The following is a 121,896-nucleotide window of genomic DNA, read 5'->3' as shown; positions in this document are numbered from 1 at the left end:
TTTTTTTGCTTTTATGACAGTTAATTTTATGCATGGTGGCTATTGTCTTTATATTCAGACTGTCCCCAACCCCAACCCACACCCCCCAAAAACCAAACAACCCGCCCCCACCCTGCACAAATAGTAGAATAAGCTACCAGTTGAGTCCACTAGATTCCCTTTTAGATAAGTAAGAGGCGTACTGCTGGTTACTCAACATTATTTAAAAACTTACGGTCCCGGTGAAAAAGCTGGTACTACAGTGAAAAGGAGAAGCTCTTATTCAAACCCTTTTATTGCATGATCATCGTCTATTATATCTAGAGAAATCATAACCTCTCGTATAAGAGACTCCGTCTTTTATTCATTCTGGAACTTACACTCGACTTGATTTAGTCTGTAACAGTGCAATGATTTGGTTCTTTATCCGAAGTATGAATCAAGTGCACCCACTGTTTTCAGACTGGTATAACATTCTTTGACAATAACATTAGTGAAATATATCACAGTGAAGATATAAGTCTTTACACAGAGAGTATTTATATGCGGTATTTTCGAAGCAGAAGGTATAAACATCGAATTCAGTTCTAGACGTTGCTCTTAGGTAAGATCTCAATAGTTTCCCAAAATAACTTCTTCTCAAAGGTTTTAACAAACAACTTGTTTAAACGAGTCAGCTGCTCGACACTTGAATCTTTCCACATATTTCATTTCATGATGGAACAGACGATTCTTGAGCCGGCCAGTCAGTGATACGATATACGCATAAAATGCAGCCTCTCTCTCTCACTCTGACCGCTCCGGTGGCCTAAGTGATTAAAGCGTCCGAGTAGTAGACGCTCATCATTAAGAGGTTAGTGTACGGTCTGTTCTGCTTGGTTTTGGGAAAATATGAGTGGGTGGAAAATGATACATGTCTGCGGCATGATGCAACGGTGCTAGACATCACTATAAACTGCCACTGTAGACATCTTAGTGATAAGACTGAAACATTTGTGAAAGTTATCTTATAAAATCAAAATCTCTCTCTCTCTCTCTCTCTCTCTCTCTCTCTCTCTCTCTCTCAGGAGCCGCGGTAGCTCATTTGGCACAGCGTAAGACTGATAATCCAAACTAAATTATTCGTCTACCCTCCCGGCAGCGTGAAAGCCCCCATCATTTTTCAATTTTCAATTGATAATTTCTAACCTGATTATCGCCAAGGGTCTCTAACAATCATATTGTTTGCGTTTAATCCAAACTGAGTTTTCACTAAAAACACAACAATCCAGAACAAAGAAGTCCCAGCTTTCTCAATTTCTGCTTCTGGAAAAGTCCCTTTTCAATGACGGGGTGAAGTTCTTTGCACATACATTGAAGATATATATAACAACAACCCACAGGAAACACCGTCGTCTATATCCAACATTTTCAATGTTTGTATTATTTCTAAAACAAAATGAACATAATATAACACGTATTCAAAGGGATGTAGCTTCAAACTTTACAAAATTGTTTGAAACATTTTGAAAATGGTTAAGTACATCACTCCTGTTGCATGAAAATATACAGGCTCTCCCACGCCAATAACGTTCGCCTTAATGAATAATCACACGTTTGGATCGAAACGCGAGGGAGATGACATCGTTAGAGCCCCACTGGCAACAATCAAGTTAGAGGTTATAAATTGATAAATGAAGTGACTAATTTTTATGCTTATTTTCTTAAAATAGATATCTTTGATTCTTTTCGTTTATAAGATCGGTAAGGGGAGTAAAAGCTGCCTGAGGGTGGGTGAATACTATAGCTTGGGTCGGCTGTTTATGCGTTTCTTTCTGAAAGGATTTAGCTCTCATTTCCTCGGTATGATATAGCCAGCTAAAAGTAACGTTGGAAGATTCATTAGGGTTTATTCCAATGTCGGATACCGACTTTAATGTATCTGACTGTACAAAATCAAGGCAGTTAAAATGTGTTGGACACTTGTGCAAGTAGAAATTACTTAATTAACTAAAGTGTCACACTTGCATATGAACTCTTATAACATCGATTTACCGAAAAACAAAACATTTTAAAATTTGTGATATTTTCTTGACAAACTCATGTACACCCCACCCACCACGTACACCCCACCCACCACTCTCTCTCTCTCTCTCTCTCTCTCTCTCTCTCTCTCATTAATTCTTCCACACAGTCATCTTCTTCACAAGTGAAGACTGAAGGCAGCTTGGTACATAGTCCAGTTACGTGTATGCACAGAGTAATCAGCGTGAAGCAGTTAGTTATTACATACAAAAATCGACACTTTTTTATACCACAATAATTTTAATACAGAAATTTCGACATTCCAATTAACCACAGCACGGGCAACGGTGCATACTTTTTGTGCTTATAACTTCAGGTTGGCGCCAAAAGCTATTTTCATCGGAATATCGATAATAATCTGTATGATATATCAATGAATGGGTCAGTCTGTTTTGTATTATATCGAAATATCATCAGAATTCTAATTAACTTCCATAAGATCACATTTCTATTCTTTTCGTTTAATGACATTTTGTAAAAACGTCGCTATACTAAACACGTGCAGCTTTTCCTCGTTGTAAGGAAATTGAGACGGCTAGAAAACTCATTTGTTTTGTGCTATTTTTCCCTTAAGTTCCGTTAGGGATACGACAACATAAAAAGTTAATAAGAAAATGAAGAATCCAGCAATACAGCAAATCTGACGGAAATTATTAGAACAGTCAGACTTAAAGTCAATTAGCCTTGTAGACGGAAAATAAAGGCATAAAGCTGCGTCTAATTTAGTTCGACACCTTTTAGAAAGGTCAAATAAATATTTTCTGACTTTAACACGTGAGCAACAACTTAGCCTTCAAGAAAAATTGCATATTTGTCTGTACGTTTTGACGGAATAAATGATTGTTCAATGCTAGTAATGTTAAAAGGTGTAATTCAAGAAAGAAACTTGCTGCTTTGTTGATTTCAAACATCAAACAAAAGAAACCCTGAAATGTTTGTCAAAAGATGCAGATATATCAGAATTGTAAAGGGAAGAACATTATTCAAATGGCATGTTTATCACACCTAAAGACAACTTATCAATCATAAACTATTCTCTTGGTGTTTTTATTTTCCTTGAGATTGCTTACGACAGAGCCTTGACAAAGCAAGACAAAACACGTTATTTAAGAATTATATTTACCATACTGGTAATCCAGTTTGCTTACATAAATAAAAGTCAGTTTTGAGGGACAACTAATAAGCAAAAACAAATATATAAAAAATATACCTGATAGAAAATATTGGATAAGTGAACAGTCGACCTTCACATTACACAAGTAAACGACACAATATTTCCCTACAAAAGAGTTTATGTCAGTCATGTTGATGACCAGTAGCAAGCAGAAAATGTGGATATGCAGGCAGATTAAAACCAAAATAATGGATATAAATACGCTTTGATGGTGATAGACATTTTCTCATCAGTAATGCAAACCGTTAACAGAACCATCGAGACTACAACGTGGAAACGTTTTATACAAAATGTAACCAGAAAATGATTGAGTTTTACCTAAGATATTTGAGATATAGAATATATCAATAGACATAACACCAGTAAAGCAGCCAAGGAAGAAACATCAAAAGTATGGATCAATTTTCCATTAGGTTGTCGGAGCAACTGAGAGATTTTGGAATACCAAAATCTGAACCAGAATTTCGAAATATGCAAGAAATCTTTTCATAGCGCTTCTTTGCTGATATATTCGTGAAATGGAAAGGGTATACTTAATTCTTTAACATTTGGGAACCAGCAGAAAATATTATACTATTAAATAAATGATGCGCAAACGGCATAGGTCTCCTGTACAGACAAGGTCAGTCACTTTGATAACGGAGTATGCAGACATATCTGTCGAGTAGTTTAGAAAATTCTTCAACAGTTACCAAGAACACAAGGCATTTTATATATGCTTTATTATATGGTACAACACTAATATTCACACTTCAAAGACAAAGTTCCTGATTTTTGTTATACTATCTTTAGTCACACACGTCATTTTTGTGTGGTCAGCGTCTGCTTCTTTCCAAATGTTGAATCCAAGACTTTTTCTGTCGCGCACATCCTTACAGTCTTAAATCCGTCGTTATAGCCAAGTAGTGGTACATCCTTCTTGGTAAGTATGAAGAGTACATAAAGTAAGACGAATTTCATTTTTCATACAATGGTAAAGTAGTATTCGTCACTAATTGCAGTACTTCTAACACAGTGAGTTTTTCTTGCACTTATAAAGTTTTAGGAGTCACGTCTATTGTCTATGCATGTATTATTCAGACATTTACGCAAAGAATCTGCCGGTAAATGAAATCCGGTAAATTCAGTCATTAACAAACACAGATGCACATGCGTACACAACTCACACACACACACACACACACACACACACACACACACGAGAAGACGTCCTAAATTCAAAGGAATCATACCTTGTTTAATTAGCTGAATTATGTCTTTTAAAGGTACTTGGTAATTCACTAAGTCTTGAGTTATGTCAGTGACTTTCTGTCACGGAATTTGGTGCAACGCTAATGAAAAAAATCCAGGCATAAAGTGTCTTCTAATGTTTTTCGCAGAAAAGTCTAATCGCATGTTTAGCACAAAACATCTCTTTCCAACTATGATATAACTTTCGTTATAACTCCGTCCCAGAGTAAAAATTTAAACGGTTCTTTGCGTTTTACTTGAATCTGAACAAAGTGTCTGTAAATTCGTTCTCGCGTTTCCAAAAGTAAATTCTTAATAATCTCTTCTAAAATATCCATGATGTTGTCTGGGCCAACTGATGGTGAACAACTTTTCGTCTGCAGGAACCCAGACATTATTTTGTTTTCATACACACGAATGTTGTCAAAGTGCAGAGACCATCTGACATGTTTAAGCTAAGATGAACGAGTCTGTCAGGGCCGGCTTTAGAACGATTGGTCCGATTTGGCGCGTTAGTAATTTTTAAAAATATGTCTATAGAGAGAAAGTAATTTTAAAGCGATGGTAGAAAATTTTAAGTTCAATATCTTATAAAACTTGTTTAAAAGTTTATTTCCAAATGCCGTGCTCACAGAGGGCCCCGGGTGCAGATCGGGGTGGGGGTGGGGGGAGCCGCCAAAATCATCCGAAATCGGGCCCCGCCTTTTGCTAAGGCCGGTGCTGCAGCTTATTTCCATTCGTGTACTTGGTCTCCTTCCCCAATGAAGAAAAATCCCGTTCTCGCTAAAGATTTGGACTGGGTCCTTGCAGAAATTTAGGCCATCGTCTTTTAAAGGTGGACAACCGCCTGGTACAGTGACAGTGGTAAGGCAATATCTGTAAGGTGAAGGAGATTCATGTCAGCATAAATGGATCACATGATGACAATGGCATACGGAGTTTGGCACAGTGATGTATCCTTTTCTGTCGTGGAGCAAAGCCGTGCTGTATCACACTTGTCACAGGGCTCATCATTGTACTTGACTTCATTGAACTTTGAGTCAGAGGGTCCATCAAATTGTTGCTGTTTGGAATTTATTTCTCGGTGGAAGGATTTATTTACCATGCCCTTTCTTTCTCTTCGGAGAACGTTTTTTATACTGGAGATAGGTACCATTATGGTTCCTTGTTGTGATTGGGAAGACGCAGTTGTTTTTCGTAGACGATCTGATACACCTTTTTGAAAGGTTTACTGACGATTTGAAGGTCTGACAAACGTACAGTTTTATGTTATTCAATATTTTTGACACGAAAGTCGTGATCTTGACCAGACTTAAATCTTCATTATAGACGTCAAGTTCAGTTCTTGACTCAGTCGATGGCTGAGTGTTAATCCTTTTACTTTGCATTTAGTATGAAGTTGTCCTTTCTCGGCTAGGTACTGGTAACTGTAATTGTTGTGGTCCACCACTGACAGAACTCAAAATGGTCTCTGCGGGATGCTCGTCCTCGTGGTATGGGTGACGTCTTGTAGATTGACGTAAATGGAACCATACAGTTCAAAGTGAAGGACTTAGTATCCAAAGTTTCTGGCACCAAATACAGGTTTAAACAGGCATTGGCTTTTTCCTTAAGCAACAACGGTGACATTGCCAAGTGGTCGGATTCAGTAAACTACTTGACTTTTTCGTAATTCACTAACATCAAATCTTCACGCATGATTTTCCTGAATTTAATGAGTTTTCCTCTATTCTCGATGAGCTGAAAGAGTGACTTAGATCTAAAAAAAACCATATTCTGTTTTTAGAAATTTAATACATCGAACCTACTTTTCCCCACAAATAAGTCAGCTTGACTTTAGTAAATTATCGTCTTCCTTCGTTCTGTTCTACGTTGTCCAAGTCGATGCTTTGTAGGGATCGGTACCATTGCTCGAATTGGTCTTTCTCATCTGAAACGTAACACCAAGATATATAGTCAGTGATTTCATGTTTCAATTTAAGAAATTCTCTGACCTCGCCAGAAAAAATCTCTTCACTCGAGTTGTCATCCAATGGATATCGTTCTATGGTAAGAAGTTACCAAACTTCGTAAACTTTCAACAATTGTTATCCAATATCGAGAAAATAAACTAACTCGGCACTCATCTACGTTCCTGCCAAGCCACGTTCTTGGTCACGTGATGACAGGGTGTTGCTGATTACATGTTTCAGCGCAGAAGGCAAGAAAGGATAGTACAATTTCGTTAATGGAATAAGTTTACATTCAATCAGACCCTCGTACTAGTGAATGTGTTACTCGTCGATGTATTTGTCACAATTTAAGCGTGATCGGTATAAAATCAAGCATATTTACATAACCAAGGATACAGTGATAAACACAAGCGATTTATTTGAGTTCTTCAACCTGTGATTCGTCGGTTTCGAACAACAAATTTGTAGCATTGGTTAATCCTCCAAACAAAGTATCCATTGGATTCAAAGTTTTGATGTCCGCTACATCGTAGTCCTCGACGATGTGTCGAAATTCTAAATCTGTTTTGAAACTTCGATCGAAGTCGTCTTCCCACATTGCAACCACTTTTTATCCTTAAATTTCTTTCCGAATTCTGGCGTTGTTGGTAGATTTTCAGTAGTAAACTCGGTCAAAAGAGTTTTCACGTCTCGGTCAAGATCACAGGTAGAGCATCAATCAAATAACCTTCCGTAAAACTCGTACACGTTCTGTGGGTTTTCTAAAAGCTCAAACGTCCACTTACTAAAATCGAATCCTCTTTTCTCCACCGTTTCTATCATATTGTATCCACTGCTGTTGTGTTTCTCACTATAAATTTAACCAATGCAAAGTTTTGTCTAAATACGAGAGGGTGATATTGGTATAATACTGGTTGTATAATGGTTACACTAATCTACACGCTTTGGCAGAGCTAGAAACTTCCTTCAGAAGAACGATACATCTAAGATCCTGAAATAACCGGAAATTTTCCACAAGTACGTGGTAAAATTTCCACATCGGATTGACAATATTTCAAAAGCCCTTGATACCAAAACCAGAAAGCTTCTCATTGTTCTGTTTGTATACCATTGATGTCGTGGCAATGAATTTCAGGCAAATGGAGGAGCACTACTTGTCGCTTCGGGATTGAAAAATTGAACACAATAGACTTTAGTCATTCCAAACGTTTTAAGCAATGTGCTCGAAGGAACATCCATTATCTCATGGAATCTTTAAATTGTACATTTTCCACATTCAGGTACAACTATTTTGGCTCCCTTGAGGGTGACTTTTGGAAAAACGGTTCATTGTTCTCAAACATATTTCAAAGAAACTGTTAGTTGTATTCCGAGAAGCCAAATCCAATTCGAAGTCATTCTCCTCTGGAAGAATAATCACCAGAGCAGCAGCAGTAGTTCCTCAGATCGTAATAAATATCCACGCCAGGCACACCCGAACACAATGTCATCATTTCAGTCAGTACTGGCATTGTTCCGCACTGATAAATCGTATAAATATATTTATGTACATGCTGATTGGTGGAACCTCCAAATGAATTTGAATTTCAGTACGCTAGCACACAAAGGTGTGTTCGCTCTTATTGTCATATGTTCTTAGGAAAAAGCAAGCTGTCTTTTGGAAAATAAGAATGTATGTGGAAAGGTAATGGTGCCTTAAGAGAGTATTACTCTATGGACCGACAGTGAGAAGAGGTTTGCGAAGAAGAAAACTGTGATTTGTGTTAACTATCGTTAGTTACAGCCTGAACGGATCCTTTTATGGCAACCCAGTTCTCTCAGAAATAGAGATACTACACAATCGTTGCCAAGAATAGTGATTTATATTTGTGTAATTTTTTTACAACTAGAACTTAAAGACCCATCTCTACTCTATATGTGGTAAGTCTAATTAAGAAAGAAAAATGGTTTATGCACATCCAGCTTGGACCAAGACCTAATATATTTAAAAAGGTCGAGGTCATTGAGACCGGTTGGTTAGTAACATCCAGAGTCAACTATACCCTACTAGTGCCTACACAGATAACTACGGAGCGGGCGTATAATGTTACGTTCAGGGTACTCCTGTTGAATTGCTCGTTTCGATGATTTAGATCTTAGATATTCTAGAACCCATCACGTTTTTTGAATAAAACTTTTTAAATCATTTTGATATCTACCACTTTAGGATCAATAACGAATTTCTTAATTAATATGTCACACACATACAAGCTGTACTCTCCATCATGTCAGATGACAGCGTGCGTTTACTCTGATTGTACTCTTTTCGATAGTTATCTTGACTTATCTCTGACTACGACGTGAACATATTCTAAGACCGCTCCGAACCATTAGATTTCACTTTTATTCTCCAGGTCGAGTTTAGATTAGGATGGCTGCATCTGTAGAAAAGCAACAGCAGACGAGGACCTTATTGGGAAGACAACCAGGTAAGTTTAACCCCTTCCATCGAAAAGCAGCATCGTAGGGACTCTAGCGTGACTCAGAGCTACACTCGACGTAGAGCTCTCCCAGAGTCTCGCGAGAGTCTGTCAGAGCGATTACGGCGATACCTGCTCTAGTTGTAGACCGAAATGAATCCTGTCGCATTCAGTTTGCACATTCAATATATCATATAAATGGTAACAGTTTCTTATTCTCGATATTTAAAAAATGTAAAATAAAAGTTTGACCCTTTTCTAAGCAGTCGCAGCTAAGAGTTGACTTAAACCTATAATAAGTTGAGGCTTACTTCTCGAGCTAATTCTGATCAACTGGAGCGTCAGTACTATTCATATACCTATTGTAAATCTGCGTAGGTCATACGTTATATTCGCTTAGAACTCATTGCAGTGAAAATGAAGGATTATTAAAGTATTGAAAATGTGTGATAAAAAGAATCTATAGCATGGCATGATTTGTTTAATTTGAAACAAACTAATATTAAGTAAATTTCATGAGGTCCTACCATCGTGGAATGCACACCATTAAAACGAATAAAACAGTCTGTCTCCATAGGATGACCAGATTTACATTATATGTCATATCACTACAGCCTCACACGGGTACAACATATCCTATCACTATAGCCCCACGCGGGTACAAAATATCCTATCACTACAGCCCCACACGGGTACAAAATATCCTATCACTACAGCCCCACACGGGTACAAAATATCCTATCACTACAGCCCCACACGGGTGCAAAATATCCTATCACTACAGCCCCACACGGGTACAAAATATCCAATAACTACAGCCCCACACGGGTGCAAAATATCCTATCACTACAGCCCCACACGGGTACAAAATATCCTATCACTACAGCCCCACATGGGTACAAAATATCCTATCACTACAGCCCCACACGGGTACAAAATATCCTATCACTACAGCCCTACACGGGTGCAAAATATCGGATCACTTAAGCACCACAAGGGTACTATATTGATCATATCAGTACAGTACAACGAGGGAAACGATATATATATTTTGAAGAGCATGGAAACAGTAGATACATAACATTTCAGCAGACGAGTTTGAAGAGCATGGAAACAAAAGATGCATAACATTTCAACGGACGAGTTTAAAAAACATGGAAACAATTGTTACATAATATTTCAATGGACGAGTTTGAAGAGCATGGAAACTATATAGATAACATTTCAATGGACGAGTTTGAAGAGAATGGAAACAATATATACGTAACATTTAAACGGACGAGTTTGAAGAACATGGAAACAAAAGATGCATAACATTTCAACGGACGAGTTTAAAGAACATGGAAACAATTGTTCCATAATATTTCAATGGACGAGTTTGAAGAGCATGGAAACTATATAGATAACATTTAAATGGATGAGTTTGAAGAGCATGGAAACTATATAGATAACATTTCAATGGACGAGTTTGAAGAGAATGGAAACAATATATACGTAACATTTCAACGGACGAGTTTGAAGAACATGGAAACAATATATACAAAACATTTCAAAGGACGAGTTTGAAGAGCATGGAAATATAGATTTCCTTTCCTGTTCAACCACTGGAGAAGATTTGTTGCACAAGTGTTACAGCATATGTGTGGGGCCCACCTCTTGTCATGATCTCCAATTTTGTAGCCAAAATAAAGTTGATAGGCTTTCTTAACCATAGTGGTTATACTGCGCTTTAGTTATGCAAAGGTCACTTCACCACGAACATAGCAGAAGTTATCTGCATTGTTCACACAAGTACGATGCATCTCTGCTCACTTTGGCTAAACAGAAATGTGTCCCTTTGCAAAATCAAACACTGCCAAATAAGAGAGCACGACAGTGTATGATTTCTAGAGCTTATATAGGGCAATTTATTCAGCAGAGTGATGTAAGCTTAGTTACGATTGCGTCATCCATGACTTCTAGAAATAACATTCATTGTTCTGCCTAAAAAGCAAGTACTGTCCAAACCCAGTCATGGATTTATTGATAAATCAGTCAAAGATGTATTTTAGTCATTTCAGGTTTAAATTAAGATCTCTTTCCCTTTATTACTCATTTATCCTCTGCTATTCCCATGTCAAGGGTCGTATATAATGGCCCAGTATCATATCTTTAAAACTAGAGCCAACTAACACTTTTTAAGCATAATTGTCGTTTTCAGTGACTCAGAATTAGTAATATTTGACAATATTTATTTTGGAAGCGTTTTGGCTGTAGACCAGTGTAATTTACTAGCCTTATAAAGGCTTTCCTTTGCTACATAAAATAAAAGAAAGAAGGATATATCATCGCTATTGTAAGACATGACTTTATTAACAGTTATGTAATAAATGTAATGGGAATGAACCTGTAGAATTATATGTTAAATCACAAGGAAAGTAGACTGGGTTTTACTCAAGATGGTGGAACACTTTTGTTAGCATTGATCACCATTTAAATCAAATCTGAAAGGTTCATTTCCCTGGTAAGCAATCAAGTGTCCAACGTCAACAGTTATTAGACAACAAACACGACCTAAATAAGATACGGAAATACAAACATATATACAAGTGTAGCATTCAATGAATTAGCGTGAGAAGGTACGACTGCTATAAATGATGCCCTTGATTAAATTCGAAGAGGACTACATAGATTACTTTCCGTTGCAGTAGAAAGTTAATTGAATGGATATTTTTTGGAAGGTGTAATATGTGTCAATTCCAAATTAAAATCATTAAAATTAACAAACTTAAACTGCATATAGAAGATACTGAAATTAAAAAGCACAATTACCAGAATCTATGAGTAACCTGTAAAATTACTTAACGAATATATATAAAATATGAGTGAAATGTTAGAGAGAGAGAGAGAGAGAGAGAGAGACAAAAGAAATAATCCTTCATGTGAACGAGAAAGAATGTTATTTAATGGAAAATAGTTATTATTGCGCCTTCAATCGTCCGAAAAATGTTTTTATCTGCAACGAACACGGTGAAAAAAAGACGTGTTGTTTTCGATAGGTAACCGAGATGAATTACATCTAAACAACTTTGTATGCAGAAAGGACTAAAAAACATCATTGAAAAAGTTGCATCAGCTTTGTCAGGAATGAATAGTTCTATTGTAAGATGGCTATTCAAAGCTGCAGGTTTCACTTTTTTGTATTATAGCGTTCATATTTGTCTTATTTGTTTATTTAATAAAAGGAGAATATACTGTTTAAAAATAAGTTATCTTTAGAAGTTCACAAACTGATTTCCTCTGTGTATACACTTAGTTTCATTGGAAGAAGAGTAAATCAGCTTCGTCCAGAACTTTTAAGTACAACTAGATGACACAAAATTTACTTAATAAATTCATTTACAAGATACATTTATTTTTAGTAACGTTTTATTGTCTTTATTCTGACATATTTGTGTCTCATGAAATTATGTATCACTTTCTTTGAAGTGTTTATTCCTCATGTTAAATAATTCTTTTGATATGTTCTACCTTATGTTTTAAAGTGGTCCAACTCAGAATACTTTAAGGACATCTTAGGGTCCATAGGTGGACATAAGGGGTAATCTTCCTATTGGCATCGATATGATGAATTTCTTGTAAGCGTTTACTACGTTTCTTTTATATATCCCAAGCTACAAACTTTCAAAGATGGTTTCAAACATAAACAAAAAATTAGATCCGGATTAGCAAGGTTAAAAATTGTTGGCAGAATAAGTTCTTTCTACACATGACTGATACAGCAAGTATTGATAAGCGCAAACCGTCAAAGAAGGGTTCTGATGACAATACTTTTATCAGAGGTTTGCGTTGCCCTACGTTGCGATACAATTCGTTCACTTTTTACCGGTGTTATTGACTCCTATTTTCCGAATCCGCTTGACAAAGTTAATCTCAGCTTATTTATGTGGTCTTGGTAGACGTCTGGTTACGAATGTGCAGAAAATGGTTCAAATTATAAAAGATACAAAACGTGTGCAGATAGATCTGCTTCTTCATATACCAGATTATCTAAATACAGGCTTTATAGATTGCCTTCCCTTTTCACCATGTATAATGATTATTGCACCGAGGAATTTCGTCAAAAATTACTCTAGGTGTCCAAGCATATCAACGCCTAAAGAAAGGCTAAAAATCGAAATGCTTTAAACAGAGAATACGATCGTTCATTGGTGGAAATACTGTCATATTTCATGAAACCTGCTAGAAAAAAAAAATACTTTTTGCGCAGACCGGGAAACCTTAACTATAAACATTCAAAGAATGATTAAAATCAAAATACTTTTAAGTAATGGTTCGTGAAGTCCTCAGTGTTGCTAGAATCTGTCATTTCTCCCCTGGTTAATTTCTGTCCTGGCTTAATGTAGCATGTCCGTAACGACACTCCTATTTCTTCGATTTCGCGTAGTGAAGTTGGTCTCGGATTAGTCTAAGTTGACGCCCATGAAATGAAAATAGGTATACCATGCGTTCAGACAGTCCTGATGGTTCTCAAAGCAGGTTATACACCACCCTCCAAATTTTTTCATTGTATTATGCTGATTCCGCTCGACAAATTTTCTTAAAATTTATTTTCGTAATTCAACCAGATCTCAAAGCACCCAAGGCCAAAGAGGGGTCAGAATCATAATACGTTCATCAGGGGATCTGATCATTCGTATGTATTGATCAAAAGTGTTTATATCATCAGTCATCTCAGTGCAACCGACGCATAACGACCATCCTACTGGTTCTGTGCAGCTCAGGAATTTAGTCATTTCTTCTATGGTGCAGACTGACCGATAAATACAAGATCTAAAATATGTGTCCATATGAAAATACAAGGAGATGAGAATCTCAGTGTCCGTAGGTAGATGTAAAAGGTGATCTCCATGAGTTTTATTTCTAACTACCATCTACGGAGCCTTCAGTTGTCTTAAACGGCCTGACCAATTTCGTTTTAGCTTTTTCAACTTTGTTTTTATCTGATCACTGACAAAAGATAGTAAAATAGGGATTCAAAGGAAAATACCTGAAGCAGGGGTTCGTACGATCCAAAATGTTGATCGAGTAGTTCCGTTCAGCATCGCTTTTATATAACCTGCTGAAAAGGAAACTCTTTACTTCAGTTCCGATCGATGAAGATTATTATTCTAGATAAGTGTATCCGCTGTAACCACGATTATAATTGTCAAATATTCCTCACTAGTAACTTCAAACAATTTTATGGCAGACATTTTTTAATTTGTTTAAATATGCATATTGATAAGGGTGTATTAATTTTCTGAAATTTTAGGTCATCTTTAAAAATGTCCATTACTCGTTAGAAAATATATGCAATGATTCTTACAAATTCTTTTTCATTATTAGAGTTGACGTTAATCCCATTATCGGCATACATTTTCATGGAGTACTGATACAATGGAGCTTTTGTTTCTCAATCTGTTTTGATTTATTTTAATACACCGAATTCATTTTCTTCAGTTTGATCCTTCTCGTATATCAATTTTTCATTCAATTCATTGTGTCGTTTAGGTTCATCCGCTTCTTTGTTTGCCCTACTCGAACAAATATTAATGTTTTCCAGTGTTATTTGTAATTTCAACATTTCATAGTAAGGATGTCCACGGAAATCGATCATAACGTGTGATAGGCTGAAAATTGAAATGTTTGAGTAGAATGATCATAGCTGTGTTAGCTGCGTTTTACTGGTTTTAGTCACAGCCTTCTACCCCACATGACATTTCTCTTCAGGGGCAGCTATAGTAACATTAACGTGTAGGTATGTGCGCGTGATATAAAACTCGTTACTGATTGTCATCATATTTCAACTAATTTTTAACTAGCTCGGTTGAAAGACCACAGGAAGCTCGCGGAGAGTAGCTATAGTTGGCCTTATATTGTTTTCGCCTCCACCAAACGCACAACCACACAGACCACCAAAACGCAGGAGTAGTCAAAATGCGTTCGAATTGGAGAAACAACAGCGCACATATGTATGGAAACTACCACACTACTTAAGCGAAATAACACACATACCAACACATATACGACCGCCCCGACATAGGTATCCCGTATGTGGGAGAGCGTACTGATATGCATATACCGCCACAAAACAACTATCATGGCAACCTTGAGTCGAATATAGCAGACACCACCAATTTGCTAGCGAGATACCCCGACAATCTTCTTATCAACTACAGCCTGTATCAGATATTTTCGTCGACGATTTGTACATGTTGAGTCTTCTTTCCGATAACCAGAATATCGCATGCAAAAATTAGCTGATATATCTGCCCCGTAGCAAAAGCAATCGTCTCCAATGTTTGCGCCAATGCAGCCACCAACGGTTTGCCAAGCTCTCTTCATGTTCGTATTGTTTCTATGACCCTTACATCGGTACTGCACCATCGCTGTACCGATCTACAATTGCAGCTGTTTTGCAGACGGATGCACACATTCTCCGCTTATATAGATCGAAAATCTCAAATATAACCACTCCAGCCTCGATTATAGTATGCAAGAATCCAGTCAATAATCCAACCACCGAACTATTATAATTGCTGCTAGTTTTTCTGGGATCTATATATGCAGACTAAATTGGTTTCTACGCAAAAGATACCACAAAAGACTACTCCCGTTGCCTAGACCGCAGCGCTAGGGTGAAGCATCTACTAAACATAGGCTTGCACTCGGGTTACCCACTACGGATGTATCTCCAATTCTAATTTGGAAGTCAAAGCAGTGAAGGAAACACAAACCTTTTTATTTATCTCGAAGACTGAAAAAATGAAATACCTATTAATGGACAATTTACACAAAAAGTTAGTATGCCAAATGGAGTTTGTTAGTGTGCAACAAATGTTTTGCAACAAACGCGAACTTTTGCAATGTTTGACTCAGTCTAAACATTCTGATATTTTCTTATTTTCTTTCTCTAATATATTATTGAACAATAAGCTTGACGATCTCGAATATGTAACATGATACATTTTTTTTAACCTTTCATTGAAACAAAGTTAATGCCGCTATCTCTCACTTTCAATATTACAACATTACTGAGAATGTCTTTCCGATTAAACATTACATGTATACTTCATAACAGTAATTAAATTCACACTATACCGGTTTTGTAAAAAACACATTTATCTCTAGGTTTTAGATCCATTTTTATTGCATTAGTATTGTAACATTCATTGTCATCATCCGAAAATGTGAAAATAATGACATTATTGCAAAATATATCTGACACCGGTTCACATTTGACATCTGAACGAATATGCATCTGAAACATCATACACAATACCTTGACAACCTTTCGAAATGTATTTATATGAATTTCTGCTTCAGATTCATGCTAATACTATGCGGGTGTTACTATGTAACAACGCTTGTCTTTAATAGGCAGTAGCCCTTTGTCATCATTTATTTTCTTCGGTAATGTTCAATATATGCTGCCTTGCGTGCTATGTAAGAGTAACCGCCGTATTTCAAAATGTCTTTCTGTAATTCACGAAATGCTTCAATAATTGTTCTTCAAAGTACCGTAAGTAGGGATGGGTTTTCGTGTTTATTCGTATTTTTTGTGGGTTGCATGGCTTATCTGGTTAATTTATATGCGTACTTTCATTCTCTCAAATATCTCTAAGAGCATGCAAGTCCATTTTGAGATACTTTAAAAGGATTCGTTTAAAGAAAAGATAACAAATAATTTTTATTTAAAAAATATGTTTTATATTTCTCATTCGTTTTCTAGATATTTGTCTGTTGTATAATTTTATAAAAAATCTTGAAACAAAATAGTATTGGATCAAGTGTACTATTACTTAAGTATTCACTTTCTTTTAAATTTAAAGATCGGTTTCACCAGTGATTTAACCAGGATTTCAAATCAGTTATCCCAAGGTCGTGTCTTATTTTTAACTCATTGCAATATCATTTTAAGTAGTAGAGATAACCATCAACACTTAATGCAACAGTATATGTTATGTCTCCGAATCTAAACTAATTTTAGTCTCATGGGAGTTGTCCAGTCCAGAGCGTGTAGTCAAATATTTGTTTCCCAAAAGTAAATATTTTGTCTTTGCAGCTGCATTAGAATCTAATACAAATTTATAGTATCGATAATGGTTCAGACCAGAGTCTTTAATACAATATTTATTTAATGAAATAATGCTGCGTTGTAGCCCGAAGCAATTAATCTGTCATTCATAAGTGGCATTAGGGATATATCTCACCCACGAACGTGAATCAACGTGAATCTGATTGTAGAATACGCCCCAAAGTCGTTCTATGACAATACAATAAGCAGACAGAGCAAAACAGTATACATTTTTTACGCTTCGCATGTTCACACTTTCATGATCTGATCATATTCTTTCATGTTAACCGGGTAACTTTCACTGATTTTCGGTCCTCATTATCCTATGCATCGACACTTTATCGTCTTGCCCTTTCATTTCTATTCTAAAAATGTATGTAGCATGGGTAAATGAATGTTACTTGGTGCACTCAAGATGAAACTTATTCGTTTGGCATATACTGTAAGTGTGGTCTGGTCTTGCTGTAGTTTAAAGTTTTAGTTCGAAATAGATTTATATTAGTATTGTTTCTTTGCATGTTATAACTGTCTTGCATTTTAAACAGACGCTATAGCCTAAAGCACCGCTGTTCTAGGACACTCTCGAATGAGATTCACACTCTTCTACCACGATTTTGCGTTCCCCTGCGTTTCCATTGCGTTCCACTGCATTTCCATTGCGTTCCACTGCGTTTCCATTGCGTTCCACTGCGTTTCCATTCTGAAGATCGATAAAGATGTTAGTACACCTATTTTATGAATTTTTCGTTTGCTGGTCATACAAATTCGTGACAGACATTATTTTATTCTCTACTGAAATTTACATTCTATTCCATACTTCATTTGGAGAGTCGAAATGCTGTTTCAATGATCTCGGTACTTGTTATTTTGTGCGCATAAGTCACTTATTGCAACCATTTTTGTTTTGTATATTCTTGTGGCCTATCCCTGGGTTTATTGTTCTGGTATTTCACCCAAAACAACCAAACACACGTTCTCATACGTTCTCGCTTTTGCTGAGCGTGTATGACTTAACAAATCGAGTTGATTTTGTAACAAAACCAAGGTCGCATCAATGTTTGGGTAAGAAGAACCACAACAATATTGTTCTCGTGTCACACCCATGTACACTGTATGACCCTGAATCGCAGAACTCCGAAAATTCAACTATGGGTTCCCTAAAAAGTTATTGTTTAGAGTCTACTTGATAGTCAGTACGCTTTAAAATATAAGGAATTTTCACACTCATAAACATCATAAATCTCAAAGATCTGCCTGCAAAATGTTATTTGCTCCGAAGAACAGAACTGTGCATAAATACTATGAAATGCTTGGAAGAACAAATTTGATTGAAAGGCGATCATTAAAGTTCATGATGCAAGACAGTGACTTTTCTTTTGTTTGCTGGCAGTAAAGCCTGAAATTTCATTATAGAAACAGAAGTTGCATGCCACATCTAAGTTTGTAAAATATAATGAGACAGTTATGACAATGGACTTGGTCTGATTTAAAAGAAAATGACCCAAACCTATTACTTACATGCAAAGAATTATCAGCTTTAAATTAATTTTGATAGCTTAACTCTGCCGTTTTTTTTATTTATTCTTTCCTTTCTCTTTTCCTGCAAAAAACAGTCCTAGTAATGTTAAAGCCTAGTTCATTTTCAGACCCGGTTTCAGATGAAAATATTTCCTATCCGATATCAATGAATGATGGCATATTCCTTTGATATAAAGCCTTCTACAAAAGTCAGATGTCGAATTTAAGATATTGTGATTTTGTTGTGTAGTTTGCAGGAAAGAAAAATAAATGTCTCCATAACTTGTAGAAATCGATTCCAAATTTTGTTTAAAGTGCGACATAATATGTACGATGGACAAGTCTATATACTCCAAACTGTTTAATGTGCAAATCAACAACATTCAAAATAAACGTTGCCCCTTATTCATAAAATGCATGTGACGTCATCAATGCACCTGTTCAACGTGTATCTTCTCCATCTTAGTTAATATGGTATTATTGGTTAGCTTTGTTATGATATAATTGCCACTTACTCTGTAAATTTACAAACGAATCACCTGTTACTGTTAATCTACCCCTGCGTCCCGCGTCCAGCACGCACAAAAAATGGATGGGACTCATTAGTTGTTTATATGTGCATTCCTTTGGACACAAGAAATTTTAAAGGAACAACAACGTGCTTACTGTGATTTTTGTTTAACAGGACTTTCTTTTCACTAGGCAAATATTATCTCTGCACCGGTCATGTGGTACTCACTCCTTAACAGAATAATATTATGGAATGTCATCAGTTCCCCTTATATTTCCAGTAAAAATGCCGCCAAAGAGGATGATGATGAAAATTGTCCCTAAGCAAAGGACATTGGATATTTTGTTTCATGATTCAAATTCCACTAATCAGCAGCATTTGGTTTCTTCATCTGATGTTCAGGATGCAAGCGTGTGCTCAGCCTCCAGCGTAATGCTTAAATTACCAAAAGTTCGACAGTTTCAGCCAAAGTGGTTAAAAACGTACTCGAGGACTTTATATATTGTGAGATATGCACAGACAATAAAAACGTAAATGGTATGAACAAATTTGCTAAAAACAGAAATTTTCAAAATTCAACATTAACCAGACATGCCGATCTTGCTGACCACAAATTATGTCTAATAGCCCCCGAGTTACGAAATAACTTTGGAAAATATAGTTCAAAGCTCACGCCAGATCAAGACAAAGCCATAACTGCCTTACTGAAGGTTGTTAAATGGATGGCAGATGAAGACATCCCATTTAACAAATTTAAGTCTTTTGTGAATCTTTTACATGAATTGGGAATTCAAGATCTTGACGTTCTCAGAAAGAGTAATATCAATTATGAATCTTCAGTGAGCTGCTGGAGTCATTAGCAGAGTTTGCTAACAATACTGTAACTGTTAAAAATGAGAAATCTCCTGTAGTAAGATTACTTGCAGATGAGAGCACTGACATTTCCAACAGGAAAAGGCGGGCAATGTATGCTGAGATATTGAATGAAGACTTTATTCCAGAGTGTCATTATGTGTGCAATGTTGAATGCTTAGATGCCACTGGGAAAGGAATCGCTGCATCCATTATGAAAGAAATGTCAGAAAAAGGGTGTTCCAGTAGCAAAAATAATGAGTTTGGGGTCAGATGGAGCATCTGCTATGATGGGCAAGGAAAAAGGAGCAGCTGCAATATTGAGAAGGGAAAATCCTCATATGCATAATGTTCACTGTGTTGCCCACATGTTGGCACTGTGTACCTCACAGGCAGCAGAGAAAATAGAGCCATTAAAAAAGCATCAGCAAGTATTGACTGATCTTTTCTACTATTTTTAAGGGAAGTAGTCAACGCGAGCCTCGACTACATGCCATACAGGAGGTTTTAGACGATCGATGTCTTGTATATAAGGAGCTCCATTCAGTGAGGTGGTTGTCCTACTTCAGTGCCCTGACTGCTATATGGAGAACTCTTGATAGCTTGCTTACCTACCTGGCTGAAGCCAGTCACATGGACCACAAAGCTGGAGGGTTGAAGAAAAAGATAGCGACTGAAAGTTTTATAGAGACAACATACATGATGATGGATGCAATGGCTCCTGTAGCCATTCTCAGCCAGTTCTTCCAGAAAGAAAATGTGGACGTGGCCCTTGTGAAGGTGAAAACTGATGAGTGTATTGCTAATCTGCAGAAGGTATATAGCTTTGAAACTCCATACATGCAAAAGCTCCAGGAAGACCTGAAGGGCAGTACATTTAAGGAGCATCATCAGATCACAAAGAACAACTTCAGCCTGGAGAAAATCACTAAACTCTTCATTGACTCATTAGTTGAGAACATTCAGTCTAGATTTCCAGCAGATGACCTACTTACAAGCTTTGGTATTCTTGCTATGATGTCAAAAAACAGAAGTGGATACATACGGAGATGAAGAGATTGACAAACTGTGTACATATTATGGAGAAGCAAAAACTGTACAATGGGAAAGTAGCAAAAGTATTGAGAAAAAAACATCAAAACCTGTTATTGACTCTGTTAAGGCAAAAATAGAGTGGTGTTTCCTTAAGAAAGTAGTTCTGGCTGAGAAGTACCCTCAAGATGTGATGTGTAAACTGTGGCATTTAATTGACCGCCACCACAGAGAGGATTTTCCAAATTTGCTCAAGTTAGCAACACTTGCACTAACTTCAGCAGTACATGCTGCTGGATGCGAGCGTGGGTTTTCTGCCCAGAACAGAATCCTGGTTAATGCTAGAAACAGGCTGAATATTGAGACTCAGCATAAATTGATGGCTGTAAAACTATGTACTGTGTCATATGATTACAAGTCAGTATTACAGGCCTGGAGATCCAAGAAAGACAGGCGAATTTATGAACTAAAGTAAAGTGAAGGAGTTGATCTTTTAATTATTAATGACCTAGTTGTAATAATTCTGTATTATAAATAAAGAAAATTGATGTATCTCAATGTGTTTGCCATTTATTAGCAGAATCACTGTACTCATTACATTTGAGCGGGACTCATTATTTGAATATATGCGAGTCCTGGGACTCTTTGGGATGAAATTGTAGATGATATACAAGGTGACATTTCAAAATGGCCACACTACTGAATAAAGTTAGTTTTGTTCATTAGATGGAATTAATTTTTTTCCAGATGCCTTACAAGATATCAGTTCTAAATATATTTCTGAATGGTTCTTATTTAATCAAACCATTAAATAGTGTATCAGATGCAGAGAATATCCAAGACAAATTAGGGACCCTTAAATAGTGTAACACATGCAGAGAATCCCCACGACGATTTAGGGATTTGGAGAATTATATATATTATGTGATGCAAAAAAAGAAGAAGAAAGAACTAGAATAAAGTGCGAATGAATGAAAAGTTGAATGAATAAAGCTGGAAATCCGCCATCTCTCAAGCAGATAATATCTACACCACCACCATCCTCCAATTGATGCCGTTAGAGATGCAGTGATTATGATCGATATCCCGCGAATCTACAATGTGTCTGTTTTATACATAATCAGTACACTGTAGAGCCACCACGATGACTACATTATCCAAGCTCATGTTATCAGCATGCATTTAAAGTCTCGGTTCTTCCTTTCTTCTCATCGTCGTAGTTGCTACTGCTATTATTATTATTATTATTATTACAGTGAAATATGCCTACAATGGACACTAAAGGGACAACAGCATTGTGTCCATACCGATATATATTTTTATACAGGTGAAATATCTAAGCAAATTAGAAGCTGGGTTTCATAAATGTTTTCCTTTGTGAGCAGGTATCTTTGTTATGGTGGATCCTCAATGGTTAGGATCCATAAGAAGCGTTCGTAGCGATGAAGCGTTTGTGATTGTGAAGTACTGTTTAGCTTAAGTTTACTTTGGGGGTCAAAATTTGGCGTTCGTTATATCAGATAATTCGTAATAGGTATGTTCGTTACGACGAGGGACCAATGTATTGCGGTACCACTTGGCCATATTTCATTGTATGATGATGATGGTGTTGTTTTTGTTGATTTGTACAGTCAAAAACGGTCATTTCCATACAAAAAGCCATCATTTCAATGAAATTTGATGGTGCTTGTGATTTCTTCGATTATACGTTTTTACTCTTACAAAAGAAGAAATTACCCGTAACCAAAAGGTACCATATTGGTAAAGATTGATGAAAAATATCTGCAAGGATCGCAAGAAAACCAGTATTATGAGACTTTTTTTATGAGTGAGTTTGACATGTAGATTTTTGCCTTTAGGATTCTCAGCGATTTGAAAATAGACTTGAGCTGAATGTACATTGACCTTAGTTGCAAAATAAAACATTCCACAATTTTGTTCAACTCTTGAAAAATGTTTTTATTCCCAGTTCGTTATTTGTTGTGAAGTGATGAGGCAGATCCTCATGTACAGTTATCCTTGAACAATCTCAATGTTATGTTATCTATACACACTGGTAGTTCAACGTCGATGTTTAATAGAAATGGCTGAATAAAAATATAGGATGTTTAAATATAATATTGGTTTAATCTATCGGCACAGAATTTAGACTGAATTCAAAGGAAGGTTCATGACTCGATAATCCCGGTAGTATTTCTTACTGGGATAGGTTAAAGTAGGGTACGCTTTTTATTATTATTATAATTTTTATTATTATTATTATTATTATTATTATTATAACAATGTTTCAAGTGGACATCACCATGCTTCGTGGCGTAAGTTTAAGTTGGTAATTGTCTGAAATTTTGTTTACTCCTTAGCTAAAAATGCCCCGACAAATTGATTAATACTTGCAAAAACCGAAATTTTTAAAACTTCCGTTCGAAACGTTGATCTAACTTTATGATATGCAAAAGACAAATGTTGAGTTTATTGTCTGAAGGAGACTTGTCTGTCCCTTTCTACTTTCTAACAATTCGAGGTGGGTGAAGCTGGAGGACTTAGCTTCGATTTTTTACCTACTTTAGGATGTTCTATGAAAGTAGAAATGGGTCGAAGAATCTAAAGATTTGTTTATTTTGAATTATTTTAGCAAGGACACTGATAGTCGACTTGTCTCCGCCATTTGACTGCCATGTCGGCATTGACCTCTGTGAGGCTCTGGAGAATTTATTTGCCATCGCTTGTACGCTCAGCGGAGCCTCCAGGATCCCTTTCTTCAGCATAGTCGTTCTCAACGGATGTGCAGAGGTAAGCATCATGCATTCAGCATTTTGGGGTTACCAGACACCACCGAAAATAAGGTAAAAAATGGAAAAACCTAGATGTAGAAAGAAATATTTTTAAATATTAAGTTAAATTTGTTCATTAATTTCAATTTTTAAAGTTCCGGAAAATACTGGCTTGTGTTTGGAAGTTATTATTTTTAGGCTTAACTATGATTTATTTTTTTCCGATGTTTTATCTGTGCAGTTGGCTGCTACAGAAAGATGCACATTAATTGTATTTTGTTTGAAGCTATCTAGATCTCGCGTTTTTCCCAGCTTAATTGGGTAGCGTGCCGGTCTCGCGTCTAGAAGGATGCTGTTTTCAATCATAATTTTAGTTGAGTCCGTGTCGGCGACAGTGTTGTGTCCATGGGCAAAACACTTTACTCCATTTGCCGTTTGCATTAATAACCTCCTTGTGTTGCTGTACTTGGAAACAAAGTAACAAACAAGAACCCAACAAATACTTTTCCAAGCAATATGTTTTATTTTGTTTTGTTGTTTGTGTTTTCGACGCCATCATTAAATTTCCACGAAAGGTTTGGAAAAAAGATTAACAGAAGAATTAACATTAATCTTGAGTTGGTTTCGAAAAGGACTTTTGCAAAACTCGGCGATACAGAATGAAAAAGAGGTTATTATTTATTCTTCGCAACGTATATACTAAGGCATTACACTTCGACATTTTCAACAACAGCAAAACTCGTAGAAACACACTTTGTAAAATTGATAAACACTTATCCTATCATAAAGATAGAAAACAATGAAAAATTTAGTATCGGGAAATTAAAATATTGATGGAAGAAAAGATTCACATGTACGTAATATCTACGAAATCTGTTTGCCCACTGAACGTCATGCACGAGATCAGATATAAACGTTTATTGAAAGAATTAAAGAAATAATTCTGGGCACCAGATGCCGTTTCCTAGATTGATTTGTTTCCAGCTCTTGAAATTTTTTGTATACAACGCTGGTATTCTTGAAAATGCATGGAAGTGTTTTGTAACGAATCCAAATATGGAAATCTTACTCGTAACACATTGAAATAAATATTTTTTTTAAATGAAACGTGTAAGCCATAGAATATTTGTGGATAAGTATTAAGACCTTGACTACCATTAAGGACTATTACATGATAAAGTAAATGGAATAGGTATGCTTATGGGATGTAAGTGGGAAAAACACAAAAAAGCTCACGTCTGAGGATGAAAAATTAATATTTCAAATCGTGTATCAATATTACAATGAATATTGGCAACATGTATATAGCAAGTATGAATTTCCTGGCCAAAATTTGCTGGACAGTTGGGTATGAAAGCAAAGTATTTTCACAGGACTCCTTGACAAAAAATCTTTCTCTTCTGTTTGTTTGTTTGTTTGGCTATTTTTCTTTGGAGCCTGATTTGTTTTGCACGTAGTTAGTGAATAATAAGGGTGATAGTCAAAATTAAGTTATTACAGAGCAAATACAACAGCAAATAAATTCTCAGCAGCAACATTTGTATCTGCATATTTTTTACCTTTTGGAATATTAGTTATGTTTTTCTCCCGTTTAGAAAGGTTTCAGCTTGGCATTTCTGATCCATTTCAGAAATACCTGAACACTCGCAATTAGATTACTTGGTCGTTACTGCGTAATAATACGAGTCAGTGTTTACTACTCACATCTAACACAGTAGACGATGAAAATTAGCCCGATATTTGCCAAATTTCTTAGACTGGAACTTATTGTAGTAAGCTTTTTTTGTAGGATTGTTTTATTTTTTCCACTATCTCACACTTTTGGCCAATTTATCGGCTACAGACTTTGGACAGAATCCCAATCAGAAGGACCGTCATCCATATGCTCTTTCTGCGCTACACCATGTTGAAGATACAATCAAATTTCCGGTCGAACCTTTTCAGTCCCCGATGCCAACATAAGAGATCCAATTTCTACAGGAGTATGGAGACTCTTTATTACCGTTGTATATACTGAACATTGATACAGAGAGACATTGATCAGGTATGAGCCAGTGAAGTTTAATTTAACAATACATTTAAACAAATGGCTGCTGAAACTGTACTGTATAATTGTAGGGACACATGCAGAAGCTTTGACTTTGCACTTATCTTGCCATGGTATGATAAGGTTATGAAACAAGCCGTTCGATGACTAAGCTCGCATCTTTTGAAGTCTGGAAGATATGCTTGCTGGGAATGATCGCACCCACATAAAGAACGATCGTAAATCGATGATTAATAATTATTGCCACGAGTATTGTATTGCAATTGGAAGTAGCTCATTCTTATTTCATTACACAGATAGAATATCAAATTTATATGAATGGCTTCTGGATCAACATGTTTTGATCCCATCAAGTAGTGGGTTTTGTTTGTGTAAAAATTTGCATCAACTTTTATTTCCACGGTTTACAGGATACGCCGAATTTATCCGGTTCATCTGAAGTGTACATGACTTTCGTTCGGATCAGACTTTAATAAATAAATTATTAAGTATTTTTTGAGCTCTGATATGAAGTATGAGGTTGATTACAAAACTGTAGGTTTTATGTTAAATCTTTTCAATTGATTACGTTGACAAGACCGGATTCATTTCATTTGATGTCAGTGTATTGATGGGGTCTTCCTTTATTAAAGTGTTAAAACAGCCTAAGTGTTTATGAATTGAGAGAGACAGAGAGAGACAGACAGAGAGAGAAAGAGAGAGACACACACACACACACACAAAGAAGAACCTCCAACGATGTCGACACTTACTGTGGAGAAAACAACACAATGATTTGTCACCTACTCATCTACGTTGTATTCTTCTTCTTGCATTTAAATAATGTTCCATCATTCATGTTAATGAGTAAATCATCGATATCTGGTAATTAACCCCGATTGTATTTATTTATTAATTAAGATGGGACGGGTTTTTTCTTCAACGCCTACCGAATGCCATTTTATGTTGAATGCTTCGAATAAGTACGAAATGTTGTAACCTTAATCTGAAATCAAAATGTACAATTATCGTATTTTCAATCTTCTCTGCCCAAAAAGTAGTGTTTAGACATTTTCGACTATTTTTAACATACTTTTTGTGATTGCTTTCCTAACAGATTTTAAACGTTAATGTCTATATTGCTCTTGTATTTATGAAATTAAAAATTTAACATGAACATTGTTTATAATTTTGCTGAAAGTTGTGACGAGTATTTGTTTTTAAAATATTGATTATATCGCTGATTTGCTTAAAGGTTCTGTCTTAAATAAAGCTAACTTCAAGACTGCCGATCCTTTAAAAGAAATTATATTTTCATGATCGAAGATTATAACCTTTTAATGTTTTTCTTTAATTGTAGTTCGAGTTCCGTTTATTCTATAGGGAGAATAAAATAGTTAATGGAATAATATAGGTGGTTCATGTCTTTGACTTAGCACAATATATCTCTCAACACAATAAAATATCGTTGTCATTAAGAAAGTCACTTCTTTTTTCTCTACAGAAATTAATAGGCTAATTGAATATACCGTCTCCAAATTATGAACGAGAAGGTGAGGTATCCGGCTACAAGAATGTATTCGTACAAATAGTTTCAGGATTAAACTTTATATATCTAATTAAAAAGTTTACTTTTCAATGAGTTTTATATTAAAACAAAATCTGAAAAATTATCACCTACTTTGGAAGAGTAGTTCATTCTTTACAAAGTAAGTACGTGAAAAGGGAATGTCTTCTTGAAGAATGCATCGTTCTTAAGAAATTACAGTCAGCTCGAGGAATGTTTACTAAGTTAATTAAGACAATTATTCTTAAAGAATTCATTGTCTGAAAAATACTTTCTTTCAAATTGAATCAGCTTTTCTAATGGCAAATGTAAATCTTGGCAGGAATTTATCTATTTGCTGGAATTTTGTCTATTTGCATGAAATAATTCTTGCAATATGGTTATATTTCTTATTGGATGGATAGCGTTCCCATAGATGAAGTGAACTCTACAGCGCTGTTGACAAATTTAATATAAAAAGTATAATTTTTATAAAACAATTTTATTATCCCTAAATAAATGACAGTTGCATTGAATGTCAATTATAATATATAGATATGTGTGTGTGTGTGTGTGTGTGTGTGTGTTGCGTGAGCAACAGCTAGAAGAATATTATTAAGCTTTTCTTGCAAATTGTTTTTTTATCATGTGTTGTCAGTAATATCTGTCAGAATTCAAATTCGTTGACATTTCTTCATGGGAGAATTTTATTAATGAAGCTAATCTGCAAGGTTGTTGGCACTTTAGAGACTGTTGCTTAATATTGTCCATTCGTCAAAAAATCGCTTACGATGAACGACATCGTTCAAGAGCCAGCCAGGTCAGTTGGTACCACTGGGATGGACATAGCGATTTTTAGGGCCTATTGATATCCACACTAAATGAAGATATAAGGAATATTTACTTATTTTATAATGAGATATTGATTATAAATCAAAGGGAGAAAAGTCTTATCGCCACAGTAGTGACTCTGCTTTTATCGCCACAGAGATGATATCACTTTTGGAACTGCAGCCTTTTCCATTTAGGAAGTATAGCTATCCTTTGCACGTTTTTTAGACCTGTATTTCCATATATAGACATATTTTAATTTTTCTTCTTTCTTTATCTGTCTTCTACTCTTCCACTCTCTCTCTTCCTATTAGATTGCTTAGATCTTAAAAGTGTGTCAAGACTGTTGATCCTCTGAAATATATTTTTGAAATCAGTGGAAATGCGCCGTCAAGATGCCTAGAAAAGGACCTCAAAGGGCTTTAAGTTTTAACTCCTTTAAAATTAGTTTTCCACACGAATCATGCAAATTGTCGATGACTGAGCTTGTATGGCCTGTTCTCATTCGATATTCTACGTCACACATTTAGTACCATGTCTGTTACACTCAATGACAAGCTCATTTAATAAAACCGTTTGAGTTGCAAGTTTAACTGTCATCACAATCACGTTCATGTCTGGAAATGATTAAGAAATCAGGCATTGATTAGTGTCGGTTGCAAACCGAAATTAAGTGACATTTGAAATTTAGGTACAACATGGGACAGGAATAGACATCAAGCCTTTCAAAGCAGAAAAAGTCAAGTATGAATGATGAAATAAACAAAATAACAAGCCACATCCTTACAAACAAAAATTTTTAAAATTTGTTGTTTGATGATGTTACGCTCTAATTCCTGTTGGTTCATTCTGTCATGTTGCTCTTGTAACCTCACCCCTTGGACGTTGTTCGCAACTTTCACTACTGGATCGATCCGTGCAAGAAATGTGTTTAAGAAAATAAAATCTCTTCACTTTTGCTTGAAAACATGCATTCATTTGACAAAATTCAGAGTTTGAAGCATTATATACAATTTTAATTTGTAAAAGATTGCTGTCTTAAAATTATTATAACATTTCGGAACTTTTCTTTATCGATGTAGTAAATGCAGCCGTGAATCGCATTGACACAGAATGGAGAAAACAATCCATGAAAATCAAAGGCTTTTGCCAAAACACTGTATAATAAAAATAAATTCTACTTTATTTGAATAGATATAAGGAAATACTTCACAAGTGAAACGGAAATATTGTGTATGGTTACTGTTGGTTTAACCACTCGCGACAGTCCAATGTTTCCAATTCACTTCTAAAATATTTCCCTATATCTACTAAAAAAAACGTAGATATCTTCTATATTTTGCTCGTGAAGTAGAAACATTTTGTATTATCGTAAGTTGCTTCGCAACTTTTGACAATACAATCTTCTCCACTTCATTCGTGAAATATTTTCTTATATTTAGTCCAAAAGTAGTTATTCTCTAAAAGTTATGAACTTATTTATTCTTTGTGTGTCTTTTTTACTGGTATATGCACCAACTTATATGATATTTCCCCCCAAAAAATTATAAATATTTATCAACGAATGTAACCGTACCAAAATGATGATCTATTATAACTGTAAATTAATTTGATAAAATTGATTAAATAAATCAATATTTAGAATTATAATATAAATAATCAACAAAATAGGAATCATCCCATTAATTACTGTCCCCGGGATATAGAAATAAAGGCGACATAAAAGACATGCCATCACAACAATAAAACGTATGGGTATCCATTGCATTAGGTATTTTTGGACAGTGATGCTTTATAAACTGAAATAATGTTCCGATTGAGTGGTATTGTCTAGATGAATGATATTTACAGTTAGTGTGTTTGCAGTTAGTGTGCACCAGTAAAACTTCAACTGTATTGAGCGTTGAGCGATATGATTACCGCAAGGTTGGAATGTCACGTGATACGAATATAGCAAGACCCATTAAAATAAAAATGGAAAGGTGTAAGGATTGTATAAACTGACACAGTTTAAAATTATGGCTGATTATACTCTATTATTGTCGTATAATACATATTTAACAAGAAGGAAAGAATATTCGCAGTTGTTTTTAGAATGTCTAAATATAATGGAAGGTATTGCAGAAAGAAAGTTTTAGAAATATAGTACCTGACGATATCGTGTAAAAGTAAATTAAATTTCGTTTCAGCTCCGTAACAATCAAATCTTGTGAGAATTCTGTTGAAGGAATGGAATGAATTTAGGATCACTGGCAAAGGGGTTGCTATAATTTAATCCACAAGTCAACGTAGGACGTTTCATACTTGTTTCCAGTGAATTAGCCACTGAACACTGAAAACTCATCAATCATGTTTCTTTGAGAGAACATGATTGCCTATTCACTTTGTGTTGATTTTTAGCTTGAAGATCTTGTGTAGACAGTAGTGTGTACTGAAAAGTACAATGTAACATTCAGCTAGATGCATTGACTTTTCCAACATTAGAAATACTCTTGCTAAAGCAATTTGCATGATTTTTAAAGGTCCTCTTTCCCTTACAATATATAATACAGTGAGTCCTTAACAGCTGAGTAATGTTTTTTTTTTCTTTATAAAACAGTCTGCTCTTACAGCGGATGTTGTACAAATTTTATCACTAAACATTGATCCCTATTTTCAGCTGATTTTGCCATTATCTTATGTAAGAAACAACTTTGGAAGGATACAGACAGCAATCAGTGACCTACGGAGAATGATTATAGAGTCAAGTTCCAGCATGGGCAACACAGAGGATTTACTTCCTCAAAGTCTTATAGAAGCTTGTAGTCAGTATCGACGTCATGTACAGTCTATGCCACAGGTAAATATATTGTTGGAATACTGGTTTGGATGTGACCAGCACCTCTTGAGTCGGGACCGACAATAAGCTTAGAATAAATCAATTCATTGGTTGGAATACTGGCCTGGAGTTGGAGTCTGGGCCTACACCAAGTCTAGAATCAATCAATTAATTAATGGGGAGTCTAATTTTACTTAAATGTTACAAATCAACGCTCTGAACTCATTCAGATGCAGGGTACAAGAAATGTGTTTGACATCACAATATGTATGCATAAATGCAACACATTCATTATACATATAATACCTTCAAACATATTTCTCTATTGCACATTCACAGAAACTAGCCAAAGCTTTAGCCCCAAAAATATTTCGAAGTCAATAAGCAAAGTTTTAGTTTTCTTTGAGACACACTAAATAATTTGTTTGCTTACAATATAAGAAGGAAATAAAATCTTTTATGATGCAGAATATGTAAATTTGGTTGGTATTTGATGAGGGATTTCTCGGGTTATGAAAGTTCAGACGCGGATTTCTCGATATCTGTTTATGATAAAAGAAAAGTGCAGTGTACTATATTGTTTGTGTTACTATTGTCCGTAATATCAAGTACGACATTCGATGCAACCATTCAAAACCATAATATTTCATATAAAACTAATTTGTCTTCACAGCAAGGTATTTCATATTGAGAGTTTGATAGAGCAGTGTGGCATGAAATATATATATTTCTAAATACTCTTCATTGAAAAAAACAAAGAAAACGTTTTTAGTGCTGTAGAATTTCTCTACAACCTCCCATACACGAGCATACTATACTATCACAGAAATGAAGAGAGCTAAAGGGTCTTATGGATTAGTTAAAGAGAAAAAAAACATACATAAACATGTATATACATGCGAAATGTTTTGGCAAATGATTAGTATCTCTCTTTTCCAGAGATCTGAGTGACTCTTGATGGATCTGTTTTTCCTCCACTCCTCTCCCTTAGTGGTTACAGCTTCCAGGTCAGACACCACAGGCTGTACATTGTTTACACCAAGATGTTTTTGTGAAGATCTCCAGGTTAAAAGTAGGTTCTTGGGCCATTTTTCCACATCACGAATACAGTCTTTATGTCCAAAATGGCGCATTTTCTCCTGCGCATTCATCCAGGTGTCATTGACACGCTGAAATTCCATCTTCTTTATTGTCTTATTTTCTCTCTTTTCTTCCTCCCAGGTTGCCTTAATCTTCGCCACTTCATTCTACATTACTTCTTTCACAAATCTTTTGGCTGTTGTAAGTGAGGTCTTCTCGCTGTTGATATGATTTTGGTTGGGGTAACAACGTTCTCTCTATCTGGTGTAGGATATACTTCACTCTCTCCATAAAACTGATTTCCTCCATCAGGTTCCTTATTTGGAAATGTTCATACGTTGTCATTCATTTCTCTTTTATACTCTTACACGACTGATGAAACCACCACTTTATATGGCAGAAGCAGGGACATGAAGGAAAACATCCCTCCATAGTAGAGTTTGTTATGTGTATCTGTATTTGTTAACTCCTGATACATAATTTATCTCATTTTTATAATTTTTATTCATGGCTGTAAATTGTACAGAATATCTCTGGTTAGTTCTGCCTACTTGACTGAGCCGGTTAAGATCACAATACTACATAGGATCTAAAAATAGATGCTTACTTATGTGTTGACAATTGTTTTAATAATAATCTGAACAATAAGACACAATTACGCCTTTGGATTAATTTCTTATTGACTGATGGGGTCTCAACGTTTCAAGAAGAATTTAGTAACTTCTCATTGGTTCGGCTAGGTCACACGAACAGGCAAGTTCGACGCAAAATAAGTAGTATGGTTTGTCACGTGGGGTACATCGTAAAATAAGAGTAGTATTATTAGGTCTATATAAGGAGAAAACTAAGCAATCAGCTTCGTTCCGATTTTGGAGTCATCCTCATTTCTTGTGTTCACGTCGTAAGTCTGCAGACGTGTTTTATGTTGCACTTAGATCTCATTCAAGAGGAAGAGCATTTGCTCGGACTATTCAGTGGAAATAGAAAGTGCTCATTATTTGGACTATAATGTTATTCTGGAACTATTTTAACTATTCGAAGGAGTTCTAGACTACGCCATCTTGACAACGTCACGATTCTTGGCGAACCAGTACATTTCCGGTTTCGAAATTTATACAGAAGTTTTCATTCACTTACGACTATCATAAAATGTTATCAGGATTATTTTGGATTTACGTCATAACACCGTAACTTCGCCTCACATTCTAATTTATGACTTGCCAATTCAATTCTTTTTTTTAGTTTTACAAAGCGTTTTGGTTTCGCTTATTTCTGTTACTTAGTTTTTGACCACAGGGTCGTAACAAAAGAAAAAAATGTGAGCGAAAGCATTCGTAGGTTTAATACAAAATAAAATTCTACAGAAACGACACTGACATAAAACAAACTATTCTTTATTCCATACAAAACGCTCTTGTTACTGATGAATGTTTATATGAGCATTTTATATGCACACACACACACACACTATCACGCAGTGGTAGGGTTCACATTCTTAACATGGACATACACAAATATAAAACACATTTCTTTTGGCACTAAGTTTGAGTCGTATCTGTCTCTTCAAGAGATTGTGATGGCCATGAAACGGGCTTTTTATATTTTGTACACCTAATGTTCACACCACCCAAGTCTAGCGTCACAGGCAGCAGATATTCTACCAATCTATTTCCACCCAAGGACTGACGGAGACTTGAAGTGGTGACGTGGGATGATTTTCCTCACTTTCACAATCCTGTGTTTTTGGGACTATTGTCGACTTTTTTGTTGATGCAGCTGCTCCATATTCTTTTCTTCAGGCGGAGGGGGATTCCCAGTGGATGTTCCATTTCCATATCGCAATCTTATGTGTGTGGGACCTACTAATCTGCTGTTGTGAGGACTTGTAGCCCTCACTGTTGGTCTCACTCTACAGCATGGCCGCGTCAGTGTCACTCTAACATGAGTGCCATTGGTTGCCACCTCTGTTGTGACAACACTAGTGTTCCCTACTCATTTCTCTGTACTCTATCAAAATTAACATATTTAATAATATCAACGTTTTCTTTTATGAAGGAGATTACTGGCCTCATCTAGATACACTTCCAACATTTATTATTGATTCTTCATCAGATATTTGTTATGTCCGACTATACTGATCAATATGATTTTCATGACAATGTTCTCTGGTCAAGTTAGTGGTTCGTTCGTTCAAGTCAGTTGTAAAACAGGCGACTAAATGATGTTCTTGTTTAGGCCTTTTTGATATAATAACTATATTTGTCTTCTTGTTTTGGATCAACAACATTCTCGTCACCTATCCCATTAGGTTCGTCGCCTTCCATATTTTCTAATATTTTAAGATCACTGCTCTCAATCTGTTTTTTCCCGAGTATTGACAAATTCTGCATACAAATTAATGTTCACTGTGTTCGCTAGAGCTGCTAGACAAACTGAAGTACCACACGAAGTTGACCCGATTTCATAGGGTACAAATGTCTCTCGTTGCTACTTTGGTCTGGAGTGAAACCACAGCCCCAGAAACCATAAACTCTGTCATAATGGTCGTGCAAAATGCTGTGGCTGATGTTGGTACCTAACCATCTTGTGACTTCAAACAGTGTCAAGTAAATTCTCAGATACTTTTTATAGGCAAAGTTAGGTTCAGAGGGTCTGGTACACAGCGTCTGCCTATCTAAAGTGACTTCTATCTCGGACTTTGGAAAACATGACCTTCGATCTTGGATCAGAGTCGAGAAGCAACTGGTAAGGTTTTCTCTTCCACTCGTTGTAGAAGAAACTTGAATGTCGGTAAAACTTTAAGTTAAACTTCCCTACGGCGCACGTGAATGAAAGTATTTTAGTCGTTAGCATTAGCCATTATATGAAACACGATACTGAGTCGATTCAGCCTCAGGCATACAGCCTCTCTATTTAACAAATAATCTTCTTGCAACCATATGTCCAAATGCAAACGATCCTTCATAATGGGTTCTTGTTTGATTTTGTTTCGACAGTCCTTAAATCCGACATTGTTAGGACTTTCTGTCATCTCTTTGTCGCTGAAGATATCCAAAGTGTGAGGCTTCCATACCACAGAGATATCCAGATGTGGGGTGTTTGTTTGGCTTCCTTTCTGAATTTTAGCAGATTTTCCAGGTACTCTCGTTAATGGTAATTATCCATGCTGTTCCTCACCAATTTCTTATTCAAGTAAAAATCCACTTCGCTGAACACCGAGTGTATGAAATTGTTGACTGGAGGTAATCTGACATCAACAAATGGATTGGTGTTGTCAACTTTGAGAACTTTGATATTCTTGTACACGTAGTGACTGTTATTCAGATCTATGTAATCTTCGGTTCGATTTGTTTTATTTCAAATTGGACAATGGCTAATGTGGTAAAAAAATTCACTTCCACCAGGTTTCAAAATGAATTTGGTTTTTTTTTTCTTCTTCCAATGTTGATTCTTTTACCAGCCAGTTGTGGCAACGTATATATAGATTTTGTTTCAAAACATATTTTGATGGGGTATGAGAATTATGCCTTGTAGTAATAGACGTGCTGTCAGAATAAACCCTCGTAAGACTTATTGAATTGTGTCTTATGTTCGCAATTTCTTCAATCACTTTGAAAACGGAGAAGGACGATGCTTCCGTTACAATAGTGTTTGGAATTCTGAGATCACCATCAAAGACACAAGACATTTTACATATTTGGTACACGTTCAAAGTTGTTCTCTTGTCACGGAAAGTGCGACAAGAAAAACACATTTGCATTTCAGTGTATAATAATGAAAATACGAATAAAATGCATAAGGAATAAATTATCCCGTACATTAATAAGAAATAAATTAAAATAACCAAAGTTGCATATAAACAAGTGTACAGCATTCTCGATGTTTTTGTGTCACATTGAATCTAAATACACTCTGATGTTCTTCTGATCTCTGTGGAATTCATTTTCTCCAATCTCTCCATGAATGTCATTTTCTTTTTATACTTTCTCCGTTTGTACTTTACAACAACAACAACAACTACTACACCTACTTTCGTGGACTTGTAGTAATACCTCCTCTCTTTGGGGTTCTTCCTCTGCTGCTGTTTTTATAATTGTTTCTATTTCATCTTCACTTCTGGCTTCTCTTCTTTCATCGACTCTGTCAACTTCATTTTGATACGCGACGCACAGTTTCGTTGGCATAAATAGCCGTCTCTTGTATCCAAGCATCGAAACCAAGACCTTTTCAGCCACCTTCATCTTTCTGTCATACCTTTGTGTAACCAACTAGCTATATATACTTCTTGGTAACTGTGTACCGCGATAAAATACAAAGAATGTCTTCTTCACACGGATGTACATAACGTGTCTTCGTCATTACACGCAACACCTTTAATATGTCAATCTTTCATGCACAGATAAATGCACAGATCAAGTGTTGATGGTCATGTCTTTGCTATTCGTAGATTTTCCGAGCGAATGTGCTGGTAAAACAAAATCCAAGAAAAATTGTCACTAATACGGTCACAAAAATCACACATTGTCCAAACATTCAATTGGATTGTATGTGAAAATAGTTTTTGTAAAAGTTTTGTTAATCCTCAAAGTCCAAAACACTGTCATTGACTTCCTGTTACTGAATTTGTTGCAGCATTAAGGACAACAAAAAGTGGAATAACGAGATTGTATATTAGTCTTCACTCGAATGTCCTTCTGTTTGAAAAATGTCATGTTTTTACAACAGTAACTACTGGTACAGAGTGGTAAGGAAATCAGTCACTGACACACGTATACCGCACGCCTTGAAGATCTTTGGTCCTGAGATGACACTTCCTTTAAATGTGTTTTGTAATCTTCTAAGTCTTCATACTTTGGAAGAATTCTTTGTAGTATTTCAACGTGTATGTCTCATCTTCTTGGATTCCTACTGCAGTGAAATGGTAAAGGTTTCTGTATACATTGTTTACGAGGACGATAAGCTACGTAACAATCAGGGCTGTTGATGCCAGTCTTTTATGTACATTCAGAAACAGAAACATATATATTGGAATCTACTTGTTTCTTTCATTTTTTATTCTGTCTTCATTAATTCTGTCTCGAGTTCATTCTCATATTTATTTCTGAATTAACATTGACGAGCAAAGTCCAAGACTTAGTCACTAGAATGGCATCTTTGCTTCTCCGGAAAAACGTTTTCCTTTGAATTGTTGGTTCGGATAAGATGTCCACAAGTAGAACACTGTATCAATAATCCGCATGTATACTTTTGTTCTTGAACTTGTTTCTTCTGATGTAGCTCAGTATGTAACAAGAAGAATGACTGACAAATGTTTGCTTGCAAGTAGAGCAATGCTTTTGTTCTTTTCCATCAGGCATGTAAGGTATTTCCACAATGAATGTGTTGGTCTAGATTGCCGTATCCTTGGTTATATATCTCGCAGTAGCATCCGTATACAGATGCTCCTGTTATAGTAATAATGGTATCGAAACGCTCTTGATGATGGTACACGTGAATGTATTTTACAGCTTGGAAATCTGGTCCTCGAAACATGAGAACTTTACGAACGACTCGAGGGTATACTATTATAGCATAACAATGAGCTGATACGTCTTGTAGTATTTGTATTTCAGGAATTCAGCCAACGTCATTTTGCAGATGTCTGCTTGCTTCAAATGGAGTTCTGTTTCTCTTGGTTGTTTGGACCTGTCTGATTTTCGAATGCTCTCCCATGTTTTTTTCCATTCTGTTATATCATTCTTCAAGGCATACGTTCGACGCTCGACGATAGCACGGGTGAAGCACATTTAATATTGGTTATTGTCAGTTTCGACGATACTGTTTTTTGGTATTGCGAATTTCACCGCTGGGTGGTGTAACGAGTGTCGTATGGAGATATGTTTTTCCATGGGTCATGTTAAACTCGTTATTATGTTGTTAGACGTGTTGAATTTTGTCGACAAGTCTGGATGATGTTAATTCTGCCTGTGTAATAAACCCGATCCAATCTCAAACGATAGGCATCTTTAGCTTGGCGCTGTCGTTTAAATTTCTCTTGCAATGAATCTTACAAATCTGTAATGTAATGACACCTGCTGCATTCTCTGGTGGCACTTGAGACTTGATCTTTTCATATTTCACCGTGTGTGCTAGTAGTGGTTTTAAACGTTCTGGAAGTAACTTGTTGGACCCCAGGTCTGTGATGACTTCTCCCGTCTTGGACTTGTGAGGAGTTGTCTTGGGGGTGAAGGGGGTCTGTTGCCTTCTTGATACCCTCATACATGTCTCTTGCATCCCCGGTGTCGGCAGCTTTCTTTATACTGGTGCACAGGTTCAACTAGTAGGTGTTGACGCAGAGCCGGGCGGTCTGCTTGGTGTTGTTCCTGGCAGTCTTGAGGGCTGGTAGTGTACTAGGGCTAGGTGCAGCCTTGTATTTAAGGAGGGCTTTCCTCTTCGCCTCAGTCACGGGCCCATCTCGTGCCAGTCGGCCTCATACCAATCGTCATTTTTGCGCTCCTACTTCCCGTGAGCAGTGATAGCTGAATTGTACACAGCGTCACGGAGTCGGGACCACATGGAGTTGATGGTGTCATCAGGTTTCGCTTTGGTGAGAGCTTCCTGCAGTTTGCTGATGTACGGCTATTTTTTCTTGGTTACTTGCATAGCAGGTGTTGATGCGTGAGTGACCCTTCTTGACGTGGTGCAGCTTCTTATGTATTATTCGCACCTTGTATTCCACGTAGGGATGGTCCATGTCACAGTTGGCACTGTGGTAGCTGCGGGTGAGTAGGACACTGGCCAGTTCCACAAGCCTGGTAATGACCAGGTCTAGATGGTGCCAGTGGCGTGAATGTGGGTGTCTCCATGACACCTGGTGGATCTCCTTGCATTTGAAGAAAGTGTTGATCACACATAGGCCGACCATTCTCGTTTATCTTGCCCCTTCCATGAGAGCAGAGACAGGTGGACCAGATCTTGTGGTCAGCTCCCACTCTAGCATTGAAGTTTCTTCGTATGTAGAGGCCTTAAGTGTTGGGGATGCTGGATATTTCATGATCCAGAGACTCATAGAACTTGTCTTTCTCCTCACGGGTGGAGCACAGGGTTGGGACCTACACGCTGGAGATGCTGACAGCCAGAGGGCAATGATTCTCCCAGTACCTGATGATGGAGGTTCAGTGAAGTCTGCTAGCATGTTCTTTAAAGCGAAGCCGACACTCTGCTGCCTAGGTTCATCGGAGGGCTTCCCTTACGAAACTAAGGTGTAGTTGGCTTTCCTGACCGTGCCGCTGTCGGCCAGTCGGGTCTCCTGAAGGCAGGCAATGCCGACGTTCGGTCGGGAGAGTTCTTGTCAATGACAACAGTCTTCCATGCGTCGTCGATCTGCTAAAGGTCAGCAGTGAATCCAAGACACATGGTCCTGATGTTCCAGCTTGAGAAATAAAGAGCTTGAGTCTCCTTACTTCTTCTTTGAGTCTTGTCTGGTGCGGAGTTTGTGGCCCACTTGTCGAGATGGTTATGTAGGCTCCATGCACCGAGTAAAGCAAGCAGGCCATGGCCGGCAGCACTTTACTAACTGGGGGCTGCCCAGCTTGAGGCGGGCGGTAGCTGTCCAGTGAGACACGGTGATCTCTTCCACCGTCGGAAGCAACCCTTGGCACCAAGCTCTATGCTAATCGAGCTTTGTCTTAGAATCGGTAAACTGCTACTTCCCGTGTTGTGCCGACACCCTACGACGACGCTGGAGTGTCCTCTGTAGTGGAGCTACGAAGCCTGGGCAGGCTGGTATGGAGAATCATCTGTTGCCCATGAAGCAGATCCCCCTTTCCATGCCACTGGTGGACCCAATGGAACGACGAATGCCGATACAGCTTGGCACCAACGGCGTCGCAGGAGTTGCTGGAATGACGTTGAAGTCAATGTCAGACCGCCTTAGGGACTCCGTCTTCGGATTATCTGTTGGGTTTACTCATTTAGCCTTTCCTGTGAATGGGTATAGCCTCAAGACAGCAGAGGTTTGAAATCGGGGTTTTCCTTCTCCTAAATGAGCTACCGTCCAAGGTTTACGAGTCCCATCTACCCGAAGCGACTGATTTTAAGGCGCAAGTGGCCCGCCATCACCCATTCTATTGTTAGTGGAAACATGGTCCGCCGGACTTCGAAGCTATGCCACTCGCGAAGGCCAGGAGCTGGATTTTAGTTGACAAAGGCGATCAGAGACGCAAGCCGTATGAACATTTCTGGAGGAGTGGTGCGCTTGTCTCCCACTCCCATCCCGGCAATGTCAACCGTGGAACACAAGCATGCATATTAATATATTAATATTTGTATATGTATTACATGTTTATTTATGTGGATATATATGTGTATTGCCACCGTATATAGCCATGCCTTTTTATACAGTTGTTTGTGTCACCCATATGCCATTGTTCCTTTTTTATGATTCTAGTACATTATATTTCCAGGGAAGCCAGAGCATATGTCATCAAATAGAGATCGTCATTGCAACCTTCAAACCTAGGACTGCTCTGCAGAAGAACATAGAGGCTGTAGGACCATCACTGAATTTGGAATACATAAAGGTTGTACAGTTCTATAACCGCCTGAAGTTTCTTTCTGATGCGTTTTGCTAGTTCTAGTTCTCATTTCTTTCAGTATATTTTTCTTTGATGTACCACTTCTCCTAAGAAACCTCAATGCAGCGGTTAACAAATGAGCTGAAAGTTGATTTTGCAGAAATTAAAAAGAACATTTTGTAAATAAACATGCGAATTTCGTAACATTTTTATAAATTTGTAAGATATGTAATTAATACATACAATCGTACATTGTATATATATATATATATATATATATATATATATATATATATATATATATATATATATATATATATAATTTCAGAAAAATTTACCTTATACTGTATTTCAGTGCAAAAAAAACAACAATGTTGTTTCCTACTTTGTAAGTAATTAAAGGTATATTCCATTTGCAAGCTCGCGACAAACGAACAACTATTTCATTGAATTTGACACGACTAAATTGATAATCACAGAACCATACTTGTAAAATCTGTGAAGCAGCAAAAATCTATTGATTTTACATATTCACCATATGTAACAAGGTTTTAGAATAGTATTAGTTCAAAACATCTATGTTGTGCCAACTTCCAGGAAACATGACATATCAGTCAACATTCAACCAAAACTGACCTGTACCTGAATAGATTCCGTGATTTGTTAAGATTTAGCGGATCACGATTTGTTAAATAAGTCATGATTTTGTTGTTTTTTTTCCATGAAACAATTTGTAGCAAACACTCGTAGCCTAAATCTGTACTGTACGATGGTCTAACGCTTTTGAAAGACAAATCTTCATCAAGCGTAACGCATTGTAAAGTAAGACAAAATGTAGTCAGGCGTGAAGGAGTGTACAGTAAAACAGTTGAATAAGTATTAAATAGTAATTTGAGTGCAAAACCTCATGCAGCATTTAATTACAAGTGCTTGACGTAGATGGTGTCTAAATTATATTCTTTTTCCATTCTAAGATCGTATCATGGATTTATATAAAGTCAAGGATGGACAGTCACCATATTTGCTTCCGTACAGTAGGATTCCACGGGTAATTCTCCCGCACATAGTGTTCTTTTAAATTTTTCTGTGAAACATTAATGGAGTTACATTGTACAATATAGTTTTTGGCCCCAGACATCAAAAACAATTGTATTGCTTTTTCATACAAAATATCACATTGAAAACAATGCTTTATTAGAAAGGTAAGATTGTATTAAATCGCCATGATCTAAAACAACATTTAACATAAGCTCTTATCAGCTTTTCACCGTCATTACATAAAAAATATTGACATATAAAAGATGCTTTGCAAGACACAGACACATTATAATGCATAGATAAAATTTGACAAAACACACAGCGCATAACTTAATTCACGAGGAAGCAAAGCATTTTAAAAGGCATTTTTAAAAGGCAGTAATTAATTTAGTATTTGGATAAATTAAAATCACAAATAAGGATAATTTACAAAACACCCACCCAACCCATGTTACTAGGGATTATAGATAAAAAATCAAATTTTAAATGAACGACAAAAGAACAAAACTAGAACTAAAATCGTGCTGCGATACATTTAATGCCTTAATTAAAGAAGATATGCGCCTTTTTCAAGTTTATTAGTTTTCTTGTCACTGCACAAATGCCAGGCAAGTCTGAAATTGCTGTTGGAAAGGATAAAAATATGTAATATGGTCAGTTTGTTGAGTCTACTTAGCTTATGACCAATACGTTTAAATACAGAGCATTGAAACCTAGAGATTTTTTTTCATTTGAATCGAATTGCAGTTGATAGTCAACGCCAATTCCTAGCAGTTTGATAATTTATTCACATTCGTTTACTGCTTATCTTTAGTACATAATTCATACTGAATGTCTTTTTATCTATAGCTAATGCTTGAAACGTTTCTGGGATGGCTTGCCACTTGTTCGCGGTGAACTAGTCAATCAGGATGTTGGATTCTGTTTCAAGTGTGTTTGAATGTCAAAATCCGATGAGGAAAAGAACAAGGTGTCATCATCGGCATTGTTTTGAAAAAGAGCCTTATTCAGTCAAAAGAAATATCAGCGATAAAAAAGTTAAAGAGTAATGGTCCGAGGATTTATACTCGAAGAAACCCTTTTTAAATTTCAATCCAGCTACTCAAGACACCAAGCATCTTAATTTGCTGCTTTCGATTTGACAGATTGCTCAGTAAGAGTCCTGCTGAGTCATCTGACATACCAATAGCCCTTAACTTGCAAATGAGACTATCATGAGAGAGGTAGTCAAAAGTCTTGGATAAATCCGTCAGAACTGAAGTTACATATTTTTTATATGAGAACAGAGAAAGGAAAATGGAGGTTTATAACACGCAAGTATCGCGTTTGCATTGAATTTCCTGTTACGACTTTAAGGTACGTTTTTGGACTAATGAGAGTAAGGTATCACATGCAGTATTGTTCGGGTAAAGGTTTACGTGTTGCAAACTTCGCTCTCCATGTCACCGCCATATTCATGTAGATGGGCATATAATGTTACCCATATACGTCCGTCCTGGTCCGTTACGTCACGACCGTTGCGAATTTCATTTCTGCTTGGTAACTATTGAAGGACTTTATCTATTACAACCAAATTTGGTGCAAATAATTTACCATTTTCAACAAATTTAACTGAACGATTCCCCTTGTTTACCGACAATTTAGACTTCTCTTGCATCACTTTGAGGGGGCATCCGTTTCATATTGACGCATGCTTATTTTCTGTTCTCAAATAAGGCATCATTTACACAGCAGCATGTTGTAACATAAATCGATGAATTAATTTAATGTATGAAGTTTGCGTGTTGAATTTATCTCTCACCAGTGTGAAATAAGCTCTCTATTGTGGATCTACGGGAAGAAATGATTACGGATATTGTCCAGGCATGAAAAATTTGTAGAACATTATCCAACGTCAAGCGTTTTTGGTCTTATTAGAACACACTGACTAAAATGGAAGAAATGAATCAATCGTAATTTGGCATAAATACGTTAGAGTTATAGCAGTAATAACACAGCCTGGTACGATTATGAATTTTGACCCATCAATATACTAAGCAACAGCATTCAGAATGTGTGTGTGTGTGTATATATATATATATATATATATATATATATATATATATATATATATATAAAACTTATGGTTGCGATCTAATCCGAAACAGAATCCACTTGACTAACGGTATGATCTCTTTCTTGCTCATAGCCTCTTTATGAACAAAGTATTTGCGAAGAACCAGGTACTCACGATTGAACCAGTCAACATAATGCCCAGGAATATATCAAACTTATACAATAGGGTAAAAATATTTATAACAGTCACGCAGTTTCTGTCATAGGAGCAAGAGTCAATAGGTATGAAAGCAACTCAGTTCAACGAAACATGAAACTACCCACTGCTCACGATGTAAAAATACGAAGACTGCCTTGAGTAGAAGTCTGTAATACAACGTTGAACATTTGCTTAGTAACTAATTAATTTGCAAATCTGAGTAGTCAGCAGGTAAAATATATCCTAAAGTTGTTGCAGACTCTATCATTCTTAAAATAGAAAAACGATTGATAGAAAGGTAAAACTTTGAAAAAGTGCATGATTCGATTTGTCAGTGTTTATAAATATGAGTTTTCTGCAACGCGATTGGATATGAAAGGTCATGTGATACTGGTCTGGAACGTTATATACCCCGGTAAATTCTAAGGGTTAATATTGGGTAGTAATAAGTTTTCACGGTACTTCAGGTGAATTTTTGTTTACTTCAGCTCCTTAGTCCTTACAGTTACATGCCACTATTTTGAGACAAGCTCCCCTCGCCTGCGTGACTTCAGATCAAAATTTGCACCCAAGATAAAAATCGCCGATTCGAAGTTTAAATAATGTAATCCCAAAGTCTTTCATGCATAACAAAGCATATAGCAGACTTTACGAGACATTCGATATTCATGAAACCTTGCATTTTTGAGTCGACAATGTGTTTAACTAGATGTGTTTAACCAGCTGTTATTGAAGGGCATGGTCATATGACGTGTGTGCAAGGAATCTGACTGAAAATAGACCTTTTTATTTTTGAAAGCTGGAAATGCGTGGAAAGGGAGAACAACAAATTCTGATACAGACGCAGGGTGCTCACTTAATGTTGAAAAAATAAATTAGCCTGGTTTATTGACAAAATCATTACTGAATGAAAAAGTTTCTGGGGTCACTGGCATGACCAGCTCTTACACTGTACCCTTTGCATAAGAGTCGACCACTCTTGACTAGCCGTGGCGGAGATAGGTATTCTGGATCAGTGTGAAGAGGCTATTTTAATGAAATAAAACTACGAGCTACCGCTGATTTGATGACGGAAAAGACTTGTGTGTGTTTAATATGTATCGTGCGTTGGCTTTTCTCAATGATTATATGTTATGTGTCTCCGTCTTGTGTGATTGACCTTGTTCAGTAATTGAGTTGAGGACCTACCTGACAAAAATCTCGCTATTTTGTAAACAACATAGTTCATAGCTAATATTTCTTTACGATTTTAGATTATATATTAAGATCATTGCAATCGGAGGTAAACATGTTTACAGATGCTGAGTTCAAGGTCTGGGGTTTGGGTTTTTAAAAACTAGAAATTAAGTATGTTCTATAAGCAAGTTGTTTGTGAATTTGATAAGTAGCTGACCCTCATCCTTGCTGTCTTATTGTGACTGAGCTTTTATATTAGTGTTGTTTGTTTCAGAATAACTCATTCCGATTGTAACACTTGTCATTAGAGAAGTCACTTTTAGATGTGTTTCAGCTAATATTCCAGAGTCTTTATTTATTTAAATTATTTACCGGAATTACAAGGTGCTTAAGATTTCGAACTTAATTGCTGTTTTGGGAATATTTCGAATTCATTTAAGGATATTTTGGACTATATCATTGTGATATATCAAGACTGTTGGCATATTAGTACATTCGAGAGTATAACACATCAAAATTGGAATTTATTCGGTTCACCAATTGAATTAGTTTGGAACTCGATACGTCTGGACTTGTGATAGAACTGTTAGGACTATTTTGGATTTAATTCACAATCCTTTAGTCACAATCCTTTAGTTTTTTTTTAAATGTTCACTTTGTAGTCTAGAGTAATACATTATTTATTGAATTTTACAAATTTGGTTGATTTTCGATCCTTTCTGTTACTTGGTTTCAGACCATATAATCGTAGCGAGAGGCAAATTAGAATTTTACGGATTGATTGAAGTTTTTACCTAACCGCACACACAGTATATAATGTCTTAAGTTAGAGTTTAAAGGTGTTTCCTTTTTATCTGAGAAAATAATCGAAATGTTACAAGTATTTTGTTTAAGATCTTGAACGTCAGGTGCATTCTATGCGTTAATTATTTCATCCAAACTTCTCGTGCATAGGCATAATGGTCTCATACAATGTCATTACATTTAACTCAGGATAAATGCATGAATACATTTATATTAGAATAACCATAATCCGATAATTCCGAATTGTAGAATTGTATGGAAAAAAAGGTCTGTAACATTTTGTGTGAAGCATTTGGATAGATAAAGGGCCAAGACCGGCTTCGTATTCACGAAACTCATCAACAAAAGCGCACAATCAAATTCTGATATTGTTTATTAGGATTTTATTAGATTAATTTAATTTCATAAAATAACCATCCGTATATATAGAAACATGCTAAAAGTAAAAAAGTTGAAACTTTCGATCTCTTTAGTAACGTAATAGATTCATTCATTATCGAATATCTGAAATTGAGTTTGGGTATGTATTCAAGTAGAGGAGTTTCATCAGTACTGGACGTGATCATTAAACTATTAAGGAGATGGATTTAGATACAGTACAGTTTATGATAACATTGTTGCAAATGTACTAGAACGAAACGATTGCAATTATTATTGCAACAGATGCGTGTTAGACGCTGAGGCACCTAATGGAACATGAGCTGACTACCACGATGCATTTTATACCACGGTATACCACTCATTTCTAAACAGACCGCGATAAGTGCCACGGGATACCACAATTTTATTAAGGACCAAAAATTTAACTTTTTAAGGCAGGGTCCTGAAATTTCTTTTCACTTTCATCTCTCAAGTAGCTGAAAAAATATCGTATATTGATTCATGACAAAATAACACCGTATTATATTATCTTTAAAAAAAATTAAGTTACCTGGAGATAAAAGAAAACACCCACCTGTGTGCATTTTACAAGTTCCCTGTATAATTATTTCATTCATATTTGAAGATTTGTTTATTAATTTAAGATCTGTGGGTTTTCTTATTGACTAGGGCAGCTGCAAATGACTTTATTGTTTATTCGGACTTTAAAAACTTACGTCAATGTCATTATATTTTACCCGAAACAAATCAGATGTAAAGTCAGAAACGTAATCATGTCAGAGTCAGAAATCATTGTTTTCTATCTCTCGATAGATTCTCGTCAAATTTGACTTTTCTGTTTAATCCCCAGTCCCCATGTTTCTTTCCTTGGCTTTGTTTTAATTACGTTTGCTTGCATGATACAATCTTTTGTTATTTTCGTATGTTTGTTCTTCTCTCGATAACTTCTCGTAAAACTTGACTTTCTTTTTCGTCTCCTGTCCCCATGTCCTTCCCCCCCCCCGGTTTTGTTTTAATTATGTTTGCTTGCATGATCCAAGCTTATGTGTATGTTCTTCTTTATTCCTGTTAAAAAATACCTCCAAAACTTACTTTATGGTAGTTTTTTGTCATGCTTTCAGAGAATTCAAGTTGTTACTTTGACCCAGATTGGAGACATAACTAACGTCGAAAACCTGGGAACCTTTTACGACAGCCAGACAAGTTTGAATTCGAACGAGTCTCTTGAAGGGACCAATAGCGGCGGGATGCATGGCATTCTAGAAACTCTGTCACTGGATGCAGGTTATTAAAATACAATCAAAATTGTTCTTACAATCAAACATTTTTGTAGCAATCACTTTATGGGAGTTCATTAATAAGTTGTGTTGTTATATATGCATTTAACCTTGTTCAACGTTTCTTGTTCACTGTGTTTTTATTGGTGCACACTTGGACATGCAAAATTTATCTTTTCCCCATCCATATAAATAAATTTCTATTCTAGCCATAAAATACTTGAAAAGCTTTCAGTGGTCATTGAAAAGTGCATGCGCCTTGCTTCTGTCATATGATGCCAGAATAATTAAGATAATGTACTGCAAAATCTGAAATATCCCAGTAGGATATAAGCTTATATTCTTAATGGATAACGAATATCCTTGAAATGCTGTCTACCACAAAAAATAATGTAGAATGAGTAGTACGGTCAACATTATGACCCCACGAAATTGTATACTACTAAATCAAGCAACGATTGATTGCACATAATACTGTGTTTAGCATGGTCCAAGTAATGGACTTTGTATCCTTTTTTTTAAACAATGCTATTTATAACTGTATATATATTTACAACTCTAAGGTACAATATAAATTAATGTATTGCATATTGAAGACTGCGTATATTAAACGTAATCATTATGATCCTTGTTTCTAGATCCATTATGCCTCCAGATATATTTCAACGCTTGGTTACTGGACTCGGGAACGGACGGCGAACATTTACATATAATACTACCTGAAGGATGTGATCAAGGTAGGAAGGATTTTTAGGGAGAAAAAAAAGCTTTGATATATATGCCGGCACATTGATCGAAAAGGGTACATCATCAACCAACATTTCCAAATGCACGAAAGAAAGTTACGTTATTGAGCTCACGTTAGCTAAATTTATTGATGTGCTCATGCATACACAGTGTTTCTGTGCATGTGTATGTTTGTGTGTGTATATTTTACGTCACTGCAAAGATAAGATCACCAGCTAATTTGATATGGTACATGTACAAATTAAGAGGTAAAAGAGCTCGTCGTTAATTAAGCGGCGAATGTTACCGTGGGCCATACAGTCTATATTTAGATGTTTTCAGTCTGTTTTAATCACACAGTCTTTAGTATGGAAGTCAGATAATATAATCTGGAATAAATTTATTCTCTTAATATACGTTTTCTTCCTGATTCATATTTTGACCTCCGGGTAAGCGAAAGAAGTTTGACCTTCTACAATTCCAAATTGCTACAAATAAACTCAACATCCCCGTTAGCTTTACGCCTCGATGCAGTTCTCTGCTTCGGCCGATGTATAAACTCTGCTTAAGAAAGGTTAAGAAGTCAGTTATGCTAGCGGACAGGACAGGATCTCATGGACGAACCACTCACCTCTTGAAAACATGACACAACCTATTAACGATGATCAACAACAACAAAAAAACCGAGATGCTGTGCGGAACGAACTATAGAACTTGGACCTTTTCTGATTCGGTGTCCCTGATAAGAATATTTCATAGAAGTTGGTCATTGTTTTCTAGGGACCATCTACTGCCCCGTATATTGGCTCAATCTATGTTTGAGAGCTGATGGAGCCAAGTGACTATTGCACGATATAGTAAACATCCTGCTCACAGAAATTCTGCTTCAATGCATCTTCCATGGGAGAAAGATGTGGTCTCGTATCCCTACATCGTGTGTCATACAACGTCGTGTAGATTTTTTACGCGCCGTGAGAAATTTTACCAACCGTTGCAGCCAAAGATGGGTGTCAAATTAATCCGCATATTGTTTATTATATATGCTGTGCTTTACAAATTTTGCAAAATACATTCATCTTGTCACGGTCTGTTAATGTGGGACGGATGGAAGATAAATCAACAGCATGCAGAACCAGTGCCGTGCCAGCTTCTTCCGTTGATACTAAGCTCGGCAAGTCTTTAATCTGTATCATATACTTTCCTAACGAGCTTGCAATCCCAGAAACCATCTGTTAATACAATTGTTGTTCCGTTGGGAGGCATACAGGATGCAATTGCTATTAAATTCTTCTTGACCGCCTTTTCATCCAAGAACTGGTAATAGTCTGTTCTAAGGAGTTATATGTGATGATGGAATTGAATATACTCTCAGCCGTTCAAGGTAGACCGAATCCAGCTTTTTTAGACGGTTGTATGCTGCATCTCTGTGCATTCTTGGAGTGCGCCCTATACATAATTCAATTTAGTGGAATGGATTTGGCCAGCGACCATGAATTAGCAGAAATTCTTTCTGAGAGATGATAAATTCAGACTCTCATTATGCTCCATGATGTAAGAGGACAGGAGTTTCATCAGGTCGTTGGCTAACTAGATAACAACTGCATCATTGGTCAGTATCAGAAACCACGGTTGGTAGCAATTACAGCCAGCGGTGTAAGGTAATGTCCATTGCTGACGGACATCACATAGGTTAAAAAGGCACAAATGCCAATAATTAACTACTGCGGCCGTGCTGTCAGCTACTAACGCGTATGACCAGGACACTGTCCATGATCAAACAGGCTGGTTCTGGTTGTTGATGTTGCAAGTAAGGCTCCATAGGAGATCATCAATCTTCGAGATTATGTACCTTCAAATATGCTTAAGTAAACTTTTAAAATTGTAAAATATCCTTTTTTGAATATCTTTAACAATTTTCGTGAGAACATTAACCCAGCACATTATGTCATATCAAAATTCTCAATCTATCCATGACAGATATAACGTTCGACATTTTTGGGGGCAGAAGAAATTACATTTAATATTATCATTCAGAACACAAAGTGTTTAAGAATTGTATACTTTCAGGCCAATTACGCAGCCAATAACATAAATACAACTTCCACAATCTTGTTCTGACTCCTGAAGCACTTTTCGTTCAAAATTATAAAGTTTGTTTAATATGGTTGAAAAGGGAGGGGTAACTCCTTAGCTAGAAGCCTTTTAACGTTTGGAAGGTGCTCCAATTATACAAAGTCGCAAAACAAAATTTATCGCTGAGGCGGATCGTTAAAACTCTCGCATGGATAGAATCTTCCTGTGGAATTCACCCATCATTTTGGTCTGTTGCTAGTGTTCAGTGAGAGGTTTTGACTGCTTCTCGTTTTAGAATGCCAAGTACACGAGCACATTTTCTGGAAAAGGATAACAAAGGATGATATTACTCATACACATGGATGGATTAAATAATAGGAGAGTTCTATGGACAGTGTGGATAGATTGTAGTCTTAAAAGTTGTTTGAATTTTACATGTAAACATATTAGGACAGGTTTTTGGATGACATTAAACCATCGTCTCGTTTAATATATAAACGTTTATTAATTAAATCACATCATTCTTCGTGTATATATACATTACAATCCATTTCGGTGTTGCAATAATGCTTCTCTCAACTTTTCTGCATAATAAATGTCGATGACATCTTTTTCAGTATTTTATCACAGCACATTCTTGAGATTCTTTAATGTATTTCCTTATCTAATTAAAACATCATGAAGATTAAAAGGATGTAGATAAAAGAACATCAACCTAATTTATGGTTCAAACAAAGTTATTACTGATTTTTCTCTAGCAATTACAAGTGTTACATACGGTATTTCTTCTAATAACCTTGCAGCCCTGTTTTCTGTGTAAAGACTGGCACGTTGTCTCTAAGCACAGTTAATCATTGGTTTATTATTCTGACATTCAGACACAGGAAAACAGTGTGTATTTTGTGTGTATCTGGTCTGAAGGTGTTAGTATTCACGGCTTGTTATAAAGTTTGTTCCAATCAAAAGTCAACCAGACGAAAAGGAAGCATATCTGATATTTAATAGCTGCTTACTTGTTCTGTGTTTTGTTTATTTAATAGCCGCTTACTTGTTCTGTTTTCCTTCACCTATCCGCATGTATCTCGCTTCCTCAGCAATTATTTCCGATGTACGATTATACGATTCACACTTTACTTCTGCACTATTTGATACAATAATTACAACCAAAATTGCATTTTACATAGTGCTCATGCCTCACAAATCCAAATCATGGTGTTTTCTGAATCGTTTTTGTGTCACGTTTGATAAGAATACTATGCAAAAAGGAGTCGAATCTCCGACAAAGTTGGTTCCTGAAGACAAACAGTTAATCTTGCCGAATAACTTAAATGGTAAAAAAACGGTTACGAACATGTAATTTCAATATCGCGTACTAGGATTCGTATGCCCTGCATATTTATTTCGTTAGGGATGGTTTAAGAATAACTGTTTCAGGAAAGAAGACGGTTTAATTTCGTAAGAAACAAAACGCTCTTGTCCAAACACTGGGCGAAATGTTTAAAAAGTTACAAGTACAGATTTGTTTATTGATAGAGTTTGTAATAATTGCAGTTAACACAGACTATCGAGCTTGAAATCAACTTTAATCTAACATTATACTTAACTGAAAAATATTGCTCATTGATCTTTTATTCAGCGAATAAAACATCTAAATAGTCATTACTGCAAAGCATTAATTATACACTTACTAAAAACATTAGTTCTTAGCCTTATGGAAGTAAAAAGAAACAAACAATATAAATCAGTAATATTTTACATACTATAAGAATAAAAATGATGCTATTAAATGAAACAAAAAGTATTGATGATTTCAGTCTTCTTGAAAATCATGGTTTTGAAATATTTTTAAAAAAGTACTAAAATGTTTAATACAATTAATTTGAAAAGTTAAACATTTGAGTTGTTTTGGTTCCACTATGATATGTTCGAATATATAAATAGATAAATATATTTATTCAAGAAATTGTATAATTGTTTAACAACTATTCATATGCTTTTGATTGATGCTGCTTCTGGCAAATATTATTGAACCCATTTGCAACTGAAGTTTGTTTACTTTGCGTTTAGATATGTACACGTTTGGTCTGTTTCATTCCAAGCTTTCCTCGTACGTTCAAACTAAATATTTTTGGAAGATCGAATCTAAAACAAATTCACAAGGCTAAAAGTTACGATCTTTTTCAATTTATATTAAAGCTGAGTGAAGAATAGATGAATGCGTCATCATCTCATATCGTGATAGGCACCACATTTATCACAGATACTTTTGGTGAGTGAGGTGTAGATGTCGATGGCGGAGTAGTTTAGAGATTTGTTGAAAACTGAAATATTTAAGAATCGGGCCGCCATAGGTTTGATGCTTTGAATGAGTGATGTGTTTTTTTCCCCATTTCCATAAGTGAAGCATCGAGTTCCAGGGTCTAGAAAAAGAACCCCTTCTTTCTCATAATCATGCGTTCCCATCTTGTTTCTTTCTTACAAATCAGCGTACCCACCTTTTTCTCATTGACCTGCATGTTCATCTTGTTTCATGAAGACCTCTCTGCCCACATCGTTTTTCGTAGACCTGCGTGCCACTATGTTTCTCGTTGACCTACACGTGTTTCTGATAGACCCGCGTAACCATATTGTTCTCGTTGACCAGCATGATAACCTTGTTCTCAAAACCAGATTGCTCTCCTGTTTCATTACTGACCTGCGTGGCCGCCTTGTCACATATAGGCCGGCATGTCCATCTTTTTCTACTGGACCTGTGTGGCTTCCTTTTTCTCTCGTAGACCCGAGTGCCACATGTATTGCAAACAAAATGTTTGAGTAACATAATTTATCAACTGGATGGCTATTTTCTTCCGAGTTTTCATCACGTCTGTTTACTTAGCTGTCTTCACATTTTGAGAATAATAGAGATGTCACGCTGCAATACCCTTTTATCATGTATCGGTACACCGTTGCTTCTTTGGTTTTCAATTTATTAGGATTGTATGAAGATATGTGTGGTAGATAAATTGGGAATCACAATGATAATGCTCTCACTAGCTTAATAGCACATAATCTTAAAAGCCAGACTGTTTAATATACAGAAATGCATTTTGCGAATGTTCATTTGATGAAAAATAAGTTTTTTCATCATTATTATACCCGTTAGCATGTTAGCGAATGAAGCGTGCGTGAAATTAAATCAGTAGTCTTCAGTTTGCAAAGAGAATCTAAGAGCATTATACCGTAAAGAGAAATTACAATAATATTTTAAGTGAATGTACATGTTTTGTCCGCCGATTAAGCAGTGGGCAATTGCTGTTTAATATCAAGCTTAAAACAGCAAATTATCTCTCATTGATGATGATTTATACACTGTACGGAACAGAAGAAATTAAGAGTCTCAAATGTTTAATTAAAATGTCATTCAAAATCACACAATGACTGCGACAAAATTGATTGAAGACCTCAGAGACTGCGTATGAAAGATATTGATTTTGGAATTGTTATTTTTTAAATTAGAGTATTTTGTTGGAGCAGTGGGAGCAAACATGCCCTCGATAATGAAATAAAGCCTCTAGCGCACGCATTTATTCGCACCAGACGTTCATAATCAGGATTGAAAAGTTAAATATAATATTCTAGTTCATCAGTTAGGCCTCATTTAATTCAGACTGTTGCAAACATTTTCATACCAATTCAACACTTAAATAATAAATCATTGTCAACATCATTTTTATGAAAATTTCCGTTGTGTTATTTCCACATCGTTTAATTAAAAATAATAATATGAGGGACCGCATTTCCTAAATAATAGAAAGCAATGTATTAACGCATTTTCATCCAAACTGCTAAAGACACTGCTCAACAACATTTGTCTGGCCATTATTTCACATTAAAAATTCAATTCTCTTCGTGGTATTTAACCATCGCCGTGTATTGCATTCATTTTAATTGAACTTATTTAAATCCTAAATGAGGGAAAGAGCTATAACAAATATAGCATACTATATGTCACATGCTTTATGGGGAACAGGATGGGGTGGAACGGTGTTTAAGGAAAAACAGGTAATATCTGTCAGTGCCAACATTGTGAGACAGTTTCTCCCAGCGGTATGGGATAACTAAAATAACATTGATTCAGAACGCTAGAACAAACGTCGAAGTCTTGCAGTGGCCATACCGATATTACCTTGTGTTGTCGAGAGCTCAAAACTACTGCTGGAACTTAACGAAAATAGGCCCCATGTCAAGATAGGTTAGATTTATTTTATATTATTTCAAATTTACCGGGTGGAAAATAAATTCTTGATGCAAGGACATACTGCTAAGCTATACAGGGACCAATATTCTGTTTAACTGTGACAGACAAAGGCGAAAATGAATTATGTTATAAAACTTAAGCCAGGTCTGATTTTCATTCATTTGGTTCCTAAAATGTTTTATAGCGAATTTCTGACGTATTGGTAGCCAGACATATGGACGGTCGTAGGTAATAATGTATTCCCTTCTCGACAGACAGTGGAGGGAGTCAGTAGAGGGCATAATTGCAAGCTTTCGTATGTTAGATGCTACAAGCTGTCCCGAATGTTCGACTAGCAAAAACACGTGTTGCAGATGATTCATTAAATATGGCAACGCTACTAATAATGGTTCAGCAATGTTTGACTGTATTCCGTTTGTATTCTCCGGCCATAAAGCGGAGTTTATCCTGTTATGATGTTGCTTGTCTGTTTCCAATTTTATTTCCACACATAAATTCGAATTCTCAACAATCTGCTGTAACTAAACTTTGTAAGGAGCTTACATTTGGGGCTTGGAGCAACCCTACCAATTTCAGGATTAAAAAGAAAAGGGCAGGATTGCAGGAACTGAGAAGAAACTTGTTCCACACAATAGCTTGACTTGGGTGTCATGTACTTTGATCAAACTTTACAACTGTCTTCCATCTGAAATAAGAATGATGCCTAATGATTTTGGAATCTTAAGGACAAAGGTCAAGGATACTGTGGCTAACAGAAGCAAAATAGTTTCTGCACAATAATATTAGTTCGAAATCACAGAGCTGGACAGCACTTTATTGATGGCATGTACTTTGGGTAAGAAAGAAGCCGATTGATTCTGAGGTCAAATGTCATAGGTCAAGAAAACCGTGAATTCAAGAAGAAAAAGGTTTCTACAACATAACATTAATTCTGCATAACAGGCCAATAAAAAAAGTTGCAGATCGGTTACACTTTGAGTATGGAGAAAGCCGATTAATTTTGGGGTCAAATGTCAAAGTTAGTGTGAACTTAATAAAAATGATTTTTGCATCACTTTAGTTTTAGACCATGTACCTTGACCGAAGATTTGATGAGGGTTGGCACTTAAATTATTGAAGAGAAATTGTTGTCTATTTGGTAAAAAATCAAAGGTTTAAGGCCCATGTAAGTCAAAGAAAACCGGGTTTTGCACAATATCGTTTGTTTTGGATTAAGTTCCTTGACGAGCGTGTATGGTTTTGGATTTTATAACGTAGCTTTAACAATTTTTCAGTCATACCGCTAGGATGTCTGCAGAGTGGCAGTTTATAGCGATGTATAGCACTGGGGAATCATGCGGCAGACATGTAGCATGATGTTTCACCCAGTCACATTATCCTGACACCAGACGAATCATTGTGAATGGCTTGCATTTATGGCTAGAAAGAAACCAATATATATTTGGGTCTGAATGTCAAGGTCAATGTAATGGTAAACCTAGTAAGAAAGTCCTGTTTTCTGTGCAGTAAGTTTAGTTCAAGATTGATGGTAGTCAATCAGGCCATGTCAGTGCTTATTTGAAGAACTATTAAACACGAGGCGGGCGTATAATGTACCGTTTACGGGCTTGTTAAATTAGTGATAGTTCAAAACTATAGATGAAACCACTTTTAATCGCCGTGACAAAAGATAAAGATTATTAATGACGTAATATGGAACAGTAAGCTTTACAATGATTTTATATTGCGTATCTACTGAGTTGTAGGCAGTGCGCCATGTGGATTGAGATGGCAAACACTGTATTTAGAGTGCATTACTCGAGAAAACAGTTATTATTTAGATGTCTTATTTTTGTGGACTTAAATATTGTTTTCTCTACACATTGTCCCGGTGCAGATAAGTGACTATTTGACACGAACTTACCTCTCAATTTGGCGGCCAATGTATGGTTCCAATATCTATGATTAAACGACATTTTACTCGTTCTCATTATACGCAAGCTGCTTTCTCTCTCTCTCTCCGTCTCTTGTCCGCAGCTTCTCAACCAAAGCGATTCAGACTAAATGTAATGTTGAAGTGTGTTTTTTCATGTTTATATTAGCTATCAGTTATATTAATGCATTTTCGCCATTAGAGCTAATTCTTCTTCCATTTGATAAATGATCGAACTTCCGTAGCGAATGAAGAGATATGTAACGTTGACCTCACAATCTATCTTGGCTTTTGCATATAATCGTTGATATTGTGATTCATTAAATAAAGCATTTCTTTGTGAAACCTGATTCATCACTTCAGGACAAGTTTCCTGGCAATAACCATCGTGTACAACACACGCATCAATTTAAATTTTTGTGTCAGTTTCCTGAAACCGGCTCTTTGTGTGTAAACAACTTTGACATAAATGTCAGAGGTGAATGCGGGTTATACAAATTGATTGATGAAACACTGTATGCGCGTTTGGATTCGTTAAAAGCTCTGCACCGGTTTTTGAAACTGCCAGAATTTTAATAATTATGAGATCTTACTATAATAAATTTGGAGTATTCGCATTTGTTCATAGCTCTGTATTTTAAGGAGATCTTAGATTTTGTGATTACATGTTTGATAATGGGAAGCCGGTGCTGGGAGATAGTCCTCAGAACGAAATAATTAGCCAATTACTCGGGGCAAACGTCAGTGAGTGAAGTGTTAGTGAGTTTCCATGATGCCATGGTTTACTTTTGGTGAATTCAGGTCAGAGCCGCATGAGTGTTCCTGTCGCTCAGTAGTCCCTATTAAAATCTATTTGTGTAAATTGATTGTGTGACTCCAGGTGCAGTATTTATGATTGGAGACTGGTAAATTATACAATAAAATAAATGAAAGGGGCTGTTCCGTCGTCGGCAGGCGCCGTTTATTATTGCTATGGTGGTAAATATGGTGTAGAGTTACAAGCGAAATGTGGCTTAAAATCGTGATTTGACTGGCCTAAGGTGGTGAAGCAAAAAGTGTTTTCTGAAATAAGGGGTTGATTTGTATAGTTTCACGGCGTAAAATACTGGCGGTACGTTACTGAAAGTTAATGAGGAGAAACCATGTAGTTGTGAGGTTGACAGACAGTTGGGAAGTTGTATGATGTGGTCTTTTATTAATTAAGAGTAAATTTATTTATAGTTTGGACGCGTTGGTATTTTCAGTCTATAACAGTAGTTGTATGGGAGTCTTTGAAATCAAGGGAAATTGTGACTTCTAGCGGGATTCGCGCCATGGTTTGACATTGCTTGGTGAAGAAACCCCTTTGGCTTGTTAAATTACCATCAAACACTATATAAACACTCTTACAAACAAAATTTGACATGTTGTCTTTCTGGGATTTAAAAATTTCTCCTTCATGCTAGAAGTAGTAGTATTACTGCTTCATGCAGGAGTAGTTGCACTAATGTATATACTCGCCTTTAAGTTGAAAACTGCATAGACTCAGATTTGCCATGCAGAATTCGTCGACATATTTGGTTCTTTTCAGTTTGTTAACATTAGTCAATAGAACAAATAAAATTGACCTTGATCTGTCGTCACATAATGCGATAGCAGATTAGAATTGTTTGCAGTTTGACCTACTTATACACGAATATAGACGTTACGTGCCTTTTTAACATATACTTTTCCTATTTATTCGCTACGTTACGTCATATATTTTACAAAACGCAAAGAAGGGCATATAGCAACGCCATTACAGTGTACAGTCTTACTTTCGACGATAAGTGGATTTTCAAAGTTGTGTCCATTTGACAATAAACATATGAAACTCTTGGCATAATTAAATATGCATCTCGACAAGACTTAGGTTATTAAACTAGTTTTTAAAATTGCCTGTCTAATGTAATAGTCTACATTTTTTGCACTCAGTGAAGGTAAATTAGCTTGGTATATTCGTCCAACAGTATAATTTTATTCATGCACAATATTTCAGTCTTCCCGATTCTAAATCATTAAAATTGTTAAGCTTTGTTGCCGAATGTATTGTTATTAAGTAAGTTGTAAATGTGATATCCAGCCATAGTTAGATTTACACTAAGGATTATTTTATTTAATAGATAACATGCCTTTCAGCGTGATCATTAGTATATCAAACGTCAAAGAGAGAATCATTGGAAGTCGTTGACTTTGACCTCTAGTAGCGTCGAACTAGTAATATACGGGTGCGTGTTCTCAATCCACTCGGGCCAGACTCTGTCGGCTACCCGATGTGTCCTTGGGAAAGTCACCTAGCTCACATTTCCTCAAGATGATAAAGGCAATAATTTTCAAAAAGTGTCCTTAAACCAACATAAAGAAAAGAATAACGTTGACGTCTGATCATTATAAACACTCATTTGCAACCCCGCTTACCGACCATCTCCATTACTTTTATATATTAAAAAATGCTTTCTTGTTTCCATAGCTTTCTGCTGCTTAGCAACATTCTTATTTATACAGTTCTACGAACATTTCAAATAGCATGCTATTGAATATGCTACTATTTCAGTGTATTGTTTTGGTGTTTTTTTTCCACCCAGTCTTGCCATGAAATCTCCAGATTTAGAGCAGTTGGAGGAATTGGCGCTTTGTCTGAATAGTTTTGATGAAACCAGAAAATAAATGGTGTAGAGTTAAATAATACCAACAGCCCTTCATAAACCGTCAAATCGCTAGAATACTGACCTATTATTCTCTCTGTCTGTCTCTGTCTCTGTCTCTTCTCGCGATGATTGAAACGTAATTTGGCCATAATTATTTTCCAAATCTTACCGAACAAATTCGATGCTACTAGTCAAACGGTGTCGTAATAATTTATGTGTATCTGCCCCTGCCCAGCACTCTTCAGTTCCTTATCCTTGATTTGATATACATTATTATAATGTGAGGACCTTTAATTTGAACTTTCATCTGACAATTAACCATTTGTTTAATGATCAGTTAAAATTACGACTATTAGCTGCTTAACCTTGAAACTTAACTAAATTGGTGTGTTACAACTCGGTAGTTATGAGAGGTAGTTTTTATGTTTCTTAATTGTTCTTAGATGGAGATCTGTTGGGTGTAGTTAAGGTTGACGATATAGATTAATGGGTATAGGATTCAATGATATACTGCCTTCTCTGACAAAAGTAAACCTGAAACTTGAATTCTCTGTATGTTCAATGTAGATTCTTAAGAATAGTTTATATGATAGCAAGTATCACGTGAGTGGGTATCGTGTTAACTAGATGTAACACTAGTTTGCTAACATATAAAAACAATATTTTGCTATATTTTGTTCTTGTTTCCATTCTTTGTTGTTATCAAGAGATATGCGGATTATATTTTATCATATCTCCCATTATTTCCGGTATCATACTGAAATTAAAGTTAGGCCTGTATTTATTTATTTATTCATTTATTTATTTATGTATGTATTTATTCATTTTTTGCAGGTAAAGCGATCATCATAAAGTGTGATCTCCAAGAGAGAATTGTCAATCCTGCTCAATTACCAGGCTTTAGCCAGTTCGTAAGTTGTAATTTGTATATCATACAGTCAAGGTTACTGATAAATTAGGGAAACAAAATATAAAAATAAATATAAAAAATACATAACATAAATATAAAAATATACAGCATCTTAAATGAGTGCTCGTTGAGAATGAAATTTACGAAAGTCGTTGAAAATTAGGACAAGCCTTGAAATGAGTAATAATTAAAGATTATATTTATCGCTTGACGAAAACAGATTATATCTGACCAAGATGAAGAATACTGTGGAATCAATTTGAAATAAAATCGGATGCCTGAGTAGTTATGCCTTTTACGAAGTTACAACGTCATTTATGACGTCATGAGTTGTTATTGCTCGTGTTACATATTTATAGGTTACTGCATTTGTATGGGAAAATATGAACGAGTTTTCGGAATGAATACTGCACGAACTTGTGAGTGCAGTATATCCTTCCGACAAAACGAGTTCATATTTTCCCATACAAATGCAGTAACCTTTTTATTATATGCTCATTTTTTTATTCTACCTAAGGTTTAATTATATAAACAAAATACACTATAAGAAACAACGTAAATGAATGAATGCCGTATTCCAAACTAAATACACAAGCGCAGATTTAACATTACAAAATGACATCATTATTAATGCGCACATAACTCCGCCCAGATAAATTTGAACTTAGTCGCGCGGTCGACATAACTTTCGAAAGAAAATGGCGTGTCTAGTTAAAATTGAAATTTGCAGTCATATTGTGAATGAATGCGCATTGCAACGACTATTTTGGTATTTTGTTTCGATTAGACGAAGGTTTGTGATTTTGGACTGGATTCATCTGTGCAAGTTATACATGAAATACATCGGATTGAAGTGGCGCGGGAGAAGCGTGTTTACGTCTGCAAATGTGTTTCTGTTTCTGTCACTGAATGTTTGAAATCATAACGTGGGAAAATATGAAGTCTTTCAATTGAAATTTTCAAAAAGACGCTCTAGAATTTAATGTGTATTTCATTTTGAGTGCAGTAAGGAGGATGCAATTGCACTTATCATCGAAATTACATTACACTTTCGAAATGTGTAATCCAGATTGAAAACCTATGACATGGCTCATGTAATTTGGATTTGCAGAATTAAGAAAAAACATTTTGAGGAAATTCATGATGTAAAACTGTAAGTATATTTTATTTTGCCATTCTTATCACCAGATAAAGAATACAGTATATTCCTTGTCACTTGTATGGTATTTGTAAGGACATAATCGTGCATCTTTTATATAATGTAGCTAGCCTAAATCCGTAACATTGTATCAACGCGGAATGTGCCAAAACAGCTGGTTTTTTTTTTTTTTTGCAGTCCACGAAACATGTTTTAGTTCATTCAGAAACAAATTTAAATAACCACAACGTAAAGAGCCTCTTACGCGAGTGTATATGATTTGTTTACAAATCAAATGTGCTGGTGTCTGCGTCATTGTTTGTTTACAATAGAAAGTAGTTCCTTTATTCACGTGAATGCTATATGTGCATTGTCGCGCGCGTTTAGTATCGGGGAAAACTGAACGATTTCGACAATGTAAAGTTAACGGGGAAAAAATGAGCATATAATAATTATAGGTTACTGCATTTGTACAATTGAAAGTAGTTCCGTTATGCACGTGAATGCAATATGAAGGTGTGCAATATCGTAAAATGCTGAACGATTCTGACAATGGAAAGTTAACTGAGGAAAAAATGAGCATATAATATTTATAGGTTACTGCATTTGTAAGAAAGTACATTTTGAGGAAATGCAGGATGTAAAACTAAGTACATTTTTTGCCATTCTTATTACCAGCTAAAGAAGACAAGTTTATGTCTTGTCACATGCATGTTATTTGTAAGAATCCTGTCTGGCGTCTACTGTATAGCTAGCCTTAATTCGAAACATTGTATCAAAAATGTTAACGCGGAATGTGCCAAAGCAGCTGGTACGTGGCAGTCCACGAAACATCTGCTTTAATTCATTCAGAAACAAATTTAATCAACCAGAACATAAAGCGCCTACTATGCGAGTGTACATGATTTGTTTACAAATCAAAAGTGCTGGCGTCTGTGTCCATTTTTTGTTTACAATAGAAAGTAATTCCCTTATGTACGTGAATGCAATATGAAGGTGTGCAATATCGTGAAATACTGAACGATTCTGACAAGGCAAAGTTAACAGAGGAACCAATGAGCATTTAATAATTATAGGTTACTGCATGAACGAAGGCAAAAGCATGTGTTCCAAGCCAGGGGTATTTGCTTGACCGAGTGGTGTCAAACCCTGACGCGATTCCCGCTAGAAGTCATAAGTTTACCCCGAATTAACAAAGGCTTCCATGCAACTTCAATTGTAAATTAGAAAGCACGACGCGTCCGTTCTATACATACATTTCACTCTAATCAATGCGAGATCACAGATCTCAAAACCTTCCAAATATCTGTCAACCGCGCATTTGGTTATAGCGCTCCATTTTAAGGAATTCTTAAATTTGTGTGATTATTTGTTTGATTATTAAAATTCGGTGCAATGGAATTATTCCTTAGCTCGAAATAATTAGGCAACTACTAGCAGCAAATGTCACAGAGTGAAGTGTTAGTACATTTCCATGATTCCATGGTTCACTTTTCGTGAATTCAGGTCAAACCGAAGGAGTGTCCCTGGAATACCATAGTCCCTACTAAAATCTAGTGGTGTACATTGGTGGGGTGACTGCAATGGCAGTATTTACGGTAGGAAAGTGGTAAATTACACAATAAAATCAATAAGAAGGGACTCGGCAGATACCGTTTATGTCGCCATGGTGGCAAATGTGATGCAGTTTGACTGGCGAAATGTGCCTAGAAACCGTGGAAAGACTGTCCTAAGGTGGCGGAGTTAAAATAGTTCGCTGTGTTAGGGGATATTTGTATAGTTTCTGCGGCGTGAACTGCTGACGGTACGGAAAGTTGACGAAGAGAAACCATGCAGATGTGCGGTTGATGTATATTTTGGCAAGTTGTGAGATTTGTGGTCTTGCATTGATTAGAGTCAAAATTTACGTATAGCATGAACACGTCGGGCTTTCTAATTTACAAGTCAAGTTGTACAGCAGTCTTTGGAAATTTTGGGTAAACTTGTGACTCTTAGCGCGAAGCGCATCAGCGTTTGACACAGCACGGTCAAACAAATACCCCTGGCTTGTAACACATGCTTTTCCGGGGAATAGGGTGCAAGATCCATATCGCGTGGTAGCAGTAATGTAATGTAACGGTGACAGTCGGTATTAGTCGGTTAATGGGCCTTTTTATGCATATAGTCAGCACATTTGCGTTGGACAGCGTGAAGGGTTTTCTCGGTTCTCTGACACATTCTGTTTAATTAAGCGAAAGCTTCCTTACGTTCTAGGTTTTGTTTGGCATTCGGAGAATTCAATGCAGGATAAGTGGATCATAGTTCTAACCTACCTGACTACTAGTGTGCGGGGGCTTGGGGTCGGGGGGGGGGGGGTCGCTGTTTTACCCAATGTCCATTCAGCTACTGAAAGATGGCTGCCATTTTGTCCATAGCAAAAGTAAAATGACCCCAAAAGGCCGGGCAAGGAAAATTCTCACGACCGCAGCCAGTCAATAGTAATAATACTGGCCAATGATTTAATGGGATTTTTTGGGCCAGTTAGATTCGCAGAAAGTGAAGTGTTAATGCGTTGAAATATCAACAATAATGAACCACAAATACTGTATATAATGTGTACCAGTTATGTGATAAATAAAAATTATGATATAGGCATATTAACGTAAATAACAGTAGTCATGTAAAAGCAAAAGCAAAAATGATATAATTTCGTTAGTGAAACATGGCTAGCTCGTGTAATCTTTGATGGAAATAGTGAAATCAGTAACGTACGGCAGTGTTAACATTTTTGTTGTTACACGTATTAAACTTTATTTATACGTATTATATTTGGTTTCTCTTATATCATTGACTTTCTGACCTATGAAAATCTAATAATATCATGAAATTATTCTCATATGAAAAAAAACGAATTATAGTCTAGACATAGATTTTGAACTTTCATTAGTTTGTATGTGAGTTTGTGTTCAGTGTTTTCTCTAGCTTTCAAAACAAATGGCCCTTGGTTCCATGTATGTGTGGAATTTAAGGGACTCATAGCTTTTTGGCAACCCTGCACATTATTTCATCATTTACAATGAACTTATTACACAGCTCAAAGCATTTGTTGCGACCATAAAGGAAGATATGTTCCAGATTGTGACTTTGTCTCCTTCCGTCGCCATATTGTGTCATCTGAGCAAACATAGTTCCGAATATAGTTTTCAGTAGTACTTAATGTTTCTTTCTCAATTTGAGACTGTTCCTGTTGAAAAGCAATGTCTTCATTGCTAATGGACTTGCCTAAACATCGGGACACAGCACAAGCTTGCAAAATACTACAGATGGTGGTGGTGGTGGTGGTGGGGTGTCTTTTACGACGGGCGGCCGATGTTTACATTCGCCCTTTCAAATTATACCGTGTTAAACTGCGCACTGGGAAGCCTAGAGAAAACACAGTGTACATATGACTGATAGAAAAGACACTGGTGTGTGCTTTGTAACTGTTTAAAAAAAAATTATATGCTAATCCAGGATGATTCAAACCCTTTTTGTAGACTGTTCACCCCGAGTCTTCTGCAATGAAAATGGTCTTTCCCACTACCAGTAAAGCACTGGGGATGATGATCCCGGTTTGGAAAATCCACGTAACTTCTCTAGTTCCTGTTTCCGCCATTTGCGATTCGATGATTTTTGGAATGGTATGTCTAATCCACACACCATGGTGAGATACAGACATAAAAGACATATGCTCATAAATGCCTGTAAACATTTAAGATTCTACATTTTTGGTCAATTCGTTTTAACAAACTTTGTTTAAAACATAGTCCAGAAAATGTCGCAGATGAGTTTGCTAATGATCATAAGTTGTGTTTTGGAACAGTTTTCGGTCTTCCTTGACCAAAAATATGAAGAAAAAAAATTTTCGGAATCAATCCAATGTCAACATCTTGTAACGTTTTCTTTGATCCACATAAGGTCAATGTTTTCATTAAAAAAAGGTTCGTCCCAGCCTGGCACTTGACCAAAAGAAAACTAAGTCAAGATCAGTAAAATGTAGTAGATTTTTATATACAAACACTGGAATCAGATAGTACAGACAATCAGATTATATATATATATATATATATATATATATATATATATATATATATATATATATATATATATATATATATATATATATATATATATATATATATATATATATATATATATATATATATATATATATATATATATATATATATATATATATATATATATATATATATATATGGAGAAAGATACAAGTCTACAAGTCTTTACATTACTCCACAATTTATACAATACAAAACATCTCATATTTGTGGCTTGTAAGGTTAAGAATTTCCTTACCTTACTTCTTTGCACATACATTAATTATTCCATATATTATATTTTCTTTGGGACTGTTACCCAGGATTGGGGAGAAGATTTTAGAAGTATGTATCCATAGATGGAGAAATATGTTACTCTGGAATGTATTTCCAACCAGGATAAATTTATAGTTCATCTAATATTGTTATGGTTTAATATTGTTATGGTTGGTTTCAATCCAATTTCATTGATACCTGAAGCATTGCCATAGCCATGGTTTAAGGTTTTGTTTCTTTTGTTACAACCGCTTAAGTCGGTGTTTCAATGTGTGGAAGCAGCTCTCATCTGTCGATGCAGACGTATTTATATACAAATACGGTAGCTATTGGAAACTCAGTCAACCAATGAAAACGCGTAACGCATCCCACCTCCTGACGTAATTTCAGTACCTCCACACTGGAGAGTGTGGTACTGAAATGACATCGCGAGTTGGAATGCAGCTGAGTTTACAAGAATTAAGCATGCTAATCAAAGAATCATGAAAGAAATACATTAATATTTAACAGAGTATACATAAAGGTAACTAAATATAGTAATATCAAGACATGGCATATTTAATGTATTTCAGAACGTACGTCAAGCGTGGCAAGCTTCCATAGCCTTACAGCCTTCGGTTACGTGAGGAAATCTTCGTTCTTCTCACCGTCACGACACCTCGCGAGGAAAGGGTGTATTTGCGCGACTTTATTAAGAAATGAGGACATACGACTAAATATTCGTTACAATGTGTTGCGGCAAGTCCTGCAATGTTCAGAATGATTTCGATAATAAGCAAATGTTGTCCCTTTTGTATTTTTACAGGCTAATTGTTGTTTTTCAACTTCTATTATAAATTGTGATGTCTTGAGAACACTGTCTTCCGTATGGTTTCATTGATTCAAGCGAATTCGGTATTTAGCCTTAAAACTGGTAAGCTCCCAAATTAGTTTGATGGTTAAAGATTTTCTTTAAAATTATTTAGTCTTTCATCAATCTTGAATACGAGTAGTATACAGTGGCAATATAGGCACACGACTGGCACTATAGGAGAATTTAACATAACGCCTCAATTTTGTGCACAGTTCTTCTTTCATGAAATGGCACTACGTGCACGTGAGGAATATATAAGAATTGTTCGTATGATTAACATGGATATGACAGTATGGTACCAAGGGTAAATATAATGTTAAAAATGTACATCGTTTTAACACGAACATTGCTGTTTAGCCTCAAAGGGAAATGTAATGCTAGACTACATATACTGAGAAACACGTGTACCTGCATACCAGCACCCAGAAATAACAGACAAACACACACTCCTACTAACCATAACGCAGGGGTGGGTGGGTTGCAAATAGCTGGTAGGGCAGTGCTGTCCAACCTTTTTGACACCATGGGCCACTGAAAAATGTTTTTCTTGAAGCCGAGGGCCGCAGCAGAAAACTGAAAAGCAGCGAAAAGCTGCTTGAGCTCTGGCGGGCCATTTAAAATCAGTCCACGGGCCGCGGTTTGGACAGTACTGAGGTAGGGTAAAGAAAAGTAACACCTCGAACAGACAAAATTACATTTGACACTCACAGCTATATTACGTATAACCCCAAAGTGAAGTGTAAGTGGAGAAAGGAAAGAAACATGCACACAAACATACTTATCACCAGTGAAAAGGGTAGGAGTACTCGCGCACACATAAATATACTATCATACTTACATGCTATTATAAATACACAAACATACTACTGTTTAATTACAGTAATATCACATAAAAATGACAGAAGGTGCAAGGTATGTGTATGTTTTTTTGTGTGCTAAAGATCATAAACCAGATACAAAGACATACACACATAAAAACAAATATTGGAAATTGCTGAGCTTCTTCGTACTAAAGGTCCATAGATTAACTCTCGCACAAAGCACCCATGTTTTTTTTCCATGTACACTCCTTTCCATGCTACAGTATCAGTGAAAGACCTCGATTCCTTCACATACACTGGGCAGCCTGAATTAAACAAAATGGTTGATATTTACGGGCTGTCGTGACAATGGAGGACACAAAGAAAGAACGTACCTCAGTATTTAGTTTAAGTCAGGAGTAAATTGGTTTTGAGGTTTCACCAATCACAACAGATTTGATGTAATTCAGCCGGTCATGTACTCGACACTTTCAGTGTGCATACGCGTCATAATGTTACTCTGGGCGCCTGCAGGAGATACTTTTTATACCCGGGGTTATAGGACCACTGCTACTACTACTACTACTATTGCTGTTGTAGTTAGTATTACTTTAGAGACTGAGTTTGATCTCGATTTGACTTTGTGCAATTTATTATTATACCAAGAATCCTACCATCACCTTCTCCTCCAGCATTACTACCATAATTGCCAGAATATGAAAAATAAAATGTCAGATGAGTTAGAGAACTTTTAACAACGTCGAGTAAAAATATACCTGCCATTCTGTTACATGACAATTTGGCGGAGCTAAAAGAAAACAGGAATATATGAAGTCATAAGATAGAGAGCTACACCTATATGCAAAAGCCTTCACTGCCAAAGGCTACAGCAGCAGAGTTAATAACCAGCATCGCAGCAGCAGTGATACTTGCATGTTTAAACATCCGTGATCTTTAGTTTTCAATTCTAACCCATTTCTCTCAAAAAATGATGCTACTATTTGATTGCCAAGCTAACGAAAAACAAACAATAAATCCAACTACATTGTGTATGTGTCAGTATTTTATGATTAAAAAAGTAAATCAAGACATAGATACACCTACGTTTTGGCATATTCTCGTGAAAAAGAATCACGCTGAAATTTCAATCAAATATTAGAAGGTCCAGTTTTATCTTCTTCTCAGGAAAGTCTTGTTTTGAATTTCTTTACTGGAATGGGTTTTTTATTCTGCCGTTTCTTCTGCTTGTCTTGCTTTAAATTTATTCGCTTGAGTTAGTTATTCTGTTTCACCTGCTTATGAAAGCTCCCACGTGTTCTCGTTTTTTTTCTTCACATAAAATTCAAGTCCAAATCAGCAATTGAATAGCACTAAGCTCGATGACTTCAACAGATGACATTGCGAAAATACGTTTGCAGTCAAGACGGCCAACGCTAGATCACAGGAGCGGTTTACCACAGCAAATTTTTCAAGTTTCACATTTTGATTAAATTTCACTAGTTCATTGTAAATGCTGGCCTTCTTTTACACAAAGTATTCGCGTGTTTTGAACATTTAATATTGTATTCATTTTTATGCTAGTCAATGTATTGTCAATTATTGTCAGCGTTCATTGGTACTTGTTTATTCGTCATCCATCCCAAACAGTCTTGGTTCTGACTTAAATGGCTTGAGGTTTAACGGACAGGACATAATACATTTCTGTTTATATATTTGCTAATGATTGAGCGTAAACAGATAAGCGATGCTAATTAAATTGTATATTACCCCTAAGTTTGCGGTAATGGTTGTAGAGTAATTATTCGGCACTCTCCGACCTGTTCGGCGTCCCGGACAAGCAATGATTGGTCAGAATAACGTTACATCACTATTTTCCGAAAAGTATAAATCGGAGCGAAATTCGATAAACGGCTGATAGCTGGAAAACATTCAAAGCGTCCATAGATACAGATTTCCACCATAAGAAACGATTACTATCTTCATGTAGCTATAATTGCAATATTACTGAAACACATTAAGAAGCTCATATATAGTATATATAAAAAATAAGATAAGTCAATGAATTTTAATTTCTTTATTATCAAAACAGACTGGAATTATATACACCTCTCCGTTGCTCTGTACCCTACACTGGCTATCCATTCGATCCAGAATCAAACTCAAAATTTGTTCTCTGTGCTACGTTTCCGACCTCACCCATGTGTACACACCAGCAAGATACTTACGCTCCTTTTCTGACAATCGTATACTCATTATTCCCACTACGAAAACGAAGTCATATGGACAATGTTCTTTTGTATACCAAGGCCCAGCAACGTGGAACGAATTGCCCACCGAAGTAGTAAATGGGGATAGATTAGCGTCAATGGGAATTAGCATTACAGAGACCCCTGGGACAGATTAGCGTCAAGGGAAATTTAACATGGAGAAAAATCGTGGGTCAGATTAGCGTCAAGGGAAATTAACATGGAGAAAAATCGTGGGACGGTTTAGCGTCAAAGGAATTTAAACAGGGTGGGACTTTATAGCGTCAAGGGAAATTGAACATGGGATTTTTTTTTTAAAATTTTTTTAAAAAAGGGGTAGGCAATGGAAAGGCTATCTCTTTTCGAGAAATATGGCTGGCCCTGAAAAGGGCCTTTGGGTTTTTTTCTTCTTCTTCTTCTTTTAACTTCTTAACTTTTTCCACCATCCTCTTATTTTGTCCATCATTCCTTTCTTCTTCTTTTCTGTTTCCGGCAGCCAGTCCGGGTGGCCCATGGCCCGGAACTTCTCTTGGATTTTCATCCAGTTTGTGTTCAGTTTTTCTAGTTCATCCTTTTTTTCTATTTTCTTCTTTTCTTTCCTTTGACCACTTTTCTTTGATCTTCTTGACCTCTTCGGTCAGCACATTCCTCATTACTTCTTCCGTTTTTGTCAGCTGGTCCAACCCCCATTTTACATATCGCCACTCCGTCCAATTCAATATCTTTTCTAAGAAGCACCTGACTTCGATGACATTTTCAAGTGCTTCCTTTAAACTTCCAACTCTTACATAAGGCGGGTCAATCAATCCTCTCAGTCTCTTTTCCTCTTCTTCCATCATTCCTGTTATTATCTCCTTTGCTTCCTTCAAATTATTAAAATAGTCGAGACATTTTTCTAATTTGAATTCTTTCTCTATCTTCTCCATGACAAACGTAACAGCTACTATCCAATAATAAATGCCTATCAAATGATTCAGTAACGCTGTTGCTACCACCATTTTCTTTATCTTTATTCCTTGGAATGGGTTCTAATGGCTAAACTGTTAGCTTTATAGTTAAAGCTCGGACGTGATGGAAAACATCCCCTAAAAACATAAAATTGATCTTACCTAGATCATGACCGAACAACGCGCGGACGTGAAGGAAAACATCCCCCACTTTTCTCATTTCATATAATCAAACCCAAACTATACTCTCCACATACGCTAAGAAACAATAAATTAACCCATAATCTACTATTCACACAAACATACCAGAGCTCTTACAAACACAAACACACAAACACATACCCTCACACAATTAAAAAAAAGAGTTAGTGTTTATATTCACACTACTCTACATACACACATTGGCAAATCGATAGTTATTTCTTTTCTAGAGTATTGGGTAGCCCTGAAAAGGGCTGTTTTTTTGGAACTTCATGGACACCTGGTTAATGGTGGCACCTTCCAGGCCTGGCGCCGCATACACATCTTGTCCCCCAGTTACTTTTTACCTTTTTGGGGGAGAGAGCAGAGGCAGGATATGTGGCTTCAGAATCCCAATTTTCGGTTTCTGGGATTCTGAAATTTTTTCTTCTCTCCTTTTCCTCCTCCTCCTCTTCTTTGTTTCTTCTCTCCTCCATTTTGTATCTTCTTTCTTCTTCTTCTTCTTTATATCTTCTCTCCTCCTCTTCTTTGTTTCTTCTTTCCTCCTCCTCTCTTATCCTTCCCTCCTCCACAATGGCTTCCGCGGCCAGTTCATTTAATATGCGCCTGGCATATTCCAGATGCACATGAAGTTCCAACAGTTTCGTCAGTCTCGTGTTCATTTTTGGTGTTGATCAATCAACAAGGGTAGCTGGACTGCCGAACGAGTTTCAATTTATAGTGAAAGCGCGGACGTGAAGGAAAACATCCCCCTAAAAACATAAAATTGATCTTACCTACATCATGACCAAAAACAACAACGCGCGGACCTAAAAGAAACACTCACTCACTTTTTTATGCTACCCATCACTATTTTAAAATTTTTTATAAATCACTTCAATAGACTATTTACATACGCAAAGCAATCCAATCTAACTCCTAATCTACACCTCAAACACCAAAAAAAAGACATCATTTTAATCTACTATCCATACCAACTTACTTAACCACTTACAAACACAAACACACAAACACATACCCTCACATTTTTTTAAAAAAGAGTTAGTTTTTATTTTCACACTACTCTACCTACACACATTGGCAAATCGATCGTTATTTCTTTTCTAGAGTATTGGGGTAGCCCTGAAAAGGGCTGTTTTTTTGTTTGCTATGGCATTTTTTTAGTTTCTAAGAATGCGATGTCCTCTGAGGATAGACTTTCTGGCGATAGGTCTGCTTCTTCGGAAAGAAAAGAAGCCTCTGTCAGCTTCAGGTTGCTGCTGCTGCTGTTGTTGTTGTTGTTGCTGCTGTTGCTGCTGTCTCTGAAGTCTGTACTTCTCCGTCCATTCTTCTTTTTCCCTGTTCATTTCTTCTCTGAAGAGCTCTTCTATCAGGTCTTCAGTGATTTTTAACATTCTCACATTCTCTATTTCTTCTGGCTTCGGTATCAGACTGTGTCTGACCCTATGCAAATTCACGTAGGCTTCGTTGAGCTTAGCTAGTTTGGAGCACATCTTCGTAGGAGGATGAGTCGACAATGGATGGTTAGACTGGAAACAACCCGGTTCTTAAAGTCAAAGCGCGGACGTGAAGGAAAACATCCCCCACACGGTTTTTGAGTCGCAACGTTTAGTGAGTGTCATGAGAGGGATAGTAAGAAATGAAAGAGCATCAATCCAACATTCTTATAGCTAAACAAAAGACAAAGGCATTTTTTTCAAAACACAACATTTTTTATTCAAAAATCACTTAACACTAAACAACAACTCTAACATTTTTAACAATAATCCAACAATATAACATCAAACAATTTTTTCAAAACACAACATTTTTTATTCAAAAATCACTTAACACTAAACAACAACAACTCTAACATTTTTTAACAATAATCCAACACTAAAAGTTTCTCCACTAGGTAAAGAGGGATAACAGTCTTCCATGGTTTCTAGTAATCTAGGATAACTTCTCTCAAACTGTTGATTTCTATGGTATTATCGAATTCTGCATACAGGATGACGTTCACCGTTTCATCAGGGTCTCGGTCTTTAAACTGAATTTCCACACGAATCTGGCCGGATTTTATAGGGTGGAAATGTCCCTCGTCGCTGCCTTGGTCTGGAGTGAAATCGAAAGCCCACAAAGCATAGCCTCCTGCATAATCCTCGTACGTAATACCGTGACTGGTATTGGTTCCTAACTGTCCAGTGGCTTCGTACAAGGACAAGTACGATCTCAAGTAATTCTTCTTGGTAAAGTCAGGTTCGAAAGGTCGGGTACACAAGGTTTTGCCATCGCGACTGACTTCGATTTTGGACACGCCAAAGTGTTGAAAGTAGAAAGGATTTTTTTCGGCAGCTCCGTTGAAGGCTGTATTCTCGACGATACCAACGATCAAACGTTTGGGTAACTGTCCTTGGAACAGATGATCTTCGATCATGGATCGCTGTTCCTTGGGAATGGTGAAGGTTTTCACTTCCACGCGTCGTATGGGATACTTGGCGGTCGTTCTGCTCAACGTCTGACTGATGTCGTTTCCCACTTTAGGTAACACTTCCACACGGCGTACGTAGAGTCTGGCTTCTTGGATTTTGGTTTTGTAACCGTCACTATCAGCCATCAAATGGAAAGCGGCACTGCTACGATTCAGTCTCAGGCGGACATCCACCCCGTTCAGCAAATACTTTTCTTGCAACCACATGTCCAAATGCAAACGATCCATCAGTTCTAAACTTGTGTCGGCTCCCGTGATTCTCTTTCTTCTTTCTTCAAATCCATCCTTTTTGTCTTTCTTTTCATCAGTTTCCAATATTTCAAACTTGGTAGGTTAGTCAGCTTCCCATACCACACAGGCATTGAGATGAGTGTTCTTGGCATCTATTCCGTACGTCAAGAGATTTTCCAGGTAGGCACGATAAGGGTAAGTATCCATGCTGCTACTGACCAGTTTGTTATTCAAGTACAAGTCCACTCCACTGAACAAGGAATGCATGAAATTGTTGACGGGAGCTACTACTTCATCGTCTATAGGACCTCCAGTCTTATCTAGAATTTTGACTTTCAGGTACAAGTAACTGCTATTCAGATCGATGTAATCTTCGGGCTGTCCTTTGATTTCAAACTCGATGGGAGCAGAATCGGTCAGTGAGGAGACAGGGTGAAATTCCACCCATTGGGATTCTTGCATCGTCATCATCGTGTGGGTCACGGCAAACAGATCCAGTTCCGTCTTGGAACAAGCGCAAGATTCTCGGTGCATCATTTTTTTTTGGTCTCTTTTCTCAGTAATCGAAAACGTCTAAGTCTCGAACGGTTCTTCTTTTCTTGGCCTTTCTCGCTTGAAGTCTGGTGAAAGGGTGTTTTCTTCGTCGTCTCTTTCTGCCTTGTCCTTGCTGAATGCCTGACTCGGTAGCGTGCAGGGCATTTATAGGTGTCTCTCGGTGACCCAAAATGTCTTTGCCCGTTTGCAGCAAGACATTTTTGCCTGCCCTCATGAAGGCTTCTTTAGGGTTTTGTTTGTCGATGATGACATTTTGGAGAAATTCTTTGCCTTGCGTCAGTGCCGCATCTTTCAAGGCGTGCAATCCGCGTGTCACCATCGGTTTCAACACTGGGGCCACCGAACGAAAGGCCGATTTTAACATGTCTCCTAAGCCGTGTCCTCGCTGTCGAGCAACCCCTCGGTACACTGGATACATGACTTACGAGTCGTGAGAGAACCGTTTTCGAAAATGGAGTTTCACCGTGACTTTTCCTTTGGTGAATGGAATATTTTGTCCCAAATCTCCTTTTATAGCAATGTTGACCGTGTCCAAATACGACTTGCTGACAGGCAAATAGTGAGGATGGACAAATTCGCGGTGGACGTGGTAAGTGTTTCCACCTTCCTCGTCAGCGTTCGTGACAGAATCTACTTTGAAAGGAATGACACGCAGTAACGGTACGGAGGTGTGTCCCACCACGTTGTACTCCACCACATCGGAATACACGAACATCAAATTCAGTCCTTGGTTCAGTTCTACCGGGGCACGAAATAACTTGCTAAAAGTCTCGTTGTCGTAAACGATGGGTAATTCGTTTTTCTTGAGCATGGCCTTTCTCATGTCCATGTCTCCGCCCAACATGTCAAACAATTCAGGAGAAAATAAAATGGACACGATTTTACTTCGTTCAAATTTCATCAAGAAGCGACGAGCTGCTTTGTGGTACTCCATGGTGACACTTTTGTTGACATGCTCCAAAGCTTTCAGAAACACGACATTAAACCTGGAGGCTATGGTGCTGCCCAAATGTTGACCACTAAAATAATAGCCTGGGGGAATGAACAAGTGATAGGTGGTGTACTTTTGTGTACGGGTTTTCTTGTCATATTTGACATTGCTATCCATCCACTGTTGCATTTGCTCGTCATGAACTTCCACATCAAAAAAATTTTGATTGGGAAGGACATTGAGGACTTGGGTCGGGTGAATCATTTCTACTAAAGCCACTTCCCAATGGGCTTCGTGATCTAACTGGATGGCTTGAGGTAATTTGGCCGTGTAACAGCACATCGTGTTCTTGGGAAACACCTCCATGGAACTGTCACTGGGTAAAGTTAAGTAAAATTGGTTTTGGTGACTCATAATTCCAGAGTTCTGTGGCTGTCCGAGGGGATATTACTGGACGTCAGAGGTGTGTCTCCGTCTAAAATGGGGTTCTGATTGTGGTTGAAGTGGTGACTGGCACTGGCACTGGACACAAGGTTCCCGTGGTTCCCGTTCGAGGAGAATTTCAGGGAGGGATTAGGAAGCAGGTAACCGATGCAACTGCTCAATAAAATGGTCCACAATTGTTTGTCTCCTTGTTGCAAACTCAAATTGGCAATGGCTGCCCCGATGACACAATACACCACGAAGATTTGGCAGAAAAAGACGATTTGCGTTTTAGGCACACGTTCTCCACACCACACCCACAAGGGTTGTTTTTGTAAATCTTGCACAGAAGAACTAGGTGAAGAAGGAGTGGTCGACGTAGCTGCGTCTGCTGTGTGAAAGGGCATGATGGTCACTTCTTTTTATAGTCGATGACTTGCGAAGCGTCGATCCAAGAATCAAAACTGGGTGGATATCCTTTCCAAAGTACTTTGACTTCTTTGACACGTCGTTTGCCCACTTTACGGGTTCTGCGTTGGAGAATGCTTTCGATGTCGTACACGTCGTCTTTTTTTTTGGTCACACGTTGTAACTCGGGCGAATAAAACGTTCCTTTGAGCACTTCTCCGTTCATGTCTTCCAATTTATAGACGGCAGGATGACGGCCATGCACTCGTCCAGTGACGCGAAACAATTCGGTCGTCCAGTTAGGTAAGTAACCTTTGTCGAAAGTGCGTTTGGTTTTGCCAATGCGCACCCAATCTCCTACGGCCAACATTCCACTTTTCTCGGGGACAGCCCTCGTCGGGGACGTACCAAACAGACGCTCAAACACCAACACTTCGTTGTCGGGAGTCACGTCTTGCGGGGCACGTCCGATGCTTCGATGGTAAGATTGGTTGTACGCTTGCACCAGGTGCGGTAAGATGTCGATGTACTTCAGAGTGTGGTGATGCGTAAAATATTTCCACATGCGTTCTTTCAAAGTGCGTTGAAAACGTTCCACGATGCTGGCTTTAGTTTCGGGATTCTCGGTGGTAAAGAAATGAATGTCACGTTTCTTTAATTCTTTTTGGAAAGCTTGGTTCAGAAATTCGGTGCCTTTGTCCGTTTGCCATCGAAGAGGGTGACGACCGCTTTGTTTCAACACCCGTTGCAGGGCTCGCACTAACTCGCTGCTCGATTTGGAAGTCAAGGGCACGACCCAGGCAAATTTGGAAAAGACGTCGATGACACAAAACAAATATTTGTAGCCACGATTGTAGCTGGCCAAATGAGAGACATCGGCTAAATCGGCTTGCCATTGATGATCGATGCCTTCCACTCGGGTGCGACTTCTGGCAAACTTGCGTCGAATGGGTTTGTGTAAAGTGTAGGTAGCTTGTTCTTGTAACCATCGTTGCACTTGAGGTAAACGGAGACTTTTCAGTCGAGTTTTGGCAGCACGATACAATTTTTGAACTCCTGCGTAACCTGCAGGATGGGAGGGATCGTAGTAAATGCTGGCTAAGACTTTTTCCATTTTTTTGTGTTGGTTGGTGTGTTAATAAGACACCCACTCTTGGAGGATGCTACTCTTTTTCTCTTGGGGTATTTTCTTGGATTGCAATGCTTTGCGTGTGCGGCCAGCAATAGGTGTGGAAGAGGAGAAGGATGTCTGAGCGGGGGATATCGGTTCTTGTTTTTCTTCTCCTTTTTCTGTCTTGGTCACGGGTACTGGTGGTACTGGTACTGGTACTGGTGATGGTGCTGGACTTTTCATCAAGGTCTTAAAATCTTTCAGAGTGGGTAGAGCTGTTTCGTCTAAAGCTTTCTGGTGAAAGAGTTGCAGTCGTTGCAAGAGTTGACCGTACTTTTGCGATTTTTCTGTTTCGGACAAATCTTGGCGATCCATCAAGGACTGCAATTCGTGTTGTAACTGGGACATCTCGCTCAAATTGGGATTGGGAGGTAAATGCGGGGTGTGTTGTTCTTGCCACCGATGGTATTCCATCCATCGTTTGTAAGGCACTAAAGCTAGTTTTCGTCCTTCCATGGGGTTGTCAGGGGTCGATTCTGAGATCTTGGAACTTCCGAGGCCTTTTTATCTTGCTCCCACCAGTCCTCCCAACATGGTTCCCAAGACTCCTTTCAGTATGGGGCCTAACAAGAGAGGTAAAATACCTCCACGTTGCACTAACATCTTCTTTTTTTGACGAATGGGAATTTTCTTTTGAACCATTTGGCGAAGAACGTGACGATGTTTGCCTAAGCATTGTTTCTGGTGTTTGGACAAAGGGATCGTGCCTTTCAAAACGTTCAAACAACATTCGCACACCGTATCGATGACCTCTTTGGAGGCTGTTTGAATGAGTTTTTTTCGTAGGGGTGGAGAAGCTTTGGACAGGACAGATAACATGTCCCCATGTTTGGCTAAACGTGGTGGTAGTCCTTTCCTTTTCTTTCCTTGGGGTTTTCTGGAGGGTGACATCTTTGAGTCTTCAGGAACACCAAAAAAAAAACACTGATACCCGACTTGGTCACAGGCCTTTTTTATACTGGAACGCGTCGCCACTGATTGTCTTTACGTCGTATCAGTTTGAGGACAGGCATGACACGTCGTGCAGGGGTACGTAACGGACTAAATCGAGCCAGTTCTTGCTTGGACAAATCCAGTAAACCTTGTAACATGCCCGATCTTTCTTGAACTTTGATTTTGGGAGAAGGTACTTTGTGAGCAGCAACCACTGCCACAAAATTGGAGGGTCCTGCCACTGGGGAAGTTCTTTTGGGGGTCATCAACGGAGAAGTTCTTGGTGTGATCAACGTCTCCAAGTACTCTTCAGTTCCTGGTGTCATCAACGGAGAAGTGGACAAACGTGAGGATGCAGGAGACGCAGTCACTGCCGTGGCAGATCGTGGTTTGCGAGTGTAAGGTTGCGTCCTGGCCGAAGTGCCTCTCTTGCGACTAGTTTTCTTCTGTGGACTTTTCTTTTTCTGGGGACTTTTTCTCTGTTTCTTTTTCTGGAGGCTTCTTTTCTTTTTCCGGGGTGGTGGTGGTGTCTGGTCAGAGGAGGGTCCTGCCACTGGAGAAGTTCTCCTTGGGGACCTGGTCTTTTTCTTCTTGGGGCTTCGTTGGACTTTTGTCTTGGGGATAACTTTGGGGGCATTAGGATCCCATCTTAAGAGTGAGCGAATGATGACCCCTCATAGAGTACCGCTCCCTCCAGGTTTCAAAATGATTTGTTTTTTGGTTTGAGTGTCGATGCGGGGATCGGCCAGTTGGACCAAAGCGACTTTGTTTCGATCGAAAAAGCGTTTGGTTTGATGAGGAATCTAAATGATTCCTTGGAGTAATTGACGTGCCGTCACCGTGAACCATCGTAAGACTTCTTTGAGACTAGCTTCTAAGACACGAGCTCGTGTTTGTGGATCTTTTTCTCGACTGATGCCATATAAGGCACGAATCAATTTGACGGAAGATGCGACTGAAGGGACGTCATGTTCGCACTGAGAGTGAGACAGACGAGAAAGGGTCTGAGGTTTTTATAGATTTTTTTTCGTACGCCTGAGTCAGCCAAGGCGTTCCTAACTGTTTGGCTAAGACTTGCACTTGCGATTTATCTCGAGGGCTTTTAAACAAGACCACGTAATGCGCATTGAGACTGATGGTGCGATGGGCTTTACTTTGTTGAAACAAATTTTGGGTGATGTAAACGACACTGGCATTACGGTGATGCCCTTTGCGCGTGAACCACAGTTTAATTTCTTCTTCGTCTTCTCCTAACATGTCGTCGAAAATGACCAAATGGGTTTGACGGGAGTCAGAGACGATGCCGTCGTCTTCTTTAGGAATGCCTTCCACAAACACGATGGAATCGCCTTGACTTTCTCGCAAGAGGCTGTACGCCGATTGCCACTCTTTGTAACACCACACGATCCGTTGAGGGGGTCGATCGATCAAATGATGTTTATGTTCGATCAAACGTTTGACGAATTCGGTTTTGCCAGAACCGCTAGGTCCAGCAATGAGCATGTTAAAGGGATGGCGAAGATACAAAGCCTCCCAACTGGCACGATCTAAGTGTTCGTCGATGACTTTGACAGTAGAGGAAGAGGGAGCAGAGACAGTAGAGGTAGCCATGGTGTGAGGAATGTCACTTGTGACACGAAAAACAAACAAGACAAGAGTTTATATCCTTTTTTTCAGAACACGTTTATTGAATGTTCTTTTTCAAACATGAATACGAAAGACAAAAATACATAAAAGCCAAAGGCTTAAGTACAAGAATAAAAGGCACATGATAACCATGAACGTGGAATAAAAAACAAGTGTCTGTACAACAACCACATGTTTTGGGTAAAGTTCTAACCAGTTCTATAGTAGGGGGTAAGGTCACACAAGTGTCCTCCCGAAAGGGTCTTTCAGGCCTGTCCACGACATTCCTGTCCTGGGTGACGGGTTCTTCTGGCACCGTCACTAACACGGGTTGAAAAGTAACTTTTTTCCTTGAATAACTCTCGTGCATACTGGGTCACCTCTTGTGTCCAAGCCTCAAAACCCTGGTCTCGGTTATGTCCAACATTTGACTCCTAACCAATCTGGTTTCTTCTTCGTCAACGACATGGTAAGTTACTTCAATGAACAATGAACTATCGATCTTGCCTAGGGTTCCTTTTTATATACAGACCAATACCGACGTGACCGTACGGCAACGTAAAGTGATTGGGAAGTCTCACTCGCTTCTGGTACACGACTTGATAGACTTTTTCTAGGGGCCGACTGACGATGTGGTGAGTGGGTAAACGTACAATCTTGTTCGGTTGATAAGTGGTCACTTTAAAGTTTCCATCCTCTCCCGATTGCAAGGCTTCTTTCAATACCCCAAAGTTGACCACTCGACTGGTACGATGATTCAGAGTCAGTCCTTTCACTTTGCACGTCGTGTGCACTTCTCCTTGTTTGTCCCGGTATTCGTAGCCGTAATTTTTGGGACCACCACTGACGAAACTTAGAATCTTGTCGTCGGGATGCTCGTCTGTCCAGGCTCCTAAACGGTCTCCTTCGATGTCAGGGTGCTGTTGAATCGGGTGATGGATGTAAATGCAACTGTCCGTGTCAAAGTACAGGACGCGTTCTTCTAACAGTTCCAAAGCTTCGTACAATTTTAAGCGAGCATGAGCTGTCACGTAAGCCGCAATGATGACATTTCCAAAAGGGTCGTCTTGTACAAAGTCCAGATCTTCTTCGTAATTGATCAAGATCAAATCCTCTCGAACGACGTCCACGTGTTTCATGTATTTGGTTTTGTCGTGAATCATCTGGAAGTAGCGGGAAGGTTCTGTCAAATATTCCGTCTTGGGTAAAGACGGTCGTTGTGCCATTTTACCCCACAAGCAATTTAACATCACTTTGGCAAACGATCGCCTGCCTTCGTTTTTTTCGATGTGGTCTAAAGAGATGCCTTCTTGTTCGTAGTATTTCTCTTTGAATTGAATTTGGTCTTCGGGAGTGTGACACCAGGAAGGATAGCCGCTGGTTTCTTGTTTCAGTTTCAAAAAGGCATCCACGTAGTCGGCGAAAATGCCTTTCTGAGTAGGGTCACCCTTGTGGTAGTGTTGTGTCTTGGGAAAGTGGCAAATTTCGTACACTTCTAACAGTTGGTATCCCATGTCCAGAGCTTTGAACAATTCTACGCTGACCCAGGTTCCCGTCAAGGCACGTTCTTCCTGGCTGTGATGGCAAGGTTGGTCCTGGTTGCACGTTTCGGCACAAGTACGGCACAATGGAAACATCAGTTTGCCTTGACAATGGTGAGGTAAGACGGGATGGTATAGGTTCGTGGGAGGCAAAACTTTACACTTGATCAAGCCTTCGTATTGTCGAATGTTTTTCAGGTCGATGTGTTCCGTCAAGAATTGCGGGTGCTCTACAGGAAAGCGACAATATTTGTACACGTAGGGATACAGCGAACACACGTCCTTTGTCTTGGTCGGCTTGGTACAGCAAACAGGTGGCATTGGTCCTTCCTCCGTACAAACTATCCCTCGGGTTCAGCGGGTCCATGAACTGGTAACTTTGCACGAGGCGTTTAAACTCGGGATCGGTTTTCAAACGGTGATCGTACTCGTGTTCCCACATTTCCACCACTTGGTATCCTTGCTGTTCTAACTTTAGGCGTCGCTGACAAGTGTCCTGGTACAAGTCTTCCATGGTTCGTTGCAAAAACTGATTTTTAGTGTCACGGTCAGGGTAACAGACGGGACATCCGTGAAATAAGCAACCGTTAAACTCGTACACGATCTTGGGGTTTTCTAAGTCCCAGCCATCTACCGAATACGTTCCGATGGTCTTTTCGCCTCCTCCTTTGCGGGCATGCTGAATCCATTTGTCTTCCTTGTCGGACAAGTAATGTAACCAACGTAGGGCTTTGACCGAGTATTGACGTTTGACAAAGTGGGTCGTTTGAGGACTGATGACAGCCACGGTGTTTTCAGGCATGAATCGTTGGCGGTACACTAAGGAACACGCTTTGGCAATGGTGCAAGCTTCTTTCAAAGGATCGACCCCTCCGTGTTCCATGAACAGTTCTCGAAATTTTCCACAGCAACGTCGTAAAATGTCCACGTCGGAACGACAATACTTTAACATTTCTTCCTGAAAGTCGAAGGGGTCAGAGGCATGAGCCTGGTACCAAGCGTAGAAAGCTTCTCGTTGTTCGGTACGCATGTTGTCGGGGTCGTAATAGTGAGCCTCAGGTAAATGGGGTAGAACGGCATGTTGATTGGCTTCCGTATTGAAAAAGTGTGGAAAGTACCCTTTAGCCATTTCTGTCATTCCAAACGTTTTAGGCATTCGACTCAAAGGCATGGCCAAGTAATTCATCGAATCTTTAAACTGCACTTGTCCCACTTGCATGAAAATGATTTTGGCTCCGTTCAAAGTGACTTTAGGACGTTCGGTGCCTTGTTCCGTATAGTATCTGAGAAGAAACTGTCCATCGTATCCGGAGAAATTGTGAGCCATCACTGTGGCTTGACGATGACAATCTCCGTAACGTTCGATGTCCTCTTGGCTCCACGTCTTGTCGATGGGGTCTAAGACCCATTGGGCAAAATCGGCTAACGTGTTTGGTCCCCGAAAGATTTTTTCACGCCCTCCGGGAATCTTGCTGCAATGAGGGCAATGACTGAAGATAGGTTCTTGAATGCACTTCTCGCACGCTCGATGAGCCACGCAGAAATTAGGAATGTGAATGCCGGTCTCTTGCATGCATTCGAAATCGAAAAAGATGAAATTGCCTTTCTTCTTGTGACCGTCCTCTTTCTCTGGTGGGGGTTGGTATTTTTGCACGTAGCATTGGTGTTCCAAGTCCACGATGCGGTGACAAATGTGACATTTTTTTTCCTGAACATACGTGTGCCTTGGTACTATTGGTACGTATGCCTTGTCTACACGTAGGGCACAATCTCAAGAGTTGACAAGCACATTTCTGCTGTGAACCTTGCGTCTTCAGATGTTGTTGGTAACAGGTAGGACTGACAAACGTGCGCAAACAAGTCGAACAAGGCACTGGTCCTTTGCTCAGACAGGGTGGAGAGGCCAAACATCCTGGGCATTTCATTCCACAATGCTTGTGTTGCTCTCGATTGTTATAACCATAGTCACATTTCTCACAATAATAACCGTATCCCAGGAATCCAGTGATACTGGTAATGGTATCGAAATGGTCATCGTGATGATAGACATGAATGTATTTTCCGTCCTTAAAATCTTGGCCTCGAAACAACAGAGTTCCACGCATTTCTTGAGGGTGCACTTTCAAGGTGTAGCGTGGAGCTAGGGCATCTTGCAATTTTTGCATCTCAGGAATGCCACAGGGTGTGTCTTTGGACAGTCCGGCTTGTTGTAACAGGAGTTCTGCTTCATTTCGTTGTTTGGCTCGGTCGGATCGTTGAATAGTTTTCCAGGTTCTTTTCCATTCTACCGTGTCGTTCTTGTTGGCATAGGTTCGTCCCACCACGATGGCACGGGCTAAACACATCTGGTCTTGAGGGTTGTTAATTCGGACGAGACTCTTTTTGGTGTTGCGAAGGTCGTCCACCAATAACATCTTTTTGCATCCAGTTCCTTGAGGAGGAGAGACGTGGGCCATTTTCAGTGTGGCTTTACCATCGGTGATGTCAAACTGGTCATTAGATTGTTGCACCTGTTGTATCTTGTCCATGACTTTGGAAGGGGTCAGTTCTGCGGGTCTGCTAAACTCGATCCAAACAGGGGATTTCAAACCGTCGTGATCTATGGATAGTGTCAAGCGATCGTCTTCTTTGGCTTGACACTGTCGCTTGAGTGCGGTGAGCAAAGAATCCCACATCTCGGTGATAAACCCTTCTGCTTTCTCCAAGGGTACGTCGGCCTTGAAATCTTTAAACTTCACCGTGTAGGTGTAAGCCGTGGTTCTAAATTTTCTAGAGGAGCGCTTTTCCGTCTCTCGAATGGAATAGTACTTTTCAGGGTTGACTAAGGGTGGTGAACTTGGTTTAGAGGGTTCGGATTCTGGTTCACTCATGTCCTCTTCAAAATCACTGGCATGAATTTGTGCCAAGATTTCAGCCCTGGTACAAGGCGATAGATCACGTTTCTGCCTCTTACTTTCTTCTTCTTCTTCTTTCTTCTCGAATGAATGGGATCGTTTCATCTTGAGTGCAAAACGTCAAATGACTCAAGTTTAAACACCATAGACTAATTTATAGTCATGGCAAACCAGCGTATATAAAAAGGGTGTGTGTCTTGTCCTTTCACTATTCATTTCACTCTCAAGCCGAGCACAACGATGGAAGAGACTACCCAGATGGAACGTTTCGTCAGAGCTTTGCGAGGGGTCATTAGAAAATTCTCTTCAGACCAGCCGACGGACTACTCTCCTTCCTTTCGAGATAAAAGTCAAGATACTTGCTATATCTGTCAGAAGAAAGGGCATTGGTCTTCAGAGTGTCCAGACCGTCAAAAAAGAAAAAAAACAGGGGCTAAAAAAGACAAAAGTCAAGATACCTGTTATTATTGTAAAGAAAAAGGACATTGGTCTCCAGATTGCCCAAAAAAGAAACAAGAGGAGTCAGAAGAAAAGAAGGATTCTTCAGAAGAAGAGAGGGATTCTTCGGAAGAAGAGAGGGATTCTTCAGAGGAAGAAGAGGAAGAAAGAAGACAATTCTATTTAAAAGAGGCAAAGAAACAGGAGAAGAAAAGAAGAAGGGAAGAAAATGAGGAAAAAACGGTGAAGAAATTAAAAAAACAGAGAGACTAAATAATGAGAAAGAAGAAGTGTACGAACTTTTTAAAGTGTTCTGTGGTGAATTGTGAATTGGATTGTAAAAAATGGATAAAAGAATACATGAATGATATAAGGTAAGTGTCTTTGAGTTTTGATTTTAAAATAAGAAGCTACACTCACGCACTCATACACAGACACGTACTATAAGGGTAAAATGGGTGGGGTTTATTTTTGAGTTATTGGCAAATTGAAATTGTATTTCTTTTCGAGAAATGTGGGTGGCCCTGAAAAGGGCCTTTTTTCTTTATGGTGTAGGAGTGAGTTTAACCAATCAACTTTAACTGCCTTAAGCCTTTGCCACGGCCAAGGCCTACTTCTGATGATTGGGTTGAAATCACTAAGGGTGGTACGACAGGCTTAGTCACAGGGTTGGCGTGTTTAGCTCGGGAAGGTCGTATTCTCTTCGGTCGTGATAAAGAAGTCTGATACATTTGTTTCAGACTTCTTAACTCCGCTAAAATGTCCAACAGTTCAAAGCCGTTTGATTTTCACCCTCTTGTTTCTTTGCTGCTACTTCTTCTTGCTGTTGTTGCTGTTGTTTTTTTCTTACCTCTTCTTGTTGCTGTTGCTGTTGCTGTAGGAGGAAAGCTTGTTCCGCTTCCTTTTGTCGTTGCATAAATTTCTCCAATTCTTCTTTCTGTCTCTGTCTAAAATTCTCCACTTGCGGTAATGAAGAAGGTAACGAAGGTTCCGGAACAAATTCTTGCGAGGTAAGAAAATCCACAAAATCCCAATGTACCTCTTCTGAAAGTAAGTCCGGGTTCCCTTGGGCAGTCTCCCCTGCTGGTGCACCCCAATGGATCGTTTTCTGAGTTTCCGTCATGTTGAATCACTGTCGCATAGATTGACTGCACACAAGCGCTAACGAATCTATATAGACCACGTGACGTCACAGAATGCTTTCTTCGGATTGGATGCGAGCTGACTGAATTTTGTAACGCGTGTTCGGATTGGTGAATGAATTCAATCCGTTTCAATCCTTCCTGTACCTATAAATAAGCGCAGTTCACTGCATTGATTCACCTATTCTCGTCGCTTCAAGATGTGGACCACAGTTGAGTCATCCACCCTTGTGTCTTCCATGACGTTTAGGACGGACATGCTCATGTATGTCAGGTCCAAGTGGACTGTTGTTGATAGGACAGATACTAGTCAATGGATGAGGAGAGTTTACATAGAAAGACAAGGATGTCTCAAGAGGGTACTTGTGTATGGACCGGCAGTTAGAAGGAGTTTAAGAAGAAGAAGAAGAAGATGTGACAGATGCCATCTATGTTAATATTAATATTAACATAAACCCAAAGGCCCTTTTCAGGGCCAGCCATATTTCTCGAAAAGAGATAGCCTTTCCATTGCCTACCCCTTTTTTAAAAAAATTTAAAAAAAAAAAATCCCATGTTCAATTTCCCTTGACGCTATAAAGTCCCACCCTGTTTAAATTCCTTTGACGCTAAACCGTCCCACGATTTTTCTCCATGTTAATTTCCCTTGACGCTAATCTGACCCACGATTTTTCTCCATGTTAAATTTCCCTTGACGCTAATCTGTCCCAGGGGTCTCTGTAATGCTAATTCCCATTGACGCTAATCTATCCCCATTTACTACTCACCGAACTTAACACAAAGACACAGTGATCACATTCAAGAGTGCTTTTAAAACTCACTTATTTCGACTGTAAGAACAAACTTAAAGACCTAATAATGTTTCCTACCTTAAATATTCTCAGTATATTTTTTTTTAATGTTTTCTAATTTCATGGTGTTTTTTTTGTAATCATATCATTATATGTTTTATCTTATAGGTGTTGTCTAATGTTGTAAAGCACTTACAGCTTCTAAAGATTAGGCGCTATACAAAGTCATCATCATTATTATTATTATTATTATTATTATTATAATTATTATTATTTATTATTATTATTATTATTATTATTATTATTATTATTATTATTATTATTATTATATACGGAGATGGGTAATACTATTAAAGTCAAATCTGAATCGTCTACTCTCTTGAAACGATCACACCTTTCAAAAGATAAACCAGAACCAAACCGACGACGACGTTCTGTGTCGCATCGTACACTCAGACAGGCTTTGGCAGAAGTTTACAATAGCGATTTGGAAGAGAAAATAACTGATCCATATCCAACATTGTCCACCTCTTATTCCCCAAACCGTGAGAATCAAAATATGCCAAGAGAGGTAGTGGTTCGGTTCAAGCTACGACTGGTTAGACTTACACGGTGAATAGTCCCAAGTCCCTATGCAGAAAGAAGCTGCATTTATTTTGGACCTACATGAGCATGTGTTAGAGGAGTTGAAACGATATCGCTAAACAGAATATCATTATCATTTGCGACGTTCGATAACTTGCGGCATTTTGAGATTTGCTGTTTGGATAGAATTAAGTACATCTGGGCAATTAACTTCCTTCTGAATATTGGACAAAATTCAACACATTCAACAATACAATGATGAGTTTGACATAACCGATGGAAAAACTACTCTTTATGTGACACACATTTGACCTTCGGGCAGTGGAAAACGCAGACAACTTAATAATAATAATAATAATAATAATAATAGTAATGTAGTTTTTTTGTTCAACACAAAGCGCTGTCATTTAATGTGAATAATATCAAACAGAAGAATGATACATTTAGTAGACTATCCACTTGGAGAATATAAGAATGTTATTAATTATTTTCTGGATGACTGTTGTTTTTCCTCATTATTATGAAGATATATCATTCAGCCTGCGATCCAATGAATTCTGACTATTAAAACACAGTATCCTTTACAAAATCAAAGCTTTCTAATGAAAATTGTACCACTTTGTTAAAAAGTAGTTTTGGTAAATAGCCAAAATTTCAAGAAGATCTATGAATGAATTAAAAATAACAATTGTGCTTTGCTCATGTCATGTACTATAAACTTGCTTGGTGTTCCGATCACCAGTGGATATTGTTCTCGCAAAATCAGACAAACATAGCACCCTAAGCATGATTCATTTTCATAATCAATACATGGCTTCAAATTAGTCATCGGTCTATTATAATTTTGTAGTATCAATTGCTGACTGACAGCTGATGGTCGGCACAGCTGGTAAATGTAGCGATATGTCAAATTGAGTGAGATCGATGGGTGGTCAACTGGACGCAAAATTCTGTACATGATATACTGTTCGAATATTTTTACGCTGTTAGCGATTCGAATTTGTTCTTTTCCGTAAATACATTTTCTTAAAAGCTGAAGTTCTACAATTTCGTTTTGATTACATCATCAATCTATGTTTACCTGGCCCGAGGTGTGTGTAAAAACATTCAGGGTGGGAGAAAGGGCGTGGCGCAGCAATTGTGAATCTTTTTCTGTTGCTACTATATAGTTCTAAACTATGTAACAAGAAAGAGCAAAACCGACAAGTTTTGTTTAATTTAAAACTATTAATTTATTTCCCTAAAATACAAAGTGAAAAAGTAAAAGTAATTTGCATCATGTTGAATTCCTAAAATCCTTAAAGTTCTCTCACTTCTAATAGTTCCGCGTAATGTGAATGATTTCTGAATGTATTCCGAATGATGTCACTAGTGTACTGATATTTAAAAAGTACAGAAGAAATCACTGATAAAATCCAAAAATATCTTTAAAGAATTCACAGTAATTTCAATAGAGCTATTAATTCAAATATACCTGAAAGAATTCAGAGTAGTTCCTTACAGCTATTAATCGAAATAGTCTTTAAATGAATTATTGTTAGGTCACTGCAATTCTAACGATTGATTATGTTAAGTAAATGAATCAATCCTCTCAAAATAACATCTAAAAGCAAAAATACTATTAAGAATCTCCGATTCCGCGTAATAATTCACTTACATAGAAAGATGAGACGCATTTGGAGAAAGTACAATACGATACTTTTCAACGAATCATTTTTGATAATTCGAAATGCTTTATCAGTAGACAAATCAGATGATTTACACTGGCTAATCAGGAAATAGGTCAGGCTCCTTTTAAAGAAATCATCTAATACCTCCATTCTAAAGAACTCCTTTTCTTGTTGGATCACGTGATTTTACTTGCACTTATAATTTTACTGAACCTTAAAACTTATGAATGAATGGGTCTACGCTTTTGATACATGATTCGTGATGAAGAGTGCACCAAAGTCATGTGAACTTGATCCAATTCCAACATCACTGCTGCTTGAGTGCTTAAATCCAGTATTGCCTTCACTAACTGATGTTATTAATACCTCTCTGTCATCTGGGGAATTCCAATCAATGTTCAAAACTGCCATTGTAAAGCCTCTGCTGAAGAAACCAACACTCGACCATAACGATTTAAAGAACTACCGCCCAGTTTCTAATCTCCCATTCATTTCAAAAATCTTAGAAAAGTTTGTTCTATCCCAGCTTGTATCTCATCTAAATTCAAACAGTCTTTTTAGCAATTTACAATTTGCATATCGCCCTTGCCACAGTACTGAAACTACTCTTCTAAAAGTAGTTAATGACATTCTCTCTGCGTTGGATAGCGGAAAGATTACAGTCCTCATCCTTCTTGATTTGTTTGCAGCATTTGACACAATAGACCATGATATATTACTTCACCGTCTCCAGCATGTATCTGGCATTCATGATACAGCCTTACTGTGGTTCAAGTCCTACTTGGTCAACAGGACACAAATTGTGTCTGTAAATGGAATACACTCCAGCCCAGTTGATCTATGTTGTGGTGTTCCACAGGGGTCTGTTCTTGGACCTGTTCTCTTCATTATGTACACTCAGTCGCTCTCAAGTGTCATAGATCATCATCCAGTGTCTCACCAATTGTACGCTGATGACACCCAAATATACAAATCTAGCCACCCAACTGAAGTTGATGCTACCTTCCAAGGTGTAGAGAGGTGCATTTCTGATGTGAAATCATGGATGACTTGTAACAAGCTGCAGATGAATGAAGATAAAACTGAGGCCATTCTGATCACAACACAAAGACTTTCTCATTCACATCCTTTACCTCAAACAATAAATATCAGCAACGCCAACATTAAATTCACACAATCAGTACGAAACCTAGGTGTTACTCTGGACAGTACTCTCACATTGCACGAACATGTCATGAACATATGCAAGGCTGCATATCTTGAGCTGAGACGCATCAGCTCAATTCGCAAATATCTTTCAGTTGATGCCTCTAAAACACTTGTGTGTTCATTAGTACTTTCAAGACTGGACTATTGTAACTCAATTCTGTCTGGTTCATCTCAATATCTACTCCAGAAACTTCAAAAAGTTCAAAATACAGCTGCTCGGATCATACTTAGAGTACCACGATCAGAGCACACCTCCCCGCTGCTCTATACCCTACACTGGCTATCCATTCGATCCAGAATCAAACACAACATTTGTTCTCTGTGCTACATTTCACTGTCGGACTCTAGTCCATCATACCTATCTGACCTCACCCATGTGTACACACCAGCAAGATACTTACGCTCCTCTTCTGACAATCGTATACTCACTATTCCCACTATGAAAACAAAGTCATATAGACAGCGTTCTTTTGATAACCAGGGCCCAGCAACGTGGAATGAATTGCCCACTGAACTTAGACACAAAGACACAGTGATCACATTCAAGAGGGCTCTCAAAACTCACTTATTTCGACAGCAAGAACAAACTTAAAGACCTAATAATGTTTTCTACCTGAAATATTCTCAGCATGTTTTTTATTTTTTAATGTTTTTCTAATTTCATGTTGTTTGTTTTTGTAATAATATTATTATGTTTCTTATCTTATAGGTGTTGTCTAATGTTGTAAAGCGCTTAGAGCGTCTAAAGATTAGGCACTATACAAAGTCCTCATTATTATTATTATTCATCTTACAGTACAAACTACGATCATAGGATTTTATCATTAAAAAGTCATTAACAAAATGATATCTGTAAAAACTAATACTATGAAAATAATACACATAATATAGATATACATTACTCATCGCATTTCTTTTTACAGTGAGGCCGAGTATTTAATCAAGAGATTATTTGCGATATTTACAGTAGCGTTCTAAGGGTAAATGGTGTTCAGGGCCAGAAGTGCAAATGGCGCTCAGGGAGACGATGATGGCCCAAAAGGCCAGAATAAGAGGGCCTAAGCTGGGAGAGGGTCCTTTCCCCTCCCACCAGCAATTGGTTTTGGCCGAACGCTGTGAGCTCTCTAGCATGACCCGAGGTGGAGCCCTGGTCGCCAAAGATTTTCCTGCAATTGAATTAGCTTTTCCTGAAATCTGAGTTATTTGAAAGGCGTTTAAAAAAATATAATCCCCCATACCCCTTCCCATAAATCTAAATACTAGTGGTTGTTTGACGGATTCGAAGATATACGTCTATTTTTACCGAATTGTGCCATGGCAATAAAATTGATCGATGTCTGGATCCCTCTCACTGGCTGTGATGAAAAAGATAATTAGCGGGGTGCTAGGGGACACCGATGGATATAGTAGCAGTTTGTTCATGAAGCACGCGCTGACAGCAAGAAACGAGTTGCAAATTCTTGTTATACGGGTGCATTATGTAATTTGCTGAAAGGTCGGGATTCAAATGAAGCAAACTTACAAAGTCACAAAGACACAATTTTGGTCATTTTCGGCAAAAAGATTATCATATATATATATATATATATATATATATATATATATATATATATATATATATATATATATATATATATATATATATATATGGGCAAGATACGTAGACTCGGGATCCCATCAAGCATGTTTTAAATGCTAAAGATTTACTTAACTTGGAAACAAATGTATACAGCAGTGTTATACAAAGCTCAGTATTGGGATTTAGCGATACTTTTTTTAAATATAACAGAGCAAGAATGTACGAGAGGGAATATCGCTAAAGTCATTTTAATTGAACGTCTGACACGTGAAAGTCGATGATCCTTTTTTCTTCATTCACTATCTTTCAGCTTATCTGCAGCGATCTTACAACATACGCCCGGAAAGGGGAGAGAAAGGGATGCTACCATTGTTTGTTCTGTGATTTTTGTGTGATTTTTTTTTTTTTTTTTTTTTTTTTGATCTATAGAGGGTGTCAGAACTTACTTTTGTATAATTTTACATTGTTGAATTAAAACTTTTTATAGTGGGGAGGAGTTGGTGTGAAAGTACTATTATTAGTGTGCTTGATATATTCATGATTTTCGGGGTCACATTTTCACAATTATCCTCTGATAGCAGTTTCACTATAAGGACAATAAACTTACCAATCATAGGGCAAATTTCTTATCTCCAACCTACTGTATTAAGCCACATACAGCACAGCGAGGCAATCAATCTGTCTTATAGTCCGTGATGTACTACAGCTCATTGTGACTTAGTGGCTGGGTTCGAATCCTACCATTGGTCAGTCTGAGTCGACTACCTCGGTGTGTCTTTGGGCACTCCAATAGTATTGGCACTAAGTAACCTACTTGTCTGCTATACAACACCAAGCCAAATCAAACCAATATATTTTCTATTTGGTAGAATTAGATACACCTGTTTCGATATTGTTCTCTACACAATTGAGGACTGAAGGTGATGTAATGTTACTTCCTTTGCGCATATTTGGTATCGTGAGAGAGTATCTGGGTTGAAATTCTTTTTTAGGTAGTTTTGGGTTGTACACTTTTCTCATTGCTATTGAGGGATCATATTTTTGTTGGTTCTTTTTATAGGTTTTTCTGCTAATATTGTGTTAGAATATTTTGGGTTGGAAACTTTACAGTCTATATAACACAAACATAAGATAGTATTCATTTCCTCCTCCAGGAATATAAGCGACAAAACAATTTAATACTCATATACTGTTGTTCAACTAACCTGCACTAATGCAAACAAGTAATGATCCCTACATTTATTCAGTCAAATATCGCCATATTTTAACAGTTGCATGCCTTTTTGAACGCTTACTTTTTGATGATAGCTAAATTCTTTGATTGTATCTGTCTTTTTGTGAAGGGTAATAAATATTGTTTTAATTGACTAAGCGCACTGCTCCATCCCCGATGCCATATAATTTAAAACTAATGACGAAGTGTATGAGAATCACGAGTTTATAATTTAGTTCCTCAACGCATCGGGAATAGATTATTTAATCGGGGATTTATCTTTATTGCATTATTTAGCCTCGATCAATCAATGTTTTGTACCAATTGTTACCTCTAGCTACGGCCTATGATCTAAAATATTCAATCTGTCTACAACATACTGCAATGCGTTCTTGATATCCACACCTCTGAGACCTGTGTTGGCCATATTTTAACCTTTAGCTCTTCATCGTTGCATTAGGGAATATGCGAAGGGATTCCTCAGTTTTTTATTTCCATATAATAGTGAGAATTTGGTAAAGTATTACAGATATCATGTTGAATTCAAGTTCATATTGTGAAATTATTACATATATTTATATAACGGTGAAATAAGATATTTCTGGCTATCAAAATTGTCTAAAAGTCGGTTTCTCAAGTTTACAAATGAACGACACTGAACAAAGGAAAAAAATATATCACGTTATCCCAATACATGTTTCATTACTGTTTCGTACCTGCTATGCAGAAATTTCTTCCCAACCAAGCTACATTATGTTATAGAAACATAAATATACTGACCCATAAATAAACACTTCACTTTTTCAAATTGTTTTGTTCATTATTCAGACTTTTTAAGAGCGTTGGCAGCATAAGAAATGTATTGCTTTGTTTTACAAGTCTTTCTGTAAGGTCATGGTAAAAATTTTCAAGTCATGCAAATTTGTCAGTGGTTCCCAACCTTTTTAACTGCGAACGTAAAAGATATTGTTTCTGATCTTCAAGACCCCGTTTCCACATTTTGGTAAGTTTTGCCACCCTCAGAAACATCCTGGCGAATCTCCGAGACCCTCCAAAACGTCCTCGCGACCCTCAGTAGTTCGCGACCCTGGTTTGGGAACCTAGGGGTTAGTGGGTCATGCAAGGCAAAAGAGTAATTAACAAGATATTCATTTCGGTTGAATAAATACATTTTCTTCAGCATACATTAACACAAACCGTGCATGTAAACAGCCTAAGTATTTTAAGAAAGATTTATTCTGGATATAAACATAAAAAGGAAAGATCTTTACTAGCTAACCACTTTAAAAAATGTAAAATATGATCCCAGGATTATTGTTGGAATTGACCAATCGCTAAGTGAAGCATAGCCACGCCTACTTTGGAAACAGCAACAAATGCTACTTAGCCTGGAATGCTTACTTTTCGTCGCGAATGCACTATGTGCGCAAGCGACGCTAATAAAATCTCATCATTATCAATGCTTACTTTAAAACAGTGGTCTCAAACACGTAGCCCGCCAAGCCGTACCCTGTAGCCCGAAAATTATTAGAGTCACAAAATAACAAAGGTGTTGCGGCCCTTGTGTCTTCATGCGGTCCTCAGGTTGGTTTGAGTTTGAGACCCCTGCTTTTATAAGATGGCGACCGTTGGGTACGTGCGCACTACGACACTAACGGATTTGTCCTTATGTTTCAGAATATTACTTGTAAGATATTAAAATATGGCTTTAATCCAGGCAGGAAGGGTAAAAATAGTTTAGAGAAAGCTAAGCTAATTTGGGGATACGAGTCTTTTTAAGCGGAAAAACTAATGTGAATGAGCAGTCAACTGATAGCCACAGAAATCATCGAAAATTAAGAAACCACTCCTTATCAATCTGGATGAAATATACAGCAAAAACAGATGCAGTGAGACTTCCACACACAATAACCGTACTCTGCTATTAATGTTTAAATTGCTGATGATCAAATTTTCTTAAATATCTTTAAGCCTTTCGTTTAATTTTCTAATAATGACCTGATCTGTATAGAGTGTTCTCATTATCATTTGTCTTGATTAAAAATAAATTTCTTCATTATTTTTTTCTATTTTTAATTGTTGAAAATTTCAGAAATTCAAAGGCATGCATTGTCTTAGTTACGCAGTATATACTTTGAACATTCTGCTGTAAAAAATATAATTTATTTGTCTTTTAATATTATCAGAATTTGCATCGCTTGATCGTGGCAAGTATTGGCCATTTTACTGAATTTATTATGGGATTCTGGTTGCCATTTATAGTATTATACAATCTTTCCTTACTTGAGAAAATAAGTATATAATATTCTAGTCTTTGAAACTTTTATATCTCCAACCAACTATTTGTATTCTTAATGGAAAAAATAAGTGTATAATACTATAGTCTTTTAAATCTCCAACCAACTCTATATATCCTTACTGGAAAAAATAAGTATGTAATACTAGTCTTTTAATTATTTTTAAAATCTCCAACCAACACTTTAGTTATAACGTTTAATTTCTGTCTAGCCAATAAATTCAGGCATTGAATGACTCTTGTCAACAAATCACCGCCAGCGAGTAGTTTGGCAAATTTTAGCTGTGCGTGCTCGTGTCTAATATTCAGTTAATCCTCAAGGTATGAGTGTAATTATGTTCATTGGATTAAAGTCTCCGGTTGGCTGATCTTGGAGATTTGAAAGTTGCTTGGAATGTATTCGTGCTATATTGAATAAAATCAGGAAAGAACTAAAAACAGAACTGAACTGTAAGACATACATATTTTATCTTATATGATTCATCTGGCATTCGATACGGAAATTCAGTTCCTATTTCCGTATCACATACCCTTACTGGAACTTTTTCGGTTTTTTTTTTCTATAATGTGCGCGCGTCGATATATTTAGATGCACAGAATAAAACTTGCAAAAGTCCTAATTAGGTTTCATTTTTATTCACACCGTAAAGCTAAACATATCTTGAACATGTGAAAAAGGTGGTTATATAATAAATTTTAAAAAAGCGTTCTCTTTTTCTTCGGAGTTGGCGGGAAGAACTATTTTGATATGGCGTACGAATACGTATTGGTGTGACAACGGCAGCCTATCCGTACGCGATTTCAAACTCGTTATTTCCACTGACTCGGAACAAAACGGGTACTTTATTTATTTACAACGGGTCACAATTGACGTATGAGGGTCAAAAGACATACATATGCCAATCATCTGTATATCAGCACACAAAAAAAACAAAAAAATGAAGAGATATGCTTGCACCATTTATATTATAAATAAGGAGTTATTTAGGACACGTGATGTTTTTTTTTCCGGATAGTAATTGTTTCAGCATAGTTGAAAGTACTTCTGTTTTATGAGACTATATACGCTTTGTAATGTTTTGGTTAAAAACATTAGAATGATGACATGCATTTACATGTTGCGTTTCAAATATCCGTCAGTGTATTTTAGCCCATGATTGCAAAACCAACAACATGCTGGACGATCGACTGGGATGATTTGGAGAGCAACGAGCAAACATTTCGAGCACTGTGTCATACGCTCCTATTCAAGGTATCTATATTCATTATATTTGAAAACAAAGTACTGTTTAAACATTATTATACAATTCAGCACCCGCCTTTTGATTAATATACAGGCATACCATATATATACACTCCAACACTAGCTTTTTTATTACTATCCAAACTGAATTCCTACATTCCAACACCTTTTTATTACAATCCAAACACATTACCCCTTCGCTCCAGTAAAAAGAGTAATAGTTTTATACACAGTCTATACTTACATACTCACAAACGTACCATACAATCACATACAAGTAGGCAATGTGACGAGTACTAATAGGCACACTGCTATACCCTCATACAAACGTGCGATACAATCACATAAAAGTAGGCAACGTTACGAGTACTTATAGGCACACTGCTATACCCTCATACAAACGTACGATACAATCACATAAAAGTAGGCAACGTTACGAGTACTAATAGGCACACTGCTATACCCTCATACAAACGTGCGATACAATCACATAAAAGTAGGCAACGTTACGAGTACTAATAGGCACACTGCTATACCCTCATACAAACGTACGATACAATCACATAAAAGTAGGCAACGTTGCGAGTACTTATAGGCACACTGCTATACCCTCATACAAACTTACGATACAATCACACACAAGTAGGAAATGTTACGAGTACTTACAGGCACACTAATATACCCTCATACAAACGTATGATACAATCACATACAAGTAGGCAATGTTACGAGTACTTATATGCACACTGATATACCCTCATACAAACGTTCTGTACAAAGAATCATAAGAGAGGGGTGAGAGGTTTTAAGTTGTAAACGTAGATATACACAAACATTCAAAACTTGACAATGATTCAAGATTGAAAACGCTGTGAAGTAAAACTGCAGTTCCAATAATTTAGAACAGTAGCATTTGGCAGTCGATGAGCTAAAGAAAATAAATAACCATAATGTTCACAAAACCACTTTCCATTGACCTTTATCCTGACTCGTGGACTATTTCGACCTTCTTTTGTGAGTATTGTGAAAAGAAAGTGGCATAACTTGAAAAATACAAAAGATAAACATTAATTTCAGCACATTTACGTGTTAAAAGCGAATAGTGGCCCAAGTTTTCTGTCCCTTGAATAGGTCGTTTTTACTGATTGACCTAGTCACACAAGAAGCATCTTCAGCTAATGTGAGCATCCTGCTCATAATGAAATAATGTCAAATGAATGCAGTCAAACTTTTTTCCAAAACCTATGATTGAGGCAAATAATACAGTAAAAAAATACTTATGTATAGCCAAGCCTTCTCTTTCAAGTACATATTTGCTATAAACTTTTAGAGTGGTATCTTACAGCAGAAACAGATGCCAAATATAAATGATTCTATAGTAAATTAAAATGTGTGTTTGTGTCTCTGTGTGTGTGTGTGTGTGTGTGTGCGTGCGTGAAAGAGACTGTTCAGCACCACCATTCCTCTTGTTCTTGTTGTTGTTCTTCTTCTTCTTATTATTATTATTATTATTAGTAGTAGTAGTAGTAGTAGTAGTATTAGTATTATTATTATTAATGAGAGCAAGAAAGGTTTTGAGGAAGAGATGGAATTAACATGGTAGAAGAGACAAGAAGAGAGGGACAGAGAGATATTGTTGATTGTAAAAGACAGAATGGTGAAACGCCATTTTATCTATGAATCTGCGGCATTTTTGGACAAAGAAAAATTGATATTAGGTTTTCATTTTGCGAGTATTCATTAGAAGCAATACTATATCGACTCGTTTCAACAATGTGAGAGTTCAAGCATTAGATTCTATGGTGTGGACAATATTGTGTGTATTTTCTTCGTCAACGCAGTCTTGGGTTTCCCTTATAATGCTTTGTGACTTCTTTTGATCGCGAGTACTATAGAAATGATAATATGGTATAAATATGGTTTTATGAACATTAAGATTATCTCTTGACGTTTGTTCAGAAACGAATTGAGCATCGATTGTAAAATGACAGTGCCTTAGATCAAGTATGACTGAACAATATTGACAACCTGGTAAATATGTTCATGTTTGATATTGTTTGTTTATTGTTAGAGAAGAGTTTTGTTATTAACAATTTTGACATTTGAAAAAGAAATGACATTGGCTGGGTTTTTTTATTGATTGAAAACAAAATTGTATGGGCATGTTCTGTCACATTTCTCTCTATCAGTCTTGGTCATCGAACTGGAGAGATGTTTTCCATTATGTCCTTGCTTTTTCATTATAAAGAGGTGCGTTCGCTAGATTTGACGTCTACTCTTCCTTGTTTTGATAATGTATGTGTTTATTTTATTCCCTTCTTTTATATCCTACCATTCTTATGCGATTGTAGATTTGTGTGTATGTAAATATAATGTGCATAAAGCACTCCTATCCTTTTCGTTGGTTTTCGAGTGTAGGGTTATTTATCATTCACACATCGTGTTGGATAGTAATCAAAATGTGAGTGTTGGATAGTTATAAAAAAAATTGGATGTTGGATAGTAACGGGCGTGTTGAATAGTAATCAAAAACTGGGTGGTTCATAGTATGGTTTGTGCTGCATAGTAATAGGGTAGCGTTTGTTGGATAGTACTCCTAAAGTGAGTATTGGATAGTATGTTGTAAGATTTCATTGCCATCATTTACATCATACTTTTATGTCCGATATTAGGTGAGGGGATTTTAGAAACTACACAAGACATTTTTTTATAGTGTGCATGGGGTGTTGAATATGCGTTCGACTTATTGCCCATTTTGTCTTGTAGTTTTCTGCATGGTATGACAAAGTCTCTTTAGCTCAACTATTCCTTTATTATTTTTTTTTCGGATTGCCATGAAGCTTGGTAAATGTTATGGTTATTATGTGAAGATGCCCATACCTACAATTCACTTGACTCCCACAATATATGTTATAGTTATTGCCCTATTTATGGAACTTAATGCAGTGTATATATGTTCTGTACAGCGATATTTTTTGTAAGTCCTGGTACATGATCTTGTCTAAATTTTGTATTTTTTATTCATGAGTGTAAATTGCATTGATTATCAATATTTGGTTTTGGTGTAAATGGATGCTTACGTATGTGTTCGCAGTTACTAATAATAAACTTTTTTGTAAATATGTTTTCAAGATTCTGGCTTTTTCCATTGGACAGGTCGGTCAAGAGGTATCATTGAAGAATTAAGTGAATTACAGTTGGATTGGCTAAGTCATGTGAGTTCTTTTACGATGTTGGAAATTTGCGACTTGTCACGTTTTAGTATTGTCAATATGTGTGCTTTAGCTTTTTCAACTGTACTTAATTGGCTTGTACTGGACAGTATTCTGATTCTTATTTTATGTGTTCTTGTTGTAACATCAAATCTGCAGACGTATTTAAGTTGTATTTAGATATTATTCGAGAGGAAATCATTTGTTTGGATTATTCAAGGGAAATGGAAAGTTCTCATTGAACTATACGATTATTTATTGAACTATTGAAAATTATTCAAAGGAGTTCTGGACAACGCCATTTTGACAATGTCACGATTTTTGGCGGACCAGTACATTTCCGGTTCCGATATTTATACGGAACTTTTCATTCTTCTGGACTATAATCGAACTCGTCAGGGTTATTTTGGATTCACTTCCTAATACGATAAGTTCATATCACATTTTCATCTGTAACTTTGATAACTAAATTAATTGTGAAGTTTTACTTAACGTGTTGGTTTCACTTCTTTCTGTTACTAGGTACATGACCATAGAGTTGTAACAATATGACAGTCTCATTCGCACAAGTAGTTCTGCAATTTTCATTGCAGTTTCTGAATGGATTGCTGTTAAACTTGGTAATGTCATTGTCCTCATCTATAGATGCAAATATTAACAAATCTTGATGCTTCTGTGCTTTGTAAACGTTATTGCCCTTTTAACGTACAGCTGGCTGCAGTGTATGACAGAATTGTGTGAATGCAACTAACGCTTCCAGCTTTTGCTGGATTCCTGTGAAACTTAGTACATATTATTAACGTTATCAGAAGATACAAATGTTGAAAAATCATTGTATTCACGCTTTTTTTTTTGAAAGAATTATGGCTTTTATTTTGCTATAGATTCATCTCCACCATAGGTGGAGGGCATGTGCTGGGAGGGCGCGGAAATATTCACACGAGCAAATTTCTCACCATTCCTCTAGTCACTATTATTATTATTATTATTATATAATAATAATTATTATTGTTATTATTATTATTATTATTATTATTATTATTATTATTTTATTAAATATACGTACATTATCTTCGAGTTTAAAGGAAAACTTTTTTATGTCACGTTTAAAAAAGGAGCTGGCAATGATTGGAATTCTGGAAGCTAATGTCGGGAAGAAAGTACCTGGGACGCGAAATCAGCTGGAGGAAATGCCGCGTGGCAGTTTCATCTTCTTGCCGGCAAAAAATGGAACACTGTTGGTGAAGACCTTAGCAGTTCAGGAACTGTTACTCCCATGTCAGACGTCACCCCGTCTCGAGGAACCGAGCGAGAAGAGTCTAGCCAGGGTGAATGAATCTCTACAAAAGGTAGATATAATGTTCAGATTGAAAACATGTCCAGATGTCTTTCCCATCATGCAACTATAGTTAATTCGATTCATTTGCTGTGGTGGGTATTCTGGAGGTTATTCTCAAAAATATTCCCGTTTTGAAGTAAATGTAATGAAATGTGCCAAGTATTTCCACGCATATAATCTGGTCTTTAACTTTGCATCCAATTGTTTAAAATGATGGACTTTTAATTATAAATCAAAATGCACTTTTGTACAAAATGGTGAATTTCAGAAAGTTAGAGAAGACTGTTTCAAAGTGTCTTTGTGTGGGGTGGGGTGGGGTGCGATTTGGATTTTTAATAATGTAGCGCTAACACTTTTTCAGTCATCGCTACGATAACTACAGTGTGGCAGTTTATAGTGATGTCTAGCACTGGAGCATCATGCCACAGACATGTAGCATGATTTCCCACCCAGTCACATTATCCTGACACCAGGCCGACCAGTCCTAACACTAGCTACTTAATGCTGAGCTCCAAACAGGGCAGCTGTTGGTAACATTTTTATAATTCTTTGGTACGACTCAGCCGGGGATCGATCCTACGACCTCCCGCATCCGAGGCGGACGATTCTACCACTCAAGCCATCGGGGCGGTCCATAGTGTCTTTGATAGAATGTAACTAAGCAACAACAACAAAATGATAATTAAGAGTAACATTCACACCAACCCAGCACCCCCTTTTTGTAGACATGTTGGTACTGATAGAACGAAACATTCTAAACTTGACATTAACGCATGATTTTCTCTTTTAGCTAGAAGTATTGGATACATACAACCCTCTTTTTCAAGCGTCCGGTTTGTACAGCTTCCTGAAGAAGCAACATAAAACGGCGGCATTACCAAAGCCAGTTCCCCAGATGAGACCAATCAACTCAGTTTCAGTAAATATTAATAATTAGCAGATTAGTTCAGAATGTTAATGGGCAGAATAGGTTTGAGCCCCACCGTCTAAAAAATATCGTTTCTTCTTGTCAAAAGTGAAACATTGTTTGGTAAAATTCAGATTTGTATTTTCCGACAAATTTTTTGTATTATAAATCTCTAAACAGTCATCAAGTATTTACTATTAAAATGGAAAGCTGAATCATGCACCTAGTTGAATTTATTGCACAAAAAGGAGTGTAGTATTTGTACATTGTTTCATCTATGGATTATCTCTGCTTCTTTGTATTTTGCGTAGCTTACACTAAAATCGCATTATCGGTAATATGCTATTTTGTATTTTACGTAGCTTACACTAAAACCGCATTATCGGTAATATGCTATTTTGTATTTTACGTAGCTTACACTAAAATCGCATTATCGGTAATATGCTATTTTGTATTTTACGTAGCTTACACTAAAATTGCATTATCGGTAATATGCTATTTTGTATTTTACGTAGCTTGCACTAAAATCGCATTATCGGTAATATGCTACTTTGTATTTTACGTAGCTTACACTAAAATTGCATTATCGGTAATATGCTATTTTGTATTTTACGTAGCTTACACTAAAATTGCATTATAGGTAATATGCTATTTTGTATTTTACGTAGCTTACACTAAAATCGCATTATCGGTAATATGCTATTTTGTATTTTACTTAGCTTACACTAAAATCGCATTATCGGTAATATGAAATTTTGTATTTTACGTAGCTTACACTAAAATCGCAGTATCGGTAATATGCTATTTTGTATTTTACTTAAATACACTAAAATCGCATTATCGGTAATATGCTATTTTGTATTTTACTTAGCTTACACTAAAATCGCATTATTGGTAATATGCTACTTTGTATTTTACGTAGCTTACACTAAAATCGCATTATTGGTAATATGCTACTTTGTATTTTACGTAGCTTACACTAAAATCGCATTATTGGTAATATACTATTTTCAATGAGCAGATCTAGATTTTTCATGAGGTTATGCAATTACTATTCTTTTATTATTCATTTTTGCAACGTCTTGATTATTATTCGAATGTTTAATGTAACTATTTACACTATTTACAGTATAGAATCGGATTACCTGACATGGTGTTATCAATATTTGAAACAAAGTGCACACATTTAAAGCTATGCGATATAAACAGATGAAAATCTTGTATAAAATTTTAGACTAGAAATTGAATGCCGCTAAGATTTGCTAACGCAAAAGGATCTTGTTAAATAATTTTCATGTTTTTGTCACCAACGGAAGAAGAAATTATTCTCCTGGAACAATATGTTCATATGTTCAACTGAATATAGTTACTAGTATGCGATGTAAACGTTGTTAGACATCTCACAGAAGCTATTAGTCTGTGTACGGTTTCATTGTTACAGATAATCAATCCGGAACATCTTGTTGGAAAGCAAAACGTTTCAAACTTTGGGAATGTTTCCAGAATGAAGAGCAATGAAGGCAAGAAGGAGGTGCCAGCTGAAGCCAGAGTTAATCGTGGGGCAAAAGTAAAACTGTATACTCCTTTTCCAACGTCACTGTAAACAATGCATCAAGTTTTTTGATGCTCTTCGTTTGCGTTCACGTGTTCAATATTTCACATGTACGATAATACAACACACTGCACGAAAAAAAAACACTTTTCCTTTGATTCAACTTTATAACTTTATTTCAACAGTAAATCTATTTTTTCCCCATCTTTTAGCTCAATAATGAAAGTCGGAATGATTTTCTTGTTCAAAATATTATTTTCTTCATAAATAAAAAAAACGTGTTAAACGCTATTGGGAGAATAAAGCAAAATCTACAAAAAGTAGCTTGAGTTTAGAATATACGTATGAAAACTGCTTTTGTGATATATTTTGACTAGGTGCATCTCTGAAGTTTATTCGTTCGAACTCTGGAAAATGAGTGAATTGTTTTGCTTCTGTTACAGGTTGGCAATAACTTTAATTTGTATGTGCAAACCTGGCATTCATAATCTCACTTGCTGTTTTTGTTCATCGTATGCATCAGGAATATATTAATGTTTCTCTGTATGCTGCAGAGTGAGTTATGTTTTAAATAAATAATGTATTTAGTAAGTATTTTTTTATCAAGTCACGATGAAAAGTATCCAACGAGTTTCATCAATATTATAATTCGCTATCATGTTCGGTTCTACCTATCACTGGACAAATACAAGCCTAGTAATATAATTTTTACAACAAGCATATACCTTGGTACAATTTGTAATTCCATTAAATGATGTTTGTGACATCATGAAGCAGTAACACAGGTGTAATATGTATAGACTATATAGTCTGTGTTGATGAATATTGCTGGCGAGACCGAAGTACTAAGTATTTTTATGTTTTTCGAGCAACCACAATATCCAGCAACGAAAAACACTATAATGAATTTCTTATTTACCAGAATTAACAAACCGCTGACCTGTACTTAAATTGCTTTTCCCAACATTAAAATGAAAAATAAATTTTGCATACTTTTTTATGATCGAAGAGCGCATAAATACACGGTATGACTTGGCGTCGTTTTACTTATTATATGTTCGTTTGTTTCTCCGTTAACTTTACATTATCAGAATCGTTCAGTTTTTGACGATATTGCACACCTTCATATTGCACTCACGCGCAAGACATGTGTGCACAATAGTGTATTAGAAACTGCTTTGTAAACAAATCATGTACTCTCGTGTAGCGCTTTACGTTTTAGTTGATTAAATTTGTTTCTGAATGAACTAAAGCAGGTGTTTCGTGGACTGCCACATACCAACTGCTTTGCTACATTCCACGTTAACTTTTTTGATACAATGTTTCGGATTTTGGCGATAGACGCCAGATTTCATAAAATTGCTTGGTACCTACAAATAACATGCAAGTTATAAAGGCATAAACTGTCTCCTTTAGCTGGTAATAAGAAAGGCAAAAAATATACTTACAGTTTTACATTCTGAATTTCCTCAAAATCTAGTTTCTTAGTTCTGCAAATCCAAATTACATGAGCCATGTCATGAGTTCTCAAACTTGATTACACATTTCGAAATTGTACTGTAATTTCAACTATATTCCAAGTGTAATTAAATCCTCCTTACTGCACTCAAAATGAAATAAACATTAAATTCAATAGCGTCTTTTTGATAATTGCAATTGAAACACTTTATGCTTTCCCCACAATATGATTTCAAATAGTCAATGACAGAATAAACACACTTGCAGATGTAATCACGCTTCTCCCGCGCTGCTTCAATCCGATGTATTTCATGCACAATTTGCACAGATGAATCCAGTCCATAATCACGAAATTTCGTAGAATCTACAAAAATACCAGAATATATTCATTCCAGATCAAATGGAAAACTTGTTGCAATGCGCATTCAATTATAAGGAGACGATTTCAATTATAAGTAGACGAAAATGCCATTTTCTTTCGAAACTTATGTCTAGCGCGCGACAAGTTCAAATTTATCGGGCGGAGTTATGTGCGCATTAATAATGTTGTTGTTGTATAATGATGAATCTGCGCTTATTTATTTAGTTTGGAATACGGTATACATTCATTTACGTTGTTTCTTGTAGTGTATTTTGTTTATATAATTAAGCCTTAGGTCGAATAAGAAAATGAGCATATAATAAAAAGGTTACTGCATTTGTATGGGAAAATATGAACTCGTTTTGTCGGATGGATATACTGCACTCCCAAGGTCGTGCGGTATTCCATCCAAAAAACTCGTTCATATTTTCCCATACAAATGCAGTAACCTATAATTACTTGGTACGTCATGAAAGTCGGGTTTGATTTCAGAGTATGTAGAACAAACTTATTTGTTCCTATTTGTACTTGACGGCACCCATTAGTTTCTTGACGACGTAAATATATGGAAACTTTATTGGATCATCCTATTAAATACATTTACACCGGAAGCCACAAGCTGGGTATAGAAATAAAAACAAACATACAATTTGTTTATGATATGTCATATCAGTGACGTCACTGACAAAAGGTAAGCTCAAGGATTTTGAATCTTTGTAAACAGTTTCATCTGTAACTAAAATTTATCCATCGTGATTATCACTAAAATTAATGAAAACACATTACATGTTTTTACAAGATCTACAAAAGTACTGACTTTTCAATGAATGACCCCCCCCCAAAAAAAAACCGAATAAAACATGCTTCAATAATAGACAGAGCTAAAACCTTTCGCCTGCAACTTCCGCTTATTCATCCGTCACCCAAAATTCATTATTTTTGTTTTGTTTTGTTACTTGGCAACATATTATCTCTTATTGGTGGAAACGATTCTCGAGAAAAAGAAAAACTTGTCGATCGCTCGATATATCAGTCCTCAAGCTTTTAAATAACTCTAGGGTGTTTCAGGTCAGATTTCGACCCTACACTAAATTTAGATTTTCTTGCCCATCAGACAGTTTTATATCAAGATTTTCTCCATGAACGGTTAATAGATTCCTTCATATGCAAAGGTGTTCAGAATTGGCCGTCAGACACGAGGTTTTGCCGATTCTATGACACAAAATTCGGATCTTGAGGGTTATATTTTCCTGCTCAGTACGATTCTGTGTAGCAAAGTCAGACATACATACATACATACATACATACATACATACATGCATAAATACATACATACTTGCATGAATAGTGTTGTTCAGGCTTGTTTACTTTTTTATGATGTAAACAAATCTTACAAACATACGTGCTTCTGATGTGGAGAATACGCCTATACACTAAAGAATTCATTCAAATCTTTATTAAATCTTTATTCATTATCCAATCTCCTGTCTAAATTTAAAAAATAGATTTTGAATTAACCAGAATTGTATTGTTATGTATCGTAATTTTTCAACCCGAGCAAATAGAGAACGTTTAAATATAATGGTCTTTACGATTGCTTCAGATTCTTTCCAGTTCTTTCTGACATTAGAAAACAACAATACGTTTATCCCGTTCTTTGTCCAAATACGACAACATCAGTTTTAAATATTTGTTAGGGTAATAAAAATTTAAACACTCAAGCAGACAAGATATCAACAGTAAAAGTTCTATTCATGTTTTTATATTGGGATTGCAGAATAAGTATAGCATTTCAGTTTTTCAGGAATATATATCAAGTTAATTCTGTGTGCATTTTACGTGTACACTGTAGAAAATTAAACTCAAAATTCCTACCATGGTAATAAAATTTAATTCGCTTGACCCCTTGGCAGTACCTCTAATAGCGTATTCAAACCTTTCTTTTAAAGGATGACATAGAGAGGACACCATTTTAAAAAATAAATCATGATGATGGATTCAAATTTTTACTCCACTTCTCGTTTGGTACCTGTTTATTATTTGCCAGTAATGAAGATATAGAAAAATATGAAAAACTTTTACCAAATAAGATTTAAAAAAAAAAAAAGATAATATCGTCTGCGACAGAGTTTGTTCGATGTAACTGTGATTTTCCTCCAGTTTGCCTTAATATTAACATTTTTGTTTTTGTCATAAATCTCGTTCTGCTAAATTATAGCTGAATGTGCCAATGTGAATCTTATGCTATTTCCCACACAATTTGATTAAACCCAGCTTTTGACCTGATCTGGTATTTCACAAAGGACATTCAGTGATCCCTACTGAGCTTTAGTGGAGAACCTACTGAAAGTGTTGATGCTTATTGCAGACGTATAATTTTATAAGAAAGATATGCATACCACATAAAGAGCAATCACATTTCCAAAGAAAGACAAACACATCGAAGTAGGCGTGAGGCAAACTCTCGCCTACTTTTTATCGTTTGTAATTCATAACTTTTGTTTCAGAAGGAATAATATTCCATTGTACATCTTGCTGAAGTAAAAAGAACGAGGACAAAACATAATCGGTTTAAAGAATAACAGTTTTCTTTTTAAAGGATTCAAACTAATTTGAGATCTGGGATGAAAAACAAAATTCAACTGTTAAAATGTTTAGTCTTGTTCATTAATGAACCTGAGGAAAAATAACAAAATGCCTTGTGCTTGTGTAACATATTGCAAGAGAACATTGAAGGATAATAGAAAATAAAGATTTTCTCAGGAGGACATTGTAAGTGAAACCTGTCGACAATATACAGAAATGAATATCTGGAACTCTTTCCAGTCAAAGTGACTATTAAGGTTTGATGAAGAAAACGCACAATAATTCACAAAAAATAAGAAATGTAATGTTCTCAAAAAACTTGTACAACAAACGCTTGGGATAAATATTAAACTTCATCAGAATACAATTTCACAACCAATGCTCTGTTTTAACCTACCAATAAAGTTAACTTTGAATGCATCGAATCAGAATTGCACAGACATATATAACACATTGATACACCATGGTTAATATATATATATATATATATATATATATATATATATATATATATATATATATATATATATATATATATATATATATATATGTGTGTGTGTGTGTGTGTGTGTGTGTGTGTGTGTGTGTGTGAGAGAGAGAGGGAGAGACACAGAGAGAGTCGGTCATTACAAAAATTTAAAAAAATTAAAGAAATCTCGCAAAAATAAAAATAATTGTAGTTAAAACTAAATTCTCAATCACCTGGCATTTCTGGTGCATACTAAAGCCACTGAGTACCAATTCGTTTTTCTTTTGGTAAGATATGTAGGCAATATTAGTAGTAGTAGTTTGGTTTGGTTTGGTACTTTACGGCACAGCATCACGAATATGTTATTAAGTTCCAAGGCAATAACTAAAGTGCCTTCCCCAAGGACACCGTGGAAGCAGACCAAGGCTGGTACGATTCGAATTCGCGCTCATTTGGTCTAGCGTTCGGCGTGCTAACCATTGAGCTACTGCGGCTCCCTATTAGTAATAGTAGTAGTAGTAGTGATAGCTTCAACAGTAGTATTGATAATAGTTGTTGTTGAAAAATGAAAAGCTGGATTATTTTCTTGGCTTCGGGATGGGTGACATCTGGTCTTTGTTCTGCAACAAATTTAAGGCACGTGACATGACATCTACAGCTACTTTGTCACTGGAAATTATAATCTTTAGAGGACATGAGACGATGCTCGCGTGGCACTCCATGAGTCATTCCGACTAGGAAAATACATATGCCGACTTGACTTTTAATTGAGAAAGACAAACATGCTACTAATCTCACTAACAAAGCATGAACACCAGTCGCCTCTTGTCAGCTATATTTGGAGTAAGATGACGATCATGGTAGAAAATACGATGAGCATGAAACAATGCAAATATAGACACGTTTGTGTGAAGAACATAATGACGTCTTCAGGCTAGAAAGAGTAAAAGGTCGAATTCAAACTGATATTTGAATATCGAAAGATAAATGTCAGGTACGCCAAAAGACGTCTGACAAAGAACCAGCATTATTTACAAGCATTAAAATTTGCGCAGAAGCGGCGGGAGGCTGTTCGAAATAAATCATTTACATTATACATGGATCCCATGAAAATAGCAATAATTATAGCGTGTTTATCCAATGTACATAAAACAAATTACAGGTTTTTAAACGACGTAAGAAAGAGATTAAATGTTTGAAATAAAGTTTCAACAGAAGTTAGGGGAAGCAGATGGTCGATCAAAACAACATTCAAGACGATGATTTATGTCCGCAAGATAAAGAGAGCTGAAGACGCAAGATAAAGAGAGCTGAAGAGGAGTACAAGTAAACTATGGTAATGTTTCAGATTATGTTCTGGAATTAAAAAGTGTGGGTATGACAAATATGAAAACAGAAAGGTCAGAGAAAATGAAAACGCATTGTTTGTTTTCAAGGAATGGGCATGGCTGGTTATTACCGCCGGAGACACAAAAACTACACACGTCATAATTGTATCCAGACCTGGAGATCATTAACCATCTTAGACTTTAGTTCCAGACAAAGGTTTTGTGTTAACCAGTTACAAAACAAGTTTGCTTTAAAAAGTCATTTTTGCTTGATGTGATAGTGGAACTCGAATTGAGCTTTATGCTTTCGGTTTACGTAAAAGCGTCTCGGTTTTTAGTACGACCTCAGCATAAACTAGTTATGATTCAATATTTAGAAACTATGATCAAACTGCTGTAATTAATATTTGTCTTGTAACAGACATGTTGTTTTTTTTTTTAATAATATTTTACAACACATTTTCTGGCAGAATTCATTATTGAAGGGTGACATTTTGAGTTGAGTATATGATTAATCGGACAGCCGCATTCCTTTGGGGACTGTCTAGGTGGATTGCCTGTAAGACGTTTACAAAACACCCACTCAAAATCGACTATGTTAGACTATGTAAGAGATCCTCTGATATGACTCAACATTCCTTATCGACGCGGAGATTAGACACCTGAAGTCTGTAAATATTAAATTTTAAAAGCAAATTCTATGGAAATTAACAAGTATGGAAGCCCAGGAGAGTAAAGTTAAATTATTTATAAAACGTTACAAATATAAGCAATACTATTTCAAATGATCAAACTCGTTGTAAATATTAGTAATAGTAGTGGTAACATTCACATAGCTTTCTCAAAATAAATGCAAGGAACTGCAATATATTTGTCATTCTTATCGTAAATATAAGCAGCGTGTTTGCAAATATATCCAAAGTTGATGTATTTGCAATAGCTTTGCTAATATTACGCAATACGGGTTCAAACATAAGCAATACTTCTGCGAATATTTGCTAAACATTTACGGATATTTGCAGGCCTTGCAAATAAATGTAATACATGAGCGAATATATGCAATACCATTGCGAATATTCACAAAATTACGTCTTGGAATAATATTTTAGTAATTTTGCGAATAAACCCATATAAAATTGCACAAGTACGCAATATCAATATCTTTGCAAATAAACTAACATTACGAATAATTGCAAACCATTTGGCTATGAATGTTGGTATGTACGTACCATAATGTCTGTGTGTCTCTGTGTATTTATGTATATGGTTATTTTGATATGAAGAAGTAGAGTAATACTAGAAACCTCAATCATGAAAAGGACCACACACACACACACACACACACACATACATATATATATATATATATATATATATATATATATATATATATATATATATATATATATATATATATATATATACACACACACACACACACACACATTCAAACGTGTATAAAGTTTGACAGACTAGCATACATAAATGCATACTGAGGGATATACATTTAAATACAGGGATACATAAATAAATGCAAAAAGTCCTACCTATCTATGACGCTAAAACTGCACCAAACATATTTGCTACTATTCGCAAATGCGTTGCAAAATATTACCAACTGCATCATTAATAATTGGAAAGGCATTGTGAATACTGGCATAAATATTGCAACTATCAGCATAAGAATTGAGGAGAACGACCATACCATTCGTCTCTAAATGAGTTCAAGATTTCATCGGTGAGTTGCATAAAGCTTTGCAAATATTCACAAAGGTATATAGAATTTTCGCAATAGTATTTCGAATATTCCCAAAGTATTGTTTTCACACCAAAAAAAAAAACACCATTTTTTTTTAATTACTCCACTTAGCATTAATGAGGCTCAGTAAAAAGAGAATGAAGAGCAAAGAGTAATTTCCTAGAAGGTGTTGCGTTAATTGATCATTCAAGCTGAGAAAGAAGTTAAAGTTTGAAAGGCATAAATCTGCAAGAAGTGAGGAACTGCAGACTTTCTTGTGGTCGTACAAAACTCAAATATTGCTTCTTAAAGACCTAATTTGTATTTTCTTTAATATGTCTTAGCTAAAGCACGTTGTTAGGTATATTTGATTTAATTCCTATTTGATTTAATTTATTTGTTTGTAAGTTTTAAAATCTTTTTATTTTTAATTTCATTATATGTCAAAATAATGTAGTTTTGTTGACTAGGAACTTGATATTTTTTCAGAAAATGGTTTGGCCTTGACTCTTATGTTGTAAACACCTAAAGCTGACAAAGTTCCTGACCTTGGTTTAGAAATCAGTGAGAGAAGTAAACAACTTTATATTTTTATCTTATTCTCAGAGTAAAATGATTGGTTCTTGTCAAGGTACTACTGGGACTACGTGCTTTTAGATGTAAATACTTCTCGAAGGTTCTGGAAAGTTGACCCTCATCCAGGAATTTGTTTTGCCTTTCGAGTTACTGTATAATCATTGTCTATAGAGATTTTTCTCGGTCTGGGCTTAAAACACTTGATGCCAAGCTGTTCGTTTGTTTGTGACCAGTTTCGGGAATTACAGTTTAATGTTTATTCGAATTATTTGGATTTTAAGGGATAATTCTTTTTCCTGGAACAATTTGAGTACTTATTTAGAATTCTTGGACAGATACATTTCATTAATTCAAACACCTGATTGTTGTGTGTGGATAACACAGAAATGTTGACATTTCAACACCACAGAGGATATAGTATACGTCATCGCCTTCCATCTTTGATTCTTCGTCGGGACTCGAACTTAAATTCATTAGAACATTTCTTTATTAGGACTACTAAAATTTAATTCGTGGATTATTCTTGGATTATTTTGGATTTGATTTTTAAAGCCGTAAGTTTTTTCATATAAACTTTTACAGTATTTTTACAGGGAAATAAATTATTTGTTTATTTTTTCAAAGCTGTTTGTTTTCACTCTTTCTTGTGTTACTGTTTATTCGAGCCTAAACACGTAACATAAGACACGTATACCTACATATTTATATTTTATTTTTTAAAACTTGCACATTCGAAAAACACGTTTGTATTTTGCCAATTATGTTGAACCAATGCTTTTAGCTTTTATACCAAATGTACAGTACCATGAATTGATTTATTTCAACCAAACCGAAAGAGCTGCTGCTACCAAATAGCCAGTATACTATTATATTGACAGGAATTATTAACATTATATGCCTCTTGGGAATGTTTCGAATTAGATTGTGCCGCTTAGTAAAATGATGATCTGTTGGGAAATTACTAGTCACTGATTGTTGATATTATAAAGATGCATCGCTTGTTCGTTGCTTCATGAATGAAGCTAAATTATCCTTATCTAAAAGTAACTGAAATTCTATAACTATACCGTGTGTTTCCTTTCTGATTAAAAATATAAGGCACAAATTTAAAAATGTAATATAATATAAACCATACACTTACATAATTTTTTAATAATGAGCCCGCTCAATGTATATAAGAGCGTTGTATCGGCAAGGTAGCAGCTTGCATATCTGGGCAAGGTAGAAACTTGCATACGTGGGCAAAGTAGCAACTTGCATATCTGGGCAAGGTAGCAACTTGCATACGTGGGCAAAGTAGCAACTTGCATATCTGGGCAAGGTAGCAACTTGCATACCTGGGCAAAGTAGCAACTTGCATACCTGGGCAAGGTAGCAACTTGCCTACTAGGGCAAAGTAGCAGCTTGTATGCTTAGGTAAGGTACTTGTATACTTTGGCAAAGTGGCTATTTGTATACCTAGAAAAGGTCCCTACTGATATTTTCACTTCGTTTCATATGAGCCAGTATTAACTTATCCAGTGACACAATCAAGTCAAGGTTATTAAGCTGTACTCAAAATTAACTTTTATCGAGAAAGAATAATAATGCTTTTTGCAAGTGTATGCTATGTTGTGTATATTCGCAATTGCAAATATTTGCAATATTATTGCCCACTACTTTGTATGTATGTATGTATGTATGTATGTATGTATGCATGTATGCATCTTTGTAGTCATTTTGATATGGCGAAGTAGGGTAATACTAGAAACAGAAATATCACCTAACCATGCAAATGACCATCTCGTATACAGACAAACCAACAAAGAAACCGACATAAATACATACAGAATACATACATACATACATACATACATACATACATACATACATACACACACACACACATTCATACATACATACATACATACATACATACAAAGGGACTTTTATTAACCATTCCTGCCTCTCTCTCTCTCTCTCTCTCTCTCTCTCTCTCCAAAAATAGATGTATTCATACATTCATATCTAAAAATATGTATTTATTCATAATGCATGGATACAGACTGATAGACTGAGATACGTACAGCAAAATTATTTGCTAGTATTCACAAATGCATGTCAAATATTACCAACGGCATCACGAATGACTGCAGTGGCATTATGAATACTGGCATAAGTACTGCAAATATAGGAACAAGCACTGATACAAATAGTTTTTGAATGACTCAAGATGTCACTCATGGGCTTCCACAAAACTCTGCAAATACTCACAGAGGTTTATCGAATTTTTATAAACATCTACGAGCATTCACAAAAGTAATACATTCGCAATAAAGTTATTTTCTGAATTACTCGACATGGCACTAATAGGGTTTAATAATATAGAGAATGATGAGCAAAGAGAAATTTCCGCCAAAGAGTAGTGTGAATTGATCATTCAGTTATGACAAGACTTAAAGAATGTTTTGAAATCATAAGTATTGAGGAAATGAACATCTGTTTTCTAATAATTGTACAATACACGAATATTGCTCACTAATTACATAATTATATAAAGACGTATTAGCTGGAGCACATATATGCGTACATATTTATATTTTACTTAAATAAAATCGCATATTAAAAAAATTCATGTACATTTTCTTATTTGTTTTTTACCAGTGATATAATCATTTATAGCAAACATGCAGTTCCATGCATTGATTTTTTTAAAGTTAACCTCAGCCAATAACCAATATACTGTCTGCTGATATTATGAATTATAAATAATTAAAAAATATTCCCGCTTATTATTAAAATTATATGACTCTTGGGAACTATCAAATGACACTGTGTAGCTTAGTAAAATCTGTTGGGAAATTACCAATTGTTAATTATTTTTACCATATATATATATTTATGAATGCTAGTCTGTCAAACTTTATACATGCATGAATGTGTGTGTGTGTGTATATATATATATATATATATATATATATATATATATATATATATATATATATATATATATATATATATATATATATATTTATATGATAAATAATAGCAAATAAACCTGCTTAATTATTATAAGATCGTTGTATTGGCAAAGTAAAAGTAGCTACTGTTCTATTTCGTTTCATATGAGCCAGTATTACCTTATTCACCGACACATTCAAGTCAAGGTTATTACACTGTATTTGAAATTCACTTTAATCCAGAAGAAAAAAAAGTGTTGTTAAGGCCTTCATTCCATAAAGTGACCTCTTTACTTGGATTTAAATAGCTTTATGTCAACTTACATAGTTGTCCTTTAATGTGTATTACAACTTTAGAGTGAGAAGCAACAATCTTTGTTGTTGGTGGTGTTGTTGTTATAGGGTTTAACGCCATTTTTCAGCAAAAGATAGGATATACATGGCGGACAGTATTAATGGTGGAGGAAGAACCGGAAAAACCCGGAAAGAACCACCGACCCACGAGAAGCTACTGGCAAGCTGGCAAGCTTTCTCACATACCCACATTGGCCGAACCCGAGACTCGAACCCACACAGACAGAGGTGAGATGGCAGTGAAGCAGCGATCGCTTTAGACTACTAGGCCACTCGGGCCCCCAACAAGCTTTGTAAAATTTATTTAAATAAAATAAAAAGTGAAAATGTAAAAATTAACTTAAGGTATTGGCAATTAAATACTAAATTATCCTATAATTACTGAGACAGGTCCTAATGAGTAAACGTTCTGAATAACCTTTAATAGTATTCCTAATACTTTCCAACGCCGAAGGTGTCCATGTGCCTGTAATGGCCTGTAGTCTCTAATGTACTAATGTACATATGGTCTGAATTGTGATGATGTGCCAATAGTCTTTTTGTTGAATCACAGTAACATAACTCACAGTTTCTTGCTCTAATTCAGAATAATTCCCAATTGATTGTCTTTTTCCAAGAATATTAAAGAGCTTTATATTGCAAGAGAATATAACAAAAATTTCTCCCCAATCAAAATCTGAATACAACATTAGAAATGATTTCTGCATAGATGTTATCGCAGGAATAATTAATTTTTCCAGTAAGCAAGATTATATATGGAAACTAAGACATTAAAAGAAAACCTGTATGATGAAAAAATGTTCATTTCTGTAAATAAAAAAATCTTAGTTATAGGAGGTCTGTTATTAAATTATAATATAGAATGTTGCAAGCATAAGACTGACCTGGCAGTACATTGGGAATTTCCAATGATCTGGCTCAGACTGAGATAAACACGTAGTTTACAAAACCAAAATCAATCATTCTGGTCAGGTAGAAAATGAACTTAATCTTGGATAAGGTCAGTTACAAAATATAATTTTACATAACCCATAGCATATAATAAATACATTTAAAAGGAACTAACAAACAATGCAAATTAAATATACATGTCATGTGTGTGGCTAAAATAGATGTTGAAGACCAAAATATTTATTGCAATACATGAGCTCTGAGTCAAACTAAGCATTGCTCCATCTGATTCACACGAACTTTGGTTACTCTGCGTCCGGTGTGTGTGTGTGTGTGTGTGTGTGTGTGTGTGTGTCCTTTATTGACTACCAAAAGACCAATTTTCTTTGGCCCGAAAAATGTAGGTACATTGTATGTTTGTGTGTGTGTATATATATATATATATATATATATATATATATATATACACACACACACACAGATCATTTTGCCTAGATAACAACCACACTAAAATTTCTTTAAAATCAAATCATACAGTGAATGAAAAGAGACTTTCCGTCCTTTCAAATAATTTCAACGCTATCAACATTAAATAAAGGGGAAGAAACTCCATTAAAAACGTTGAATGATACCAAAAAAGGCGCCATCGACATTATTTGCAAGAAATGAAACACCATATTGGAACCGAAATATTCTATCACGAAACCAACTTACACCAAAAGAAAAAAATGATATTAGGGCAGACGACCACTGTTGTGGTATCTAAGCATGAATTGCTTACACCTGCTCAACCATGTTATTACTAAAGCATGCAGATTGCTTACTTATCTTTACCCAAATATCAACAGACATAATAAAAGCAAAAGTAAAATTGTAGAGTCTAGAAATACGAAAATCTATTGACAATCCAAAATGGCTGACAACGTGATACAATGGCTCTTCGCACAATTATTATATCTGAAGTTTACATAAATTACTCACAGTAGTATAATAAGAAGGTAAGCAATATAATAAGAAGGTAAGCAAACACGGTACACTCTGAAATCTTTGCGTAAAGTATTTCAAGGACATTTCACCGAGTGAACTTGTACCTCGAAAATGGGTTACAAATGTAAAGATTTGTTGCAGTGATAAACTAATAGTTTGCTACTTCACAGAAATTAGAGATAATAATAATTGATATGCTTTGTAAATGAAACATTATAGTTCATATTCATTTAATGTGCGCCATATATTTCCAAACAAAATTGTAAGCAATATATTAAAAATAGTATCGGAGTCATTATGACTCTAGCCATAGCCATTGCAATATCATAAAATTATTAAGCTTTGCTGTTGTACGTGATGTTTCTTGCTCAGCCAGTGTTAGACAACTGTAGCCTGATATTATTGTACGTGATGTTTCTTGCTCAGCCATTGTTAAACAACTGTAGCCTGACATTATTGTACGTGATGTTTCTTGCTCAGCCAGTGTTAAACAACTGTAGCCTGAGATTATTGTACGTGATGTTTCTTGCTCAGCCGGTGTGAAACAACTGTAGCCTGATACTATTGTACGTGATGTTTCTTGCTCAGCCAGTGTGAAACAACTGTAGCCTGATATTATTGTACGTGATGTTTCTTGCTCAGCCAGTGTGAAACAACTGTAACCTGATATTATTGTACGTGATGTTTCTTGCTCAGCCAGTGTGAAACAACTGTAGCCTGATATTATTGTACGTGATGTTTCTTGCTCAGCCAGTGTGAAACAACTGTAGCCTGACATTATTGTACTGATGTTTCTTGCTCAGCCGGTGTTAAACAACTGTAGCCTGACATTATTGTACGTGATGTTTCTTTCTCAGCCGGTGTTAAACAACTGTAGCCTGACATTATTGTACGTGATGTTTCTTGCTCAGCCAGTGTGAAACAACTGTAGCCTGACATTATTGTACGTGATGTTTCTTGCTCAGCCAGTGTGAAACAACTGTAGCCTGACATTATTGTACGTGATGTTTCTTGCTCAGCCAGTGTGAAACAACTGTAACCTGATATTATTGTACGTGATGTTTCTTGCTCAGCCAGTGTGAAACAACTGTAGCCTGATATTATTGTACGTGATGTTTCTTGCTCAGCCAGTGTGAAACAACTGTAGCCTGATATTATTGTACGTGATGTTTCCTGTTCAGCCAGTGTTAACAGCTGTAGCCTGACATGTTGTACGTGATGTTTCTTGCTCAGCCAGTGTGAAACAACTGTAACCTGATATTACTGTACGTGATGTTTCTTGCTCAGCCAGTGTGAAACAACTGTAGCCTGATATTATTGTACGTGATGTTTCTTGCTCAGCCAGTGTGAAACAACTGTAGCCTGATATTATTGTACGTGATGTTTCCTGTTCAGCCAGTGTTAACAGCTGTAGCCTGACATGTTGTACGTGATGTTTCTTGCTCAGCCAGTGTGAAACAACTGTAGCCTGATATTATTGTACGTGATGTTTCTTGCTCAGCCAGTGTGAAACAACTGTAGCCTGACATTATTGTACGTGATGTTTCTTGCTCAGCCAGTGTGAAACAACTGTAGCCTGACATTATTGTACGTGATGTTTCTTGCTCAGCCAGTGTGAAACAACTGTAGCCTGACATTATTGTACGTGATGTTTCTTGTTCAGCCAGTGTGAAACAACTGTAGCCTGACATTATTGTACGTGATGTTTCTTGCTCAGCCAGTGTGAAACAACTGTAGCCTGACATTATTGTACGTGATGTTTCTTGCTCAGCCAGTGTGAAACAACTGTAGCCTGATATTATTGTACGTGATGTTTCTTGCTCAGCCAGTGTTAAACAACTGTAGCCTGATATTATTGTACGTGATGTTTCTTGCTCAGCCATCGTTAAACAACTGTAGCCTGATACTATTGTACGTGATGTTTCTTGCTCAGCCATCGTTAAACAACTGTAGCCTGATATGATGTTGTTTTCTCAACCAGTGTTAAACAACTGCAGCCTGACGATGTTGTACGTGAGGTTTCCTGTTCAGCCAGTGTTAAATAAATGTAGCCTGATATGTTGTGCGTGATGTATTTTGCTCAGCCAGTGTTAACAACTGTAGCCTGACATGTTGTACGTGAGGTTTCCTGTTCAGCCAGTGTGAAACAACTGTAGGCTGATATGTTGAACGCGAGGACTACTGCTCAGCCTATTTTCATCCACTTTAGACTGATGTGTTAAGGTCGAGGTTTGCTAGTCAACCAATGTTAAACGACCTTAGTCTGATGTGTTGAGGTCGAGGTTTGGTTTCCTACTCAGCCATTGTTAAAGGAACTGATTTTGTTAGTGACATATTAATGATCAGGATTTACACTAAAACTATCCTTTAAAGATCCGCGAGTTTTATGTCAGAATGGCGGTAACCAGACAGTTATTTTTTTTTATCAAAAATGATAATATATGAACTTTGATGGGGATATACGATAAAAGATTTGAACTCCGTTTGTAAAAGTTTAAGCATTTTATAAACTTAAATAGAAACACAGCCTCGAAAATTCAGCAAGAAAGCAACAAATTTCGCTAAAACTTATATTTCAATCGTACGATGCTTTATTTATATTATATGTGATCAACTTAATTCTGAGAGGGTCCTAGATTAAATTTGGAAACCTAAATATGTGAATACGTGTAAATATTCTTGTAGATCTGTACGTTGTTTCGTGTGATAAGTTGAAAGTTGTAAATTATACTTCATATACCCTATTTTTGCTTCATACATTGACCGAATTTACTCTCATAGTCTAATCACCTCAGGAATGTGAATAGAAACATCACAGCTGTGTAATAGTTGTGACGAAAAAATGGGGAATGAAAATGAATTTGTTAGGGCCACTTAGGGAGGTACTCTAAACATCACTCAAAATGTATCGTTATATACCGAGCTAGTCGTCTCCACAATATGAGATTTTATACTATGTATGTTGCTCAGATATTCTATCAAAAAGAGACAGCTGGGGCCAAATCGAAATTAAACAATACAAATGACAGAAATTAAAAAATAACCGGTCAGCAACTACAATCGAATGCAGATAGGGATTCCAAAGCCAGTCATGTAACAGAGTCATAACCACAACCAGCAAAATTCCTCTGTAGTATATAGTACGAGCAACAGTGATCCGTCTGATTATTAAATAAATGATTGTCGACAAGAGAAACAAACCACAGATCCCCGTTATAATCGAAGTAAAGTCTGATGAAGTCTTTATAGGAGTATAGCGAGGAAATATTACAGTTATTAACTCAGAAATATCTATAATAGAACTATATTATCAAGATAACATCATATTTGGAAGAGAAAAGGACTTCGTCTGACTGTGATTCGTTTTTGCAATAGTAGGAATGTTCGAAACTTAATAGTGAGGGTAAATATTGCCATGGAAGAAACAAAAATAATACATTGAGAAAACTTTGTTTGGCAGAATGGTATAGCATAACGACGCTTGCTCACTAGAAGCCAGCCGCGTGCAAAATACGACTAACAAGACATACAAAGAGGCAGTCACGAAGGTGATGACAATTAATTCAGAGAGAATAGTTCAAGGTAATCAAAAACGTGGAAGAAAGAGTAGATTTATGGAATACAAGACGATGATGACTTACGATCAGTACAAAGACTGCGACCATGATGATTATGACTTCGATCATAGTCATGACAAATTGAACGCCACTGAGTCACGAAGAGTGTGGTGATCAGCTTTGATTATTGTACATGAACATTATTTATCGTATAGAAAATATTAGTTCCATTGTCAGTAAATGCTATTGCAATATTACTGACGTATACGTATACTTACTTACTGATGTGTAACAAAAGTCTCAACATTCTTACTTGGAACTATGTCCTCTGCATTAAGTGTCAGTAATTTACTCAGCCGATTACAATGTGATGTCGCAATGATATGTGAAGACAAACAGACAACAAGCAAACAAATGTAGATACAATAAAGTGATTGTATGTGTTGTACCAAAATTGGTATTACTGAAAACATCTTACTATCAAAAGGTCGAAGAGGTGGAGTATCAATTATGATTAAAAACAACTTGGCCTATTTAGTAAAAGAACTAAAGTGCAGTAATGACCCAATCGTTGTTATTGAATTCTGATCAGAGAAATTTCACACAGTCTTTATATTTGGTAGTGCTGCTACCCTCTGACGAAATTCATAATCAGTATCAAGAATATATTGATTCAATAAGATCCCTTTGTAAGTATTACTGTGTTGTGGTGAAGTAATAGTCATGGGGGAATTTAATTCCCAATATAGAGAATCACTACTATCATGTTGTGAATGCTAAAAACGCAACCCGTTCGCGGCATTGGTTGACAAAAACGACTTGATACTATTGAACAAGTCAAAATTATATAAAAGACTGAGTTACATGTTGGAGCCATGCAGACCAACTCTTGACTATATAATTGTGAACAGAAGAATGCTAGATTGGGTTGTCGATTGTGAATCTTTTTCAAACCACGATACGTGCATAGCCTCAGATCCTCGTGTTTTTACATGTGCGGCACCTTTACATTTCCAGCACCTTTACATTTGCCACACCTTTACATTTGCGGCACCTTTACATTTACAGCTGTAAAGTATTGCAGTTCTCCTTTTCCCACATTTCCATCTCCATCCTGGTCTAAATGTGAATTGGAGAAAATAGCCTTCCAACATGAAGTAGATAGACTATTACAAGTAGATCGTGAATCGCTCCTCTAACAAAAGAAAACATTCATTGTAAATTAATGTCTTCAGTGAGGGGTGTAGCATTTGAGGTCTCACCATCGAAAAGTTTAATCATCACACAAAATCCTATTAGTTGCTTGAAGTTAAGAAAGCTGACGATTAAGCGAAAAGAAAACGGAAGACCGCGATGACTTGCCCATGAATCTTACAAACAATATAAAACTGCAAAAAGTGAATTAAGCAATACTCAAGAATTCGCGATACAGGTATGCGAAGATGCATTGTCAAAAACTTAAATGAAGCAACCGAATTAGATGTGAGGCTTTTTTGCAAGCTATACAACCGACTACGACGCAAGGGGAAATATTCCAAATGTTGTTTTGAATTAAAAAATGTCGGCGAACTAACGTCTCCTCTGGATGAGATAACTGGACTGTTTGCTAAATATTGTTCTAAAATGCGTACACTCGGTCAACATACATATTTGTAATTCATGCACAAACGGAATGGTTCTGTTCTGGTCGATCTATCTTTAAAGCAAAATTTAATTGTCAAGAATTGGCCTCTCTTTAAAAACAGTTAAAACTTAAGAAACCCCCGGGCAATGACGGTATTCAAAGGAACATTTACATTACGG

At 36.6% G+C, this 121,896-nt stretch overlaps 1 protein-coding gene and 1 pseudogene across 2 annotated transcripts; both read left to right on the top strand.

Annotated features, from left to right (window-relative positions):
* Positions 1 to 507: 507 nt before the first annotated feature.
* On the top strand, positions 508 to 102,987 carry LOC149784910 (meiosis 1 arrest protein-like). 2 transcript variants are annotated; one of them, XM_089931158.1, is made up of 13 exons: positions 508 to 583; positions 8,793 to 8,867; positions 23,502 to 23,659; positions 30,703 to 30,882; positions 40,386 to 40,502; positions 47,271 to 47,433; positions 48,065 to 48,163; positions 59,878 to 59,954; positions 64,607 to 64,750; positions 95,747 to 95,848; positions 100,167 to 100,400; positions 101,181 to 101,309; positions 102,739 to 102,987. In XM_089931158.1, exons 2-13 carry the CDS (start codon positions 8,810 to 8,812, stop codon positions 102,898 to 102,900), a joined length of 1,623 nt encoding a protein of 540 aa, XP_089787284.1. In that variant the 5' UTR covers positions 508 to 583; positions 8,793 to 8,809; the 3' UTR covers positions 102,901 to 102,987. The 2 variants fall into 2 exon arrangements, with proteins under 2 accessions (XP_089787284.1, XP_089787285.1); XM_089931159.1 differs by lacking the exons at positions 101,181 to 101,309; positions 102,739 to 102,987 and adding an exon at positions 100,752 to 101,107.
* On the top strand, positions 12,607 to 21,344 carry LOC149784911 (zinc finger protein 862-like; annotated as a pseudogene).
* Positions 102,988 to 121,896: the final 18,909 nt, after the last annotated feature.

This window comes from Sinohyriopsis cumingii, chromosome 13, assembly GCF_028554795.1.
Source record: "Sinohyriopsis cumingii isolate HCF-2022 chromosome 13, ASM2855479v2, whole genome shotgun sequence".
Classification (NCBI taxonomy): Eukaryota; Metazoa; Mollusca; class Bivalvia; order Unionida; family Unionidae; genus Sinohyriopsis; species Sinohyriopsis cumingii.
This window is presented reverse-complemented; position numbering and strand designations above follow the sequence as displayed.

Bases quoted from the DNA above. Each gene is read 5' to 3' on its own strand.
- LOC149784910 (XM_089931158.1), top strand. From the start codon at position 8,810: ATGGCTGCATCTGTAGAAAAGCAACAGCAGACGAGGACCTTATTGGGA. The intron at 40,503-47,270 runs GTTGTACAGTTC...TCATGCTTTCAG, and splicing joins TGAATTTGGAATACATAAAG to AGAATTCAAGTTGTTACTTT. The intron at 95,849-100,166 runs GTATCTATATTC...CGTTTAAAAAAG, and splicing joins GTCATACGCTCCTATTCAAG to GAGCTGGCAATGATTGGAAT.